This window comes from Ictidomys tridecemlineatus, chromosome X, assembly GCF_052094955.1.
Source record: "Ictidomys tridecemlineatus isolate mIctTri1 chromosome X, mIctTri1.hap1, whole genome shotgun sequence".
In the NCBI taxonomy this organism is placed as follows: Eukaryota; Metazoa; Chordata; class Mammalia; order Rodentia; family Sciuridae; genus Ictidomys; species Ictidomys tridecemlineatus.
The window spans coordinates 72,050,947-72,195,125 of NC_135493.1; the positions used below are offsets into that span (position 1 = coordinate 72,050,947).

Genomic DNA, 144,179 nt, shown 5'->3' on the forward strand with positions numbered 1-144,179 from the left:
CCAAACTACAATAGTTAGGATGCTTTCAACTGCAAGTAAGTGGATATCCATCTAAAAATCTCATGAACAATAATTGACTTATCATCTCACATGAGAAGAAGTTTGAAGGAAGGTGGGTTTCCAGGCAGGTGCAGTGACTCAAGGATGTCATCAAGGACCTGGAGTTCCCAGTGACATCTCTCTTCTTGATTGCAAGGTAGTTATTGTGTCATATGAAGGGAAAACACCCATGCTAAGAGGACCACTTCATAATGAGTGTCCTTATATTAGGCAGGAAAGCTTGCCTTGAAGCATCCATCAGATATCCCTTTGAGTCCCTTGTCCATGCTCTAAATGCAGGGGAGGATGGGAAGGTGAGTATATGAGCTTTTTAGCCTTTATGGTGAGAGGCTTTACCACAAAGAAGGGATGACAGGAGAAGTCTGAAGAAGTTAGTTCCTAAAGGTTACCTTATGCTTGGCTAAGAAACTTGTATTTTCTCCTCCAGGCTAGAAAGAAATTAGAGAACACAATGGATTGAATTTCCAAATCTGCATTTTGGAATGTTCACAATGTTATATATATATATATATATATATATATATATATATATATATATATATATATATATATATATATACATACATACATACACATATACATATGTATGAATATTATATATAGACAAGGTCTGGGATGATAGATGTCAGCTGTTCCTAATGATTGTCTCTAAGGAGGGGAGTGGGATTGGCAGAGCTCAAGGAGGACATACACTTTTTACTCTTTAGCAGCAATTTTCAACAGAGGAAGGTTTTGCCTCCTGGAGGATATTTGCCAGAATTTCCAGATGTTTTTTTAGTTGTCACAACTGGGTGAGTGCTACTGGAATCTTGTGGGTGGAAGACAGGGAGGTTGCTAAAAACCCTACAAGATTCAAGATGGCCCTCACAACAAAAAATTATCCAGTCCAAACTGTCAATAGTGCTGAGGCCAAAAGGCCCTGGTCTATAGACTTATTACTTATTTGGATTATTTACTACAAACATCTAAGTCATGTAGTATTTAATTTTATAATGTTACATAACCCAAAACTCATAAGGTGTGTTGGAAAGCAGATTGGAGGGTTAGGGCCTGGAAGCAGGAAGAAATGTTAGGAGACTGCTGCAATACTTAATGCAGTTGTGTTCATTTTTTTTCTTTTTCATTTCCTTCCTTTTTTGCTTTCTTCCTTCCTTCTCTCTTTCCCTTGCTCTGCCTCCCAATCTCTCTGTTTCTCTCTGTTTCTCTCCTCTCTCCCCCACTCCCCCTCCCTCTTTCTCTTGTCAATATAAACTATTTTTTTCCAAATAATCAAATTTTAAATTGATCTTAGCATATAAATCAATTCATCAATTAATCAGTTCTGCTCTGTTTGAAGCAGGAGTTGTGACTACAGCCCTCATTTTTTATACTCTCCCTCTCCCCTTGTGATGCTTGATGGACTCCAGAGCACTAAGGCTCTTCAGTACAGTTTGATGATCCCCAGGTAGAAACTGAGAGCTGACCTAGGGCAAACATGTTAGGGCTGTTAGGTGAGAGTACTGTGTTTTTTAGACCAGTCTGGATAGTAACTCGACTAATTACAAACTGTTTGTTATAATTCTGTGATAGTAGAAAAATCCAGAGTTGTCTTAAATTTCATTACAAGGGCAGGAGGATGGAGGGGCGAGGGATGGAAAAGGTTAATCAGTTAACAGCAATGGTCCAAAAACAACAAAGTCTGCTTCACATTCCTGAGCGGATGTTAAACCTTAACCCAAATCCCCTCACGACTTCCTAAGCACCACCACATCCTGCTTCTAACTCCAACCAATCCAAAGGCAACAAGTGCTTCACCTTATGGACTGTCCTCCTATCCCGAAGCCTTTCTAGTTTTGTATTATCCCACCCCTCTTATCTAGATCCAATGTAGGGTCCATGTAAACAACTTGTGCTTTCTCCTCTCAAATGTTCATAATAAAAATGTTCTAAGCTCTGAGTCCAGTGGCTATTTTTCCAACTGCTATCGTGCCCTACTTCTGGAAGTTGTGGGAACCTGTCCCAGGACCTGGTCCTTTTTGGGGCTGGCATCTGTAATGGCTTAATCAACCCTTATTTCAGAAATTCCTCAGTCTCAATAATTTTGGTTTAACATCTGGCAGGAAGAAGGGGCACTTTTTTTTGACCTTTTCTAATTTATGGCAGTTATCTTCCTTATTATTACAGTGAGTAAACTGATAAATCAACAAACCAAGAAAGAGGTATCCAGTAGGCAGAACTGATGGAACATGGTGATAGGATAGTGGAAAAAGAGGGGGGAAGCTGGAGGATTTCTAGGTTTCTTTTCTGGCTTAGGTTAGTGAGAGGGTGTGAGAGCTCCCCATTAAAGTGAGAATACAGGAAAGGGCTAAACAATGAGTTCAACGTTGGATGTGTTGCATTTGAGGAGCCTGGGAGACATTAAGGCAGAGATGTGAAGTAGGTAACTGGATACATGGGACTGGGCTCAGGGAGAGGTCTGGGCTCAAAATGAAGGTGGGGAATCATCAGCACTAAATGGTGGCTGAAGCCTTGAAAATAAATGAGATTATCCAGGGAGAGGAGAATGAGTCTAGGAAAAATCTTTTGAGAAAAGCAGTAAAGTACAGGCAAAGAAAGATGTCTCTGTGACAGAGATGGGGTAGTGATGAACCAGAGGCTGAAGAGAGGAGAATGAAAGTGAGAAGTCATTGAAGTCAGAGTTTTTCAAGGAAGAGAAAGTAATTAACAAAGTGAGTACAGATGTCAAATGAGAAAATAACTAAAAAGTGACCTGTACTGGTTTCTTTTCTGGGGCACTTTGACAGTGCTCTTTATAAAGGATTTTAGGGTGAAGGGTCAAGAATGGACAAAATGTCAAGACTCTTTTTTTTAGACATTGTGTTAGCTTTCTATCACTGTAGCAAAATACCTGAGACAATGAACTTTTAAAAAGAAAAGATTTATTTAGGATCTTAGTTTTGGAGATTATTTGACCCCGTTGACTCCATGATTATTTGACCTCATTGCTTTGGGCCTGTAGCAGATCATAGTGGGAGCACATGGTATAGCAAAAGCAATTACATCTGAGGTAGGGAGCAAAGAGAAAGAGACCAAAGTGTCACAATCCCCTTGAGGGTACACCTCCAAAGATCTAAGGACTTCCCCCAAGGCCTCATCTCTCAATGGTTCCACTACCTCTTAATAACTCCACCCTGGGGACCAAGCTTTTAACACATGGGCCTTTGGGGGGCATTCAACACCAAAACTAGCAGAAATTAACCAAACCAAACAGTACAAAACAAAAAAACTATCTTAAGCAAAAAAGGGGGGAGGGGTAATATAGGGTAGAACATGCAAACCTCAGGAGAAGCAGGAATATAACTGGGCCTTGGGAACAACCAGAAGCAAATGGCTTGTTTTTATTTATGCAGTCGGATCAAGTCCCTGTACTCCTGAGGGCCTTTCAACATGTGGGAAAGCAGCAAGTCCCTGTTCCTGCTAGCAGCCCAACATAATGCAGCTTGGCCTCCTCTGTGGACCTCAGGTGGAACCAAGGAACCATCCCAGCTCAACATTTTGGCACGATGTGCTTACCTTTGATGCCTACTGACTTCACTGTCTAGATAATTAGACTCTACAAGAGTACATAATAGGGGATTCTAGAAAGAAATGTAATGGGGTATACATTTGATACTAATAACACATTTTCATGGTGTTTTCAAATCCCTCCCCCAAAACTTTCATATGCATTAACTTATTTAATCCTCGTAATTGAGAGCAGATGAACACTGGCAAGAAAAGTACTGAAGTAGACCTAGGTGTCTGTATATTTAAAAATCATGTGTGAGTTTGCATTTGATTTAAATGTTTAACTTAGGAAAGGTTGATGTTCAGGCCAAACTGCTGTCCCATTTTTATGAAGAGTCCCATTTTTATGAAGAAGGTGTAAATGAGTTGAAAAGCACAACACTCTCCTTGGGTCAGTGAACATCCCCCACAGCCTGTTTAGTTCCTCAGATTGTTATAAACACCCACTTCCATTTGTGTGGCACTTTACAGAGCCACAGTAACTTTCACATACTTTCTATCATTTACTATTACAAATAACCCTAGGAGATGGGCAGGGCAGAGATTTTCATTCATATTTTTAGAAGGGGAAACTGAGGCAAGGATTGATGCAGAGGGTTTCCCTAGATCTCCAAGCTATACGGGGCTGAGTGGGGAACACAAGATACACCTCTTGTCTCTTAGTTCAGGGCCCTTTCTCTTCCTTTGAATATCTGTTTTAGCTCTGAGACTAGATTGTAAACTTTCTGAGGGCAGGACTATGTCTTATATCATCTTGGATAAATCCACAGTGGCTAGTGTTCAAAGAATTGCTGACTGTTTGACTTTCTGAATGGGGTTCAATTCACCCCCATCTGAAAGATGAAGAGCTCACTCCTAATGTTCCAGGAACTTCCAAGGAAATTAGTGTCTCCGCCCATTGCCTGGCCTTGCCACCAGGGGTCAGCACGAAGGTGGAATGCAGGGAGAGGAAGGGCAATGATGAACTGGAGTTCCCAATGGTTACTTAGTGAGGAGACTCCCATTGCCTATGATAAGAATTTCCTTACCACATACACTGTAACCCTGGCTTGGTAGAATATGCCAGAACTCAGGGTTTTGGGTGGGATTAGTAAAGTATGGGCTGAAGGGTTAGGAGATAGAGGAACCCTATGGAAGGAAGCCTGAGCTAGAATAGAGAAAGAGGCTCTAGTTCCTGCCCTGGTACTTGAACTACCTTGTGACATCAGATACACTTGTTACTCTCTGGTCTTCAGTTTCCTCATCTGTTACATAGGAGCAGTGATCAGAACCAGAAATGCTTATCAGCATGATCTGAAGAGTTTCTTTCAAAAGACAGAAGAATCTTCTGCAGGTGGGATCTGATATTGTGTCTTTGGAGACAACTCCCTGAGGGATTCTGTTGCTTGACTTTGCCTCAGGAACTCCTGGACCTGGGGTCCCTCCTGGTCATGTGCCCCATATCTCTTCACAGGCAGCACTAGGCAAGAAGATTCATAAACACTGCTGGCTGCCTCTAGGCACTACCCCTACCTTCCTCCCAGGACTTGCTTGGGCCGCCTAGGGACGGTTTTCTCCCCACAGTCCTTCCTGCTTACATCTTGGCTCTCTCACATTCCTGAGTGGAAGCTGCAGGGCTCTAGATGTGCTACCTCCCCTCCCTAGTGGCAGTATCCCCCTGGTCCCCAGCATCTACTCCTCCTTCCTCTTCAGGCAGTGTCCTTTTTATAAAGGAGAAATTCGGAGGCATTTAGGAAGGAATTATTACAGAACTGGGGGAGGGAAACATCAGGAGGCAATGGCTGGGAGGAAGGGGTTTCTGTGGAGATAAAAAGCAAAAGGCGAAGTGACAGATACTAAGGATGAAACTAGGAATCATTCTTCCCATCTGGACAGTTTTATGACTTTCACAGTCATTCACCACTTTATATTTCGGGCCTCAACAAGAGCCCTTTGAGGTGGGGCCATTATCCCCAGGCTTGAAGCCTCTACTTTCCTGACCACCCTCACTAAAATAGTCCCACCCTCGGCTCCATCGTTTGTCATCTCTCCCTGCCATACTTAGTATGACCATTTTCATTACCTGGCATATTATTTTACTTTATTGCATATTTTCTTTTTTGGTTGGTATTTTTATTCCCCACTAGAAAGAATTTAAACTTGAGGAGGGTAGGACATATGCCTCTCTCATTTACAGTGATTTGAAAAGTGCCTGACATATGATGATAAATATTTGTTTAATGCATAAGTATTTATTTAATGCATATGTGATGATAAATATTTGAAAAGCATATGTGGGAAAATCAAGATCAAGAGAAGTGCTTGTTCCCCATTCCCATGTCAAATCACTGCTTCACATAGGAGTGGATCGTGTGTCCCTCTCTCTCTCCTGGCTCAGAGGACAGTGCCCTCTCTGTTCCCCTGGAGATAGGGCTTAGCTCTAAAACCACTGTCTGTTGACTAGTGTACCAGAACACTATGAGAGGGCTCAGGGCCTGGTGCCAACAAACTGATGACAATTACTGCGGTCTTATGAAGCATTGATGCACCTTCTATAGAGGAAAGCTTTGGCCTTAGCCACAGCTGAACCCTTAGGCCTGGCCAGCAAAGGCCACTTGATGTTGTGAGGTCTGAGAGAAGTGTGGATAATGACCCACCCACTCACACTGTTGGAGATGCTCCCATTAACTGCTGATGGGCTAACGGGTGGTTGGGAACTTTTTAAAAATTAACATACGTTAATAGCATATATTAATGGGGTTCAGTGTGATATTGTTATACATGCACACAGCATGCACAGATCAAATTCAGCCTCCTTTTTTCTCCCTCTTTACCACTTCATAACCTATAGAAATCACTATTCTCCTTTCAAGTCAACTCGTTTTTACTTCTGTATATGAGGGAGAATATGTGGTGCTTGTCTTTTTTGTGCCTGGCTTATTTCACTTAACATAATCTCTTACATTCCCATTTATTTTGTTGCAAATGACAGGATTTCATTCTTTTTATGGCTGAATGGTATTCAGTTGTGTATATGTACCACATTTTCTTTATCTATTCATTGGCCAAGGGCCATTTAGGCTGGTTCTATATCTTGGCTATTGTGAATCATGCTGCAATGAATATGAAAGTACAGATATCTCTTCAACACACTGATTTCATTTCCTTAGGATATATACCCAGTAGTAGAATTGCTGAATCACATGATAGTTTATTTTTAGTTATTTTGAGGAACCTCCTCACTATTTTGTATAATGGTTGCATTTATTTACATTCCCACTAACAGTCTATAAGAGTTCCTTTTTCCTCTACATCCCAACCAGCATTGTTACTTTATTTTATTATTATTATTTTTGGGGCACCAAGAATCGAACCCAGAAGTGCTCAAACACTGAGCCACATCCCCAGCCCCTTTTTATTTTTCATTTTTATTTTGAGACAGGCTCTCATTAAGTTGCTTAGAACCTCACTACGTTGCTGGTTGCTGAGGCTGGCTTTTAACTTGGGATCCTCCTGCCTCCCAAACTTCTGGGATTACAGGTGTGCACCACTGCACCCAGCTTTTTATTTTCTTTTATAATAGCCTCTCTATATAGGGTAAGATCTGCCCAGTAAAAAGAAAAAATCAACAGAGTAAAGAGACAACCTATAGAATGGGAGAAAATGTTTTTCAACTATTCATCTGACAAGGCTTAATATCCAGAACCTATGAAAAACTCAAAATACTTACACACACACACACACACTCCAGTTTTGTAAATGAGCAACTGATCTGTGTAGGAACTTCTCAAAAAGAAGACATGTAAATGGAGTTTTGTTTTCTCCCCATGAGCATGAGGGCTACTTATGCAGGCTCAGGAGCCAGTTTGCCAAGATGAGAAGCCAATTTCCACTACTTACACACTATATGACCAAAACATCTCTGAACTTTCTTGGGGGTGTTCATCTCTACATTTCAAACATAGTTGCTGGTGAGGATTAAATGAGGTATTCCAGGAAAAAATTTAGAGTGGTGTCCGGCACATAATAAGTGTTCAATACATGTCAACCATGATTGTGACTATTTTGATAGAATTAATTATTCTACTTTCTTCTTGTTGTTCTATTATTATTAGTTTTATTTTTATCATTCTTACCATGGTTAGTATTCTCATTTGGGCATTTCATTTCCTCCAGCTATATGGATTGGCACATAGGGAAATGAAGAGACAGAAGCCCAGTATTGTTTTTTCCCGGGTTTCATGGTTTACTGAGTCATTGAGAAGGCCACATTTCACAGCTCAGGATTTGCTTTTGCTGAGCCTGAGAGCCTCTTGGAAGCTTTCTTGCTACTATGGCAGGGTCTGAATCAAGCTCTGTAAGCTGAGTTGTGTCGAGCAACCTCTGGGCTGGACTTGACCCTATAGAATGCCTACCATCTAACCTTGCATGGTACCCAGTCACTACTGGTCTCCTTCCCCTATAGTTGAGAACTTTTGATCTCATTTTCAGGACCAATTGTATCTCTGGCCCCATCCTGACATTTGGATTCCCCAGGCCCACCTGATGAACTTAACATCAATCCCTTGCTGTGAGGTGCCCCTGTCCCTGCACCCTGGTTCTAGTCACTGGACTCTGATAACAGTGACCAGGTCCCCACCTTGCTCACTCCAGTTCTGCTGTCTGAGTTTCATCTGTTTTTGCTGGTCCCTTCACAGACTTGAGCCTGGCCCCTTTCCCCGCACCAGGGTCCTGCTGCTTACACACATTCCCCCCGCCCCATTGCTACCTTCTTCTGTCACTGTAACAAAATATCTAAGATAATCAACTTAAAGGAACAGAGGTTTGTTTTGACTCATGGTTTCATAAGTTTCAGTTTCTGGTCACTTTGCCTCATTGCTTTGAGTCTGTGGCAGCACAGTACATCATGGCAGGGGTGTGTGATAGAAGAGGCTACTCACCTTATGATTGGTGGGAATGAAGGAGAACGAGAAGAAGCTGGGGTCCCAATATCCACTGCAAGGGCATGCCCCCAGTGACCTAACCTCCTTCCACAAGACCCCATCTCTTAAAAGATTCCTCCCAATAGCATCACAGATTGGGAACTAAGTCTTGAACACATGAGTTTTCTGAGGACACTCCAGATCCAAACCCTAGCAAGAGTTTACATGCCCCTACACATCTTGTCCATTACTGTGACCTTTCCTAAGACATTGTGTGGGCCTGAAGACCTCTGCTGCTCCCTTAGATACCACCACTTCTGGTTGTCACCTCAGCTCACCAGCAAGCTTATTCTACCTACCCAACTGTGAGTGTAGCAAGACCTGTTGCATAATGCCTGACATGTCTCAGGGCATCCAGATTTGCTTCAGCAAACTGTGGCTATAATCCTCTAAGACAAGGAATTTGACTATCCACTAAGCCTGGCAAATAAAATAGGCTCCCAGTATCAGCAGCCACTATCTCAGAGTCTTCCTGAGCTCTATACAAACTTAAGATATGCCTGTGGGCTATCAGGGAATTAGAAGTGGGCCCACAATCTCCACTGGGTCATTGGCCCAGACCTTGCTCCAAGCCAGTTTCTTTCCTTCTCCTTTCCTGTTCTTGCTCCCCTTCCCCCCTCTTTGTCTCCTTGTCCCTTTTCTCCTCCTCCTTCACTGGACAGCATTCCTGCCCTGCCCTTTTTGCCCTTCCAGCCTCTAGCTAGAGACAAGATGGATGCCTTGCTGCCAGAGTATTTGGAGCCCCCAGTGCATGCAGAAGATTGTTCAGGTGCTAGACTGATAATGACTGATGAGCCTGCTCATAATCAGGTGCTCATGAGCTTCAGCCCTCAGTTGCAATCCCTTTTTGTGAGCCCCAGCAGAACTCACCTGTTGGCAAGTGGACTCTAGTGAGGAGGCCACACCAACAAAGCTGTGACCATAAGAGGTGCATGCACTTAGGAATGGAGTTCAAGTCCCCCTGGAGAGATGGAATGGGTTGGTCCCAGGCAGGGGCTTCTGGGCCTGGCTAGGAAATACAGCAGATCCTGGTCGAGGATTCCTTACCCTGCCTCTAAATCTCAGCATACCAGGCTTGCTGAGGTAGGAGCTACGGGAGCGAGGAGGTTCTGAGCTGACCTACTTATGGGCAGTAGCCACTGTGGCAGTGGGCAGGAGCCATGCGTTCCTAAGCTAGGAAGTCTGTCTTTCAGATTCCAGGCCCTGATGAATGGAAGACCAGACTTTCCAACAGCAGGAATTTCACTTCTCCAAGGAGCAGCTCATCTCTCTTTTACAGAGTATGCCCAGTTCTTCCTCAGTCTCTGGCTGCTTGCTTTGATGGTCCTGCAACATACAGAACTTCAGTGTCTACCCCATTTCCCAGCCATCCTGAGCCCTTCTCTTGGGTAGGAAGAAATTCTGTCAAAACAAGGGACATTTTGCAGCAAGGACATGACCCATTGCCTTCTATTTGCCAAAATGCCCCATGTTGGGGGCATTTAACGTGGTGACCTTCTGTAAGCTGGGAGGGGAATGGAAGGAGAGTTCCAAGTCTTTTCTGGAAATGTTTGGGCCTTAATGATGAGGATACTCAGGGAACAGAAAGGAATTAAGAATTTAGTAGTATTAAGGCATAGTCTATCTCTCTGGTCTAACCAATACATGGATAAGTCACAATACACATTGGAAGTAGAAGAAGGCTTAGTTACCTGACCCACCATTTTCCAAACCCATTTATTCATCAGAATCACCAGGCTCTGTCCACTTAAGGTTCTGATTTAGTATGCCTATGGAGGGGCCTAGGAGTCTATATTTTTTATTAGTTATTGATGGACCTTTATTTATATGTGGTGCTGAGACTCGAACCCAGTGCCTCACACATGCTAGGCAAGCACTCTACCACTGAGCCACAACCCCAGCCCTGAGTCTATATTTTTGAAATACATGTGCACCAGGTTTAGGAATCACTGTTCTAGTCAGTGCTGTCACATTACATATAGGCAAACTGAGACTCAAAGAGGAATGTTTTCATGGTTGTTTAGCAACTCACTAGCTTCCCTTGAAGGCCTTCTATGATATGGATCTAATCTACCCTTTCTCATTCTAGAATCCCATTTACTTGCTCTTGGGGTTGCCATACAAATACAGGACATCAGCTAAATATGCATTTCAGATATACTAAAAAAATATTGATTGATTATCTGAAATTCAAATTTAACTGGGCATGCCATACATTGATTTGTTGATATGGCAATGCTATGTACCCTATAATACAGACCACTTTAATTAGCTTTGTCATGTACACTTCCTGAAGTCCTACTTCTAGACCTTTTCAAATGCTGTTCTCTCTGGAATACTTGTCCCATCTTTTCCTCAAACCTGAGACATCTTTCAATATGAATGCCACCTTTTTCCCTCAAGCCATCTTATCCCTTGACTCAACCTTTATCTAGCCTCCAATGCTTCTCCATTTCCACCTGCTCATACTCCATTTTGGATCAAAGCCCTTGGTCTGCTTGCTTAACTCTTCTGTGAGGCATGTGCCAACCCTGTGCCAGGGAGGTGATCATATCTGAGCAAAGGGTACAGTGTAAAAGCATGGGATTTGGCCTCAGATGGCTTTTGCTTGAATCCCAGCTCTGTCACTGATCAGCTATGTGATCTTGGGCACGATTTACCACCTCCATGGGACTCAGTTTTCTCATCTGTAAAATGGGATTTATAAGAGTAATTTCCACATAGAGTTGCTGTGAAACTAAATGAGATAAAGCTTGGAGAGTACTTAGAACAGTCAGGGTATCCATAAAGGGTCCAGGAAATGTTACGTGTTGTTATAAATTATCAGCATCATTGTCTGTGTAAACCAAGGCCAAGCATAGAGTAGTGATCAGCAAAGTCTACTGAATGAATAAACAAATAAATGCACGAGGAAAAGTAAAAGTCCTGGGTATGTGATCCTGTGACCTATTAGCAAAAGTGCTAGATGCCATTCTGAGTGACTTTGCACTGAAAATAAATGTGTGTGTTAGTTTGCTTTTTGCTGCTGTGACCAAAATAAGTGACCAGAATAACTTAAGAGAAGGAAAAGTTGATTCAGGCTTATGGTTTCAGATGTTCAATCCAGAGTTGGCTGACCAGATTGCTCTGAGCCTCAGGTGAGGCAGAACAGCATGGAAAAAAGGAATGGCAGAGGAGAGCTGCTCATCTCCTGACAGCCAGGAAGCAGAGAGTGGGGAGAGGGAGCGGGAGGGGGAGGGAGAGGCAAGAGACAAGATATATAATCCCCAAGGGAATGCCCCTTGTGACCTACTTCCTCCAACCACGCCCCACCAGCCATCAGTTACACGCAGTATAGTAGTCTTTTCAAATTATTAACCCATCAAATAGATTAATCCACTGATTAAATTATAGCTATCATAATCTAATCTTTTTGCCTCTGAACACTCATACATTTACACATGAGCTTTCCAGGGGACACTTCATATGTAAACCATAATAATGTGTATTGGAAAACAGTGTTCCCTCATGAGGAATTTTCTGCCCTCTAGGAGCTATATATAATGTCATATTCCTCTCTGGGAGAATAAATTGATGTTTAGAGATTAATGCACAAATGTTTGTCTCCTAGGAGAACTTCTATGCTTCAAATCTCTACAGTCATTGTTGGAAATGGAAATTCAGACTTGTACCTTTCACAAGTCCCTGTCTTCTTGTGGAATGCTAGGAAACTTTGTTTCCACTGAGCTTTGCTGTCTCCCTTCATTACACTGAAATGCATTAATTGAAACACTGGTAAAAACTCAGAGACCAAGAAAATAAGATGAAATGCAAGTGTAAGTTTGGTCCAGGTTTTCTTTCCTAATTCCTTATTATTATATGCAGTAGATGAGAAGGGTTCCTTGGGTACATAGCATTTACTAAAATGAGCATAAAAATAAATAGGATTGAAATAAAAGGAGGTGAGAAAGGTAGTTTACTAGTGCAACAAGAATGAATATCATTCTCATCTGAAATCATTTATATTGTTAGAACAAGATACCTGGCACCTTGCCTGGTATATTGTAGATATCAAATACATATTTGTTGAATGAATGAACATTGTTGAATGAAAGGTGGAGAATAAACAAATAGTTTTTTTTTCGTTTAATAAAGTAAATGTGATCCAAAAACGGTAGTGTACACCTGTATCCCAGTGGCTTAGGAGGCTTAGCCAAGAGGATCACAATATCAAGGCCAGCCTGGGCAACTTAGCAAGAGTCTTGCTAACTCAATGGTAGAGTGCTTGTCTCTCATGTGCAAGGCCCTGGAAAAGTGACCATTTTGGCTGTGCCATGGGAATACTGCTTGAACTGTGGTGCAAGTACCATTTATAGTCTCATCTCTTAATCTTTGAGGCTGATAGGAATCTGAGAAGTTAGCTGGATCAATCTTCTCTTTGTACATGTCTAGTGACAGGGAGCTTACTGCCTTTTGGGGCAATCTGTGTGATCTTTGGATGCTCTGAAAAGCTCTAATTGTTGCATCAGTGACAGACCAGGTACCAATACCCAAGCTTCTCTCATCCATAGTTACCAGAGCTCCCACTATAAAGCTGATTTTTTTTTGTACCAGGGGGCACTTAACTACTGAGCCACATCCCCAGCCCTTTTTAGTATTTTAGAGACAGAGAGACTCAATGAGTTACTTAGAGCCTTGCTAAATTGCTGAGGCTGGCTTGCATTGAACTGTCAATCCTGCCTCAGGCTCCTGAGCCACTGGGATTATAGGCATGTGCCACCATGCCCTGTGAAACCTGCATTTTATTCAAAACAATGGAAGAAGAACTTTCCTAGGAAGCAGGAGACTTCCATCTAAGTCTGAGTTCTACCATTGACTTGCTGTGTGAAATCAACCAATCCCTTTTCCTACTTGGGCCTCAGTTTCCCTTTTTGCACAATGAGAGATTTCAAACTGAGTGCTCTAAAAGACATCCAGCTCAGATGTTCCAGGATTCTCTAATGTGGTCTAATTAGGATCTTCTAATGTGGTGATTGTGGAAGTGTGGTTCAAGAATCCCTGAGGGTCCCTCAGAACATTTCTGAGGGTCAATGAGGTCTCTATTTTCAAACTCTATATTTGTAGGAGGCAGGATTTTCTTCATATACTCCAAGCCAAACTGCTTCTCACAACAGATTGAATGCAGAACAACTATGAGAAGCCAGCTGTCTTCTATTAAGCCAGACATTAAAGAGACCCAAAAAATGTAAAACAATGTCACTTTTCTCAGATTTATTTTTGTTTTGGAAATTATTGCTATTCTTAATAAAATAGATAAACATATGTTATCCAATATGTCATTCATGTTAACATTTAAAAATTTTAGGCCTGTTTTAAAAATCAGTCAAACAATATCCCTTAAATGTCTCAGTTTTAATTTCTAATATGGTAAGTACTGATAAGTCTAGCCACATATATAAAAATTCTCTGGGGTCCTTAACTTTTGTTTGTACTAGTGATTAAACCTAGGGGTGCTCAACCACTGAGCCACATCCCCAGCCCCCTTTATTTTCTATTTTAAGAAAGGGTCTCACTAAATTTCCGAGACTGACCTGTGATCCTCCTGCCTCAGCCTCCAGAGTCACTGGAATTACAGGCATGAGCCACCATGCCTGGCCCCTTAATGACTTTTAATTGTAAAAAGCATTCCTGTTCAAGTGTGTCTTTGACTTCCTGTCAGATTCTATAGGGAGCCTGCATCGTCAAGATGTGATCTGCTCAATATCTGGCACAGACATGGACATAATGACCTTGGGAGGAAGGCCATTCTTCCTTCCTTATGGGACTCAACCACACCAAGTCTTTCTTCTTCATCTGGGATCCTTGGTGTAGATAAGTGACTTAAGCCTTAGACAACACAACCCCTCATGCACAGTGCAAAGGTTGATATGACAGCCTCTCTGCTTGCCTGTGCACAGCTGCTGCCTAGTGCACCCAACCTGGTTCCACCTTCCCTAATTGCTACTTTCAACCCCAAAGAAAGTACGCTTCCTGCGTGCTATACTGATTGATCAGGGCAGACCTTGGGTGTAAGGCAAGACTCTGCCAGACTCAGAGCCCCTGTTGTATACAGGGGAAGGAAAGAGACAAGACAGAAGAAATGTCACATCTGGCCCTTCATATTTCTTCTTTCATAAATAGGAAACCTAGGAGATGAGTGGGGATCTTTATCCTCATGCTCTTGTTACAGCTAGAGAAGCTGAGGTCAAATGACTCTCCTAAGGAGGTTACACAGCCAAGAAGCAGTTAGACTTGGATTTGAACTCCTAAGTGAATGATGCCAATCAATGCTGCTTCTGCTTTTGCCGAAGGAGGGAGAGTCAGGAGCACCCAGAACAGGAAGAGGGAGGTCGGGGATAACCTTTTCTGAATACTTACTTATTATGAACCAAGCTAGGGAGTGCATGTGAATGTTATCTTGTTAACTCATAACAGCAGTCCCCTTATGTAAGCATGAATCCATGGTCCAGCTTGGAGAAAGAACATGGCTTTTATAAGGGCACCCTGCCAGGAGGTAACAGAACCAGAATTTAAATCTAAGTCTTTCTGGCTCAAAAGCCTCTGTTTTTCAATAATACAAATAGCATTTATTGAGAACTAACATCATGCCAGGCAGTGTAGTAAATGCTTTAACTCTTTCAGTTTAAACCTTCCCACAAGGTAAGATTTCTTATTATCTCCCATCTTACAGAGGGGAAATAATATAGTGACAGGGCTAAGGTCACTCAGAGAGTAACAGTACTGGGATTTGAATCCAGGCAGTCTACTTCCAGATGGGCTTAACCATCTCAGGCTAACTTGGAATGAAAGGTCCAGAACAGAAACTGAAGTCTCTTGCTTTCTCAGGTCAGTGTGGTGTGCTATGCACTATCACCTCCCAAACGAATGCCCAAAGCCACAGAGAATGCACTTCCTCCCAGAGTCCTGAATCTAAAGGAGGTGAACTGCAGGGAGGAAGAGAACATGTAGCAATCTTAGGCCTCCATGTGTCCTCTCCTACAACAGTTGATCCATGGCTCTTCATCCTCAGGGCTCTGGCTGCAGGGGACGTGGGCATATGCTCAAAGGAGAAAACAATCTCTGTCCTGGGTCTTCATTTTACACTTTCCTCCACACCCTGTAGGGAGCTTCCCCTTATAAGCCTAGGCCACATCTGAGATATTCCTGAGGTCAGAGTGAGAAGGTGACAGATCAGTTATTACAACCTCAGGGCATTACTAGCAAAACTGAGGGCCACAGAGTAAATCCTAGGCAGATCAGGAGGGACTCTTGTATACTCTCTGAACAGACCTCAGGACAAAACCACAGATAAGCAAAGTCCTTGAAGGCAGGCAGAGGCTTGCTCAAAGCAGGCTTGGGACCCTCCAGAGTCCCAGAAACTGGCCCTTTGCCTGACCAACTTGGTCTCTGAAAGAGAAATGAGAGAGTAAGTTATTCTGGGGCTCTTGATGACATGCGTCCCCAGAGACCCAAGCCTGGCCCTTTGCCATGGGGTCCCTGGAAGCTTCTAACCACTATCCATGGCACCCTGCCTTTTGAGGTCTGGGGAAAGGGTGTGTGGGGGTGGAAGGATCACTGTTTCTTAATGGCTTCCTGCCCAGAAAGTCTCTACAACTGCAGAGTGCTAACTCTATTTCTGCTGAAAGAACTGACTTCAGGGCGTCCAGAGGGTTCAGGTTTAGATTTCAGACTGGAAGCTTTCTGAGCATGGGAGTGGATAAAGGAAGGAAGGTATCATCTCGACAGGAGATGTTCAGAAAGGGATGTACACCCGTTCTGTGTGAGCTAGGAGATGGATGAAATGGCCTTTGAAGACTCAGAATCTTTGGGGGGAGTTACCTGACTTCCTGTGCACTCCTAGAGGGCAGCTGGGGCATTCTGAGAGGACATAAATTTGATTTCTGGAATCGGGTTTCTTCCAGACTTGCCCGGTTTCTAACTCTAAATAGGAGTCGTAAAAACAAACTTGAGACATAGAGACCTCTATACATTGACTTTGAAGGAAGGGAGGGAGGGAAGGAAAGAGGCTGTCTAAGGCGGAGGGACCAGGAGGCAGATCACTCCCTGATTCAAGCTCAGCAAGGTTAACTAGTTTGCCCAGCTGGCAAAACTGAGACCCAGATGGAGGGGGCATCCCAGAAGTGCCCGTGGGTCAGGATGCCTGACTTTAGAGTGGGGCTGAGAAGGATCCCCTGACACAGAGCTCAGAGCCACCTGTTTGAGGTGTTTCCAAGGCTATCAGCTTTTTCCCTTCCACTGATGGCCTTCACACCTTCCTGCTAAGGGCCAAGGGACTCCTTCCTTGCTCCTTCTCCTTGGCACTCTCTCCATAGCTCCTGCCTGGTCTGGGTTGTACCTGAAGGCCCTAGGGAGAGCTGATGTATTAATGGGCCAGGAGGCAACCTGCCAGACCTACTGACACACAGGTGATGGGACTGCTGCCGGAGCCAGCACACGGACTAGACACCCAGGCTGGGAAACTGTAACGTCCCGGGAATTTCAACTGACATTGCTGTCCAGTCTCAGCCAACTGGTTAACGGTGCCGAGTTTGAATCAGTGAGTGACCCGCCTCCCGGTCCCTCCTCCTTAGCCAGCCTCTCTCCTTCCCTCCCTCCCTCCCTTTTTCCCTCCCTCAGCCCTCCGGGAGGGGCCGGCAGTCGAGGCAGCTGATCTCAGGCCAGCCGCTGCTCTCCGCCTCCCTCGCAGTGCTTGCTGGCTGATGGAGCCCAGGGCCAGGACTGGCTGTCCCTGAGCCCCGGGTCCCTTCTAGCCTCGTCCACAGAGAGGCAGAGGCTCATGCCCAGTAAAGCTTCGCTGGCCCTATCAGCTCCCCGCGCAGCACCATGCCTCTGCTGGACGTTTTCTGGTCTTGCTTCAGGAAAGTGAAGGTAAGTGGCCGGCCAGACCAGCCCATCCCATGGCTCTTGGGGGAAGGAAGCAGCTGGGACCATTACTGGCTGAGAAAGACAGATCAGACCAGCTCCTGAGATTTCCTGAGGCCCTTGGAGCTAAAAAGGCTTGGGTTCAAGTCTCACCCTTGTCTCTTAATCAGCTCTGTGACCTTCTACTGCTTTCCTAAGGAAATAAATAAGCCACCTGGCTTTTTTTTTTTTTTTCCAGTTCAGGGGATAGAACCTAGGGCTTTGCACATACTAGACTCTCCTACCGAGCTATACCTTAGTCCTTTCTATCTTATTTTGACACAGAGTTTTTCACTAAGTTGCCCAGGTTGGTATCAGACTTGTGATCTTCCTGCCTCAACCTCCTGAGTAGCTGGGATCACAGGTTTGTGCCACCATGCATGGCTGCTAGCTGGCTCTTTTTCCTAAAACCCACCTCTGTTGCTTCCTAAGGTTTCACATGAAGATAAGACAATCTCTCTGAGCTTCAGTTTTTTAGTTTTAAAATGAGGACAATAGTTATACTAGCCTTATGGGGTAAAGAGGTTGCTGTTAGTGTTTTTATTTCTTATACGTAAAATGTAATAATGTGTGTTAAGTTCCTAGCATGATGCCCAGCATGCGGCATCCACACAAGTAATTGTATCTGTTTTCATTATTATTACTACTAATCTCCATCAACATATATCAATCACCTATTGTGTGCTACACACCGTAGGGGCGACAGAAAGATGAAAAAGGACATAGTTTTTGTCCTTGTAAAAGAGATAAGAAAAGTGCCAGATATTCACTAAGCACCTACTATATACCAGCCCTGGGATAGGTAGTAAGTCAGTAAATATTTGAGTGCCTACTATGTCCTGGCCACAGGAAGTACATGATGAGCACAGCAGAATCAACAGGGATTTGTAAAGCATGATTTCTGCTTTCAAGTATTAAGGAACTCATATATATTTAGCATCTGTTATGTATCAGACAGACCTGGCACTTTGAATTCATTCATTGTGGTAGTGAATTTTACTAAAATATGTAGTTTTCCTGCTTTGATAATTGGGAAAGGATCCTATGAACTGTTAAGGAATATCCACAAGGCCACTCAAATATGACTGGAAGAGTTGTGGTTGGAACACCTAAGCCCATGCCCTTCTTGACACTATGTGGCTCCCCACAGTCCGACCTGACAGGAAAATGTTCAAACAATTAACCTGATTCTAAGATAGGATGAAAGGGCTGCTGGGACCCTCGGGAAGGAAAGATCCATTCCATGGGGAGGGACTTGGAAAGGTTTCACAGGAGGTCACATTTGGGCTGAGCCTGAGGGTTGAAGGAAGAGAAGAGTTTGTCAGTCCAAAAAGGGGGGAGGGGCATTCCAGGCATGCCTGGCAGAGGGAACTGCATGGGCAAGAGCTTGCAGGCAGCACGGTGGCTGTGCCTGGGGGGAGGGTTCATTCTGGTGATGTGGCTCAAGCAAGGGGTTCGAGGACAGAGGCACTAAAGAGAAGGAAGCATAGGCTACCCCGCCCCAAGGGTTTGAAATTAACCCATGGGCTCAAGGCTCTCACCCAGTGGGGGTCCCATCTGCAATGGAATGGGAGAAGACAAGGACTAATGTAGTGTGGTTTCTCAGACGCTGAATTAATTCAATTCAAACTATTTTTATGTGGATATTATTGAGTCCTTACTCAGACGCTGAATTAATTCAATTCAAACTATTTTTATGTGGATATTATTGAGTCCTTACTATAGTATGGCGTGAAAAAAAAATTCTAAATGTCTGTCCTCGGCAAAATAAATTTAAAAAATAGTTTGATTTATTTTAAAATATTTTAATATTTAAAATCATAAACAAAAATGTGTCTATTTAAAATTAAATTCTTGGGCTGGGGATGTGGCTCAAGCGGTAGTGCACTCGCCTGGCATGCGCAGGGTGCTGGGTTCAATCCTCAGCACTACATAAAAATGAAATAAAGATGTTGTGTCACCAAAAACTGAAACTAAATATTAAAAAATTCTCTCTCTCTCTCTCTCTCTCTCTCTCTCTCTCAAAAAAAAAAAAAGAATAAAAAAAATTCTCGAAATCTTATAAAAAATTTTTAAAAAATTAAATTCTTTATCCATGAAATCCCAAAGTCTGGGGATTCCTGTTTTAGGGGATAGAGAGCCCATTTCAGTAAAATAGGGATATAATTGAATGGGTGCTTTTAGGAGACACACGCTAGCAGCAGCAGGCGGGGGTGGAATAGAAGGGTCTAAGTGGAGATGCAGAGCCAGGGTATGTGGCGAGGAGATGATGAGAAGCTAGATGCAATGATAAAGGCAACAGAAGGGGGAATTGAAATTGCCTCTGAGGTCCCAGGTTTAAGAAGCACTCCTGACTACTACCCTAATTAATCATTCTGGGTGCTTGGCATGAATTTAAATTGCTTTGCACTCATTACCCCAATTTCTCTGATGCTGGCAAGTACCCCCATGCACAAGCACACAGGGACACACGGAAGCACACAGATCCAAGCATGTACGCAAAACTATATAGATATGCAGAAGTATTCACAGAGCACAGAGGCACATGTGCATGCACGTGCGTGTGTACATGCACGTGCACAAGCATACACACACACAGACAGGGATGTGGTTGTGTGTGATCTTGGTAGACATGAATCAATACATGGCTAGATCTCAGGACCCCAGACCAATGCACACGTTTGGGCCTCATGCTCCCCTTTCCAATGCTGCTGGTTTAAGGCCCCAGTCAGAAAGGCAGGCTCTCTGGGCCTGTCAACCCAGTCAGTTGCTCTGAGCCACCCTTTCTCTCTGAGCCTTGCCTCTCTGTGAGCAGTCATGTGGCTGTGGGAAAGCTGACCGAGGGGAGGGGTGAGGCTGTGGCAGAGCCCGCCATGGCTGAAAAGGGCTTTATCAGATGATCAAATTCAACCTTATAGTGATTATGATGGGGGAAAATGAGCTCCCTACCACTCCATACCACATGGGGCTGTCCTTGAGCTAAAGAGATATAAGAGAAGGGAAGCAGATAAATGTGTTTAAATTGGACACACTCCCACATGCACACATATTAACCCTGTGCCTTTGAGCCTCAGTTTCCTTGCCTGAAAAAGGACACTAATCAGTACCTGCCTCACAGGGATGCCATGCATATTCCGTGGGTTCATGAATTTCACATGTTTGTCATAGAATAGGTGGTCAATACACTAGATTTCTAAACTGTGTACTGGGGGACACCAAAGCAAGGATAAAATTACTCTATATTTGCATACTGCAGGGTTATGGTCTCAGGTCTTATCCACTTCTTTGCTACAACCCCCCCACCCCTCAGGCCTCTACTTCGACCCTGCTGGGTCTTGGAACAGAAGTAAACCTTGCTCAAGGGTAACACGTCAGAAGCCAAGGATACTGGGAAGGTGGCAAGAGGCCAGGCCAGGGCTCGGGATAGCTTTGAGGCTCTCTGAGGTAGGGGCAGCCAAGGGACAAGACGTTTGGGTGTGAGATGAACCCAGTATAAATAGTTCCATACGTGTCTGATGTTCCCGCCCTGGGGGCCAGCAGGGGCCAGGAAAGTATCTATGGCCTCTCACCACAACCAAGCATGCATCTGACTCTCTCTCTCTCTCTCTCTCTCTCTCTCTCTCTCTCTCTCTCTCTCTGTGTCATACACACACACACACACACACACACACACACACACACACACACACATTAAGAGGGTCAAATCTTTTGGGGCTAGGGTTGTGGCTTAGTGGTTGAGCGCTATCCTAGTGCATGTGAGGCCCTGGGTTTGATCCTCAGCACCATATGAAAATAAATAAATAAAATAAAGATGATATTGTGTCTGACTACAACTAAAAAATAAACATTAAAAAGAAAGAGGGTCAAATCTCCCTACTGTCCCCAGTCCCCTCCTCTTATAACATAGGTAGATAATCACACAATATCAGAATTGAAAAAAATCTTTGGAGATCATCTATTCCCCCTTGTCTGTTTCCCCTTCCAAACTCCTAATGAGGAAACTGAGATTCAGCAAAGAAAGACATGTGCCCAAGGTCATAGACTGAATCAAGACAGTCTGATTGAAATGTGGTCTGTATGATAATCTCTCTACTCGTTTTGTGGCAAAATTCAAACAACCATCTCTGGTAAAATCTAACAGCAATACTATGTGGGACTTCTGTTCATGTGCCACATACACGCACACATACACCTACGTGGTAACAGCGCTATCATATCTACCCCGAAAGCTTCTAGTGAAATCAAAGCCAAACATGACAGAAAAGTCCCTTGTAAACTTGGAAAGCTCATAGAAATTAGCCACACAGTTGTGGTCCAACATGAGCCACCATACCTGTCCTCGGTCACTGTATTCATACTTAGGTCATACATAGGAGTCTGTATGTGCATAAAGGCTCTCCTCAATTCCCCCAGCTACATATTCCCAAGCACTCTGTCCTGTGAATGCTCTCCCCAGGGGTACACATGGGAATTCCATGTCACTGATTTTATACCAGGTTGCTGGGGCTCCTGTTCATGTGGGTTTAAGCTTTCACAGACACATCCCTCAAGCAAGCTCACACTCCTGTACACATGCACTGGCCTATGAGGTAACCTACATCCTCCTGATGTGAATTTATGCTCCAGGCCCACTCTGTTCCCAGCCAACTTGCAGTTTTCTGGTCTGCAGGGGATCTGCCTGGCGAGATATGGGGTATAGGTGGAGCTCACCACTTCCTCAGATACTCTGTTTCATCTCGGGACATTGCCACAGGTCCTTCAACCAGTCTAGGGTGATGTTGTGTGTGTGTGTCTGGGTATGGAAGTAGTAGGGTATATGTATACCTCTGAGATATGTATGCTCAGCCACTTCCTAATTTCTGGATCTAAAGAAATAAATTATAACATAGATTCTCATGTTTTGGAAAAACTGCTTAACAAAGGCAGGGCAAGGCCCGATGCCCCATAGAAGGAGGCTTCACCCCCAGGGCTCTCTCTGCAGAGTACCATGGCCCAGTCAAATATTGTGTTGGCTGAGTGGTAGGTCCTGGATCCCAACATTTGTGGAAAATTCATACTATCCATGAGTTGCCCCTGAAAATCTAACTGTAAGTCACCTAGATTCTGTTATACTATGTGTCTGTGATGCTCCAGGCCCATGGATGGAGGCAAGAAAATAGGTTGTGGTGAGGTTTTTGGTACATATGGAGTTAAAGAGATCTGGGAGTTGATTTCTGGAGAGACTGATATGGAGAGTGTGTCTACCTGGGCCACATCTGGGCTGAGTGGTCTAAGGCTGGTCAGCTGTCCTCAGTGGATAAGACTCAATGGAATTGTCAATGAAATGGTTTAAGGAGGAGCCTGGCCCAGGAATCAGAATCTGAAGGAATCATCTATGGAGTAAAGAGCCGGGAGAGTCTTCAAGAACAGTAAGGAGACAGGAGAAGGCACAGATCCAAGGGACTTGCCCTGGATATTGGGGTTGGGTGACAATGGTGGAGGGGGTGGTGGTGAGAAACTTTAAAATTTCTATTTGTGGAGCTGGTGATTGAACCCAGGGCCTCACACATGTTAAGCAAGCGTTCTATACTGAGCTACATCCGTAGCCAGAGACATTGAAATTTGGGTATGAGAGCTCAACCTTGGTGCTCTTGATGCAGTGAAAATACCAAGATATCTAGAGTAAAATTTGGAATCAATCCCTTCACCTGTTAGGGCCAAAACTTACTAGCTCTGTGACCTTCAGAAAATTACTTAACCTCTCTGAGCCTTCGTTTCTTGTGCCATAAAATGTAGCTAAAAATATAAACCATCTTATAAAGTTGTTCTAGGGCTTAAATGAGTAAATACTTATTACATCTCTTCAAAAAGCAGCACACAGGGCTGGGGTTGTGGCTCAGTGGTACAGCACCTGTCTGGGACAGGTGAGGCCCTGTGTTAGATCCTCAGCACCACATAAAAACAAACGACAACAAACTAATAAAGGTTAAATTATTTTAAAAAAGCACCTAGTAAGCAGTAGCCATTTTTATTCTTTGTATATTGGGCACAATTATAATTTCTACCTTACAAGGCTATGGTGGGGTTCAAAGGAAATAATGATGGTAAAGCATGTTGAGATGCTTATTGCTGTTATCTGAAATGAAATGGAGATTTTCCTTAGGCTGGGAATACCCTTAAGAGTTCATTCCTTCACTCATTCACCCAATGATATTTATTCAGGACCTACTCTGGGTAAGGCCCTGAGGAATTAGATAACAGTGAACAACATAGTTATAGGTCCCTATGCTCATGGAGCTTACTGTCTAGTACATATAAAATGATGTTTTCATACTCACAATCCCTAATTGCCCTGTTGATGGGTACGATTGGTACAGTCGAGAAAATTTCAGGGTTTGAAACTATACAATTAATTACCAATCTAAGTTTATCCAGTACTTGTTCTTGGTGACCCTGCTTAGTCCACAAGGCGGAGAAATGACCACACTGGAGTCTGGGTAATTCCTGTAAGAGCAAAGCCTGGAACCATCTTGGGTCCGTCCTGGGAGTGGAGAAGGGACTCCTATCCCCTGAATTTGCCAGGCCTGAACTCTGTCCCTCTCCCCCAGTGGTTCCATCTCAGCACAAATGGTGCTATTTGCTTAAGAGTCATCTGAGATTAAACTGTATTTGTTCTGGAAGGTGGGAGACGGTGGGATGGCCATAGGCAGGTGAGATGGGGAACAGAAGGTGAGGTTTCAACTCTGACTTATGTCTCCTCAGATATGAATTCTTCCTTTGTCTTCAGCTTCTTTGGTGCCCAAAACTGTACAAGTGGGGCTGCTGGGGGTGGAAGGTATGCCTGACACTATGACTGGTAGGGGGAAGTAAGTGGAGAAAGCTAGAGATTGGCAATGCCAGGTTTGATTATTTTTTCTCACAAACACTAAAGAAAGTTGGAACTAACATGAATCACTATTGCTAGATCACATACTCTGTAGCACATATCATTTCAACCTTTCACATGTGTTAGCTCATTTCTCCATCAGCCCTACAAAGCAAGCACAGTTATTATCATCTTCATTTTACTGAAACACAGAAAAGTTTAGAAATGTATCCAAAATCACACAGCTGTTACCTTGGAATTTTTTTTAACCCATGTAATCTAGTTCCAGAGTCCATTACAGCTATATAAACCGGGACTCAGTTTTCTCCACCCATAAAATGGGGATGTTGGATTGATTATCTCTGAGAGCCATTCTAGCTCTGATACTCTCATTATATTTGCATATATTTCTCCAAACTTCCAGGCCAAATTGGAAAAAAAAAACAAACAAACAACAAAGACTGCTCCCAAAATGTCAGTGATTTCCACTCCAGGTCTCTGGGGAGGAAAGAGACAGGCCCAGGGCAAAAAAAAAAAAAAAAAAAAAGCCTGCAATGAATAATAGGCCTCCCAGAACCCCCTAGGGCCTGAGAGCAGCTGGAGGCCTGGGAAGCTCTGGGAGCCAAGGCCTGGCCTGCATTTCCAAGTCACTGGTAACAATAACAAGGAACAGTGGCTCAGACCGCCTGTGCTGGGATTTGGGGTCAGAGACTTCACAGTAGGGTGGGGCCACCCTTCTGGCCAACCCTGGAGCTGCTGCTGCCACTGCTGCCAGGGACCTTAGAGTCCAGGTCACTTGGCAGTTCCAAGGCTGGGACTGCCAAGGGGCAGAGGAAAGGAAGTCTTGCACTTGGTGAATGGGAGCTGAGGCTCTGGAAATGAGCATGGGCTGAACTTCCCTAACCTGGGTTGGGTCACCCTCTGGGAGCTGGAGAAAAGAATGTGGTATGATGACATAAAGATAGTAGCTGGAAACTAGGCAACCTTCTACTACCCCACGTTCTGCCTCTTCATGTTTTCTCCGAGCCTCAGTTTCCTTATTTACAACACGGGCAGCATACTTCCCATTTCATAACTGATCGCAATGACATCTGTGAAAAACCTTGCCACAGTAGGGAGTCAGTAAATAGGAGTTCAATGTGAAGATGATGAATTAATTACTGTACGTGACCCTATGTCCATTGCTAGGGCCCTCAGATTACTATTTTATTTTATTTTGGTACTGGGGATTGAACTCAGGGGCACTCCAACACTGAGCCACATTCCCAGTCCTTTTTTGTATTTTATTTAGAGACAGGGTCTCCCTGAGTTGTTTAGGGCCTTGCTTTTGCTGAGGCTGGCTTTGAACCCTTGATCCTCCTGCCTCAGCCTCCAGAAGCACTGGGATTACAGATGTGCATCACCACACCTTGCAAAGTATTCATTTATAAAATGAGGAAAACTTAGATCTGCCAATTCCCTCACCACCCTGGCTGAGGAGAGCCTAGAATTGAGAGCATCCATGGAAATGAAAGGACAGTAGAAAACACTGATGTTACTACCCTGAGTTTTAGGAAGTGAGTTTTTTAGGCAATTCCCCTATTCCTCCTCCTCCTCCCACCTCTGCTCCCACCACTGGTCAGACTAGATTAGAGTGTAGAAAAGAGGCTCCATCCCACACTGGAACTGCTGGGTCTGTCTCCTCCAGCCCCTTCCTACATATACTCAGTGCTCTAAGGCCCCTCCTCCGGAAAGACTCCCAAGCTCTGGGCAGGAAAGAGGGTCCCTGTTGGCTGGTGGGAAAGTCAAGTCTTTAGGATATGACATTCCTGAGATTATCCAGAGAACCCCTGGGGGTTGCAGCTGCTCATTCACTCTCTTCCTTGGCCCAGCTCTCAGCCTGCTGTGGAAACAGCCAAGATAGTAGGGTGTGAGGCTGGAGGAGAGTAGAGAGAAAGGGGACTGAAGTAAGGAGCCAGGCCTGAAGCAGCCCCGTGGGCCAGGTGAGGGGTCAGGATGGGGAAGACAGATCGGAAGCCATATCAGGACTGGCAGGAAGGAATAGAGGAGAAAAGAATTCGAGACATTAGGAATTTCTGTGTGTATCAGTGACTTATAAAATGGTCAGGGGTCCGGGGATGTGTCTCAGTGGTAGAGTAGTTGTCTAGCATGCATGAAGCCCTGGATTTGTTCCCCAGCACCACAAAAATAAACAAACAAACAAACAAACAAACAAACAAATAAATAAATAAAATGGTTAGAGTTCCTGTGGCTCCAGGTAGGATGCCTTTTTTAGGCAAGAAATCTGAGGCCCAGCAAAGAAATGATCAAAGGCATAGGGTCAAAGGCCCAGAATGCCCATGTCAGTCAGTCCTTCTGAAGACCAGGTCTTCTCTCCCCTTTTCAGAGAAGAGATTGGCATCCTCCAATGGAAGAATACCCCACCACCAGTAGAAGTTACACCCTGAACATGAGCACATGTTCCCTGGTTTAAAAAGTGGCATGGTGACATTCCAATTTAAGACCTGTGGCAGGTTCCACCCAGCCCAGGCTCACATGCCATCCCCCGTGTACCCAGCTATCTCCACACTCGACTATAAACTCCTCTAGGAACCCAGACTGTGGCCCTACCATCCTTGTGTCCAGTGACAGTCTGGCCCAACCCAGTCCCTATTCCAGGCCTAACCCAGAGGAAAGTTAATGAGTGCATAAAATACACATATATACTCATGCAGGTACAAAGGGTCAAACCCCTTGGACCCACCTCCCAGCTGAGAGACCCCAAGAGACAGAGGAGTCAGCTCCAGAGGGGTCAGGGGAACCTGCCTTCTCATAGTGGCCATAGTCTGTGTTGGCAAAACATGGGCTGCGCCTGGGGGTGGTGAGGCCCACTCTGAAGGGAGGAAGGGAGGGCCAGGCTGTGAATAGGGCTCTGTGTAGCCCAGCTCAGAGGACTGGGGGAGGCTGGAATGTGAAGAACGTGCTCTCATGACTGTGGCCCTAGGCCTGGGTCTATGGCACATGGTTGACCAGGGGCAGTGGAGTGGGGGTGGGTGGTGAAGGTGGAGAGGAAAGCAGAGAAATCAGGCAAGGAAAGGACAAACCATTTCTTCAGGCCTTCCCTCAGACAGCAGGGCAAGGACAGGTTGGAGAGCCTGCAGACTGAGCAGAAAAGATGCTAAGAGAGTGAGCTTGGTGCCAGTCAGCCACTATGGCTGAGGACTCCCAGGGCTGGGCCAAGTCGTTTAATAACCTTGCAACTTGTATGTGAACTACTCCTCTCAGACCTCCTGACTTCTCACACAGTAACCTTCCTTTTGCTTTTATCCCTTCCTTGACTCTGACTTTCCCTTTTTGACTCCTTCATCCTGTTTTTCTTTTTCTCTCAAAACTGTTTCATCTTTTTTTGTTTTTTTCTGATCACTCTATCTCCCACCAGACTGCAAGCTCTTCTGGGGCAATGACCATGTCTGCCTTTATGCATCTTAGCATCTGTAGGTCTACCACAATGTCTATTGGATAGCTCTGAGCAGATGTTCCACAGACCCTTCAGTCCACCATATCCAAGGCAAGATTCATTAGAACAGGAAGACTTCGCTCCCATATCCGTGAGCCACTTTTCCCCTGTTCCCGACTGCAGTTAATAGCCCCTCATTCACTCAGTTGACAGGCCAGAAACGTTGGAGTCATCTTGGACTCCTTTCTTATCCTCCCACATCCTATTATTTAACTTTGGTTCTTTTCCCATGGAAATAGTCCACATATTGGTCTCAAACTTCCTATCCCAAAGGTCACTGTCCAACCCATAATCTTACCAGTGCACTGTTCTCTATGTAACCTCCTCATTCCCAATCCATGTTTCATTCCACAGCTAGAGCATTCTTTTTTTTGGGGGGGGGTACTGGAGGTTGAACCCAGGGGCGCTCAACCATTGAGTATTTAGAGACAGGGTCTCACTGAGTTGCTTAGCACCTCACTGAGTTGCTTAGGGCTTCGCTAAGTTGCTGAGGCTGCAATCCTCCTGCCTCAGCCTCCCAAGCCACTGGGATTACAGGGGTGTGCAACTGATCCTGGCTAGAACAACATTCTTAAAAACAAATCTATATATGTTACTTTCTTGTTTAGGCCCCTTCATTGGCCCCCCATTGGATTCTGGATAAAGCTTCTTAGGATGCCCTACAAGGTCCTTCATGGTGTGGCCTCTACCTGCTGCTCTAGTATCTGTCTGGCGCTCTGTTCTCCACCCAGACTATATATACTTCCTCAAAGCACATGCTTTGACATCTCCTTGCACTTTTCTATGCCCTTCCTTCTGCCCATCATGTTTGTTATGTGCATTTATCTACTTGATGAAAACTAACTACTCATCTTCCAGACTGACTTCAAATTGATACTTCCTTCATGTAGATGGTACTGCAACTCAACATCCAGCATTGAATTACTCCTTCTGCTCAGTTCCTTAAGTGCTACTTTCCAGTTGTATTTACATGGAATTTTAATGATTTGTACTGTCAATGACTTCCCCATTTCACTGTGAATTCCACAAAGTTAGGACATTTGTCTGCTTTCTCTCTATCCCTTGGTACCTAGCACAGAGCTGGACCCCAAGGAGGCATCTAGTGAATGGGTGAAGAAATGCATAAATACAATGTGAATGAATGGCTCACAGAATGGGAAGATTGTCATTGTCTTTGTAGCTGCTGAACTTCTAGTTCTTGGGTTCAGAATCCCCCAAATCTGAGAGGGCTATGTTCTACACCAGGAAACAAAAAGAGCCTCTACTCTGGCAGAATTCTTGGATACAAAAATTCATGCCCCCTCTTCCCCTGTAAAGTTTTAGGTACCAAAAGAGCATAAAAATCAAGGCCAAAATCAGAGTGGGACTCAATGGTCCTGGCCAACCCAATTATCCTGGACCCCAGAGGAAATAATGGGATGCAGTAAAATTGGGGACACCGTAGACCTCAAGAATAATTTTGACTCTGACATTTACTGGCTGTTTGACTTTGGCTAAATCAGTCATTTATCTGGGCCTGGCTTTCCTCATGTGCCACAAGGGGACAATAAAACCTACCATGTAGGATGATTGTGACAGTCAAAGGAAGTCATTTATTTGTAACCCATAAAGCCCTGTGTTAATTTAAGACCTAATTATCTTCTGAACTATCCCTAACTATGACATTCCCAATGGTGGGTAGGGCTGGTAGGATGGGTGAGGAGTAGATTTGGTATGATTGCAGCAGGACTTCAGGATAGCAGTCTGTCCCAATCATCAGTTCATATCCTAATTTCTCAGAACTGTCCAATTTAGGAACTCACAGGGGAGAAAGCTTTCTCTTTCTCTTTCATCAGCTTACTCTTTCTCTTTTTTTTCCTCCACCTTGATCTACCACTAAGGATTATATTGACTTGATGTATCTTAGTTCCAACTTGTAACTTTGTTTGAGACTTTCATATCTGTCTCTTTTGGTTCATACCTAGCTCATTCTAGAACTTTCTTTCTCCCTCACACTAACATCTCTCAAAGGCCTTTCCAGGGAACACTGCGAGGGGCCCATCTCTGATCCCTTCTCTTTCCTATGAACAAGTGTGGTTTTCAAGGGTGGACCTGACCTTTAGTCATTTTAGGGTGATCTAAAGCCAAGACAAATCTTAGGATGAGGAAACATTGTGGTTAAGTGTCTATACCTGGTGTGGCAGTCCTTATTCCAAAGGTAAGAGATAGTAAACATACTCTGATAACTACTTTGTTGATCCTTTAGGTTGATAAAGAGGCTGTCTGTGTAAAGACAAGAGAATAGGCCTAGAAAATTCTTCTATCTCTAAGAAGTGCCCTTCTTTCCTTCCTTTTATAAAATTCCTGCTTAACCATTAACTTAACATCTTTATCACTGCCATTTTAGCCCAAGTCTCCAACATTGTTTACCTGCACTATGGCAGAAGACACCTGGGCTAGGGTTGCAGAGTAGTTGCTTACTTACATATGCCAATCCATGGGTTTCATCCCCAGCACTATAAAAAAATAAAATATTTAAATCTCCTGTCAGGTCTCCCTGCTTCTGCTCTAGCTGTATAATCCAAACCACATGTTGCAGCCAGAGTAATCTTTTTAAGGTAGAAATAAAATCTTACCATTCTCCTGACCTATACCCACCAATGGCTCCATACTATGTTTGAATCAAAGCCAAAATCCACATCCTGGCCTTCAAAGCTCTGCAGAATTTGACTCTTGCCTCTTTCTCTTCAACTACTGCCTAGAACAGTCTGCATCCAGATTTTCACATAACCAACTCCTCCTTGTCATTCAGATCTCAGTTCAAAGTTCAATTCCTCAGAGAAACCCCCTGTGGCCACCTTCCTATTCTCCTTATCCAATAACTCTCTATCTCATCCTGTTTTTTAAAGTTTCTCCTTGTTGGTTCTCAGTGGTGCCTGAAATTCCTTTATGTCTTTGTTTGCTTATTGATTGTTTGTTCCTTCCCAATAAGGTTTTGGCTCCATGAGGTCCTTATCTGTCTAGATTGCTATATGTACTTAGCATTAGGCATAATGCTAGGGTGCCCTATAAATATCTTTTGATGCCCTATACGTATTTGTTGAATGAAGTTAAAAAGTGATTTATCATTTTTAAAAGTGTTTTCATATACATTAATTTCTCTCAAAACCTGTGAGGTTAGGGTTATTACTCTACTAATCTTATATTTTAAAAAAATCTGAGGCTCAAGAGGTTATGGGCACCAGACACACACCTGTAATCCCAGAGACTCTAGAGGCTGAGGCATGGTGATGGCAAGTTTAACGCCAACCTGGGTAATTTAGTGAGACCCTGTCTCAAAATAAAAAATAAAAGGGCTGGAAATGTAGCTCAGTAGTAGAGCAACCCTGGGTTCAATCCCCAGTTCTGAAAAAATAAATGAGAAAATAAAGGTTATGGATTATGTCCAGTGTCATATAATCATTAAATAGGGGAAGGTGACCTTGAACTATTTCCAAGTTTAAATACTGCCATTTCCATCAGCACACCTTGCTTCTAGCATGGTCAATGCTATACCAAGGATAGTATATGCCAAGCAGATGTGGACTGATTCTTGAATTATCTTTACTGTCAGGATTTAGAATGGTATTGTGAATTTTGCAGACTCTATCTAGTCCCCTAACTTGGCAGGATCACTCTCCATTCCATGAGAAGGAAATAAACCATAGGAATCAGCCATTAGGATAGGAGGAAGTAGTAAGGAGTAGGCAGTCAGGAATCTGGGATTCTAGAATTCACATTGCTCCTTACTTTGTTTTCCTTTTTCGGTGTTCCTCAATCTATCCTTCCATAAAATGGGTTGATTGAACGTGCTGATTTTAAAGCTCCCTTCAGTTTTGACATTACATCTCCAATGCCGTGACTTCTTTTCTGTTTCCTTTGCAGTGCTTCCCGTTGATGCAAGCGAGGAAGAATGCTGGTAAGTGCGTGAGGCGGGGTTCACAAGCAGCATACAATGAGACTAAGCTTCTCAGTGGTTCTTAGAGACCAGCTGATCAGGTCCCCTAGGGACAGGAGCCAGAGCCTAAGATGCTAAGCTCAAGACATCCTCTCTGTCTCCCTCCACTGGGCATTTCTTGGTCTCTTTTGGGGCCCTGCCTTTTGGTTCCAGGCAGAACTTCCATTTCTCAGATGGAGGTTTTGCTTTTGTCTGGGAGCCAGGAGAGGATTTCCCTCTAGAGCTATCAGCAAGTGACAGGCACCCACGTGCTTCCCTTGCTCTCAAATGCCTTCTTTCCACTGGGAAGTGTATTACTGGTGGGAGATATATTGGGAAAGAGAAGCAGGTAAGTGAAAGAGGAAGGGAAGAGTCTCTGATATTCCCAAAACTTGCTTTATCTGGAAGGTTTTCGAGAGATTAGTTAGGCTAAGAGAATAAATGTAGCCTTCAGGTCAAAAATTTCCTCCTTCCTGCTAGGTGTGGTGGTGTATACCTGTAATCCCATCAGCTGGGAAGGCTGAGGCAGGAGGATCATAAGTTCAAAGCCAGCCTCAGCTACTTAGTGAGGCCCTAAGCAACTCAATGAGACCCTGTGTCTAAATAAAACACAAAAAAGGGCTGGGGATGGGGCTCAGTGGTTGAGTGACCCTGAGTTCAATCCCCCATATCAAAAAAAAAAGAAAGAAAGAAAGAAAAAGGGGGATGCCATGAAAGTAGAAGGGAAGCCATTGGAGTCAAGGAGGAGAATAAGTGGGAGGGAAGAGAGGAGAGTAAAGGGAAGTAGGGGGGAGTTGGTGAAGCTGATCAAATTATACTCCAGGCATTTATGAATATGCCATAATGAAATTCACCATTGTATACAATTAATGTGCACTGATAAAAAAAGTTGTAATACCATGTTTTTCTCAGCTTACTGAGACACAAAACAAAACAAAACAAACAAGCAAACAAAAAACCTCTTTTTCCTCTTTAACAAGTTTCTATGGGCCTGACTGCCTATCTGCCTTCTGCCCTCTGATGTCCTACTCGGATGTGGGCAAGTAAACACTCCCTGAGCCACTTCCTTCTTTCAAGGAGGACACAGTTGTCTAGAGAAGGGTGACAGGTTGGGGAAGTAAAAGAAGGATCCTGACCAGGGAAGCATTTGCTGCCATGGCTGGACTCGTGGCACGGGCCATGTTTCACTGAGGTCATGGGGTCAACCTCCTGTCTCTCTCCTGACCTAGCCACTCACTGGCTCCAATTTTTCATGAAGACGAAGTCACTACTTGTGTGATCATAGCTTCCAGGTGGCAGTTAGGGTAAGGGGCACTGAAACATAGAGGCACCAATGTCCTGCCAAGGGTATCTTGGGAAGGTACTGGAAAAGGTCCTTATTCCTGAGGACCATGCAAAGTAGTTGGAGCTGTTTTGGGCACAGTCCTTCCAGGAGGTAGACCAGGGATCTGGTAAATTCCCAAGGACTTTTCTACCTTAGGACCTTGAATTTATTGGGTGGTGGCTTCTAAAACAGAACTGACAAATCAGTGCAGTGGTGCATGCTTGTTAATGAGAGCTACTCAGGAGGCAGAGTCAGGAGGATCACAAATTCAAGGCCAACCTCAGCAGCTTATGGAGGCCTTAAGCAACTTAACCAGACCCTGTCTCAAAATAAAAAAATAAAAAAGTACTGGAGAATAAAACTAGTAATACAACTCTGGCTTCAATCCCTGGAAACAAAACAAACAAAGCTAGGCATGGTGGCACACACCTGTAAATTCAGCTACTGTGAGGTGACTGCAAGAAGATCACAAGTTCAAGGCCAACCTGGGTGATTTTAGTGCGACACTGTCTCAAAATAAAAATTAAAAAATAAAAAAGGGCCAAAGGTGTAGTTCAGTGATAGGATAGTATTAGTGAGGCCCTGGGTCAAACCTCAATAGTAAAGAAAAAAAAAGAAATGAAAGAGAAAGAAAGAAAAGAAGAACTCGGGGGTGAGGTGTTTATTTGCATTGCCATGACAGTAGAAGGAACCTATTTTGAAGCAGAACACTGCTTTGATCAGCATAGAGCATACATCTGCTCCTTCAGTACCCCCACCCCACCCATCACCATTCCAGGGCTTCTTGCTGAGCACAGTTCCTGCTTTGCATCAGAGACCTCTGGGGGTACAAGATGTATGTGCCGCCCATACTGGGGGAAGGACAAACTTCTCCATTTCAGAGACACCAGCTGCAAAGGCTAAAAAGAAACCCCTCAGGCCCTGAAATAGTGACCCCCCCCCAGACGAATGCATTTGCAGCTGCCAAGCTACCTCATTAGAATGTCTGTGCCAGGCTGAGGCGCCAGTGTAGAACCCCAGGAGGGTGGTCACCCAATGGCTGAGGGGTCTGTGGCTCCTAGAGCAGAGAGGAGTGTCTTTTAGGGGGTGGAACCAGGCAGAAGAGGTTGCCACCTACAAAGCTGCGATGAGACTGGTCTTCCTACTCCTTCTTTAGGTTCAAGTTTGAAAATGTCTATTTAAGGGCATATGAACACATTATCTCAGGCCTATTCGAGGACAGTCTGCAAGAAGTGATGATTTTATGTGGATGTGGCAATCACAGCAGCAAGGCATTGAGAAACACGGCACCTGGATTTTGGCCCAAATATCATTACAAATTCACTGTGTGAGTCCAGGAGAGTTGCTTCCTCTCTCTGGACCAGTGTCCACATCTATAAAATGGGATGTCCACATCTTATTGCATGGGACTCTTATGAGTCATAAGACACAGTGCCTTAAAAACATCAAAAGGCTGAACAAATGTGATTGACTTTGAGATTTCATAGAGGGAATGAGCAGAGCTCTTGATTTGTTTTATTATTGATTGATTGAGTGGTGATGCCTTCATACACTTTAAAATTAAAGAGATACAAAAATAAAAATGTTTTCCCATCCCTGATCCTCAACTATCTAGCAATCCTCTTAGAGGTGACCAATTAGTAGCTTCTTGGGCCCTCAGTGAGTTCAGAGGTTTGGAAGAAAGTGTGCTGTGCTGGATGGGACTGCAGAGGGATCTGTGATTGCCTGAGTCTAGTGAGAGTTAGGTGAGGACAGCCTGCACAAAGGGGAGCAGAGCAGGGATTGCGGGGGCAGGAAAGTGGGGCAGTAGAATCAGCATTTGTTGGGGACCCTGTGTTGACAGTGCCACACATGGTGCCATGATCCTAAGAGACTTCCTCTTCTCTGAACCTACATACTGACATCTGAACCCTGAATCTGTTGTGTTCTTACATGCCATGCTTCCAAGAGCCACTATAGCAGAACACAAGTGGCAGAGAAGAGAACCAGCTAGGGTCTTTTTAGAGACCAAGAAAGTGGAGACACTGACTCCAGTTGACAATTGCATATAATTTGCATATATCATTTTTCCTATCAGGATGAGTCAATGGAAGATTTCTCTGATATGGTATGACTTTTGTCCTAGTGGTCCCATGGACCGAGGAAACCTTGGCAGGGTGGTCTCATGGGACCTCTTGGCATTGTCTTATAGGACAGCATGATGAGTGTCCAAATGGACTCAATATATGGGGTGCTGCCCAGGCCCAGAGGATGACCTGGATGACCTTTGAGAGCTCTGCTGTTGTGGTCTATCTAAAAATTCACAGCGTTCAGCCCTGGAGGCTAAGGCAGGAGGATTGTGAGTTCAAAACCTCAACAACTTAGCAAGGCCCTAAGCAACTAGACCCTGTCTCTAAATAAAATATAAAAAAGGCTGGGGATCTGGCTCAGTGGTTTAGCACCCCTGTGTTCAAGGCCCGGTACCAAAAAAAAAAAGAAAAGAAAAGAAAAAAAAAATCCAATGTTTCCCAAACTTCACTTATTTGTAAACCAAGTTCAGAATTTTTTTTTCTTTTTTGGTGGTTCTGGGGATGAAACCCAGGACCTTCTGCATACTAGGTTTAGGCAGTAATAGCTGTGTAATTAGGTTTTGAGGTACTGGTTAGTTTTTTTTAAAATTCATAGTAAATTAAATAGATATTCATCACAATTCAAAATGTTAATGTACCATCCCAATCATCCCACACTAATATCTACCAAACGCTGGAAAATATAGAGCTAGAGGTAATAGGAACCAGCAGGTCAGGAGGAGGATCAGGCCTCAGGGGCACATTCCCCACTCAGGCATCTGGGCTTTCTGCATTTCCTCATGCTTCTTTCAAGTCCTCCTACCCCGAAGTGCCTCTAACATGGAGATTTCTGAAGCCTAAGGAAACCCCCTTCCTTTAAACAAAACCCACAATTCAAAACTGCCTCTTAGGTACTGAAGCAAGAACATGTGACCAGGAGCTGTATGTTCCAGTTTTGGCTCTGCCTTTTGCCACCTGTGTGACCTTGAACCTGTCCCTTGCCCTCCTTGGGCCTGAATGTCCCCAACTATGAAATGAGTACTTTGCTCTAAAGGATCTCTAAGATATCTTGCTGCTCTGAAATTCGTGACTCCTTGGCTTGCACACCAGTTCTGCTGAACACTTCAGCTCCCCTTCCCAGCCGCCTGGAGAGGTGAGGGGGCTGCTGACCTTCCTTCCCACCACACTGGGGCCAGATCCTCCCTGAGGCCCTTGCTCCTAGAGCACAAAGATCCTTTTGTTGGCCAAAGTCATTCAAGGCTTCTCTCCAGACTCCTGCTGAAGTGACTGAGGTGACCTGAGGGGGTAATACTTTGCTTGTAATAAGAGCCCCTGCTCCCAAACCCAACTGGCTCCTGTCTGGCTGCAGGCTTAGCCTCTGCACCAGATTTGTCCAGACCCCTCCCCCGAGCTCCAAGGCCTTGGAAGACCTATTTAAAAGGTAGAAAATAGCAACAAATTTATTTATTTAAATGCATTCATTTAAGATGCTATTGGGTGTCACTTCGAAGGCTCAAGAGGGCGGTAGGCTAAAGTACTAAACACATGAAAATCATCAAAATTAAGAATAATTTGATCTGCTTCCTGTCTTCTGAAAAAGACCAAATCATTCTTATAACTAACTCTTAACACATCTGGCTATTTAACATTGGTTTATCAAACATTTGACAGATGTTTTACCCAACAATTTGGAATAGTATAAAAATTTACTTAATTAGGATGTATCTGGAATTGATTATTATTTGAGACAGGAAATCTTTCAACCATGACCTACGGTGAATTCAGCCAAGGCAAAACCATTTTGAGTTGAGAGACCTAAGATGTAGACCCATGCCTTCCATTAAACTCATTCTGAGACCTTGAGTTAGTTGCCTTCCCTCCCTGGGCCTTTGGTTTTATTGTCTGAAAAATGAGAAGGTTGAACTAGAAGGTTCTCAGGTCCTCTGCACTTTGACTCCATATTATCCCCTATGTCTTTGCCAAAAGTCAGGCTGAACAGAGGGGGTTAGGGTCAGTGGAAAGGGCAATTTCAAGATGTTATTTGAGGTGGGGAAAGGGTTCCCAAAACTGTGGAGGCATATAGTGAATGGTTTCCTTTGGGGCCAAAGGGACTGAGAAATCCAGGTGGCCAGTTCCTGTTTTCAGGAATGCAAACCAGACTCAAGCCTCAGCTTACAGATGCAGGACAGACAAATGTACTGAGGCACAGTCTAGCTGGCCATTTTTGTAAGCTGAGACTATCCAGAAGATCAGGAGATGAAGAAGTAATTGGAATTCGAGGTCAAATGCCAGGTCTGTAAAGGACCTGGGAGGCGCTACTGGACACTTGCACCAGAAGGGCCTGTGGATCCTTCAAACTCAACACTAAAGATTGCAACTCTTCATCATTCTTTTGGAAGCTTTCTTTCTTCAGATTCCCTTTCTTGGTTAATGTGCCACCATCCACCCTAGACGCATGGGAGTCACTTGGACTCTGCCATCTTTCTCTTTTGCTACCATTCAGCCACCAAATCACGTGCATGAGACTTTGTTTATCTATTTGGTACCAGGGATTGAACTCAGGGGCTCTTAACTACTGAGTCACATCCCTAACCCTTTTTAATATTTTATTTAGAGACAAGTCCTCCCTAAATTGCTGAAGCTGGCCTCAAACTTGTGATCCTCCTGTCTCAGCCTCCTGAGCCACAGAGATTATAGGCATGCACCACCATGCCTGGTGAGAGCTCTTTTTAATGCTTCCTAAATGTGTCCCTCTGTTTTATCTGCTCCATCATTCATCCACATTGTCATGCACACTTCTATCTAGGCCCAAGCAGCTGTTGCAGGGATGGTCTCTATTACTTCCTAACTAGTTTTCTCACCATTATGGTTTCTCTACCACTTCACCTTTCATATTGCTACCAGAGTTCTCTCTTTTAAAGAAGATTTTAGGGCCATGTGTAGCTCACTGGTAGCATACTTGCTTAGCATGCACAAGGCCCTGGATTCAACCCCCAGTACTGCAAAACAACAACAACAAAAACTCAACAACTCTGTTTTATACCTTTGACCAAAGTTCAACTTCTTTGCTTTGGTATTCAAGGTCATCACACATCACATCACCACATTTCCGAACCCCAGGGGACAACACACTAGTTCTTGGACAAACATGGAACACTCATATTGGACTCTCTTGGTAGTCCCTCTTCATCTTGGCTTTTCAAGCCACCCTCGGACTCCGTTCCCTTCCCATCATGTCCATATCTCCGTTACAACATATCACACTGTTCTGTGTTGGCTTCTTTCCTTTATTGTCTCTCCTATAGACCATGAGCTCTTATTGTACAATGGCTACATCTGACTAATCCCTGTATTCCCAGAAATAAGCACAGGGCCTCACATAAACAATCAATCTGCCAAGGACTATCTTTTATTTTTGATGGCATAGCAAAAGAACTTCTGGTAATCAGACTGGTGAATTCTTCTCAGAAGATTTTCTTCCCTATGATTTCAGCTCTGAACTAGTTATTATAGATCAACACAGAGCTCCACTGGCTCCAGAGGATATAATGTCTTAAGACAGGGCCTTGAGGGCCCAATAGTGCTAACCAGTGGTGCAGATCCGTGTAAAGCACATTTTCAACCCAACATTTAAAACTTTGAGGTTGCCCTCCATCTCTATGCTGGAAGGGCAATTAAGTACCATATTAATCAATGCTTTTCAAACTAAATACTAAGGACCCCTTGAGTCCCCAGAAATTCTGGGGAATCAGAGTTCAAAGTTGAGGGATATCTCATGTCTACTTCATTCAACCAAATCCATTTTACCTTTTGGAGGTCCCATGGAGATTTCATGTGGAGACTGGAGCCTACCACATGGAAGTGAAGGTTGGTGGAGATCATAGCTTGAGTTTAGTGTTCAATTGCTAACTGGCTTTGTTTTTTTATTTATTTATGTACTAGGAATTGAAGCCACAGGAAATTTACCAGTGAGCTATACCCCAACCCTTTTTAGTTCTTATTTTGAAACAGGGCTTCACTAAAGTTGCTGAAGCTGGCCTCGAACTTGTAATCCTCCTGCTGGCCTTGAATTTGTAATCCTCAGAACTTAGTCTCCTGAGTTAGTAGGATTACAGGTTTGTGCAACTCATGCCCAGCTCCTGGTTGACTTTTATACCATTCCCGCTCTGTGCCCACTCAGGTTCTGACCAAACTTTCTAGGTAGAGTGAAGCCTTTTCTGTTCTACACTCAGTTGAAAGTTCTACTTTATGTTGAGAGACCTCACCTTACAACAAATTCTACCCAGTGATCCTGTTTTTAACTCATTAGAGTCTTAGGAGAGGAGTGTGCTCCTTCTTCCTTATGACAGCTGGCATTTAGAATTCCCCAATTCCTGGGGTTGAAGGGACCTTAGAGATTATATGGACCAATGCTTTCATTGCAGCTGGGGGGAAACCCAAAGAAAGTAAATGATGTGCACCACAGCATATAGCTAGAGGATAACAAAATGGAGACTGGAACTTAGGTTCCACTCATTTTCAATTTCCTGCCCAGAATCTGTCCCTCCTCGAAACGAAAACTGTAGCTCTTAAAAATAATTTCTCACAGTCCTAGCTGGGTATGGTGGCACACACCATACCCAGCTAGGAGGCTGGGGCAGGGGGATCATAAGTTCAAAGCCAGCCTCAGCAACTTAGCGAGGCCCTAAGCAACTTAGCAAGACCCTGTCTCTAAATACAAAATAAAAAGGGCTGGGGATGTGGCTCAGTGGTTAAGTGACCCTTGGAGATATATATATGAATGACAGTCCTGATGACTTCCTTAACCTTATTCCCAATGAACAGGAACCAATGGCTGAAGACTAGTCACTGAGCTCTGAAGGCTCCATGGTGCCCAGGGATTGGTCTTCCTGGGGATAGGGCCAAAGCAGAGGAGAACAAACTGGTATCATAAGCCTGGCTGATCCCTCACCATAACCTGAGTGTCATTCCTTGTCCTCCTTTGCTTTCCATAGGACAGAATTTCACTCAAACAGCCCTCCCCCATGGCAGGGCAGCCAAGGGGTAGTTTTCAGTGGCCCCTTCTGCCCTGTTTGCTAGAGGGTTCCTGCTGTGTGACCTTCCACATCCCAAACCCAGAAACAGGAAGAGTTGGTTTGGTTTGCGTTTTGAGAAGAAAAATGAAAACATAGGAAGTAGAGCTCCTGAGAACAGAGGCTTCCAATCCTGTGTCCATTTGTCCCTGGAGCAGGATATTTCAGGGAATACATTCCACAGGGGAAGGGAACAGCCTCCTTTATTAAAAACAAAACACAAAGCCCTTCAAGGTTTGGAAAGAGAAAAAGGCCAAAAGGAGATTCTTAAGGAGGGGAGGGTCAGTCATTTCAGAATCTCCAGCCCTTCCCCCACCCTATCCGCCACTTGAAACTGTCATACTTTGATCTCACTGCTGTTATCACCATATCTGGCTCCCCAGAGATGTCCTGCTTCTTTAACCTATGGCCCAAGAGAGAATCCAAGCCCCCTTTCTTGTTTCTCTGAGAATCACCAAAGCAGACTGGTACTCAGAGCCCTCCTTTAAAACAAAAAATAAAAATAGACATAATTAGAGAATGTGCAAACAGGAGAACAACATTTGGGCTTTATAAAGTGTTGGCTCCTTCTTTTCAGAACCCCAACAAAAGCAGGGAAGTGCTTTGTCAGTGCCCAGGTATCTCCCAGGAGAACTACTTCATCACCCCTAATAATACTGCTGTGCGTTTGCCTGGCTTTCTGCCCTCTCATCTCTATCACTGGGAAATGGGTGCCATCTTTTTTCCCTACCCTGTTGCTAGAAGGACCAATGAAAAAAAGTGTTTTGGAAGGAAGCTTCCCAGGATCTCTGGAATCCTTTTCGGTTCTGGTTTCTGGTTGAGGAACATGCCTAGTTCACAGCTAGTTGCCAGGTTAGAAGTGTGACTTGTCCTTGGGTGCCAGAGAAACACATGTACCTGTAAAGAAATCAACTCTTTCCATCTCTGGATATCCTATACACACACATGTACATATGTCACATGTGTGGCATTTCTGAACACATAGCCTTATTTACCCAAATCTTAGTTTCACAGAATAATAAGAAGTTCACCACACAAAACCATACCACTGTCTCCCCTGGGGCCAGAGATAAGTAGAACCTCTTCCTGTATGTTGCTTCCAAGAGCATCTGCTTACCACAGCTTATTTTAGTTAGAAGATCTGGGGACAAACTAACATTTTATACTAAAAGAAGTATAGACCTATTGTGGAATAGCATGTTAAGTTTCCAAGAACCTGTAAGACGAAAGTCTCCTACTTGTTTCTGGCTTCAGGGGATTCTCCTCCAGCTTCTAGGAGCTGAGCGGAGATGGAATTCATTGTGTTCAGTCATTTGGGTATGCTTTGGTGCAAGAAGCACTGATTGAAATGGTGGCCTTCTTGAGGGTAGCAACTTGTTTCCTTTCTCTCTGTAACCTCTAATATAGAGCCAGCCACAGAGAGCACTTGGGAATTCTTTCTTCCATCCATCCCTCTGTCCATCCATCCATCTATTCATCATTGCCAAGAAACAAGCAAAAAGGCAAATCTTAGTGCACAGGAAATAACTCAGTGTTTGGAGAATCCACGCTTCTCTTGGTCTGAATTCTTTTTAAAAAAATATTTATTTCTTTTAATTATACACAATACCTTTGTTTATTTATTTATTTATTTTTATGTGGTGCTGAGAATTAAACCCAGGGCCTCGCACGCTCTAGGTGAATGAATGCTCTACCACTGAGCCACATCCCCAGCCCTCTGGGTCTGAATTCTAACTCCGTCACTTATTAACCATGTGATCATCTCTTTAAACCTCAGTTCTCTCAATTTTAAAGGGGGGTCCAGCTGAGTATGGTGGCACACAACTGTAATACCAGTGACTCAGGAGGCTGAGGCAGGAGGTTCACAAGTTCAAGGCCAGCCTCAGCAACTTAGCAAGGCCCTGAGTAACTTAGTGAAACCCTGTCTCAAAAAAAAAAAAAGAAAAAGAAAAAGAAAAAAAGAAAAGAAAAGAAAGGGAGTGGGATGTGAATCAGTGATAAAGTACCCCTGGGTTGAATCCCCAGTACCAAAAATAAATAAATAAAATAAAATGGAGTCCACATACTGAACTCCTGGGTTTGGGACCTAACTTCGATGAAGGGGATGGGAATGCTCTATAATCTCACAGACTACCCCAAAACTATAGTTATTAAATGATGATAAAATTAACATGACAAGTAGCCCAGGAAGTAGGATTGGGGAAGGAGGAGGCATTTTCTCCAGTCCAGAAGTCTGATTTAAGATTAAAAAACAGGAGCTGAGGCCTCAGGAATGAGCCCCAGGCCTCTAGGATGGGGAGGGCAGATGTTGAATGCTGACTCCAGAGCCTCACCCCACTCCAGGAGGCAGCATGCAGGCCAGAGGGGAACTTTAGTGGGGAGTGATAGAAAGATCAAATGTGCCTCATACACCTCAGGTCTCCAAAGACCAGATGTGCTGTCTTTCTTATGTCTGCCAATGAGCACCTCTTAAAAGGCCCAGTTCACAGCAAGGGTCATTCATCACTGGGACTTAAGTATAGCCAGGCAGGATGTGTTGACGTGGCTGCTAATAGGTTCTGTGACCTTGGGTAAATCCCTCTGTCTTGGCCCCAATTTCCCCACCATTAAAAGGAAGGGACTGAACTGGGTAACCTTTAAGGTCCTTCAAGCTCCTACATTCTGTGTTTCTACTAGCGTTAATTGGAAAGGGGTTTGGCCTTGATTTTCCAAAAACTGTGAAAAATGTAATTTTCCAAAAATGTCATCAATCTGATAGTTTGACACCCAATCTTGACCTCTGGTGAAAAGCAGTTTGGGGAGAGGGTGCTAGGCTGGGGACTCTTTCTGTTTGGATGTCTGCTGCTCCCTATGGTTCCTTCTGCCTACGCCTGGCTGAACTGGCTCAGCCGGACATGTCCTAGGCAAACCAAGATCACAGTCCAGGTGAGAGCCATGTGGATGAAAGCAGGTGTTTCCCAAGTTCTGGACTCTGGCCCAGGTATCTCACAATGTAAAATGAGGAAAGGAAGGAAAACAGGAAATCTTACCCACTATGTGTACCTGATTGTTCAGGAAGAATTCCTTCTAGGCAGGCCAGTTGTCCCAGAAGTCAACCACAGCTGCCAAGTGGAAATGGCTGACTTATGCAGTCTCTGGAATTCTCGAATTCCCCACACCCCATCTCAATCTGTTTAGACTTTGGCCATTTTTTGAAGCCCAGCTCAAATATTGTCCCCTCCCTCTTTTGAATCCTCAGAATACTGAGTGTCTGTCTTATAGCAGACATGTTATAAGATCATGTTCTGCCTTGTGTTCAGGCTATTTCCTTTCACATATGAAATAAAAATAAAAATACACACTCGGAGTAAAAATCTCAATGTATCTGCATATAAAATGAAGATCTAAAGTCCCATAACCCCTGACTCTTCCTTTCCAGAGTTACCACTGTTAAGAGGGTTTTTGGTTTGGTTTGCTTTTGTAGCTTTCCAAAAATCTTGTATTGTCAAAGCTCCTGAAAATGCAGATATGTTTTGCACAGGGAACTGGCCCTGGGGTCTAAACACTTGGGGTTGAGCCTCTGAGAGATCAGATCAGCTGGAGTGAATTCTGTGTCCTCTTTGATCTGTAAATGGGATAACAGTTCCTCTCTCACTATCTCACAGGCTGTTGCAAAAGAAAAATGAGATGAAAGCATCTAGGAGCCTGCAAGGGGGCCTATTTATCTCCATACTTGTCTCTGCAACTTGAGACTAAGCACCTTTGAAACAGAAACCTTGGCGCATCAGGGGCTCTGTCCCCATTGCTCTTAGTTTCCCTGACTTGTCCAGAATGGACAGGTGATGATGCTGGGGGGCAATGGAACTTGTGCTCTGCCCCTGCAGGGTTCATGCCACACAGCTCCTTGGCCTTTGTATGAAGCCAAACCTGGCTGAGAGGACCATTTTTCTGAAGTTACTTAGCTTGCAGAATTCTGTTCCTCCACCAAGTGGTCACTGGCCAAGCCTCCTTGTCCCCATGAACTTTTGTTATTTTGAAAATTCTGCAAATCTTGTTTCCACTCTGTGCCTCACTAGACAACCAGTTCCTCAGATTCTGGCCTCAATTAATGTTTTTGAAGTTCCTTACCCCAAAAGAACGTGTGTGTGTGTGTGTAAAGATAATAGAAAGATGTGGCCAAGAAGATTCAATTTTCTAAATGGACCAGTTAGAAAACTATTGGAAGTTAGATATGGAAAGCTTCTCAGATGTCATTTAGTCCAACCTCCTTCAGATGGGGAAACTGAGACCCAGATAAGTGAAGACACTTGCCCAGGGAGATAGTGACCCTGATAACCAAGTAAAGGGGGGAAAGGATAAGCCTCTGCAATTTACCTGTGGGCTGAGGGGGTTAAAGTTGAGGAAACTAGCCTAAGGAAGGTGGGTGGGGCCAGGGAAGAGATGGGCGTGGCCAGAGAAAAGGGGGGGGAGGGGTGCTCAATCAAGAGAAACAGTGGAGACCAGCTGCAAAATTCCCCTGGAAAGTGGAAATAGAAGAAATGGGAGGGTTGTGGTTTAGCAAGTTATTATGAGTCTTGCTGAGCAAGGAGAGGGAGGAGAGAGGAAGAGAAGGATTGAGGGGGCCAGAAAAGGAGTCCAAAGGGAAGAAGAAGGCTGAGCCAGGAATATGGAGGCGATTTAGAGTGATAGGGTCAGTAAGACCTGAAACGGAACAAATCAGCAGAGTCCTATACCATGTGTGGCATCCCACCACCTTCTAAAGTTCCCACCAGATCTCCTGCCTGATTTTTTCTAGGCTTTAAGCACATGAGCCAGTCCTTATTTTTATAGCAAACTCAGCACTTTTCCACTGCTCAGTCTTTGGAGAAGTGGTCCTAAACTGTAGGCAGATATGGCACACCAACATGAGGGGACTGGACAGCCTGGTTTGGCTGCCAGAATAGGTCCTAAGTTGCCCACTCTACAGCCACAATCTAAGTCAAAGTCACATTGCAAGATGAGGTTGACCCGTTTTAAAGACGGTGGGAAACAATTTGCCAAAGAGAACAACAACCAGAAAAATAACCAAATATATATGGAGAAGCAACACATGTTAAGAATGAGGGTCCTGGAGCCAAACTGCCTTTATTCAAATTCCAGTAGTACCCTTCATTTGCTGTGTGATCTTGGACAAGTTGCCAAACTTCTCTGTTCAGTCTCTTTATTTGAAAAATGAAAATGACAATAGTGACTTCTGAGAAGATTTGGAAGAATCAATTAAGTTGATCCCCATGTAGCCTTTGAACAGTGCCTAACGCATAGTTAGTGCTCAAAAATGGTCACTATTATTATTATTATTACCATTGTTAATATGGCAACCAGCTCTAGGCATTTCACTTGTGTTATACCCTGTAAGATAACTGAGGCCCAGGTGCAAGAACACATCTAGTCTATTGACTTACAACTTTCTTAGATGCAGACTCTCCCTGCCCCCACAAAGTGAATCCTATGTGAAACCCCACTATATCAAATACACCAACAGCATGGCTAATTGAAGCAAGGTGGGGGCCTGGAGTCTCCTGACTCAGTTTGCCCTGTTCTTCCTGCAACAGCCCACAGCAGAAGTTGAGGCTCTTCCTGCACTACTGATCTAGTCCATCTAAACTTGTATATGTTTAGATGATGCTGTCACAACTCCAAGAGGGCAAGTAATATGCTCAAAGTCGCACAGCAAGACAAAGACAGCATAAGCACCGCCAGGAACATTGGTCAAAGAGAACAGCTTCTTGGTTAAACTAGAACACGGAACAGACATCCCTGACTTGGGTCAGACAAATGCTAGGAAAAGAGGGTAAGCAGGAGTGAAGGGAGGTGTCTGGACATGTTACCAGGTGGCACTGATTCTGGCCTGGGGAAGAGGCTAGGCTACACTGCCCGCCCCTCTGATTTCCCGCCACTTAGAGGCAAACTGATAGGAAAATAGGTTTTCTTCAAAGCTATATTTGAAAGAACATAAAAGAAACACATTGTTTCAAAAATTCCATCTTTGCAATCTCTGAGGGTAAACAAAGCTTTTAAAGAAGTAAAAGCATCAAACTGAGACAAAAGGCAGAGAAAAAATATATATGCAGATTTAATTACCCTGTTGGACAGGCCTGGGGAGGGGGTAATCTCAGCTTGCTTGGCATCTTCCAGGCCAGCAGAGAGGGGGCAGCCCCTCAGGCTTTATGTGCAGTACAAAGAAGTTTCTCTCAATTTTACAGGCCTTTAATTTCAGTCTATTTCAGAGACTCATATCCTGCTTGGCCCACCTCAGATATCAAGACAATTCTCTACCCATTTGGGGTATCTCACTGCACAGGGGTTGGGGTTCCCATTAGCTCTCCAGTCTGTGAGATGCAGCTGACCCACAGCTAAATTCCACCATCCAGGCCTTCCGATCGGGCTCTTGGCCTGAGTTGGCATTTTTGCAGGTTCCCTCTTCTCTGGTTCCGGACTGCAGCCTGACTTCCAACTCATTGTTGGAGGGGAAGTCTGTGGGGAGGACCTGGCACTCTGCCCTATTCACAGCTAAAGTGTGTGTGCACCCCTATCTGTGGAGAGTGGGCCATTGCCAACACTGATTGGCTAAGAACCAATGAGTTGCCAACTTTTTTTTCCAGGACCTCAACATAGGTTGCCTGGGGACACCACACTGAGGAGAAGTTATGGGAGAAATGCCCCCAGAGAACTTTGGGGCTTCTTGGTCATCTCTTCTTCTGACCGAAACTCTTGAGCTACTCAGGTCTTGTGACAGTCCTGGAAGACTGGATCTGCAGGGCAAAGCCTGGGCCAGAGCCTGGAGCTGCTTTTCCTTCCAGACAGAACTTAGGAGCTCTAGCTGTATGATGAGGGATGGACCAGAGGTTTAACGAGGGCCCACCATTTCCAGCCTGGCCTTATGTGGACCCAGCACCCTCTCATGTGTTGGCCTGAAAGTCCAGGGGGACATACTAAGGGATGGATGCAAACAAGGCCTTCCTAGTTTGTCACAAGAAGAGGGGGATGCAGGAGGAAGAGGTGTTTTTTTGTTGTTGTTGTTTTTTGGTTTTTTTTTTTTTTGGTACCTCGGATTGAACTCAGGGGCTCTCAATCTCAACCACTGAGCCACATCCCCAGCCATTTATTTTTTTTTTGTATTTCATTTAAAGACAATGTCTCAATGAGTTGCTCAGTGCCTCACTTTTGCTGATTCTGGTTTTGAACTCGTGATCTTTCTGCCTCAGTCCCCTTGAGTCACTGGGATTACAGTCGTGCACCACTGCACCTAGCAGGAAGCAGAGTTCTGATCCCCAAGATGCAAACTGCTCCAGGGACACAAAAGCAGCCTTTGATCATGACCATGCTGGTTGCTTAAGTGGATAGAGCCTGAAACCCTGAACTAGACCACAGGGTATATGTTGCTACAGGGTATGTTGGTGCTACACCCTGCCAGGCAATGCGAAGAGGAGGAGGAACTTCTGCAAGTTCTGACATAGGTGAAGGTTTGTGTCCTAAGGCCAAGGAATGGGGATAGGGGACAGGTGTATGTGGGCACTGTAACTATTTCCCAGATAAAGGCAGAAAAACAAGTGGTCATTAGAACTGAGCAGCCTGCACAGGGGCAGGAAGAAACAATGAGGTGAGGTGAAGACTTAAAGGATGAGTTTGCAATTGACAAACACATCTTATTGAACAACTTAGGCTCAATAACTTGTCCCCATTTTTTCTCATCCAGGGCCTCTCACAGGCTAAGCACTCTACCACTGAACTACACCCACAGCCCTCTTTAAAATTCTGTTTTAAGACCAGGTTTTGCTAAGTTGCTGAAGCTGGCCTCCAACTTCCATCTTCCTGCCTCAGCCTCCTGAGGAACTGGGATTACAGGTGTGTGCCACCAGGCCTGGCAAAACTTTCTATTTCTTTTTAGGTGAATAAATTGAGGCTCAGTAACTTGCCAAACGTTACATAACTACTGAATGGCAGAGCCAGGGTTTGAAACCAGAATTATGCCCAAATTCCCCTTTCCTTTCCCACAAAGTTCATTTGGCCAGCAAGGGAAGGACAGAGAAAACTCACTGAAGTATAATGTTTGAGACCAAAAGCAACAAACCTCAATTCTCTGGAGTGACATCTAAGTCCTTCCATCTTTTCCATATGAACTCTGTCTGAATGTAGAAGCAGTCATGGGGCCTTTGATGGGGAAACAGAGAAGCCAGCAGGCTCAGTTTTCCAGAGCAGCCTGCAGAGCTATTGCCTTTCAGGGCTCACTAGATGCCTCACTGGCCAGAATGGCTTTCTTTTAGGGTGCCAGGTTTGGTCCAGCCACATGAATGGCTGGATGGGAGGGGGTGTTGCCTCACCTGCAATCGTATCTCATGTTTGGTCATCAATTCATTTTTATGTACCTCCACCGCAATGATATGGGGGAAAGAAACCCCCCAATCTCTCAGCCATTATTTGGTTTGGTCAAGTCTGCTTCAGGGCTTCTCCCTCCCTCCCTCCCTTACTCACTCACTCATTCACCATTTATTCAAACCTTTTATCAATATTCTCTAAGGACAGACTCTGTGTCATACCCCTTCCTGAGCAATGAATAGACCATAAATAATAAAATATGGTCCCTGTTTGTTCTCAGAGATTTCAAATTCTTATTGAGCAGGAAGATATATAAATAACTAAGCTCAATATAGAATGACTGCTGGTGTAGCTGAGCTGTGGACACATCCAGAAAGGGAATGACTTTTGCTATTCATAGGAACTACTCAAAGGATATATAAGACTCTTCCAGGTACAGGAGCTAGGGAAAATACTTCAACATTTTTGTGCCTCAGTTTTCTCAACTATGAAATGGGATAATAATAGTTTGTACAGATTTTCTAAAAGAAATTTGTGAGTTGAAATGTGCAAAGAGCTTAGAGTGGTGGTCAGGCACATTGAAAGCACCATATGATTGTGATGTAAGTAAAGGAAATAAGGATGTGAATTTCTGGGAAAGAGAAGAGCACATGTAACACATTTGGAGGGTTAATGAAGCTTGGTGTATCTTTGGAATGCCAGCTGAGTTGCTGGGTGAGCTTGGGCAGTCATTTGAATGCCACTGTAGAAGTATGGACTTGTGCTGGTTACGTAGTGCAATGGTAGAGCACTTGCCTAGCATGCCTAAAGCCCTTGGTTTGATCCTCAGTACTGAAAAAAAAAGCATGACCTTGTCCCTTCAGTTGTGAGAAGACACCTTTGAAGCTGGACTTTTGCAATAGGGGTAGGTGTTGGGGGGTGTGGTGGCAGAGAACTCCTGTGTGAAATGCTATATCCATCAGCAAACAGATACTAGGACCAAGAGACTGTCACCAGCCAGGATATAGTCACCAAACATGAATGGAGGAATAGCCCTGTGTATTGCCCAGCTCTGGGCTCAGATCCAAGGATTGATGAGGTGTGGGAAGAGGCACTAATGTCTGCCCTCAGGAGCTGACAACCTAATTGGAATAAGGCTCAGTGCTGCCAATAAACAAATCAATAGATCTAGTGGGAAGGGGGGGTGAAGGCAGGAAGGTAAGAGGAGCTCCCACGTGGCCTCAGAGGCGGTATATATGAAGGTTACTAGCCCAAGCTGACAGTCCAAACTGTGTGACTTTGAGAAAATCACACCCAAACTTGTCACAAACATTAAATCATATGTAGAAATTAGAGGAAGGAAAACACCAATTTGTATAAGAAATATATATATATATTTGTGTGTGTATGTGTGTGTGTATAATACAAACTGGAAAATGCAAGTAGATATTTAAGATAAGAGCAGGAACTTCAAAGACATTCCCTGTGTGGAGCTAAAGCTTCAGGTTACATCTTCAGCCCCCACCCCCAAAGGCTTCACAATCTTCTCCCTCAGTCCCTGAGGGTATTTGAATACAAAAATGACACCAATGCAAAAAGTTTGAGCTCAGGAACCCTCATGACCTACCAATCATTCTTTAGAGTAAAGAAGATCCTTACCATTGTGCGGGAGATAATGGACATTCAGGTTTTAACTTCTGTCCTTGCTGCTTACTAGCTGAATGAACTTAGCAAGTTACATTACTTTTTGTCATCCCTCAATTTGTCCTTCTGTAAAAGGAGGGTGATGAAGACAATGATGGTTATGATGATGATAATAATAATAAAAATACAACTACTTAGAGGGTTGTGGTTGACATTAAATAATTCTCAAAAAAAAAAAACCACTTAGAGCAATGGCAGGCACATAGTTAGTGCTCAATATATTTTAGCTGTTATTAAATCCATTCTTGCCTCTCCCCAACCCCCCACAGTAACTTTGTCAGTTAGGTTTCATCCTGACCATTTTATGGAGAAGGAAGTTGAAGCTGTGTGAGGTTAGGTAAGATGCCCCCCTCTGCCAACAGTGGCCATTCCTGCAGTGGGGAGGCTGTGGGAGTGAATGACCTCTACAGTCCTTTCCAGCTCGGAGGTTCTGTGATTCAAGTTAATTTTTGGAGCCCTCTTGTATCATTTTTAAGGGTAGGGCTGAAGCATTAGAACTCAGGAAATAGGGGAGGGATTGGTCAGAGACAGAGATGCCTTAGCAGGGTAGCAAATGGCTACTGCCGCCCTTCCTTCTAGGCTGCTGTGTCCCCACGCTCACGGCCAACCAGAGAGCAGAAGGGAAACTCCTATGCTGGGAGGAAGCTGGCTGGGGCCTCCTTTTCCTCAGGCTGGAACTTGCCCCTGTGGCAACAACAGTGAAGAGACTTCTGGAAACTCAGAAATCAAAGGCTTAGTGGTGCCAAACTGGGCTCAGAGGGTGCATCCTGGTGGTCATTTGCTCTGGCTGACCTAGTCCAGTATGTTGATTGCTGAGAGGCCAGTAGGTGCTGGGAGAGAAGAATGAGTTTCCCACATTCCTGATTTCACTGATTTTTGATGAAAACAAAAAATAATTCCATGAAATAGAGTGGCCTAATGAAAGGAAGAGCAGTCGGAATTCTGCCTTGATTCTGAAATGAACTCAGTGTGTGCCTCTGGGATGTCCTGGCCCCCACAAGAACAGTACATTCATTCCTTTGATAACTATTTTGTCAATGCCTATTGATTGCCAGCACTAACCTGGGGGAATGGGGGAATGGCATGAAGAATGACATGGTAACTTCTAATTCTCTTCCACTTTGGATACTAAATCTATGAAAAGTGGGTTCAAATTGCATGCCAATAAGCACACATCAACTGAACACTCTCCTTTTTCCTAGACTACTGCTCAAACATAAGGCTGCTTCCCTCAGAATAAAGGCACCCAGTGTGGAAAGGATAGAGGGGAAGGGCTGTGACCCATGACACAATGGCAATGTTGAACATGCTTTGTAAATGATAAGGGGTACAAACAAGAAATACAAACAAAGCTCAGAGAAGAGTCATGGCCCATGTTATGCCACAGTTCTTGCAGAGCCAGTATGAAAATCTTGGGCCCCATACTGGCCTTGGAGAGAAATGAAATGGAAATGACTGGATCTACAAGCTGGTGACTTTCAGCTTTGTAAATGAAATCAGTCAGGCTCTCCCACCACCTCCAAATCAGGTGATACAAGTTTGCTTGCTATGGGTGGGGGGTTATGTACCTTAGAGTCCAAGTTCCAGGTGTGTGTGCTTATGTATCAGTGGGGATAGGTCCCCACTACTGAGCTCTTCAAGAGTAAAAGTTAATTGTTATTTATGGTGCCTGTATTCTGTGCCAGGCACCCTGTGAACTCAGCCCTTCAAATCCTCACAACAGTCCTGCCACATAGAGATAACTGTCCCTGTATAGATGCTGGCCAAGCCATTTGTATTTTTGAGCCTGAGGTTTCCCATTTGTAATATAACAGAGTCTATAAAAGACAGCGTCCACTCCTGAACAGTCTTGGTACTTGCAGGATTTTAAGGTGCTCTTGTTGGAACATAGCTAGTTGCACTGCTCTTGCCAGCCAGCGGGAAAATGGGGCATTTGGGCATGTGCGTGTGTGTATGAGAGAGAGAGAGAGAGAGAGAGAGAGAGAGAGAGAGAGAGAGAGAGAGAGAGAGAGAGAGAGAGAGAGAGAGAGAATATGAGAGAGAGAGAGAGAGAGAATATGAGAGAGAGATGGTGTGAGAGGCTGAGGAGTGTCAGTCTGGCAAGATGTTGGGAATCATCATTCCTCTCTCCAATCTGGTGCAAAGTCTTCTTCCATGTCACCTGGTTGGTGACATTTGGGGCATATTGGAGGTAGAGGAGCTAAGGACATCCCCCACTCTCTCACACAGGGGTATGAGAGCAGGAAGGTGGGGAATCAGTGGTGAGACACCTTTTAAATAGGAGGTCAGGGTGGAAAAGGCTAGAAAGTGACTTCAACCCACGAGGGGACTCCTGCCTAATGGCACTGGGGAGAGAGAGTGGCAGAGTAGATGACTTGAGACTAGCGTAGCTAGACTAGAGTTCCGCACACGGTGGGGGCGTGGAACTTTCTAGTCATTACTGAGGGGGCGGGGAGACTACAGCCCTCATTCCCTCAGCTCCTCCCTTGCTCCCTCCCTGCTTCCCTGGCCAGAGGCTCAGTCCGGGTGCAACCACCCTAGGCGCCAGTGCTGGACTAGCACACTTGCTGGATCTCAGGCTCCAGAGCCTCTTGGCGCAGCGCAGCGCTGCGCGGCACCCACGGACACATGGCCGGAGCACGGGGCTGGGGGCCGGCCTTGTGGCTCCCGAAACCCCGGACGTGGACGCTGCGGGGTGTGAAGGGCACCCGATGCGACCTGCCGCGCTGGAATCCAGGTGAACAGAGCCCTGCAGACCCAGGCGGGGAGGTCCGGTCAGGGCTGGGCTGCTCTTCGCCCAGAGCCTCCCGCAGCTGCCGGTCCTCACTGGCTCCCTGGCTTCCGACCCGTCCCGTTTTCTTCTATTAGCCCTATGCCCATTTGCCAAACTCCACCTCTGGCTGACAATCCCCTCTTTTCAGGCCTTCCACCCCGCGCTCCTGCTTTCTTAATTGTGGACAGCTCTTGCTCTATTCCAGAGGTGTCCCATCTTCTTATCCTGGCTGTCCATCTGGCTTTGTCCCTTCGTCTTTACCACTGCCTACAGTCTTTGGCTATTAACCCATAGTAGGTGTTTAGAAAACTGTACGTCCTTTACTGCTGATTCTGCTAAGACTTTCTTAACCTCTGTGTCTGGCGTTTGCTTGTTCATGCTTCTGCCTGTCTTCCTGTCCTGCTACGTGTCTGACCCTCGGCCTCGATTTTCCCCTGGTCATTCTGTTGTCTATCTGCCCCTCTATCCAATCCGCCAGTTTTGTTTGATTGCTTTAAAACTCTATATCCTTGCTTCTTAACATCTAGACTGTAGCTCCCTACTTCCTATCCCCCTGTCAATGACCCCTTTGTACATCATTCTGTACCTCATGTGCGGATACCACTACCAGCCCAGTTATCCTTGCAGCACCTTTTTGGTCAACTCCCATTGCCTAAAAGCTTCATCTTAAGGCCTCTTTGAACCCAGAGGGATCTCTCAAAGTGTCTGGAACTTTGCTTTTCTAAAAGTTGGCAGCTTCCTATATCTTTGGGCACTACCTGCTACTTTACCTGGTACACTCTATTGATCCTATCCAAATGATAGGGAGAAAATAGTAAACTTGGTTGGGTTTCTCACCATAGATTTGTAACGGATCCTGAACTACTGAAAGGGCACTCAAGAGATCCTAGATCAGACTCTGATTATACACCACACACACACACACACACACACACACACACACACACTGAGGTCCAGAGAAGGCAAGATTCTCTGCCAGATCACCAAGCATCTCTGTGATAGAAGCAGCAGGTTAGAAACCAGACTTAGAGATCCTAGCCCCTGACCCAGGAGTCTCAATCCTGGGGGTCTGTTAATCCAGAGACATCAGATCCTGCCCACCCATTTGGGATAGGCATTCTCTGTTAGGATAGGCTACACTTGCCTCTCCCCACTGGAGTGGGAGTTCCAAAAAGGCAGAGACCCAGGCTGCTGTGACTTGGTACTCCATTCCACATCCCCATCTTTGCAAGTACCTGATCCAGACAGAGTCTGGGCACCACATTATCTGAACCATGTGTTTGGGCATGGGGAACCCCAGCTGATGCTAATCAGATCCCAAGCGTTATTTAGTGAGAGGGTGTGTATTTGGAGGGGTATGGTGGTGGTGTGTGTGTGGGGGGGGGAGGTATACTTGGAGAAGAGCCCTCTGAGAGGGGACAGGGACTTTGAAGCCAAGCAGAGCCTAATCCCTTGGCTAAGTGACCCTTGAACCTCACCACACATCCCAACCCCTCTCTGATGGCCTCCTGGGGCTTCTGAGGGCTGCATTCAGGGACAGCAGGGGGTGGTTGTCTGGAGGTGGGCTTAGTGGCCTGAACACACATAGTTAAGCCCTCAAGACCTATTGTCACAGGGTTGGGCTGGGCCAGTTCTGGGCAGTACTGTGAGAGCCTTGCCCCTCCCCAAGCAGCCCTCCAACGTGTTGGGCTCGGGGTCTGGTGGCAGCAGCAGGGCAGGCCCTGTGGGCTGATGGGGGAGCATGGGGTAGAGAGGAAGAGCTCCCTTTCTTTGCCCTCCATCTCTTCCTCACCCTCCCAGGTTTTGTTGTGGAAGCCACAGCCCCAGAAGGGCACGTGCAAGGCTCCCAGGCAAGGGGACAGGATCCTGAGGTCTGCTCAGGTGCTCTGGGTGCCCATGGGTCCAGGGTGCGCTGAAGGTGATTCTGTGGCAGAGACTGGTCCCAGCCTCTGAGCCCACTTGGCCTCACCCCTCCCTTCCACAGCTTTCCTCTCACCCTTCCTTTCTCTCCCTTCCTCTGTTTTTTCTGGCCTTTCTCTTCGCTCCCTCCTTCCTCAGAGCTCCTCACTGCACTCCTAGCCTCTTGCTCTGCAGAAGCTCCACATGCTCAGGAACACACAGAGAATCTCACAGAGCAGAGAATGTTCTGGAAAGAAAGGCCTTGGGAACTAGGGTCCTGCCTTTGCTTGTCTAGGTGAGGAAATAAGACCTATCCAGGGCAGAGACTGGATCAGGCCAAGGGAAGAGTTGGGGTCTAGAGAAAGTGACCGAGTGGCCGCAGCTGCTTGTGTGTGTGTGTTCCTGTTGAGGGGCGCGGGGCCAGATGAGGGGGCAGTGTTAAGGGTGGGCTTGCCTTGGCTCATGGCCTCAGCACATTGTGACCTTCCACTTCAGGGCAGCCATGGGGTGGCTGGGGTGGACATCCTACTCTGGGAGTCCATGCCTCCGTCACCAGTTGCCCTGTCCATGGTGACCTACCTCTTGGATTGGGCCTGGGGTGGGCAGACCCCCTTGAGGGAATGGGGGTTCATGTGTGCTCCATCTGCCCATAGCAGCAAACCTCGGGCCCCCTTGAACCCACCAGCCAGTGCAGGCTCTGGCTGGGGTCTGCTGCATGGCTTTGGGGTCCAGCCTTCCACGGGGCTGACACCTTGCCTGGTGTTTGGTAGGGACAATGACAGCTCTTGGCATATCTGGGCGAGAGTGGGGCCTGGGTTGTCTGCCTGCGTGCCCAATCCCAGTGCCTGGAGTCGCCTGTGGGCTGCTGAGGCTGCCGGGCACAGGGATGGAGCACCTCTGTGTCCCAGCTGAGGGGGGGGAGAGCGCAGAGAGGCAGGGTGACCCTGAAGTCCCCTGGCCTGGGTGGGGCTTGGCCAGCTCTCAGCTTCCCTCAGTGCCAGCGCAGAGCTCCTCCTTCCAGGCTGCTTGGAGGTGGCAGGGGGGTGCGGCCATGGTTGTGCCCTGGGCTGAGGGCTGAGAGGGGTCTTTGTGCTCCTCCCAGGATCCAGTTTTCTGTCCCCCATCCCCACTTGGCAAGGTCCAAACAGTGAGGAGCCTGTGTGCCCGGCCCCTTTCCACCCCTGCCACTGCAGCCTCCGCCTCCTGAGATGTACCCCTGCTCACACTGCCCCCTCCTTAGTGCAGGTCCCCCTGCTGTGGCCACAGCACCTCAGGAATTTTCTTAATAAACCACGACCACTCCATGTTGTTCACATCTGATCAATGGCCCTCTTTCACGAGGTTGGGTGGGGACCCCAAGCCACCAGGAGCAGGTTTTGCTCGTGGACTTCCATGAGGCCTTCAGGAATGCGTGCACAAGTGTGGAAGCCCGTGAGAGAAGGCATCTTTTGTCATGTGCTGGAAGGAGAGGTCACAGTGTAATTCATTTCCCCCTCAAGGCTCCACTTTCCCCGTTTACACTCCTCAGCTGAGTTCCCACCAGTGATTTACCGTTGCTCCCTTACCTTCCATGGAAAAAGTAGTGGTAGGGTCTGTTTGTTGCTGTCCTGACATTCGCTCCAGCCTTTGAGGAATGAGGCTGTGGGCTTGTCTGCAACAGAGTGATAAAATCCTATTCCCAGGCAGAGAGGGATGTAGGGATTGTTGTGAGTCCTCAGAGAGGCCCATGTTGGACCCAAAGGTCTCAGAGAGAGGTTCTGGCTGGTAGTAGGTGAAGTTGCTGTCTGCTACATTCTAGAAGAAAGAGACTGATTGGCCCTTTAAAAACATTAGTTCTATAGCTCCTTCACTCTGACCCCTGCCACTGGCCTTTACAGAACACTCTCACATCCATTGTGTCCACTTTGTGCACTTGTCATTAAACTCTCCCATTTTACAGGTGAAAAAATTGATGCTTGTAGTGATACAATGACTTGTCCTGGGACCTGGTCAGAAAGCAGAACTAGGACTAATATCCAGCTCTTCTTTCTAATCCAATGCTCTTTCCACCATTTCTCAGGCCTCTGTCTCCATATCTGGCACTTATGAGAACCTGCTATGTGGCAGCCATCATTTTAAGTGATTTTTAGCCCCGTAGCTCTGTTCCACAGCCATGTAAGATCAGTACTGTGATTATCATCTATAGTGTACAGATGAGGATATGAAACCACAGAACCGCAGAGCTAGAGGTGGGGTTTGTACCACGGTGTCTGGCTCTGGAGTCCGTTACACTCTCCTATACAGCTGGGCTCTGGTAGTGATAAGAATGAAGGAAGTTCCATACCACAAGCATAGAAACACATACACAACCACTTTTTTTTTTTGCCAGCCTTTAGCCTGCTTCATACACTACATTTCCCTGAGCTGTCATCCAGTGTAGCAGGGGTGGACTATAAAACACAAGCAAGAGCTGGGGCTGTAGCCCAGTGGCAGAACGCTTGCCTAACACATGTGAGGCACTGGCTTTGATCCTCAGCATTACATAAAAATAAAAACTAATTAAGGCATGCTGTCCATCAACAACTACAAAAAATAAAAATTAAAAAACACAAGCAAGAGTGAGGACTTGTGGGAAAAGGGAAGCCAAGAACCTAAAGCTCCAGTTATCTGCAGAGCTGCTCAGTCTGCATCCCAGAAGGCACCATTTCTTCATCCATTCCAAGCACTATTACTGATTATCCATTCCATTCAGGACAGAGTCAGGCTCAAGTGGCGAGCCAGGGCTGGCAGTATTGAAGGGGCTCAGCTGTCTTTGCCCTTCTGAAGAGGCTGAGCTCTCCTTGCCTTTTTGAAGCTGAAAGATGAGGGAGATTTAAGATTAAAAAAAAGAACCAAGGAAATAGCCCTGATATTGCTTGGACTATTTCAAAATGTCATATTGTACATGGAAAATATTAGGATTGTAGCTTTCCTTGACTATTGTTTTCATTCAGTCATTCAAAGAAATATTTTTATTGAGTGCTTACTCTATGCCAGATACTGTGAAGTTCTTGTTCTATTTATTTATAGCAGTTTCTGGGTTTTTTTTGTAGTGTTCCTTTTGTAGTTTTGTACCTCCTGTCCCATTTTACCACTAAGCTATATCCCCAACCTTTTTTTTTTTTTGAATTTTGAGACATGGTCTCACTAAGTTGTCCAGGCTGGCCTTGAACTATTGATTCTCCTGCCTCAGGCTCCTGTGTAGCTGGGATTATGGATGTGAGCCACCATGCCCACCAATTTTTGTAATTTTTGGTATATTTTATACTTTTGTAGTTTTCTAGTTTGAGTGCCTTTTAAAAAAATAACTGATGGCTTAGAATTCATCCTGATCCAGTTATATGTAACTACTGAAAGATAAGTTGGGTTTGCTTATTTTTCATAGGATTTTAATTTCTTCATATCTTTCAATATTTATTCAACCACTAGCAAACATTACTGACAAACCACTGTAGGCAATGGGGTAAATGAAATCAGCTCTGACATGGTTTCTTCCCCTTGGTGAGGAGATAAGATCATGGTGGGGATCCCTACTTTTACGTCCTTTCTAGCATTTGTGCATAAGCAAGATATGTTTGGCTTGAAGTCAGGACCTTAGGGATGCTTACAATTATTACAGTCCAGCCTCAGGAAGGAGGTCATATCCCTTCCCAACTATCATAAGGATTCCTGACTCTGGGTAGGATTTTGTTTCCAGAAGTGAGTTCTTGTATTCAGGCCTCATCCACCTTCAAGATGGTTCACCTTGAACAAATTGCCAGAGGATACCAACTACAGCCCTGCCTTTGAGAGTAACAAAGGGGTAGGCGCAGGCAGTAGCCTCTCTTCATTGTTGCACCTCTGAATCTCATAAGGGCAGGAGAACTTCAATTTGACTTAGTAGACTTAGTAGACTGAAGGCCAGGAAGGAGGGAGAATCTAGAACTAAGCTAGGTTCTGTCATTGTCATGGGTGAATTTGAGAAAGTTGCCATCTGGAAAATCATGTTTGCTCTCATCTGTGTTGGATAATCTAGCAAGCAAATTTGATGGATGCTGCAGTTCCTGCATTCTAAGAACCTCAGCTTCATTTCTCCCGACAGTTAGGTGTGGGTAAAATAACCAATAGCATGGATTTGCTGAGTTGCTTAGAGCGAGTCACTTCTCCTCAATTTTTGTAATAGTAAATGTGGGGGAATAGTGGATAGACTTCAGGAGGTTTTAAATACTCCTAACCCTGACTAACAGGAGTCCTCAATTCAACAGTGAAATTGAAGCTGTGAACTTGCGTTGGAGTCTTGGGAGGAAAGCAACAGAGAAATCAAATCCTAACATGGTTTCTTACTGAATTTGGGTTTTCCGGTGGTACTTGCTGTCAGAACTGGAAGCCCACTCCTGCCATGATTAATGCCGGTTTCCTCCAAATTTCCATGCATTTCTGAATGAAGATAACTTAAGTGGGGGGCGACAGAGGGGTAGTGTTATCAGGGAAGTTGCAGAATGCTGGGACCTGAGCAAGGTAGGGATGGCAACTTCCTGCTCAAATATTGAATTATTTAGTTCTCCTTTGATTGCCCCCCACTAATTTGAAGATTTCACTGAAGGCGTCCTCTGGGCTCCCCATAAATTATCCTGAGCAAATCACTGAACCCTCTTGTGTACGTGGTATAAGTATTTGAAGCCCTCACGCGGTGCAGCACACATTTAGAACTCAATAAATATTAATCTGTGCGTCTGACCAACTCGCTCCTTCACCCTGGGTCTTTGGCTTTGGGCTGGTGCTTCCTCCCTCCCGCGGTGTGACCTGAGGGAAAGGCAGTGGCGTGGGGATTGGAGCAGCCGCCAAGCAGAGCCCCGCCCACCCCAATTTGGGCGGTTTTCTGGGGAGGCTACTGGGCCAGATTGCGCGTTCATTGGTTGAGGGTCCTGTAAGTGGGCGGGGCGGCGCTACTGCCGGACTAGCAGCCGCTCCCTCCCCACCTGTGAGGAGAGTGGACTCGGGTTGACAACGGCTAAGCAGCAGCGCCAGCTGCTCCTCTGGCTGGCACCGTTACCCCCGCCTGACTCCAGACTTCTCGCGTGCCCCAGAGGGAGCAGTGCCGCCTGTGCTCGCCTGTCGTTTTGTCGGGCAGAAGCCAAAGAGGTGGACTCGGTTTCCAGGTAAGAGTTGGGGCGACGGTAGAGGAAGGGGGTGCCTTGGTTCCCTCCTCCCGCCTAATCTCTGTGGCGCGCTCCAGCCGGGCCCCTCTCCTAGCGGTTCCACGGGGGCGACGTACATGGGAAACTAGGAGAAAACAGGCCGAACCCGGTTACCTCCAAGATTTGGGTTCAGAGTTAACGAAATCGGGGAGGGGGGGCGCTCCAGAGAGCACTGGCCACACTGTCGGCCAGAGAAGCCCAGCGAGCGGGGCTGTGGAAAGTGACCGCCTGCCACCCCTGGGCCTGGGTGGAGCAGGGAGCCGTCGCTCGGAGGCTTCAGAGGGGTGTGCGGCTGGGCCGGGGTGGCGGGGCTTTGGGCTCCGAGGCCAAGTCACGCCGTGTCTCCTACCCGCTTCTCCTTCATCTGCTTTCGAGGGCATTTCCAGGAAGCCATACTCGGCCGATGGACTTTCCCGTCTGCCACTGTCTCACTGCCTTCGTTTCTGAGAAATGCCTAGGAGTTTCTTCATGTCAACGTGGTGTTAGGGACCAAGGGAAAACTTCTGGATAGGTCGCGTCTTTCTAGGGCTCAGCTCCCGCATGAAGACTAAAGTGCGTGTAGATGAGAGGACTTCTGAAGAAAGGCCTCTCCGTGGAAGTTTTGGAAAGTTCCAAATTAGATAGTCAGGGGTTGTCTCTTCTCCCAACACTTGTTGAAGTTGAGCAATGAATTATCACTCGGGAAACTGGGGTTTAGCCAGTTTATGTGACCTTAGGCGAGTCCTACTACTTCTGTGAACTTAAGTGTATTGGACTGCACCTCAGATGGCAGCTGGATTTCAATATTTAAAAGGGGCAGTCTCTTCTGCTGACACTTGGTTACCCTGGGGCCCCGTCTTCTAACTGGCAGGTAAAGGGTTGTCTCTGGGACGCCTGGGGTGACAGGAGCTATGCAGTTTGAGTTTTGCGTTGATTATGCAGCTAAGCCAGCTGGAAAACTAGTGCGTATGGGGGTGGTGTGCAAGACAGTGGCCATACTGAAGGTGGGGAGAGGTGGGTGTTTCCTTCTAAAGCCCTGGGTCCTTGAGGTTGGGGACCCCAGAGAGTAAGCTCTGGAGGTTTCTCCTCCCCAGTGCTGCTGGGGAGGAAAGGGCAATAAATCACACCCAGGGCTATTTTCAAACGCTAAATCCTCCTGAGCCACCAGTTCCCACCCCCAGTCTAAGGGTACAGTCTCCCCTCACCATCTGTATCCTTGCTATCTGAGACCACCCCCACTTTAATCCTCCTGGAATGAAGGAGGGACAAAACTTGTCTGGGAATGGAAGGGAAGGCATCCCCCAAACAGAAGGCTGAAAGTAGTTTCTGGGTAGCTGGTGGAGTGCAAGACCATGATGGGGAGGGATGTGTTTGGGAGTGGGTGGGTGAAACTTTTTTGCCCTAAAACTGTAACTGCCATTTAGCTGGACACACTAAACTGGTCTTCATTTCAGAGATTTGGCCTTACATCCAGGTTCTGGATTTGGAATTTGGAATTTCTGCTCCCTGAACATCTATGGTTAGGGCTAGGAAATGCCACACTGGAGTCTTGTCTCCCTGGTTCTAATGCCTTTTTTCCATACCTTAAGCAACTCTTGGAGAAATATTTGGAACCTCACTGTGCATCTTACAACTCCCCTGTGCCTTTGGGAGCAGCTTCTAGGAGATGATATTGGGGGGTGTTAAAAACAATCAGAGGAGACAAAGGTGCACAAAGGGGCTGTGCTGTGGTTGGGCAGTGAGTCTTGCAAGAGAATTGTAGGGCCTTGCTTGTGAAACCTTAACACCTCCTGAGTTCAAGAAGAGGAACAAAAGAAAGTGGCACTAAGAGACCTAGACTTTGACCCTCTATATGTCTTCTTAAATTTTTAAAAATCCATTGCTGGGATTACAAATTGGAGGGGAGCAGAAGACTCTTGGGGCCAGGTTTAGGGATAGTAGTAGGGACACAAAAGCAAGAAGATCAACAAAAGGAGGAAGGGATGGTATCTAGTTGGGATGCTATTGTAGCTGCCAATGCAATGGAACAAGTTCTGGAACTCCTTGTTCTAGCCATGGAAAATTTGGGTTTAGTGGATGGCAGATTTAACAAAAGCAGGCTATGCACTCATTCATCTTCTTGGGGAAGGTGAGGCAAGGGGTCTGGCTGGAATAAGGAGTTGATTTGGGCTTGAGTAAGAGAGAGAAAACTTTTTCTTGGGCTTCCAGTTTGGATAGAATTAAGCATCATGGCCTTGGGCCTTGGGGAGGCTGCTCAGCAGACAAAATGGGGACAGGAATGGAAAAGAGGCCAGGATTTGGGAGTCGAAAGTATGAACTCCTCAAGGTCTCAGTGAGTTTTATATTCTCCCCGACCCCATGACCCCGTGGAGGATAGTTGGGCACACAGTTGTTGAGGTAAAGTATATATTAAAGTTCTGTTCATCTGTGACTTGGGTTCTTGGTGTGTGTGTTTGTGTGTATGTGTGTGTGTGTGTGTGTGTGTGTGTGTGTGTGTGGTGTGTGTGTGAGCATGCATGCATTTCAAGGGAAGGTCTTAGTTGATACAAATCAGTGGACTGGAGGCCACAGTCTGGGCCCTTGTCAAAAGTTCAGATTGTCATATTTTTGTGTTGAGTTTCTTTTTGTGCAGCCCTCCATGTTGGGAACTTCCATTCCCAATAGTTGCTGTTCCTGCTTACCTCAATCACATAAAGAATTTGAGAACTGAATATTAAGTTCCTTCAGAGTCCCAAGGTGGCATAGAGCAGAGGGTGGGAATTGGCAATATGGAGGTTTAGATCTAGTCTCTGCCACTCTCCTCATCCTCAGACTCAGTTTCTCTCCACTTTTTCCCCTTCAGTGAGTTAAACCAGTGGATACACAGCTATGAACTTTGTAAACTACCAAGTACTTTTACAAATTATTAATCATTAAGTTTAGGTATGGTGCCAGGTCTTGTGGTGATCACAGAATTATAACCCCCTTCAGTGAATCTTTCATCTAGTTTGAGGGTTAGTGGTCTGAGTAATACATGGCCCACTAAAATTCTTTACCTTAGTGAAGGCTTTTAAAGAAATTATGAAGAGGGTAGGAGGTTGTGGCTTATTGGTAGAGTGCTTGCCTAGTGTATATGAGGCACTGGGTTCAATCCTCAGACCACATAAAAAATTAATTTATTAATTAATGGTGTTTATCTATAACTAAAAAAATTAAAAATAAAAGAAATTATAAAGAACCATTAATATATATCAAAAGAGAGACAATTAGTGTAATAAGGCCTCAGGTATCCCCACCTACTTCACCCCCTTTCTTTTTATTTTGAAACAAATCCCAGATACCTTATCAATTCATCTAAAAATATTACAATATATATCTTTAAAAAATATATCATCAAAAAAAATAACCACACTATCATTATCACACCAAGAACAGTCCCTTAATATTATCAAATGTCTGATCAGTGTTCATATTTCCAGTTGTTGAGGAGATTTTTGCCCTGGGAGTTCAGTCCAGGGAGCGATTGCTTTTGACTGAGGGGAAGGTGACTGACAGAGGCAGTGACATTTGAGCTGAACCTTGGAAGCAAAGCCCATTAAAAGTCCAAGCTAGAGGGGATTATGGAGCCCTAGTCCCTCATTTTACAGATGCCACACTGCTAGTGTGGCGGCAGCTTGGTGGCAGATGTTAACTGCCTCTGGGACTCCCCATCTCCAGGCTGACCTGTGGAAACTTCTCCCAGAAACTCAACACCTCTGTTTCTCTGGTGGTAAATGAGAGTTCTGACTCCTACTTGCCTCCCCAGTTCCAGGGCCACCCAGGAGCTTAAGGTCAGCAGGCCTGGGAGAATTCCTGGGAGGCTGCTCTCCACCCAGGCCCCTCCCCGGCCCCTGGCCCCTGAGGCCAGTTCAGAGCAAAACAGGATGCATTCAGGATGAGCGTCTTTTCCAGCTTGTCATCTAATCACCAAGGCCCAGCTTGGAGCTTCCTCTCTCATTCATGATAAAAACCCTCACTGTCTCTCTTTTCCCGCCCGCCCCAGTAAGGGTGTGCTGACTTCCTCCATTTCCGGGCCAGCCCTCCTCCACCCCAATGTGGGGTGAGGGAGAGCTTCCCTGAATACTGGCTTCTGCCCCTTACACTCCACCGCAGCCTGTCAGAAAGGGACAGAAAGACCCCAGAAATTTTCTCCCTGGCTGCAGCCTCCTGCTCTTGGGCTGTCCTTGGGAAAGGAGTGGCCCCTTTCCAGCAAGCTTGGGGTCCTGCCACTGCTTAGTTAATGATTGAGCCACATAATAACCACCTTGGAAAGTCACCTCTAGGGGATAGACATTAACTAACTCCCTGTCCACCCCAGGCCTTAAAGGGACCCCATCCTAAACACCAACCTTCCCCTTGAGGGGACATTGACAAACATTCAGTCACAGGAACTTCTTGGGCCAATTAAAATTCTACCCCTTTGTCCTTTACTTAGGCAAATAGAAATAGTTATTCACATGGATTAAAGGACACATGGTCAGGTTGGATGGTCCTGAGAAAGGCAGGGTAGTTGAATCAGTAGGGATTTGTATGGGCACCAGTGGGGTGAGGAGTTAAGCATCAGTGTCAGAAGCATATTAGAGGGGTGTTTCCAGAAGCAACAGATCCTCTGATCCCAATTTGAAAGTCTGAAAGAACAAGAAATGCCCACTCAAAGGGTGTGCTGTTGCTAGGTGAGTTTGTGTGAGCGTGTATGAGTGTTTTGAGCACAGCTGTGAGTCCCTCCATACTGGACTGAGAAGTTGAGGGCCTCTGTAGTGGAGGATGATTTCCTCAGAGAGCCTGTATCCAGAGAAGCAGTAGGAGTTGGGAAGGGATGGGCGAGAACCCAGACCCAATTTAGAAAGCTCCAGACCACAAGCAGCTTTCTACAGTTTCAGTGGGAAGAGAAGGAACCAACATTTAATGAACCCTGGTTGGACCAACTACAACATCAGAAAACTCCGCTTGTGGTTCTGCCACTCTGTGAATGACTTTAGGGAAGATGGTTGCTTTCTCTGGGCCTATATTTCCATGTCAATAAAGCAGGCAGTGCAGGTGGCATGGTCTCAGGATCTCCCAGGCTCCCTTACATCTGTGCAGTTATGCATTCCCACTCAAGACCTTACTACTTTTTTTTTTTTTGGTAAGATTGAATTGAGGAGCACTCAACCACTGAACCACATCCCCAGACATATTTTGTATTTTATTTAGAGACAGGGTCTCACTAAGTTGCTTAGTGCCTCGCTAAATTGCTGAGGCTGGCTTTGAACTCGCAATCCTCCTGCATCTGCCTCCCTAGCTGCTGGAATTACAAGCATGTACCACTGTGCCCTACAAAGACCTTATTTCTTATCCACAGGGTTAAGGAAGACTGGCTTCAAGTTCATCCAGGCCTAGTCACTAAATATTCTAACAGCTTGGATCGGTTTGGGTTCTCCTCTGGCATGGGCTTTTGTGCTGTTTGTTCTCTAGTCCCTCCCCATGCTTGCATCTGCCCCAGGTGGCTACCCTCTGACCCATTCAGCCACAAGTTAATGAGTGACCTGCTCCCCCTGCTCCACTGGCCCAAGGTGCTCCTGGGATCCCAGGTCTCTGTGAAAAGCAAGGAGGGCATGGCCAGCTCCAGTCACTTTTCTGTTTTTTTTCCCCACCATCCCCCTAGAGGTAGGCATGCAGACTGAATCCAGGAGAGAAGGGCCTTTAAAGGACACTGAATCCAAGTCACCTTCTGAAGTTCATGTCTTCCCACCATGTACTTTTGTAGTTCTTGCTCGCCTGTCTTCAGTAACTGGGAGTGCTGCATTTTAAGCAATAGCTTTCATCTGAGGGATATCTGAAAGTTTTATCTCATGCCAAACATAACTATGTCTCCCTGAAGTTTCTAATCCTGGGTCCAGTTCTGCCCCTTTGGACTACCTAGAATGTCTGAGAACAGAACTCAAGTCCCCATGTGTCTTCTCCAGGGCGAACAACCTCAGCTCCTCCAACTATTCCTCTCAGCCTCCTTCCCTGCCTCTTCATGCTACTATTTTGTGGCTCCCTTAATGTATGTAGGCAGGAAATGGGGTGCTGAAAGCTCTTCACTCACTGTTTACTTCTTGTCTGAACTTTACAGTATCATATCTCCTTAATTCTTTTCTGGTGACCCCAATAGGTAGACACTAAAAGCTAGAATCTTGGGTCCAAACACCTTATACAGATCTCTTCCTGATTTGTTCATCCAGCCAGCTCCCATGACTGGGGAGTCCTTTTTCTTATCAGTGCCCCTTGGGTGGGGGACAAGCCTGGTGAGAGCAGGTGCCCAAGTTGATGAGCTGAATACAGGGTAATATGGGGGGCTTCCAGTATACCCTGATTTTCTGACACTTGCCTTCATGTTTGAAGCTGGAGTGGGTGGAGGAACGGGGATATTTTAGGGAATACTGAAGCCGGAAATGAGTATGAGCCATGCCCACAGTGGGGCCTAAAAGAGTGAATCAGACAGGGAGAAACACCAACTCAGTCATTCCTTCTCCCAGCAGTTGATGACAGTGACAACAACGAGTCCTCCCATTTCTTCCATGATCCTACTCCATTCTCAAAGCAACTCAATAAAGTAGAGGTCCCTCCCTCAGTGTGACCATTGGTGATCAGATGAGGACAAGGAAAGGGAAATGAACAGTTTTCACTGAGTACTGAGGGAGGATTTGGAACCTAGGTCTACTGAAGCTCAGCTCTCCCTGGTTTCCCCACAAACTATACCCAGCAGGAGAGGCAGCTTCCCCACTATAGAGGAACCTCTGCCTGGGCTGCAGCCCTATTCCCCTGGTAGAGGGAGCAACCTCCAGGGGAGGTAGCCTAGGATTTCCTGCCTTTTATCTGCACTGGCCAAAGGCTGGCCTGTCTGAAGTGTGAGATAGGTACCTGCAGCCCGCCATTCTGTTCCAGGCTGAGGTCAAATCAGGCTCAGGCAGGGCCAGGGAGCTTGTAGGAAGAGCTTGGCCCTAAACATCTGGTGTGAGCAACCCCTACCCCAGCAGGACCTTTTCAGTGGGAAAAAAACAGAGGGGAATGTAGGAAAAGGGCCAGAGTGGAGCAGAAGTAAAACACATCTAGAGGTGTACATGATGTGCAGGGGACAGAAGGGTGTCCTGGCAAAGAGCATGAACTCTGGTATATGCAGCCCTGGGTGACTTCAAATAAATTATGTCACCTTTATGAGCCTTGATGTAGTCAAATATGAAATGGAAATATGTACCTACCTCTTGGGAATGTTAAATAGTCAGTCCAACAATATATATAAAACTCTAGCTGTTGTTGTTGCTTAGTAGTACTTTCTTGTCACCTTGCTGTTTTTCAGGGACTTGGGGATGTGTAGGGCTGAAACCTGCCACCTCTGGGCATTAGGTTTGGCTTTTTCTATCATTTCCAATTTCACCTCATTTGTAAAAGCTCTCCATAGCTGGACCCACCTAAAGGGCTCCTTCTTCTGGCCTTCTTTAGAGACATTTATGACACTGCAACAGGTTGTGGTAATGGCAACACCAATAATAATAGTGAACACTTCTAAATCCCTGATACACTTTAACATGCTTAATTTTTTGGAGGGGAGTACCAGGGATTGAACTCAGGAGTGCCACATCCCCAGCTCTATTTTGTATTTTATTTAGAGAGAGAGTCTCACTGAGTTCCTTAATGCCTTACTGGATTGCTAAGGCTGGCTCTGAATTTGCGATCCTCCTGCCTCTGAGCCACTGGGATTACGTGTGTGCACCATCATACCTGGCTAACATGCTTAACTTGGATGATGATTCTGTAAGGCAGTTACTGCTATCATGTTCCCAATTACACATAAATAAATTGAATCAGGAGAGGTTAAAGGAAGAACATGCTCAGACCCATGCAGCTAAGGAATAATGGTAGACTGATTGGGACCCAGGGAGTCTGACTCCATGTCCTCTATCCTTAATGGCTGGACCTTTCCTTTCTCTATCCTGATGCATGGCCAAGAGGCAAGGGAGTATGGGTCTCCCTCCTCCTTCTAAGTGCTCATCACACCCAGGAGCCATCAGTCACTTCTGTGCAGTCAGGTCCTTGCCTGCCCTCTCTGTCCCCTACCACCTCTAAGGTGGACAGATGGAAAGAGGGAAAACACAAAGGAGTGGGTATTATGTTCTAAAGTGGAGTCCTGTTAAGGTAGGGGAAGGGCATAAAGGACAGATGGGGGTGGGCAGGTTCTGGCATCAGAACAAAGCCTGCCTGCTTAGCACCTTTCAGCACTGAGGGTCAGAAACAGGGTGCTCGGTGGCATCAGGGGAAGAGACATTTTCATGTGTTGTCTTGACAACCAGGTTGCATTATTTAGAAGGCGTGGGTGGGCAGGGGCAGGCAGGAGACTGGTTAGATTAACACTTGTGATCCCTCCAGCTCATATGGCCCATGCTTGAATTGGGAGTGTGTGGGTGGGGAGTTGTCCAGATCCAGCCCTCCCTTCAATGTTCCCATCTCAAGCTCCTTGGGGGCTGCAAACTTCCTTCCTCAGGTTGTACCAGCTGCCATCCCCTTTGCTTTGGAGTTCATTCCCTATTATTTTATTTCCAAAACAAGCCCCAGGGTATCCTTTGAAGGGACAGTCCATCTTAGCCTCTGCCTCCCTGAGAAGGATAAGCCTGGCAATATTTCTGGCCAAGTATTCCAGGAGATATCAGCTTTTCTTGTGCTTTCAGATGTTACTGTCCACCATATGGCCTGGCGCTCAGTGGGTACTCAGGTACTATTAGGTGAATATGTGCACAACTGATGGGGAGTGACTTCAGAGGGGAAATCAAGAAGGAGGCTAAAATGGAAACTAGCAGGAGGGGATCAGAAATTTAAGCAGACTCCTGGCCTCATCTGTATTCCAGTAGAAGCCACTTGACCATTTATAGCCTCAGTTTCCCCATTTGTGCAGTAAGCATTGCCTGCTTTGGACAAGGTTGTTGTAGGGATCAAATGAGATGTAAGATGATCTGGTGCTTTCCCCACTTATGGGAAGTTACTTCAGCCTAAGGGTTCACACTGCACAAACCCCTGATAGGTGGTTTGTTTGTTTGTTTTGTGTGTGTGTGTGTGTGTGTGTGTGTGTGTGTGTGTGTGTGTGTACACTATGTGCCAGGCCCCAGCCTAGCCAATTTATCCTTATTTAAAGAGGATGATTCTAATTTGGTACTTTGTACTTTGGAGCCAGATTGCCTAGATTTACATCTTGGCCCATCACTACTTAGCTGCTAATATTGGACAAGTTATCCCTATCTGTTCCTCAGTTTACTCATCTGTAAAACATATTATTGGAGCACTTACCTCACAGAGTTACTGTGAACATTCAGTGGTATAATCCATTTTAAAAATGCCTGAAGAAATGCTTGAGACTTAATAATGGCTCAGTATGCTTGAGCTATTATATCATCTCATTTTATCCTCACAAAAACCCTATGTTGTTGAGGCTGGAACTGTGGCTCAGTGATAGAGTGCTCGCCTAGCATGTGCAAGGCTCTGGGTTCAATCCTCAGCACCACATAAAAATAAATAAATAAAATATTGTGTCCAACTACAACTAAAAATTTTTTAACAAAACTCATGTCTTTCTAGTATGATTATATCACTACTTTGCAGGTGAAGACAATGAAGCAAATGAAAGGTAATTAACTTGACCAGTATAATCTGTGTAAAGCTTTTTTTTGGTGGAGATTGAACCCCTCAGGGCCACTTAACCTCTGAGCCACATCCCATCCCTTTTTATTTTTTATTTTGAGACAGGATCTTGCTAAATTGCTTAGGGCCTTGCAAAGTTGCTGAAGCTGGCTTTGAACTTGTAATCCCCCTGCATGAGCCTCCTAAATTGCTGGGATTACAGGTGTGTGCCAACATTCCTGGGCAATCTGTGTAAAGTTCTTGACCCATGGCCTGACACATAGTGACCACTCAGTAATTAGTAGTGTGTATTGATAATTACCATTAATAATTTAGTATCATAAACATTGTTGTTGTTAATGAGTATAGTCACATGTAAGAAGGAACAGAGGCACGACTAAAAGCCACATCTCTAGGTTGCTAACATATCACTCATCCCACCATACCTCACAACCTCTATGACTTTAGGCCTTACCCAGCTGATAGGTCGCCATGTTGGGTTCTCCTTCTCTTGGCCCTCCTTCTCTTTACCCCTGCCTCCTACCATGTGCAGCATCACAGCCCTCCATCTGGCTGGCTACAGGGCTCAGGGGAGGGGTTGTGTCTTCTGGCTTCATGAGGACTCCACTTCTTTGCAGCCCATTTCCTTTCTGTCAGAGACAATTTTCTCTGGATCTCAGGGTGGGGCCAGGCTCCTTCAAGGCATTTCCTGCCCGGGAGTTTATATTTGGACTCAGCAAAAGGAAAGGGAAGTAAGCAAGGGGGTGGGACACAGAGGTGGTAGCACAGGGTCAAAACAATTGAGTGCCAAGACTTTGCAGCCTAAGAAAGAGAAGTAGGCAGTAGTGCATGGCCCTTCTCTCAGGTGAACTTCAGATGCCCTTACTTGATCTTGGGTGGCACAGCTGAGTGTTTCTTGAGGTTCAAATGCCTCCATCCTCAGACATAGCTCATTTTCTGTTCTCAGTCTCCTGACCTGTGATTCCTGGCCCTGAGTTTTCTGCCTTGAGCAAGGTTTACTGCCAGTCAATGCAGTGGCTTTGAGTTGAAGGTGTGTGCTATTGGGGTACCAGAGGAGGAGCTAGAGCCAGAGGCTTGTCCACCATTTGGATGGGAATCAATGCTTCTTGTCTGTGTGTTTCCAGTACATTCAGTAGCCCTTACCACACTGCAGTGGGGACACTGAGACCAATAGGACACAATGGAGTGGAGCTTCCAGTCAAATGGCAGAAATAGACTCACATGCTGCTGAGGAGGTAATTAAATGTTGAGGCCACATAATTGATCCAAGTGGGTGGTAAGGGGTTAGTAGGATGGCAGGGTAGAATCACAGGTTGGGATGTTTGGCCTGTCTTGTTGAATCAGTAGGAGTTTGCAGCTTTACATCAGACTGGGTCTAGAATGTGCTGAGCCATGGGTGTCAGGTAGAAAGCAGACTGATAACAGTTCCAGGCTGAGGGCAATGGTGAGCCTATTAGGTTGCAGAGTAGGAGAGTGACCAGGTTACAGCTGGGATGTTGGGAGAAGAAGCTGGCTTGTAAGCCCATTGAAAGGAAAAACTGGAGGCTAGGAATGTGGTGGGCAGAGATAACCCAGGCATGGAAACCTAGAGCACAGATGGGCTTGGGAAACCTTGATCAAGGTGTTAGAAATTGGTCACAAAATACATATGGGGAGAGAGGATAAGAATGACTTGAGGCCTAGGTGTTTGATGTTCTGTAGGCAAGAACATAGGAGAGTTGGTTTATGGTGGAAGATGGGTTTGATCTTGGCCCTTTTTGAGGATGCTTACTTGGGTCCCCCACTAGAGAATGTGAAGGAGGAAGACAGCTTTCTGTACTGAACCAGCCACTGCCAATCACACATTCCTTTGCTCTGGCTGTGAATTTGGGGGAATGGCCATTAGAAGACAGGAAACTGGGGCTGGGGATGTGGCTCAAGCGGTAGCGCGCTCGCCTGGCATGTGTACGGCCCGGGTTCGATTCTCAGCACCACATACAAACAAAGATGTTGTGTCCGCCAATAACTAAAAAATAAATATTAAAATTCTCTCTTTCTCTCTCTCATTCTCTCTTTAAAAATAAAAAATAAAATTGACACTCTTTTTTTTTTAAAAAAAGAAGACAGGAAACTAAGGCTGAGCAGAGGTAGTTATACATAAGTAGCAAGTAGAACTAAGGCCAGAAAGTAGTTCGCCTGACCTTCAGTCCAATACTTCGCACTCATACCCCAGTGAAAAGCAGTTATTGCTGGTTTAACATCTGCCCCAGACTGGTTTGGCTGGCATCTCTTGCCTACAGGTTGGAGACTGGAGGTGGTAAAGTAGTACATGGCTTATTGGAACACCTGTCTTTCCTTGTCACCATGACCTTGACAGAGCACCTGGGAATGGATTGGAGGCAGGAGCCCCTGGGGACAAGAAAGCTAATGGAGCAACTGCAGCAGAGCAGGTGGCAGCTTTGACCTTCACTGTCACAGGGAAGCCCTGGGCCGGACAGGAATGTCAGCTGTCTGTTTGGCCCTGCTGTGTCATTTGCTAGCATAGGAGACCATAGGCCTGGCTACCTCTGGATCCAGATTCTCAAGCAGCTCCAGGGGACCAGAGGTCTTTTTTAACCTCAGGGTCCTCATCACTCTCACCCATTTGCAGCTGCCTGTAGGACTCAGGCTACAACTTCATGGGTGGGGGTGGGGAACCACAGTTTGGGGGTTTCTTGTGCAATTTCCATATATATAAAAACTCTAAACCAGAATTCCCACCTCTACGTGGCTGACGCTGTGAGGTGTCCACAAAAGCAAGGGACCTCCATTGACTGTTGCATCCATTCTTCACCTCCCACTGAGGACCTTGCCAAGGTGGGATATGGCTGCTTGAGGCCCAGGTAAGGCAGAGGCTGAACTTCATGGTTTTACACTTTATACCCCCTGCTCCAGTTGGAATGATCAAACATTGCCAAATGTTTCCTCCAGGAGAAATTGTCTCTGGATGGGAATCTCTGTGGTAGTGATTTGAAGTTTTGCCTTATAACTATGGCATGGTCACAAAGTGTTAAGAAGAGAGATACATCAGAGGGTAGAACTCCACAAGTGAACCTGCCCCCAGCAACAGGAAGATTCAGTAGCTTGATTTTGCGATCACTCAGTCCCAGAGGACCCTCCTGCTTTGGTGGTGCCTCATTAGTGTTGTTCACATGAGCCCAGAAGCTTGGCATCCAGCTGTAGTTCCGGCTGAGACTGAGGCTGGCATCTGAACAGGTGCAGCAGGGCCCCGAGTTTTGCCCCATGACCTACAAGCCGGAGGCCAGCCAGTGTCTTGTACTGCCAAGCTAGGCGGGCTGAAATACGGTGGCCCTTGCTGTGGTGCCCTGCCAGCAAGGTTTGGAATGTGGGATGGGAGCTATTTTGGTCTTGTCTCCCTTCCTCCTCATGCTTCCCTCCCTTGTGAGCATTGAGTGAGACTGGAGATTCCAGCTAAGAGCAGAAGGAGCAGAAGGAAGTAGCAAGCGTGCTAGACCTCCCAGTGGATAGGATATTGCAGGCCCCCCTGATTGGCCACTCTACCATAAGGAAGGGAAGTCTTAGTGGCCCTGGAATCCCTGATGGCTGTCAATAAAGGCCCTTCTCTCTGTGTTTCTCAGGGAGGTGGTGAAGCTAGTCAATTACCTGTTAGCAGCATCTCTGCCAGGACTACTGTAAACTCTAAGGGCACCTTTATGCAAATTAGAATGAAGTGCTGCCTCAGGGATGTAGCCCTGTACCAGGGCTCCAGGCAGTGTAGACAGGCTTCCTTTGCCTAACTCCTTAGTGTGTCCTTATGTGATGGTGAAAGGAACGGTCAGAAGCAGTGGGGGCCCAGTTCCAAGGATGGTAACTTCTGAGATAGCATTTTTGGTATCTTTTCTCCCCAAAGATCAGCGTCTCCTCCTTGATGGTAGGGTCCCTCTCTAGGGGTGGGTGGGGAGTAGGCAAAGGAAACAGGCCTTGATTAATTAAGAGATCAAGAGAAATTATCTGAGAAGTTTTTAGTCAGGGCCTAGAATTTCCTAGCTGCATTGACAGGCCTGTGGTGGTTGATGGTTCCTCTGCCTGCTTCCCAGCCCTACTTCGTGGTACCAGTTTGATCACACGGAGCCTACCCTGGGAACTTGGGTTGCCACAGAGACAGTGGTATCCAAAGTCTTTCTCTACCCCTCAGGATACTGGCATTTCCTTCTGTGCTTACTGATGGTGAGAGAGACCAATGCTGATATCAGACCCGATTTGGGACTACCTGTTCTATGGTGAGGGCCATGGAGGAAATACCTTTCCAAACAGGATGCTAAGTAAGGAAAAGGAGATGACTCATCTGTTGAAAGTTGCCCCGTGGAGCAGGTCAGCTAATGGTTTGAATAAATTTACCTTCAGAAACACCCACAGACCTGCCTTCTCTTACCCCTATCATATGCTTTCATATTCATGCTTGTTATCCCCTGCCCCTTAGGCCAGTGATTAGAACAGGCCTGAGTCTGGCCTCTAGTTAGACTTTTCCAGAATTCTCTACCTGTGGCTATTTAGCTGACCATGTCCATTTAGGGCAGTGGTTCTCTTATCTTGGCTACGCTCTAGAATCACCTGGAGAACTCTCAGAAACAAAGAAACAAATGGGAAACTAATCCTTTCCTTAGCTATTCCAAATTTTTAAATCATAAGTGGGGTCAGGGCACTGACATTTTTCATAGCTCCCCAGGAGCAAATATACAGCCAGAGTTGAGAGCGAAAGAGAAGAAAGATAACACAGCCATGAGTAGAAACTAACAGGGGACATTTACATTGGGATCCCTGTGACCTCCATCCATTGCTTGCCTTGTGTTCTATGACTTATGGGGCATTAAGGTCTGAGCTGGATTGAGCTAGAAGGAGCAGGTTGAAGCTGGGGCCTAGGAAGCTCTCTCAAAACCTGCTGAGTAGCCAGAGGCACAAGGACTCAAGTTGCCTAATAGCAGTGTGAAGAGGGGGCCCCCATTCTGGGAGGGGGCTGGTGAATTTGGCTGGGTGAGACCTTACCTCCTGCAGTCTGGTAGCCTACTGCCTTTTTTCTTCTTCTCAGTTCTTTTCTCAATTCTGAATAACTAGCACAAGATCCAAATGCACCTTAAAAAGATTACTTTGTGATTACAAAGTTCAACTAGTCTTAACCAAACTAGCCATCTCTTTTTTCTTCTTCTTCTTCTTTGGATACCAGGGATTGAACTCAGGGGCACTCGACCACTGAGTCACATCCCAGCCCTTTTTTTGTATTTTATTTACAGACAGGATCTCATTGAGTTCCTTAGCACCTTATTGTTGCTGAGGTTGGCTTTGAACTTGCGATCTTCTTGCCTCAGCCTCTCAAGCTCCTGGGATTACAAGTGTGTGCCTCCATGCCTGGTCAAACTAGCCATCTCTAATGATAAATTTCATATACCACTTTGAAACCCAGCAAAGGCCTGATCAATCCACACAGTAGGCAGGAGAGTTGTCAATCCCCCCTGTATTAGATGTGGAAACAACAGCTTAGAGGATGAAGCAAGTTGCCTAAGATGACTGAGGCAGCAAGGAGGGAAACTGGCTTGATTGGAGAAAGTGTCCCACAACCCTTTTACACTGTTGGCAGGATTGTAAATTACTGTGACCACTATGGAAATCAGTATAGAGGTTGCTCAAAAGAATAGGAATGGAAGCACCTTATGACCCAACTATACCATTCCTCAGTATTTATCCTAAAGAATTAAAGTCAGAATAATATAGCAATACCTGCATACCCATAGTTATAGCAGCAGTTCACAATAGCCAAACTATGGATCTATTCTAGGTGTCTTGTCAATGGATGAATGGATAACAAAATGTGGTATATATACACAATGGAATTTTATTCAGCTATACAGAAGAATGAAATTATGCTATTTGCTAGTAAATGGATGAACCTAGAGTAAATAGATGAACCTATGCTAAGTGAAATAAGCCAGACTCGGAAAGTCAAGAGTCATATGTTTTCTCTCATATGTGAAAGCTAGTGAGAAAAAAGGAAAAAAGGCAGGGAGGAAGCTCATAAAAAAAATAGAAGTAAGACTGAGAGAGAAGAGGAAGGGGACTGAGGGAGGGAGGAGGGAAGGGAAAGGGGGGTACTAGGAAATGAGATTGATCAAATTATGTTATATGCATGTACAAATACATAATAATGAATCCCACTACTATTTATTATGGTATAGTAAGCATTAAATTAATAGAACACTTATGGTTGTTATTTTCACCTTTTCATCCTTCTCCCAGACTTTCTAAACATAATCAACTAATCTAATTTGGAAAACAAAAGAGAAAAAGCTTCCCTACCCCCTACAATTTAGTTATCATATTGGGGCATTATTACATTTCCTCTGAGGGAAAGGTTGCTGCCTTTTTTGTGGGTCCGTAAACTGTACCATCATTCATAAAGCATTTTTCAAGAATAAACCCTGTATTTTCATTCCATCCTTCACTGCATAAAAAAGTGCTTTGTGTTAAGAGATCTTTGGTATGTGACCTGTATAAGTGTACGTGCAGATATTGCCATTGATCTCTGAAACCATGTGCTGCTACTTAGCCATTCCTTCTTTGACATTCCCTCCAGGAGACATGTGGGTATGACTCAGACCTGATTTGACTCTAGAGCTTTCTAATATGTCCTTTCTCCTAACTTGTGGCTCAGATCAGCTGTCCCCCTCTACAAGGAGAGAGTCAAGTCTTATATCTTAATGGAATTCAGTTTGTGCCAGCTCAGCACTGCTACTGACCTGTCCTGGCACATGGTCCTAACTTGGCCAGAGCACAACCTGCAGAATTTAGCAGTTCAAACTGCTGGTAGCCGTGCCTTGGAATCTGCACATCTGGACATAGAGGTTAGGGCCAGGGGCCACAGACATTCCTACCTCACTCGCCTCAGCCTGCCCGGTGTCACTCTTCCCGCTGGGTGCATAAGCCAATCCTCAATCTGGACTGCCTGGGCTCCAGCCTCAGGTGACTTGATTCCACTAAAGGTGGGGGTGGGGTCACTCCTGGCCTAGCCTGAGCAGGCCAGGACGGGTTAGAGGGACAAAGGTAAAGTATCTTAGTTCAGCCCTTAATCACCAAGACATATGTCCCTGACTGCTCCATCTGGGAGGGAGCCTCAGGGCCTCTGGGGCTTCATGAGATGGTGTATTGTCAGGAGCCAGTGTCCCTGACATCCTGTTCGGTAATAACCCATTACATTCTCTAGATTCCTGCTAGGGAGGACTGCTGGGGAATTCGGTCTGTAGCCCTGCTTTGTCTTTTGGAGCAATTTAAGCCTCTTTGAAACTTCTCCTTCCTAACCTCACTTTCCTAAGCCATTTGGCTCCAATTCTGTAAGAGGTGTGAGTGCAGCCATTGCCCAGATCCAGAAAGGAATAAAGGAATGCTAGCTAGGCCTCTTTCTCCATTTCTCTCTCTCTCTCTCTCTCTCTCTCTCTCTCTCTCTCTCTCTCTCTCTCTCTCTCTCTCTCTCTCATTATTATTTTTTGTACCAGTGAATAAACTGCTGAGCCAAATCCCCAGCCCCTTTTGTATTTTAGAGACAGGGTCTCACTGAGTTGCTTAGGGCCTTACTAAATTTCTGAGGCTGGCTTTGAACTCGTGATCCTCCTGCCTCAGTTTCCCAAGCTACTGGGATTAGAGGCGTGTGCCACCACACCTGGCCCAGTTTTCTCTTTCTTTGGGACCTTTTGGAATCAGAGTTGGGAGGGAATACAGATGTCAAGTGCTTGGTACTATGATCCTAGGGCATTTATTTTCTCCAGTATTTCATTCAATGCTCTCTGGAGCTGTAAGAATTGGATGCTATGACCTAGGCTTTATAGTGGAAGAAACAGAAGCAGAGAGAGGAACTTGACTCAAAGAGATAGTGACTGACAATATCAGGATTTGAAGTCAAGCTCATAGCTCCACTAGACCAGAAGAGCAGAAGAAAAATTGAGGGCTTAGAGATGGTTCCTTTGAGCCCCTTGCCTGTTTGGCATCTAAAGGCAGATGGCATAATGCACTGGAAAAGAGCACTGAATGAGGAATTAAAAGATCAGGGTTGTGGTGTCAGCTAGGACACTTAACACTGAGTGACCTTGGGAAAGTCCCCTGGGCCACAGAATACTTCATACTGTAGCTTAAAAACAAACAAACAAACAAACAAACTTATACTGGGTGCAGTGGTGCACGCCTATAATCTCAGTGGCTCTGGAGGCTGAGGAAGGAGGACCACAAATTCAAAGCTAGGCTCAGCAAAAGTGAAGTGCTAGAGTTCGTCTATTCCTCCTATGCTCCCTCTCCCTATCCCACTATGAATCAGCCTCCTTATATCAAAGAAAACATTCAGCATTTGGTTTTTGGAGATTGGTTTGGTTGGAAGGGAAGGGAGGGGGCATGGGGTGATTAATGATGGTGGAATGTGATGATCATTATTATCCAAACTACAGATATGAAGACACAAATTGGTGTGAATATACTATGTATACAAACAGAGATATGAAAAATTGTGCTCTATATATGTAATAAGAATTGTAATGCATTCTGCTGTCATATACAAATAAAAAAAACAGGGACTTTTAAGGACATTTTAATTGGAATTTCTCAAGTATTTCCTGTGATCTTAAATTATTCCCTAAAGAACAATTTAATAAATGTCACATTTAGGTGACATTTAAGCATATTTCTTAAATATGCTTAAAAAAAGTGAAGTGCTAAGCAATTCAGTGAGACCCTGTCTCTAACTAAAATACAAAAAAGGGCTGGGGATGTGTCTCAGTGGCCAAGTGCCCCTGAGTTCAATCCCCAGTACCCAACCTCCAAAAAATACTTCTGTGGAGAGTCCCACCACAGACCAATTAAGTTAGCCTTCTGGAAAGGGGGTCCCGGGCACTGGTATTTTTAAAATACTTCCTGGCTGATTCTAATGTGCATCCAGGGGTGAGAATTGCTCAGCCATGTGATTTAGACCAGCACTTCTCAAACTTTAATGTATATGCAAATTGCCGGCAGATCTCATTAAGTGTAAATTGGGATTCAGTAGGTCTGGGTGGGAAGGATCGGGGATTCTGCATTTATAACAAGCATCCATGTGATATTGATGCTGCTAGTCTAGGATCGTACTTTGAGGGGCAGAGTGCTAGAGGGCTCCAGGTAGGAATGCAGAAACTTTTGAGTGAGCCTGTCCCCTCCCTGCCAACCCCAGCAAGGACTACTACTTAGTGTTATTGGAACAGGCAAGGCAGCCTGTCACTCATGGGCTATATGACTTGGGCAGATGCAGATGCATAAACTTTTGGATTCCATTATTGTACTGTCCTACCTTTTTCAGGCTGAGGAAGAGAGTAGTAGGGGAAGGAAGTGCCTGTCTACTTCTTTTCTGTTCAGTCTCTAGTCTTGAGTGACTGTGGGCTGCAGTGGGATTTCAAGAGTTTGTTCCTGGCATGCCAAAGAATGACTTCCCTGCTTGGAATGGCCATACCAGACTTGTGACTCTTTAAGGATCACTGCCTCCTCCTGTGCCCACCTCTATGGAAACTCTGACTTGGTCCATCCTTTGGCACCTCCCTTTTGTTCTAATGACAGGAAAGCAAAGCTGGCTGCCAGGAGAGGCACTTAGTTCAGGGAACTGTCTTCTGCTGGGGGTGTGGTAGGAACAGGGGACAGGGAAGTGGTTATGGCAGCCAGCTCAGCTGTCCCAGCAGCAAAACCATGTGCTTTAAATCCTCACTGGCTGATTTCACCACCTTGCCCAGATCACTGCTGGTCTGGAGACCTGAATCCTTTCTCAGGCCTGCATTGCCCCCTGCCAGATGCACTGAGGTACTGCTAGCAGAGCTCTGTCAGATACTTTCCAGGGCTCTCCAAGGTTCTGTTCCTAGATCTCTGTCATACATTAGGAAGTTTCAGTAAGATAGAATGCATGTGCATGTGCATGTGCATGTAGGTACACACACACACACACACACACAGATGTGGGTACATGCACAAACTGGGGAACCTGCAGGCATATACAGATGAACAATTCTGCACTGATCCTCCTAAATCATGGATAGGAGCAAACTTGGCTACAACAGACACTGGGATGGCCACTGAGTTGCTGCATGCTCTCATGGAAATGTACAGATGTTTAGTCCTACCCCAATCCCATTTGCCTCCAAAGCCTTTGTGGGCTCCAGGGGTTACAGAGCTTTCTCTTCTCACTCTCATTCCGCATCCGTGTGCTACCTATGAGGTACCTGTTATTGTTTCTATCTTCCACCCTTTCCTACTTTTCCCTCCCTTGTCTACTTCCCCAGCATCTCTGAAATTTGAAGAGTTCTTTGTCTTATCAGTCTCAGGATCTCTTCTGGATTTCCTTGTGGGCGAGCACTGGGAAGAGGGAGCACTTCCTGTCTTGGAAAAATCCCACCAGTCTCCTTAGAGTTTTCTGGTCAGCAAGGTCAGACTAGATTCTGGCTATAGGCAGTAAGGAAATGAAGGAAGTGTTGAGGGTAGGACTCCATGTCCAGAGTAGCTTGGCTGAAGCCAGCAGCCTTTCCCTGTCAACCCTACAATGCCAAGGTTCCATGACCCCAGCCCCCCTAGTCCTTTGCATCACATGGCTTGGGAGCAAATAGCCACCTTGGCAATTCCAGAGCTTCACTACTGGTATCTGGCCTACTCTGATGGCTGAGAGGGTCTTTTGACTGGCTTTAGTCCAGCTGCATCTTTTCACTGAGGCTGGCACTAGTGCCCAGCTCTGTGCCAGGCACTCTCAGAGCAGAGGTGGGACGCTGACCCAGCCATGTCCCTCTAAGACTCCCAAGGCCAGTGCTATGTCAGCATAACATTTACACTGAGTTGGGCCACAAATAGCCTGAGATGTTGAGGAGAGCTGGGGCAGACCAAGCGAGGCACCCTTGGGAGGGGGAGCTAGAACTTGGTGAGAGGTTGGGGAAGAAGACCACTGGGAAGCTACTGTCAGAAAGGCAGGAAACCCAGGGCTGGGGATGTGGCTCAAGCAGTAGTGTGCTTACCTGGCATGCACAAGGAACTGGGTTCGATCCTCAGCACCACATAAAAATAAAATAAAGATATTGTGTCCACCTAAAAAAATAAAAAAAGAAAGAAAGGCAGGAAGCCCAAACTAGAGTGGAATACCATCCCAGTATTTCTGAGAGACTATAGAGGAGTCCCTTCCTTTCTGATCTTATTTGTACATCTGGACATAGAAAAATGTTTGCAGGTATCTGTGGATGTTCAAAGAGATTTGGTTATGGAAGGAGAATGCTGGAGGTTATGCTGGAGGACATTGGCTGTGATGATGAGAAAGGAAATAATAAGTATCATTGAACATTCCACATCTCCTAGCTGGGCTAAGATGTTCTACCCAGGGCTTTGGAAGTGGGTGGCTCCCTAAGGAAGGCTGGGGGTGGGCACAGCTGTGGTTTCTTATCTCAGCAGTATTTCTTGATCCCAGGTGATCCCGGGAGTTGCTGCTGGCATTGGGTTCCCTTCCTGGGCAGGGGCTGGGAGAGTGGGAGGGGTTTTGGACAGGCAAGGAATGAGGCTCAAGAAAGCTGTGGCCAGGACAGGAACCAAGGGTGCCCTCCCTGGTTATGACCTGGAGCCAATGGGCCAACCCCTCCTGAACTTCCCCTGCCATTTCTGGATCGCCAGAACTAGACACGCCTACGCGCTAGAGGTAAGGCAGCACACATCCAGATGGCTGGATGCTAACCCCATTTCTCTGCTTCTTTCTTTCTCCCTGTTGTTGCAGAAACTGAGGCCAAACAAGCATGTGAATGGCTCCGAGCAACAGGATTCCCTCAATATGCTCAGCTTTTTGAAGGTAAGGCCACTCAATTGTTCCCCTCCCCCCATACCTAAACATTCATTATCCTAAGCTTTTCATCTATGAAATGGGCAAATCAGACTCTCTCTCCAACAACACAAGAAGCTGTGTATCCTGGGCCTGCTCAAATTTGTTCAGGGAATTGACCCCTGAAGGTAGAGCTCTGCTCTCCTGCATCATCGTCTGTTAGATCACTCTCATCAGCCTCCACAAGCTCTGGTGTTGACCACACTTGAAGGGATATTTTTATTGGTTGCTCAAGACAATAGAAGGGACTTGTTTTGCCAGGGACACTGTTCTGTACCACTCCTGAGGATGCCATTCACATAGATATAATGGAGTCTGCAACCTAATGGCTCATCCTGGACCTTACTTTGTCCACAGTGATGGCCTCACTTCTGTTTTGTTTCATCATTCTCCTTTTCTTAGAGTTCTTCATATTCAATGTTCCCTTTTCCCTCTTCTTTCCATACCCCCACGGCACCCTGGCTTCACCCCCACCTCACTTTGTCAAACTCACTACTGACCTTCATGGGGTCAAATTTAGTGGTCATATCCCAGTCCTCTTATTCCAGCTCTCAACAGCATTCAGTGCAGGTGGCCACTCTTTCCTTTGACTTGCAGAATGACCTCCTCTCCTGACTGGCTCTCTGGCTGCTGCTCTCAGTCTCCTTAGCTGATTCTGCTTCCTCTGACTTCTAAATGTTAAGGTGCCTAGGGCTCAGCCTGAACCCTCTACACTCTCACCATTTCTTTTCCATGAGGTCCTTGTCCAAGTGTATCTGTAGTCCCAATGTCTCTGTCTAGACCTCATTCCTAAGTTCCAGATTTATCTATTTAGCTACCAAATCAATATCTCTATTCAGATGTCTAATAGGTATCTAGGAGATTTAAAAGGTCTAAAACCAAATTTCTGATGGCTATAACTCAAACTTGTTTTTAGTACTGGGGATTGAACTCAGGGGCACTCAACCATGGAGCCCCATCCCCAGCCCATTTTTCTATTTTATTTAGAGACAGGGTCTTGTTGAGTTGCATAGGCCCTTGCTAAGTTGCAGAGGCTGGCTTTGAACTTGTGATCCTCCTGCCTCAGCCACCTGAGCTGCTGGGTATAGCTCACTTATTTTGCCTGAAACTCTTTCTAGTTTCTTTGCACAGCCTGCTTCTTCTCATTCTTCAGGGCTCAGTGCAGAAGTCAGTGCCTCAGAAAGGCCTTTGCTGACCACCTCTCTCCAAGTAGCCCCCACCAGCCTCTCTCTACCCCATCATCCTGGTTAATGTCTTTTGTGGCATTTGTAACTCTCTTCTCTTGGTTTTGTATATAGTTTATTGTCTGTTTCTCATGAGAGTACTACTTCCTGGAGGCAGGGACCATTTCTGTCCTGTTCACTATTGTGTGCCCAATACCTTGCATAATGCCTGGCATGAAGCCATTTTAGTATTACTCGAATGAGTAAATGGATGAATGAATAGTAAATAAATAGGCTTATTTTACCAGTAAAGTAGAGGACTGTGGGACTTCTCAGATTCTCTTTCCCTTTCTCCTAACTTAATCCTCGTTCCTCTCCCTTTCATAAGTCCCAGTGAGTGGGTTCCCAATGTTCTGACACTAAGGGGGCATGAGGTATTGCTTGAGTACATACTGGCCCTTTTGTCCTTACTCCCTCTCTACCCCCCCACTCCAGTTCACCTTGGGCCAGGGAAGAGGTTCCCTGTCTGAGCAGTCCAGGATTCAAACGAGACTAGAAGAATTCAAGATGGCTCTTGGCAGCTACCCAGGTTCTTAGGCCTGTGGTGCCCTATGAACCTGCCTGACTGACTGATGGGGTCCTTCAATTTAGCTCAATCCTCCTGGCTTTTCTCCCAACTGTCATAACTGTCAACTCAGAGTTCCATGTGTCCCCCTTCTTTACTCCTGACTCTTTTCCTTCTGCTTTGACTTCTCTTCCAGCTTCCTCTGTTCCCTCCCCTCCCCCTGTACACTTCCAGCTCAAGGGCTGCAGAGGCTGGGTTTCTGATTTATCACTTGACTTATCTTTGCTTCTCTCTGCCATACAGAAGGCTCGTTTCCCCTGGATATTGGCTCTGTGAAGAAGGACCACGGTTTTCTGGACGAGGACTCTCTGGGGGCCCTGTGCAGGTAGGGGGACTAAGGGTCAGGGATAGGAAACCAAGGGCCCAGCTTGGGGTTTCCACATGGAAAAATAAATCCCTTGTGCTATCTAACAGAGGAGCCCAGGTTATTAACAAGGTTCAACTTCTGCTGTCACATTGCTCTTCTGATTTCTGTGTCTGGGACACTCTCACATACTCGGTCACTCTAGCTAGAAAACTCAGATCTCTCCTTCCTCAGATTCAGTCTCTCTACTTATAGCAGCCCAGCCCTTCTCTGAAGCCAAACCATGATTTCTCCTTGAATGTCTGAAAGTAACCTTCTACTGGTCTCTGTATTCTACTCCCACCCTCTCTGTGTCCAGCCTCTCAACAGCCACCAAAATCACCTTTTGAAATCTCCAAGTGGGTGCTCCTCTGTTTAAAATTTGTTATTACATACATACAAAATTTCAAAGCTTTTTTTTTTCAGCCATGACACTTGAGGTCCTTTGCCATCTGGCTTTTGACCTGTCTTCACAGCCTTGATCTTAGCTTTTCCTACATATCTCCTACTGGAATGCACCCTCTGTATCTTGTCATAGACTCCTGGGAAGAGCCTGGGATAGGAGTTTCTGTTTTCCTCACCTTTAAAATCTCATTTCTATTCTCCAGGTAGCCTTTTCTGACTGCACCCCCCACACTTCATGGGAGTTCCTTGTCCCACCCTCTGTCTGCTGTGCCTTCTGTCTCCTCTGTTCTTGAACCTGTCCCATTTGTGTAGTGGTTTATTTAGTTATCTATAAGCTCTTGGAGGACAAAGGCCATACTCATCTGAGCATTGTGCCAGATGCTAAGGCCTTTATGGACACTGGGGCCTGAGGGAGAAGTCTTGATGGCTTGACCATGTGAAGTGGTAGACAATAACTTGACAGTGTCTTGGTAGGCCATGCCAGGCTTTGGGGATTGGGACCTTGGGTAAACATTTTCATTTCATTGCAGGAGGCTGATGACCTTGAATAATTGTGCCTCGATGAAACTGGAGGTTCATTTTCAATGCAAGCAGGTGAATCCTGGCAAGGGGTGGGACCTGTGGTCTTGTGGCACCTTGGAGGGAACCATGACATATATAAACTACTTGTGAAACTAGCTTCAGGATCACAAAAGTCTGGGGTGTCTAGAGCAGTGCCTTGCCCCAATTCAGGGTAGGAATGGAGGAAGCCCCCTGTGTAGCAGACCCTATGAGGCCACTGGATTTTGATGAGCCTCATCTACAGGTGAGAGGATGTGAGCAAGTATCCTGGCCCATGGCCTTTTACTGCCCCAGCTCAGTCTGTGTCTCCCTTATGGGTTTGTCAGTATCTTGACCCAGTGATGGCCCCTCCTCAAGGAAATCCACCTGCCTTCACTGCTTGGTTTGTGATGGCTAAAATTCACTGGACGGTCTCACCTGCTATCTGAAGCCTCATTTTCAATCAATTGAGGGGCTGGATTAGTAGCCTTCCAAGGTCTTTCCATCACTGCTGTTGTGATATTGCAGAAACTAAGAAGAATTTGTTCTATACACTGGATTGGACATAGCTCTGGAATGTGGGCCTTGTAACCCAGTCATTTTCTGGGGAACAACTTAGTTGGTTTCTTCCAGAACTTTCCCCCAAAAGACCTGCAGCAAGATGGGGCAACTGAGTTGCTAGATCCCTACCTATGAAGCAGGAGGCCCAAGGAGCCTAGTTGCAGCTCTGCCACTGACTTTCGAGTGACCTTGGCCAAGCCTCTTCCTCAGCCTGGGCCTCAGTTTCCTCTCCTTGCCAAGGACAAAATGAATTAGAAAATCTAAACTTCCTCCCTGGTTCCAGCCTCTTATGATTCTCATATAAGACTACAGCCTGAACACTTAGGAGGTTGTCACTGACTTATTTATTGCATGTCAATGTATGACCTTGGTCATGTGACTTCTCATTTGGAGGTGTCACTTTCCCTGTCTGTATAATGCAGAGGATAGGTGAACTCAATGGCTGTTATAATACATCTGTGCTCCTTATTTGACCCTGGCTTCCTCCAGCACTCCCAGATCCAGCTGCCCACTCCTAGGCCATGTCCTCAACCATAAAGCAAGGCCTTTCACCTCACAGCCCCCTGAAACTTTGGAGACAGAGAGCAGAGCACAGACTGGGGCTCGTGGGCTGGCTAGACCTTGCTGACCCCTCCCTGTGGTACCCTCCCCAGAATGAAGACTCAGAAGAGGAAGAGCAGTGCACCATCAGCACTCACTGGGCCTTTCAGCCAGAAAGCAAGCGGTGGTCACGCGTGGGTTCCTCTGACCTACTGGCTCCACCGAGCCCTAGCCTTCCAGTGACCTCAAGCTGTGAGAGTGTCCTCACTGAACTTAGCGCCACCTCCCTGCCAGCCATCACTGTGAGCCTGCCACCCGAGCCAGTGCACCTGCCTTTGGTAGACCATGTCCCTAGCACTAATGACCTGACCCTCCTCAGCCCCACCCAGGGCCAGAAGGTTACCCAGGAGAAAAGTAAGAAACAACGTTCCCGAAGCTTTCTCAAGCACCTTGAGTCTCTGAGGCGGAAGGAAAAGGGTGACAGCCGGCAAACAGGGCCTGAGCGTAGCCCCGCCACTTCAGAGAGGGCCCCCAAAGCCTCATCTTTCCGCAGTTGCCGTGGCTTCCTCTCAGCTGGATTTTATAGGGCTAAGAACTGGGCATCCACCTCAGCTAGTGGCAGTAATGGTGGGACTCGAGAGGTTTGGCCTGTGGCCACTTACCGGCATCCTCAGCAGGTACACCGGGGTAACTACCTGGTGCATGTGCCTAGGGACCATAAACCAGGCACATTCCCTCGCTCTCTGTCCATTGAGAGCCTGTGTCCAGAGGATGGACACCGCCTGGCAGACTGGCAGCCAGCTAGGCGCTGGGGCTATGAAGGCCGCCGGGGTTCCTGTGGCTCAACAGGCAGCCATGCCAGCACCTATGACAACATGCCTGAGCTGTACCCAGCTGAGCCTATACTGGCTAGGGCTGAGCCTGAAGATGAGGAGGAAGGTGGGGGCAGCTATGCCCACCTGGATGACATCCTCCAGCATGTGTGGGGGCTGCAGCAACGGGTTGAGCTCTGGTCCCAGGCCATGTACCCAGAACTGGAGCCTGGAGATAAGGAAGAGGAAGAGGAAGAAGAGGAGGAGGCTACTTCATCAGTAGAAATAGCCACAGCTGAAGTCAAAGGACAGGCTGAGACTATGGCCGAGGCAGAAACTCCAGCCCTTGGAGAGTCCCTCTCCTGGATCCAGGCCAAAGTCCAGCCAGTAAGCCCAGCTCAGGCCCCAGATGAGGTTAAATCATTGGCACAGGTAGAAGCTGAGGCCCCAGCCTGGGCCCAGGACAATGAGCAAGAGGTGAACTCAGGTGGGGAACCCACCTCTGCTTCCAGTCTGTCTGTAGAAGGACACTCCATTTCTGACACTGGGACCTCTTCCAGTGAACTTGACAGTAGTGGGAACTCCACGAATGAGACGGAGGCTGCAGGGTCTCTGGTGGGACTCCAGGCACCAGTGCCCCGTGAACGGCGTGATTCAGGCGTTGGGGCCTCACTTACCAGACCCTGCAGGTAGGAATTTGGGGTGGGGTTGTGGGTGGGGATCCCTGACTCTTCTCTCTCTCTCTCTCCCTCTACCCAGTCTCTAATTTCTTAGTCATGAGACCCAGGAGCAAGTTCTTGCAGGTTGGGAGATCACCTCTAGAGAGCTAGTCCTGGAAAATAGAAAAATAGAAAGAGTACAAGACTTAGGAGTTCAGACTGTTAGATTCAAGGTCTGCCCCTGTTGTGACCTTGAGGAAATAAATGGTAGCTTCTCTTTGGGTATCGGTTTCTTTATCTGTGCAGTGAGGGTGTTAGAGGAGATGTTCTGTTATCCTCAGCTCTGCTACTGAGGGTTTCTTGGAGAAGCTCCTTGAGAGGAGTGCAATGGGTAGAGGCTGGCACTGCTTTTTGGCACTGCATGGGCCTGAGCATAGTTCTACCTTCCCTGAGAGCTCCTTGGCCCCTGGGCAGACCTGGGAGCCAAAGTGAGCTTTATTCACCCTGGGGTCCAGCAATAGTGCTGAATATGATCTCATCTTTGTCTTCTCTTTTCTCTGTGGAGAAAAAAAAAGGACCAGAAGAACACAACCTTTTCTAAGGATTAGCCAACTGCTTCTCCAACCTTCTCTGCCCCTTTTACCCCCACCAGGAAGCTCCGTTGGCACAGCTTCCAGAATTCCCACCGGCCCAGCCTCAACTCGGAGTCACTGGAGATCAATAGGCAGTTTGCCGGCCAGATCAACCTCCTGCACAAGGGCTCACTGTTGCGGCTTACCGCCTTCATGGAGAAGTACACTGTGCCCCACAAACAAGGCTGGGTCTGGTGAGTGGCTCCCAAGCCATGGGGAGGGGAGCTGCTGGCTCATGTCTAGCCCCCTGGGGAGGCAACCCAGAGGTGGGTACAGGCAGGCAAAACCCACAGGCCTGGGGAGTGGTGTGCTGTGCTAGGAGGCTGGAGGGGCCATGTGAAGATGGATGTGGGATGGGGGACCCTGGATTCTACAGCTGTCCTTTCTCCATTCCAATTTCTCCATTCCTATTTGGTTGTCATGTTCTGGAGAATTAAACACTCCCTGTGGCTCTGTGTTGTCCAATTCCTTTCCATGATGATCCTTCCATGTTCTGGTCCTGCCCCATGTGTTTGGCTCGGTACCCTGCCAGTGTCGAGGAATGTCATTGTAAAGGCCAATGGGACTAGTTGCCCTTCTCTCTCTCTCTCTCTCTCTCTCTCTCTCTCTCTCTCTCTCTCTCTCTCTCTCTCTCTCTCTTTCTCTCTCTCGGCACCAGGGATGGAACCCAAGGGTGGTTAACCACTGAACCACATCCCCAGCCCTTTTTTTCTATTTTATTAACAGGTCTCGCTAACTTGTTTACGGTCTTGTTAAGTTGCTGAGGCTGGCTTTGAACTTGCAAGCCTCCTGCGTCAACCTCCTGAGTTTTGGGGATTAAAGGCATGCACCACCACAACCCAATTAATTGTCCTTCTCTAAATGTGCAGTGCACCCCCCACCCAACCTTTGCTTTTGTTGATGCTGTTCTCTCCACCTGGAATATCTTTTCATCATTTCTCTGGGACAATGCCTCTCTGTCCTTCCAGAGCCTGCTGTATTACCAAAATACCTGCTAGGTACAGTTTCCCTCCCTTGTGAGTCTTTCCCTAAGTTCTTGCCCTACTACTTGGCCTACTACTGGACACATGAATTGTCACTGCCTATTCACACAGTTATCACCTTCACTGGACTGAGAGCCCCCAGTATCCCTGTGTGATTCCCTAAGGCTGGGCCCAAAACAGGTGCTCAGTGAGCATTGCCCCTGGAGATATGGTATACTTCTTACCTTCCTCAGGCACCACTGAAGCTTCTGAGACTGGACAGTCTCTAAACTGTGCTCCTCCTCCATGATCACTTGTCACTCCTCTAAACAGGTCAATGCCCAAGTTCATGAAAAGGAATAAGACGCCAGACTATAAGGGACAGCATGTCTTTGGGGTACCACCCCTTATCCACGTGCAGCGCACAGGCCAGCCCCTGCCACAAAGTATTCAGCAAGCTATGCGCTACTTGCGCAGCCAGTGCCTGGACCAGGTGAGCCATCTGGGGAACCTGCAGAGAGTTGGTAGTGGGAGTGGAGCTCCCAAGGCCTTGGTAGAGGCTCCCAAGGCTCAGGAGACGGGGAGAGAACTGCTCTGACCTTCCCCCTGGGCTGGACTGGCCTACCAGAGACCTGTCCTCTCTTCAGCAAGAATGGAGCCAAAGCTCCCATCCCCTCCTTAGTTTGAAGCCCTCTGCCCAGCTCTGTGGCAGCCTCTTTCTGCCCTAGGTTCACTAGTCCCCATTTGCTAGGAACTGCCTTAGCCTGAGGTTCCTTTTCCCTACTCTTTTCCCTGAAGCCCATCTTTCTATTCAGTCCCCAGGCTGTAAAAAGCCTTCTCTCTGGTCTTGCCATTTATCTCCTCCCCTGCCCAGATGGAAGCCTCCTAGGCTTCAAATTCTCTAGGGTAATCTGTGTTCCTGACACCCAGACCAAGACTGGCTCAGAGTTTCCCTCCTTCCCTATATATTGCCCTCCTTCCCTCCTTCTTCTGCATGGGCCAGGTGGGCATCTTCCGCAAGTCTGGGGTCAAGTCCAGGATCCAGAACCTGCGCCAAATGAACGAGAGCTCCCCTGACAATGTCTGCTATGAGGGCCAGTCTGCTTATGATGTAGCTGACCTCCTGAAGCAATATTTCCGGGACCTACCTGAGCCCATCTTCACCAGCAAGCTCACCACCACTTTCCTGCAGATCTATCAGCGTGAGTCACTTCTACCTCAACCCAAATAATTGCCCCATTCTAACTGTTCCTGACTTGAGGCAGAGAAATCTGGTGGCCAGATCCAGGAGCTTATTTACTCTCTGGAGTTGGAAAAGCACTTGGAGAGACATCACATTCTGTTCCCCCAAACCCATTATATGAAAGGGTAGACTGAGGCCACGAAGACAGGAACAGACTTACCTAAGGTCACACTGCACATTGGGAGCAGAACTAGATATAGCCCCCAGAGACATCCTAAAGCCTGACTTTCCTTCCATCTCAGTGGCTCCCCTGGGAACTTTTTATGTATTCCTAGAAGCAGAAGGCTTGCTGCAAGTGCCTCTGGGGAGGTAAGGAAGGCCCTTCTGTTCTTCCTTCCTTACAGTCCTCCCCAAGGATCAGTGGTTGGCAGCAGCACAAGCTGCCACCTTGCTGCTCCCCGATGAGAACCGAGAAGTGCTACAGACACTGCTTTACTTCCTAAGTGACATTGCCTCAGCCGAGGAAAATCAGATGACAGCTGGCAATCTGGCAGTGTGCCTGGCACCCTCCATCTTCCATCTCAACGTCTCCAAAAAGGATAGCCCCTCACCCAGGTGAAACAGGGCAAGGGCATGGCAGTGCCAGGCTGGGAGGGTTTGGTCCCACTGGACTCTTGGCCTTTGACAGCTCACATTGCTGTTTTCTGGCCTTACCACAAGGGGACAGTGTGACTTCTTCTCAGGGCCCAGGACTGGTTAGCCACTGTGGAACAGGTCCTTTCCAAAAAAACATGGCCTTTCCTGGGAGCTGGAAGCCAGCTTGTCAGCCATCTTGTCTTGTTCCTTGGTGCCATCCTCTCCTCTCTCCCCCTCCCTCCAGGATCAAGAGCAAACGCAGCCTGGTTGGTCGTCCAGGTCCTAGGGACCTGAGTGAAAATATGGCTGCCACCCAGGGCCTATCACACATGATCAGTGACTGCAAGAAACTTTTCCAAGTGAGTAAGCGCAGGTCATGGTGTCTGCTTACCAGACTTTTGAGAACCAGTCAGGCCTGACCTTTGCACCCCAAGTCAGGGATAGTACACAACCTGTCACAGATGTTTCCAGTAGCTCCCCCACAAGGATTCTCCTCAACCTCACTGCCTCATCACTGCCCTGAACACAAACCTGACAGACCTCATGGGGTCTCCTGCTCCCCATGGCCCCATCCCTGTGTGTTTGTGCCCTCTCAGGTGCCCCAGGACATGGTGGTGCAACTGTGTGGCTCCTACAGTGCAGCTGAGCTCAGCCCTCCTGGCCCAGCCCTGGCTGAGCTCCGGCGAGCTCAGGCCGCAGGAGTGAGCCTGAGCCTCTACATGGAGGAGAGTGTGCAGGAGCTGCTACGGGATGCTGCTGAGCGCTTCAAGGGCTGGGTGAGCGTGCCAGGACCCCAGCGCACAGAACTGGCTTGCAGGAAGGTAGGCACCATGCTCCCCATAGTTGCCATGGAGCTGTAAGCTGGCATTGTGTAGGCAAGAGGGCTGAGGAACCTAAAGGAAGGAATTATGGGGAGCTGCTATGCCAGCCTCACTGGGCTTGGTCCTGATACTTAGAGGATATCAGCCAGCCAAGCAAGTACCTTAAGGAATCAAAAACCAAGTAAAACCCAGGGGTCTCTCTCAGGGACCACTTTCCAGAATTCTTTACCAGAAGCCCCATTCCAGGCACAAATACTCCCTGTCCACAACCAAGCTGAACTTGCACTTCCACCTTTGTGTGTCTGCTTAGGGCAGCTTTCTGACTTGACTAGCCTGCTCCCAAGCATGCCATTGCTAGTGCTATCTAAGTGACATTCTTAGGGGGTTGTCCACTTGTCTCCCAGTCCCTGGATCTTGAACAACCTGTGCTGGGACATGTGACATTCTCTAAGTCTCCTCCTTCATCCAGAGCCTTCTGTCATGCCCCAGAGTGGAGCTAATTTTTCTCCATGCCCCTCCCAGCATTGGGCTGCACTGTTTCTTGGCTGCTGTTTCTGTGTAAGATGGCAAGCTTGAAGTTTCCCATATATAAAATCGACATGATGAAGCCTTCCTTATGGAATTGAGGATGGAGGGACCTTGCACAGTTCCTGGTACATACAAAAGGCTGTGTTAATGACTGCTTTTGCCATCGTGCACATATTTTACTTCCCATGCCAGATGAAGAGTCCCTTGAGGATGATCACTACCTTCTCTTCTTGCTCACTTTTAGAAATTCCAAGCACTATTCCCAGTCATAGTAAGGCCCAATAAACCTCTGGGAATGTTGACATATCATCTCTTTGTGTTCTTGAGAAGGCTGAGAAGTAGGAATCCAGAAAAGACAGGGAAGACAGAGCATGGGCCAGCCTGCCTGGGCCCAGCTAGGGTTAGCCGGGGTGAACTGCAGTCTTCCTTTGTCAGGGGCTGGAGCAAGGGAAACCCTGGGCCTTGCGGCTGGAGGCCTGGCTAGCAGGATGGAGAAGGAGTTCTCTGTCTCTGTCAGCTGGTCCTATCCCTGTCACCATGGTTTGCAGGCACCAGACGGGCACCCGTTGCGTATGTGGAAGGCGTCCACAGAGGTGGCAGCCCCTCCAGCCGTGGTGCTACATCGTGTCCTACGGGAGCGGGCCCTTTGGGATGAGGACCTGCTTCGAGCCCAGGTGCTGGAAGCCCTGATGCCAGGGGTGGAGCTGTACCACTACGTCACCGACAGCATGGCACCCCATCCTTGCCGTGACTTCGTGGTGCTCCGGTAAGGGGCTCTAGCTGCCACCCTGCTGTGCTTGGGGGACCCAAGAGGTGGGGTGGGAGCCAGCACCAGGAATCTGAATGGGCGTTCTGTCCCCACAGAATGTGGCGCTCTGACCTGCCTCGCGGAGGCTGCCTGCTTGTCTCCCAGTCCCTGGATCCTGAACAACCTGTGCCAGAGTCAGGGGTGCGGGCTCTCATGCTCACCTCCCAGTATCTCATGGAACCTTGTGGCCTGGGACGCTCGCGCCTCACTCACATCTGCCGTGCTGACCTCAGGTACCAGGCCTGGGATGGCCTGCCTCAGCCCTGTGGCCCTGACCTCCTCTCTTGCCTCTGAGCTTACTTTATGTCTCATGCCATTGATTCCAGGATGGACATCAGGTCCCCAGGTGGGGATGATCTGGGTGGGGGTCAGGTCCTTTATTCCGTCCCCTTGGTGAAAGCTTATGCCTGGTTTCTTCTGCCTTTCTAGGGGCCGTTCTCCTGACTGGTACAACAAAGTCTTTGGGCACCTCTGTGCTATGGAAGTGGCAAAGATCCGGGATTCCTTCCCCACGCTGCAGGCAGCTGGCCCTGAGACAAAGTTGTGAGGCTTGGGCCGGCAAGGCACAGGCCCCCTGTCACCAAGGAAGTGAAAGGGAATAAGAACAGATGCCCCCCCCCCCGAGGCTGCAGCCAGCAGCAGAGTTAGGCCCAGGTGGCTGTGCTGCCTTACTTCCTAAAGTGCCTTTGCATGCACAGGCCAGGGTGGGGTGGGGAGGGTTTAGGTGTCCCCCTCCATTCTATCTTCATGCCCAGCACTGCATTCTGCTCTCCCAAGAAAAGACAATCATATTAGTAGCAGGAAAACTGCTGCTGTCCATCACCTGCCCAGGAAGCCACAACAGTCCCCCACCTGAAGGGAGAAAGAGGTCAAGAGCACTTATGGTCCCAGCTCTCTGCCAGACTGAGAGACCAAGCCATCCTGTTTGGTGCTAGGATCCTTTTGAGGTTGGACAGGAGGTTCTGGTCCTGCCTTTGGGGTCAACATTGGCCCTAAACTGGCCATTCCAGAAATGGAACTAGAACACATAGGCAGAGGGGAAGAGCATGGGACAGCCCCAACCACCATAAGTTGTTTGGTTTATGTAAATACGATGCCAATTTTTATGAGGCTGATTTAGAGTGGGTACTGACAGGCCCCTAGTAGGTGACATGACGATTTGGGATAGCTTGAGACATGAAGGTGGACAACCTTCCTTTCTCAAGTCTCAAGAGACCAATGAACCAATCTCCCTTGGCTTGGGCTCCATATTTTATCTGCCACTTCCTGGGGTCCCGGGTACCCTTTGACCGTGCACTGCCATGTCTGCAGAGTAAACAAGTTCACTCCCACCACACAGGCCAAGTCAAAGTACTTAGTGGCAGAAAGACAAGTATCTATGTCCCCATCCCTTTTGCTTATGATAGTGGGCTAACGTAATAGCCCTTTCTTGGGCCAGTGAGATGAAAAGGCCCATTTTTTAACCAGCTGGGGCTTTATCCAAACCTGATCAGTCCTACTCACTGGCCAGCTTTGCTGACATGGAGATCCAATTGCCATTCAAAGACCCACTGGTGCTTTATTTTTCTTTCTGCTAAGTAAACTGGAGTGGGATGGATCCCAGCCACCATTGTAATTTTTGAGTTTATTTTATTTGTACCTATAAATACTGTACAGTCAGAATATATATGTGTATTTGTATGTGTACATATAGATACATATATACATATATATACACACACATATATACATGCATATATATAGTTTCTCCTAAATGGGTTATAATCTCTAAGTGGGAGCAAGGGTCTGGAAGGTCTCAGGGCAGGACAGTTCCTATGGGAGGGGAGAGGTGGAGAGCAGGGTAAAGAAGAATCCCTTGGCAGAACAATAAAGCATTACTAGAGATGCACTCTGGCTCTGTGATGTCTTTGCTGAGACAATTGGTTAGGAACTGGGCATGGGTTGCACTCAAGTTCACAGGTCAGGAGTGAGCATTTACCTCACCTTCTCGCAAGCCCCAGCTCATTGATTTTAGGACTTGGGTGAAGCTGTGGGAGCAAGGAGGAGGGCCTCAGTTCTTGTATTGAGGAGGTAATGGGGGAACAGAACTTGAAAAAGCCAAAGCATGGGCAGACACTGCACACCCCATCTTGTGACCTGGCTGGCATTCCCAGATGCCATGTGGGTAGCACCCTTGTCAGGGAAAGCTGCTGTCAACAGGCAAACATTCTGGGGACAGCAATTGTTTAACACCAGTGCTGGGTATCCTTAACAGTAGCCCTAGGAAGAGATCAGCCTGGGTAAACTCCTTCCTTCCTCCCTCTCCTACACACCACCCATACAAAGGTTGAAGTGGAAACGGCCACAAGAGGCTTGGGGTCCCTGTTCTAGCCATAAGCCATGCATATCACTTAGCCATTAGGTTACATTCTGAGAAATGTATTGTTAGGTGATTTTGTTGTACAAATGTCATAGAGTGCACTTACACCAACTAAGAGAGCTATGACATCACTAGGGGCTATCTTATGGGACCACCTTCCTATATCCAGTCCATCGATGACTGAAGCATTATACAGTACATGGTTGTATAGGCTTCCTGGAGTCGAACTTGGCACCACTTCTTACTATCTCTGAGACATTATGTTATCATCTCAGGTAGTTACATAGCTAGTTACCCAGGTGGCCAGGCTAGCTACACAGTCTGCTAAGGTGTGTGTCCATAACTCCTCCAGTGGGTCTCAAACTTTCATGAACATCAACATCACCCCGAGAGCCTATTACAACATGGATTGCTGGGTTCCACATCCAAGATTTCTGATTTCATGAGCCTGGCATGGAGCCTGAGAATTTGCATTTCTGACAGGTTCATAGGTGATGCTAATGCCATTGGTTCTGACATCAGCTTTGTGTTGCTGTGACAAGATTACCTGAGAAAAACAACTTAAAGGAGAAAATATTTATTTTGGCTAATGGTTTCAGTTCATGGTTTATTTTGCTCCATAGCTACATGCCTAAAGCAAGACAGAACATCATGTAGGATGAGTGCTTACTTCCTGAGAAGAAGAGGGAGAAAGAGATAGGGTGGTGAGAAAGGACTGGGGATGAGACATATCCTTCAAAGATATGTTCCTAATGATGCACTTCCTTTAACTGGGCCTACCCCCAAGAGCTCATTTAGCTAGGAACACATCAGTTCCACCAATGTGGTCAAAGTCTTCATGATCCAATCCTTTCCTAAAATCCCCACCTCTGGACATTGCTGCATTGAGGACCAATCCTCTGGTTCTCAATGAACCCTTGGGGGACATGGACCCTTGGGGGACACTTTATATCTAAACTATCCAGGTACTATACTTCAAAATCCACTGATCTTGAGAATTTTGATGATAATTATGCAAACTCCACTCAACTGAATTCAAATTATTGTTTGAAATTGCCCTCAGTCCCACACACAGTACCTGCAGGCCAGGGGCTCGAAGGCTCAAAGTCATTACCCCTTTCTAGCCATGTGTCTTACTTACCCTCACTGAACTTCAATTTCCTCATCTTTAAAATGGAGATAGTACCACCTTATGAGGAGGTTATGAGTATTCAACTACTTACCAAGTCCTCATGAAGTGGTAGGTCACCTTGATGCCATTGTCTTATTAATAATTCTACACATCTTCCTTTGTTACATAGAACAGAGCCCACTGCTAGGTGTGGGCAGAAGTGAGCTCAGGAAGGAAGTTCTTCAGGAGAAAAGGTCAGAAAGGGTACTTCCTGTATCACTCCTTAGTCTTTCCAGAGAATCTCCTTCCAAGATCCTCCTCTATTTCATTGATGACTGTTTAATTTTAATAAAGCATCCTAGCTGGGTGCAATGGCACACACCTGTAATCCCAGAGGCTCAGGAAGCTGAGGCAGGAGAATCAAGAGTTCAAACCAGCCTCAGCAAAAGCCAGGCACTAAGCAACTCATTGAGATTCTGTCTCTAAATAAAATACAAAATAGAGCTGGGGATGTGGCTCAGTGGTCAAGTGCCCTGAGTTCAATCCCCAGTACCCCCAAAAAACCAAATAAATAAGGCTTCCCATTCCTTTCCTGGAAAACTATAAGAGTTTCAAATTGTAATTCATATGTAGCCAGGCAGTTAGTTCAGATAAGCAAAGCATGCTGGGTAAAGGCCATAGAAATTACAGAGTGCATGTCCCATATAAATTGGGTAGAAGGTATTCCCTTCCCATCCATTATAGACAAATAGGAATATAGACCTAGATCCAGATAACCACTTCTGCTTTTTCCAGGGGATCTGGAAGTCCAAACATTTGTATAAAATCTGCACATTTTAATTTTAAATGATTCATTACAAAATAATTTAAGCTAGAATATAACAGGCCTAACACACAAGCATGAATAGCCCCTGATTTGCACCTAATACTCCTATTCTAGAACCACATTTGCAAAATGATGTAATCCTCCCCCAGAGTCATGGTCAGACATGCCATCCATCTTGGACCCAGGTCCTGTGCAGAGTAAGGGGCTGCCCAGTACTTCCCCACACTCACAGCACAGAAACCTAATGGCTAAGGCATGTAGGCTCAAAGCAAGAGTGTGGAATATTTGCCCACATAGGTGATACAGGCAATAATCCAGACATGGATGTGAGGAAGCAGGTTCTAGAAGGTTGTTGTATGTGTGGGGCTTTCAGTTGTGCACAGTGGTGGAAGCACTAAAGTAACTATTTGGGCTAAAGAAAGATTAAAAGCTGGGACTATGGGCAAAGGGAAAGTGGCAGTGCTAAGAGCCAAGCTTTAGTAGAGTCCACACGGGGGCGCTGCTGCTCTGTGTGGGAATGTGGCCACAGGCAACAGGAAGCTGCTTGGATTCAACCCCAACCTCTACCCCTGCCTCCAACTCTTCTCAGTGTGCCCTAGTGTCTATTCCTTTTTACTTCACATGGTCCCCCAGATCCTGTCCTTTCTCTTGTCCCCTTAGCTCTCAAGCTCTTGCCCCCTCCATCACAGAACCCTTGAACTTCTATCCCCTTCCCTCATCCAGCTCATTCCTAGGGATGGGAGAAGTTCTTTCCAGGTAGAGATTTACTGTCTAGTTCATCTCCCAATTGCACAAGTGAATATATGTCAGAACAGGCAAGGGAAGATAGTAGCTCAAGGTCATGAGGCAGCAAGAAGCAGTGCTGTGATGGAACCTATGTATGTTGAGATCCAAGTGTGCCCTTTCCCATGTGACAATTATGGATTCAATAATGTGTGTGTGTGTGTGTGTGTGTGTGTGTTTGAAGTTAATAAACATGTAGGGGAAATAAAGCAGGAAAGGAGGATAAGGAGTGTTGGTGGGCAGTAATGGTTGTTCTTTTAATAGGGCAATTATAGGATAGGGTGACATTTGCTAAAGGTGAAGAACAAGAAGACAGGAACCATATGAAGACACAACATGGCAGGCCTTGGAGGGTCAGATGTGAACAGGACTATCATATATGTGGATGCTAATACACAAAAAGGGGGAAGGAAGAACAGAAGTTCATTGGATTAAATAAAGGGGAAGGAAGAGAAGGGAGGGAGGATAGGAATAGGAAAGACAGTGGAATGAATCTGACATAACTCTCCTATATTCATATATGAAAACATGACCAGTGTAACTCCATATCATGTACAGCTAAAAGAATGGGAAGTTATACTCCATGTATGTGTGATATGTCAAAATACACTCTACTGCCATGTAGAACTAAAAAGAACAAATTTTAAAAAAGAAGACTATCATAGTGATAGTACCTGGGGTGGGGTGATGGCTCAAGTCTGTCTGGAACAGTTCACACAGGCCCACAACATGGAGAAAAGCTCCATGCCTTTCCAACATACTCATTGTGAGGCATGAGAACACAGATGCAAGTGAATTGGCTTCTCTGAATCTAAAACTTGCTAATCCAGTCCCTGGCCTTCTGGATCCAGCTTCCAGGAAATGTGATCAGGTCCCATGTTTTGGGGAAAAGGAGGGAAGGCAGGTTTGGGGGCAGAAGAGTGGGTGTCAGAATGAAAGCAGGACTTGGGGGTGTGACACCCCTCCTTGGGTGGGTGCATATGTATATTATTTCTGCTTAGTGTCCGTTATGGTTTAAATGTGTCCCCCCAAAGTTCTTGTGTAGAACTAACCCCCAAATTCATATATTAATGGTATTTGAAGGTGGGCCTTTGGGAGCTAGTTGGGATTTGATGAGGTTGAGAAGGTGGGACTCCCTTGATAGAATTAGGGGCTTTATAAGATGAACCTGGGTGCAGGGGCACACACCTGTAATCTCCGTGGCTCTGAAGGCTGAGACAGGAATATTACAAGTTCAAGGCCAGCCTCAGCAACTTAGCAAGGCTCTAAGCATCTTAGTGAGACCCTGTCTCTAAATAAAAAATAAAAAGAACTGAGGATGTGGCTCAATGATTAAAAAAAATAAGAAGAGGGGGCTGAGGATATAGCTCAGCTGGTAGAGTGCTTGCCTCACATGCACAAGACCCTGGGTTCAATCCCCAGCACCACAAAATTAAAAAAAAAAAGAGGAAATGAGACTGGAAGTAGCAAGCTTGATCTATATCACCATGAAATGCCCTCTGCCATGTTATAATGTAGGAAACAGGCCCTCACCAGATGTAGAGCAGACACTGGCTATGTTAGCTTTCTGTTGCTATGGCAAAATACCTGAGAAAATAAAAATAAAGACATCTTTTGGCTCACATATCAATCCATGGTCAATTGGCCCTGTCACTTTGGGCCTAAGGTGACACAGCACATGATGGTGGGTACATGTGATGGAGGTCTGTTCATCTCGTGACCTCTAAGAAGCAAAAAGAGAGGGGGGAGGGGCCAGGATTCCAAAATCTCCTTCAAGAACACACTCCCAGTGACCTACTTCCTTCCAATAGGCTCCATCTCCTAAATGTTCCACTTCCTCCCAATAACATCACAGGCTGGCAACCAAGCCTTTAGTACATGGGCCTTTGGAGAGCATTCCAGATCGAAACTATAGTACTGGTGGTGCCAAACTCTTAGAGTTCCCAGCCTCCAGAACCATAAGCCAGATAAACCTCAATTCTTTATACATTACCCAGTTTCTAGTATTTTGTTATAGCAACTGAAACAAACTAAGACAACATCCAAGACCCTCCCTACCCTCTTGGCTCCCAGATCCCCCAGAGCCTCAGACTCCACCATTCTGGAGATACCTCCCTCCTCACTCCCCTTGAAATATCGCAGGGCCCTCTTTGGTCTCTAGCTACTGATTGATTTTCACTCCACTTCCTCCTTGATAAGTTGGCTCCATGGCCATATCTTCTTTTTTGAGCCACTCCTTCCTCCTTACTCAGAGATCTCTTTCCAATTCTTTGACCACAGCTACTTGGATTGCTTTCCTGCCCCTTCCTCCACCTCTCTTCTCCTTCTGTCCTGTCTCAATGACAGGTATTCCTCAATATCCTTCCTTCTGCTTCTCCTTCCTGCCTCACTTTGCTCATTAGGAAGCTTGCTGGCATCCATCATTTCAGTTCGTGCCTCTGTGCAGATGTACCCCACATCATCACTGAGTCCCAACCTGTTCCTTAGCTCAAGATGGTCTTTCCCATTGCATGAATGGATGGTTCCACTGGAGGCCCCACCTGCAGATCCAACTCAACAGGCTTCAGCCAAGTGCATCATCTTCCCCACACTTTCTGCTCTCCCGCAGCCTGCTCTGTCTCTGTTGGTGACACTGGTCATTTTCTTGGCTGCCCAGCACTGATCCCCAAATATACCACAATCCTTTCCTCCCACGTACCCTTCCCAATTAATGCATGATGGAACCAAATTCCTACCTTCCTTTTGCACACATGCTAGTACCTGAGGGATTAGCAGGAGGTAGATAATAAACACATACCCAAGCTAACTTCAGCTGTGCTGAGTGCTAGGAGGGCATGGTGAGGTAGTAATGAATAGATTGTCACTTCAATAGGGTGGCCAAGGAGAAACTCTCTAAAGAGGTCTAGAAGGCCTGAATGAGGAGAAGAAATTACCTAGACAAATATCTAGGAAGAAATTTTCAGAGTGGAGGAAATAATGAGCAAGTGCAATGGCCCTGGGGAGTGAGATTGATGCTTTCAAGGTCAAGAAGTCAGTAGGGCTGCAATGGAGGGATCAAGGGCAGAGAGGGAGCAGAGAAGGCCAGTGTGGAGGGCCCCTCCCCACAAAGCTAGGTAGGCCCTAATGCAGAACTTGCTTTGTCCTGTCTACTCACCATGCACAGCATGTCCTGTACCAGCCTCTGTTCCCAATGTCAGAAGGATTCCTCTTATGTGTTATTCATTTCAATCTCAATTTCAGAGAAAGTCCCTGATATGATTCAGATGTGAGGTGTCCCCCAAAAGCTCACCTATGAGACAATGCAAGAAGGTTCAGAGGAGAAGTGATTGGGTAGTGAGAGTCTTAACCCAATCAATGAATTAAGCCCCTGATAGCGATTAACTGAGTGCTAATTGAAGTGGTAAGGTGTGTGGCTGGAGGAGGTGGGAATTGGGGTATGGCTTTGGGTATATACTTGTATCTGGCAAATGGAAACCTCTCTCTCTCTGCTTTCTGATCATCATGTGAGCTGCTTCCCTCTGCCACACTCTTCCAGCATGATTTGATGCTGCCTCACCTCAAGTCCTGAGGAATGGAGCCTGCTGTGTATGGATTGAGACTTCTGATACCATGAGCCCTTAAATAAACTTTTTCTCCTCTATGATTGTTCTGGTCAGATCTTTTAGTCACAGCAGCAAAAAAGATTACTAAAACAATCCCTTACCTCTTTTTCCTCTTTTCCTGCCTATTTCCACCTATGTTGGCCAGGGGAATTTTTTCTATAATCCAGTATCATTGCATAGCTTTCTGGGTTAAAACCCATCATTTCTTTTACCTCTCTGCAACTGACTTTCAAACAGGGGCATTCATGACCTCACCATGTGGCCTTGACTTGCTCACCAAGTTTATCCTCCCCTTTAGATCCCTTCTCCAGCCATGTCCCAGGCAGACTCTTTGAGTTCTCTCTGTCAGGAGTGGAGGTAGGACTGCTCTTGGACTCGGAAGACCCAGGTTTTATGCCAGCTGTTAGATCTTAGCTGTGGGGCTGTAGGCAAATTATTTAACCTTTCAGGGCCTCAGTTTCCCTGTATTTAAAAGAAAGCCCTGAGGGCTGGGTGCCATGGCACTCACCTGTAATCACACCTATTTAGGATGCTGAAGCAGGAGGATTCAAGTTTAAGGCCAGCCTTGGTAACATAGGGATATCCTCTCTCTCTCTCTCTCTCTCTCTCTCTCTCTCTCTCTCTCTCTCTCTATATATATATATATATATATATATATATATATATATATATATATATATATATATATATCAATGAAGAGTGTTTAACTGTGATATGCTAGGCTCAATCCCAGCACTGCAAAAAAAAAAGAATTCTTTTTTGTAAAGGCTCAGAGAGATGCATGTATTACTTAGCAATGAAGGTTGTCTATCATAAAATTTTATTACCATACCCAGAGGTTATTATATTTTAATGCCTCCTTAAACCCCACCAATCTGGTAATGCTCAACTCAAATACCTCTCCACCAGGAAATCATCTCTGAAGCTTCTTGCAAGAACTGATCTCTCCCTTCTCTGAGTTGCCACTGTCATTTGCATCTCTTTCAAGGGCTCCATCTAGTTTATGCCTCCCCTGAGAGTCCTTGAGTACTAATCACAGGGCCAGTCTTCTCCTTAGCCTGGTAGTACACAGGGTCAGGGACGTTACAGACTTCATACCTGATTCTTTCATAGTGCCCAGCTCAGGGAGGTAGGGGTTTCCAGAAGAAAGCATCTGTAGCCACACAGAGGCAAGTTCAAATTGTGGCTCTGCCACTTATTATCACTTTGTTTTCAGAACTTCAGTTTTCTCATCTGTAAAATGGGTACAGGACGGCCTACCTTGCTAGACAAGATCCTATAAAAGTTGTGTGATGCACCTAGCACAGAGCCCAGCACAGTCATAGCCAGAAAGTGAGTACTGTTAATTGCTCTGGCTCATTCATTCCAGAACTTCCTCTACAGGGTCTTCCCCACACTTGGCACATTCTCCTTACCCTTTCTAAGGTTCACAATGTTCAAGCCTCAGCTAGCCTTTCTGAAGCAACCAACCCCTGAGCTCTTGAAACACTTTCTGAGGGGGCATTTGTCACATAAATGTATTCTCCAATGTACAAGTCAGTCTCCTGGCATAGGCGGTGTACATCAAGAACAGGGACAGGTAAGAGTCATCTCTTTGGCCCCAGTGGCCAGCACAGAGTCTGATCTAGAAGAACCTATATCCATGTAGCTCAGGGAGGGTGTGCTACATGCAATAGATATGTGTGTAGGAGCAGAGACATGAGAGGACACAAGGTGAGGACTGTGGAGATGGAACAGTACACTATTGCTGCAAGGAGCCTAGGGAAGGGTAGGCAAGGATGGCAGCCAGTCTCCTTCCACTGCCCAGGAGAGGATACATGGAGACAGACTGCCTGCTGTGTGCCAGGCACCATGCCATAGACCTGCTTGCAAAGGATGTCCTGTCGACCTCAAAAGTCCCCTGTGAGGTATTAGCATCCCTTTTTTCCAGATGGAGATCTGAGTGTCCTAGAGGCAGGCAACTTGGACTTCAGCCCAAGCTCTCAAACCTGTCTTCTCTACACTGGAGGAGACTCTGCCTTCCTGCCAGGAATTTCAGGAGTGGGTACAAATGGAGGAGGGACCCAGGAGTGATAGCTGATAGCAACTGAGCAGAGGAGGAACTGTGTTGAAATGTAGGTGTTGGGGGAAAGCTGACTGAAGAGAAGCGAGGCCATGGTGCTCCGTGGAGGCTGCTGTAGTCCTCCCCAGGGCACCACCACAGTGCCAGTTCTGGATTCTGGCAATGGTCAAGAAGGGCCCTGGGTTGCCAGGATACCTCTAAAATGCAGGTGATGATGGGCCTGAGATGGAGCAGAGTCCAGGGCCACATAGGAGTTTCCACTTTTTTTAGAGACAGGGTCTCACCATATTGCCCAGGCTGACCTTGAACTCCAAGGTTGGAATAATCCTCCTTCAGTTTCACAAGTAGCTTGGATGGAGACACATGCCACTGCACCTGGCTGGTATATGAACTTTCATTGACCCTAGGTACTTTTGCTCATGTAGGCCCCTTCCTCCATAAAGAATATTCAAATTGTATTTTATAATTGTATTGATATAAAGACAACTATTATTTAGTCTGTGTTCATATTATATAGTGGTTATTTTTAAAAACAATTTTGGTAGTTGTAGATGGACATATACCTTTATTATATTTATTTATCTGTGGTGCTGAGGATGGAACCCAGTGCCTCACACATGGTAGGCAAGGGCTCTGCCACTGAGCCACAACTCCAGCCTCTGTTCTACCCACTTTAACACAAATGTCTGTCATGGTTACCCTAAGCCTGTTTTACTTTTGCATGTTAGAAGTATTGCGAAAAGATAACTTGTCTCTTTAGTTTCACAATTCCACAGATGGAGAGGAATTATGCTGTGGCAGTTGTACTTAAAACATTATACTCAGGAGCCTTGTTTGTACCCGATTTAATTGATTTTGATGATGAGAGTTTGGATGTGAGATAGCACTGTATTTTTAACTTTTTTTAGTTGTAGATGGACACAATACCTTTATTTCATCTATTCATTTTTTTATGTGGTGCTGAGAATCGAGTCCATTGCCTCCCACGTGCTGGGCAAGTGCTCTACCACTGAGCCACAACCCCAGCCTTCTATCAATGATTATAATATATAAATGCTTCTTCCTAGTGTTAAAATAAATTAAAATGAAAACTTTTTGTGGGTCCTAGGTAGTGGGCCTACTGTGCCTAATGATAACTTGGCCCTGACAGAGGCCAGCACAGAGATTTCAAGAGGGACAATGGACGAGGGAAGTGTTGAGGCTTGGGGAAGCTAGAAGCCTGTCTCTACACTTGGGTGAAGTCCGTTAGCAGCCTGACTGCAACAGCAGCCCCTGCCTCCCTTGACGGACTGTAGACACTTCTCATTTCTCAAGTCCACTGCAACCTTGTTTCCTAGTCCAGAGTTCTTGCAAGCAAATTCCTCTCAGGGCTTCCAATTGGCTCCTATGACCTTGGGCAAACTCCTTACTATTGAATGAGAGCAGTTCATGGCACAGGGAAAGGATAGAGAAAGGCCTGAGGAAGCTCTAGGGTAGGTCCCAGGAGTCTCAGCTTCTCTCTTCTGAGGGGAGAAAAAGAGCTAGCACCAGACTGAGGCTGGCCTCCTGCCAGCCAGCACCCCACAGGGATAGGGGACAGCTGAATCAGTGGCTCCAGCTTGTCCATGCAGTGGTACACATTGTCCAGGTCATAGAAAAACACCATCATAAACAAGCACAGGAAATGGCCATGTCCTGACTGTGACAACTTTATGGCAAGGGGAAGCAGAAGAGATGGTGAGGGGAATGAGATACGGATTAAGAGGGTGGGGTGCTAAGAAGGAGACGGGCTTCCTGGGGACCCAGGGAAAGGAGGAGACACCACGGAAATTAAAAACAACCTCAGTATGTTTGACACAGTTCACCCATCTGTTTAGATACTCGCAGAACTTTGTTTTTTTAATCCTCATTTTAGAATCAGGCTCAGAAAGATGAAGGAAAGAACTTGCCCAACTTATATTCAGCTAGTTAGTGGTGAAGCTAGATTTGAACAAATCTTGTCTGTGTGATTTGAAAGTGTTGGGTGGGTGGGAGATCAGTCCTTAAGGTGGCGGCAGGAAGGTTGGTGGTAACTGAAAGAGAAGTGCCTTTTCTCTTGGTTTTTCACCCATTTTGAGAGCCATGGTCAGTCTCTGCACTGCCTCCCAGTTTTTTATTTATTTCCAATAGGTGGATATCAGCAGACTAACATTTATTTAGTGCTTACAGTATGCTAAGCATTCATACATTTTAACATACTTTCCTTCTCTCACACTTATTGGGCACTTATTATGCCAAGCACTCTTATGTGTGAATATTCAAATTGTATTTTATAATTGTATTGATATAAAGACAACTATTATTTAGTCTGTGTTCATATTATATAGTGGTTATTTTTAAAAACAAAAATAGTTGTAGATGGACATATACTTTTATTATATTTAGCTCATTTACTTTTCATCACAATTCTCTTATTCATTAACTGAATTCTATGTTTAAGAATGAAATTACTCAAATTTTATGGACAAAAAAAAAAAGAAACCAAGAGGTAAAGTATCTCAACAGGTCACAGAGCTAGCAAATGAGGGAGTCCAGATTTGAAGCCTGTTCTGGCAGATTCCAAAGACCAAAGAAAGAGTGGGATTGGGCAGGGTGATGGGCATTAGAACCAGTAAAATGAACTCATGGGAAAATGAATCATAGTCCTAAAAGGATCAACAAATGACTGAGCCTAGTTTTCACCTGGAGGGTGGTAAGAAGTTTTTCTTATGGCTATGGAGAAAAGAGAGGAAGTATGCTTAGGGCTCAGATGGAAAAATTGAGGTTGACATTAGAAAGAAGTCCCTCATTGTGTGGATCATGAAAACATCCCTTTATCTGATGTACTTCACTTGGGAGTCATGGGGCTTATGCAAAAAAAATGACTTCCTTGAGGCTTGGAGGAAGAGTGAGAATTTGGAGAGGAACACAAGGAATCAGCCTAATTGCTTGGCAAAAGATGTTCTGAGGTCTTCCTGTAGAGATCAGCCCAAGGATACAGGTGAAGAGGAGAAGAAACAGATTTGTGCTCCACAAATCTTTCCTACTAACTGCCCCCCCCCACCAGGCCTAGTCTGGCCCTATTTCTGTATTTGATGTTTACAAAGCATTGGCAAATTTACCTCTTTTTGTGTGTGTGTGTGTGTGAGTGTGTATATGTGTGTTGCTGAAAATTGAACCCAGGGACAGATTTACTACTTAATATGTCTGAGACTTAGAGGCTGAGATCCTAGGAAGGCTTTGTACTTCCTAGTCCCCTCACAAGATAGAAAGTTAGAGAATAGTGACACAGTGCTACAGCGCCATAGAGTGAAGCACCTCACAAGATGAGAACTTGGTCTCCTGGGAATGGTAAGATGAGGAAGGGCAACAGGAGACTACTACAACTTCATGTTACATAAACTTCTTCAATCTAAGCCTTATAGCAACCTCAGGTGCTTAAGCTTTATAGATCAGTGATACTGAGACCCAATGAGGGCTAAAATATGAAAAGAAACATGAGAGATGTGCCAGAGTGGCAGAGAAGATTAGAGGAGGACAAGATTTCATCCTAATATGTTGGTGCAGAGGTATTGCATCAAAGTAGCATTTAGAAGACTAGAATAGTGCCATCACCACAAAAGACAGGAACAGGATTGGGGGGATAGAGAGATGCCATGGAAAAAGTATGAGCTATGAGCTATAGTAGGCTTGAAAGGGTAAAGTTTCTAAGCTGCAAAGCCTGAGTTAAACAGTAAAGGACTGTGTATTGTAAAGTTTCTGAACTGCACACAGAACCTGAAATTCCTGAGGCAGTTAAGACAATGCCCGGTACTGACCATTTAGTTGTTGAATAACCTGGACCCTGTGCAGTTTGGCACGTAGGCATTCAGGGCCCAAACCAATCAGTTTGAATGTATCCCCTCTTTAGGAATGACCAATCACCCCCGCCTGATCTGTTCCCACCAATGAATGTGCTAATCATGTATGAGAGTTGTTGTTCAATTTTCTCGCGCCTCATGCTGATTTGTTCTGATGTATGCAAAGCCCCCGCCCTCTCCAAAAAGTATACTTAAGCACTGCTTAGCCTCTGCTCTGGGCTCTGGGCTGCTCTCCCTTCTTGAGTGAGCACGGAGCCCCAGCATGCTGGATTGGATCTTCAATAAATCCCCTTTTGCTGATTGCATGAGCCAGTTTCTTGGTGGTCTCTTCCTCCGATGTTCGCGGGACCCTTACAGGCTGTTTTAGTCATCTTTTTTGCTGCTATGATTAAAAGATCTGACCAGAACAATCATAGAGGAGGAAAAGTTTATTTGAGGGCTCATGTTTTCAGAGGTCTCAATCCATACACAGCAGGCTCCATTCCTCAGGACTTGAGGTGAGGCAGAACATCATGGCAGAAGAGTGTGGCAGAGGGAAGCAGATCACATGATAATCAGGAGGCAAAGAGAGAGACTCCACTCACCAGATACAAAATATATACCCCAGAGGCCTGCCCCCAGTGTCCACCTCCTCCAGCCACACCCTACCTGCCTTCAGTTACTATCCGTGTTAATCCTGTCAGGGGATTAATTCACTGATTGGGTTAAGACTCCCACAACCCAATCATTTCTCCTCTGAACCTTCTTGCATTGTCTCACACATGAGCTTTTGGGGGACACCTCACATCCAAACCGTAACATTAGAAGGTGGGAGAGCACAGGTTCTACCTGTGATCTTAAAGAACTGTGCTGGAAGGAAAACACAGTGGGAACAGAGATAGGGTGAATTGGTCTGGGGCAGAGAGCCCTACACAATCAGAGGGAGACTGAATTTAATTATCTAGTGCCTAGGTTATGGGGAGACTTTGAAGGCTTTTGAGGAGGAGAGAGGTAAGGCATAATATTATCCTACCTAAAAAACAAAATAAATCTCTAGTAACTGTCCCTAAACAAATGAAGCTTTATGTCTTGGGATGTAGCTCAGTGGGTGATCTTTTATTTAGCATGTGTAAGGCCCAGGGTTCTATCCCCAACACTGGAAGAGAGAGAGAGAGAGAGAGAGAGAGAGAGAGAGAGAGAGAGAGAGAGAGAGAGAAAGGAGGAGGAGGAGGAGGAGGAGGAGGAGGAGGAGGAGGAGGAGAGGAAAGAAGACAAGAGAAGTGGACCAATGTACACATCAAGGAAGTCTGAGAAAGAGAAAGGGGCAGAAAGCTTATGTAAAGCAATAATGATTAAAAAACAACTTCCCAATTGGGGAGGAAATAGACATCCAGTTCATAAAGTACAAATGATCCCAAATAGAATGAACCCAAAGAAGTCTATAGTGAGGTACATTATAATCAATTGTCAAAGTTCAAATACAAAGAGAATTTTGAAAGCACTAAGAGAAAAGGGATTCATAATGTACAGAGTGTCTCATTAAGACTGTGAATACATTTATTGCAGGAAAACTTGCAGAAGAGAAAGGAATAGTAAAGTATAAAAACAAAAAATTATTTGCCAACTCAAAATACTATAACCAACAAAATCAGCCTTTGAAAATGAGGAAGTTTAGTTGAATTTTTCTCTGATAGACAAAAGGGAGATTGTATCCACTAGACAAGAAGTGCTAAAGTGAGTTCTTAAAGCTAAAACAAAATGGCACTACTCACCAACATGAAAGCATATAAAATATAAAACTTATTACATGAAGGGGATTATAGAGATAAGTATAGAAGATTGTAATTCTGCAATGGTATAGAATTAAAGCTAAAAAACAAAAATCTATTAATGGATATCCAATATACCCAATATAAAAATATGTGAATTCTGATGTAAATAGCATAAAGTATGTGCATGCATGCATGAAAAATAAAAGCATACTTGAGATTGAAGTTGTTACCAGTTTGACATAGACTGTTATATGTGTAAGAGGCTAATATATGCTTATGGTAAGTATGCATGCATACACACACACACACACACACACACACACACTAATTAAAAACACACATAAAAAAGAGGATTCAAATACTACTAGAAAATGATGAACAGAAATACAAAGGAAGACAGTTGGAGAGGAAAAGACAAAAAAATACTACAACTCAGAACATAATTAACAAGAAGACAATATCAAGTCTTTTGCTATCAATAATTCTGTTAAATGTAAACAGATTAAAGTTTCCAATCAAAAGACAAAGAGTGGTTTAGTGGATAAAATATTAAGACCTAACTATATGATGTCCACAGGAGTCTTGTCTAGAATTAATGATACACACAAGCTGAAAGAAAACAATGGAAAAAGTTATTATATGTAAATGGCAAACAGGATAGCAGGGGTAAATATATTTACATAGGACAAAAAATATTAAAAAATTTAAGTAAAAATTTTAGGTAAAAATGGTCACAAGAGACAAAGAAGGACATTATACAATGACAAAAGAGTCAATTTCCCAGGAAGATATAATAATTATATATGCAACCAACAATAAAGCACCCAAATATATGAAGCAAACATTGTCAAAACTAAAGAGAGATAATAGACAGCAACATACGATATCAGATTTCAATAACATACTTTCAATAATAGATAGAACATACACACAAAAATTTTTAAAAAAACATGGAACCTGAACAACATCATAGAATAAATGGACATTATAGACATATTTGGAACATCTCGCTCAACAGCAGCAAAATACACATTCTTCTCCAGTACACATGAAACATTCATCAGGATAGATTACATGTTAGTTAACAAAACAAGTCTTAACAAATTTAAGAAGACTGAAGTCATACACATATTTTTCCTGACCACAATGGAATGAAACTAGAAACTAAAAGCATAAAGAAAACTAGAAAATTCACAATCTATGGATCAAATTTAAAAATCAAATAATGAGAAATTAGAAGAAATCTTGAAACAAATGAAAATACAACATGCCAAACTTATGGGACACAGAAAATGCAGTCAAAACCAACATATGGTGGCACACAAATGTAAACCAAGCTACTCAGGAGGCTGAGGCAGGAAGATTGCAAGTTTGAGACCAATCTGGGTAACTTGAGAAGACTGTCTCAAAATATAATAAAAAGCCCTGGGAATATATCTCAGAGGTGGAGTGCTGACCTAACCTGCTATCACGTGTAAGGTACTGAGTTCAATCTCCAGTATCATCTAAAAAACATGCTTTGTTTCTATACATTAACAGTGAAGACAATAATTCCACTTACAATAGCATAAAAAAGAATAAAATATTTGGAAATAAGTGAGGAGGCAAAAGACTTTTCTCCTGACAATGATACTAATCTGCATGCCTTTATTGTGTTTTCTAAATTTTTTATGCAGTGCTAAGGATTGAACCCAGCATCTCATATGAGCTAGGCAAGTGCTCTGGTCACTGAGCTACAGCTACAGCCACAACTATACTAATCTGAAGAAAAAAAAATCAAGAAGACACAAATAATTGGAAAGATCACCCATGATTAGGGATTCACAGACTTAATATTGTTAAAGTATTCATACAATTAAAAGCAATCTACAGATTTGGTGCTGTCCCCATATCAATGGTGAGAGTGGACATATTGACTTTTTCCTGATTTAAGAGGAAATGTTGTCAGTTTTCCTCCACTCAGAATGATGTTGGGTTTGGGTTTGTCATATAAAGGTTTGGGTTTGTCATATAAAGCCTTAATTGCACAAGTTTCTTCTATCTTTAGTTTCTTTTGTTTTCTCAAAATGGTGTTGAGTTTTATCAATGACTCTGCACCTAATAAGATGATCATTGATTTTTGTCCTTGGTTCTATTTATATGGTATATTTTCAGATTTGTGTATGTTGAACCATTCATGCATAGCTGGAATTAAACCATCTTGATCATGGTGTGTGATCTTTTTGATGTATTGTTGAATTTGATTTACAAATATTTTATTAAGGATTTTGCATGAATGTTGATCAAGGATACAGGTCTGTGATATTTTTCCTTCATGTATCTCTACCTGGTTTTGATATCAGGGTGATACTGACTTTGTATTTCATGGAATAATCTGAGGAACACTACTGTTAATCTTTCCTTAAAAATCAGCTGTACAAGCCAGGTGTGGTGGTACATACTATAATCCCAGTGGCTCAGGAGGCTTAGGTGGGAGGATCTCGAGTTCAAAGCCAGCCTCAGCCATTTAGCAAAGTCCTAAGCAACTCAGTGAGACCTTCCCCCTAAACAAAATACAAAAAAGGGACTGGGAGTGTTCCTCAGTGGTTAAGCACCCCTGCGTTCAATTCCTGGTAAAAAAAAAAAAATCAGCTGTGTATCTATCTCAGCTACTCTTTGTTGGGATCATTTTTATCCCTCTTTCTCAATCTCATTGCTTGTTGCTGATCTGTTTAGGCTTTTTATTTCTTCTTGGTTCACTTTTGGTGGGTTGTATGCATCTAAAAATTTATACATTTCTTCCAGATTTTCCAATTTATTGGAATGTAAAATTTGAAAATAGTCTTCCTTTGAGTTTCAGTGGTATATGTTGTGATATCCTCCATTTTTGCCTCTAATGTTACTAACTTTGGTCTTTTCTCTCTTTCTTTTGGTTATGTCAGCTAAAGTTTTATCATTATCCTTTATCTTTACAAAGAACCCTTTGATTAATTGATCCTGTGTATTTTTTAAATTATTTATTTCATTTATTTCAGCTGTGTTCTTTATTATTTCTTTCCTTCTGTTAGTTTGGGGTTTGGTCTGTTCTTGAACTGCATCATTGGGGTATGTATTTAAGATCTTCCTGATTATTTTTTTTATAATCACTCATAGCTATAAACTTCCCTCTGAGTGCTGTGTACACTGTATCCCACACAGATTTTGGAATGTTGTATTTTCATGCCAACAATTATATGAAAAAAAATATTCAACATCTTTAGCTATCAGGGGAATGCAAATCAAAACTACACTGAGATTCCATCTCACCCCAATCAGAACAGAAATCATCAAGAACACAAATAACACTAAATGCTGGCAAGGTTGCAGAGAAAAGGGAACTGCACACTGCTGGTGGGAATGCAAATTAGTAGAGTCACTATGGAAATCAGTATGGAGGTTCCTCAAAAAGCTTAAAACAGCACTACCATATGATCCAGTTATACCACTCTTTGGTATTTACCCAAAAGAATTAAAGTCAGCATATTTTACATGCATTCCCATGTTTATCACAGCACAATTCACAAGAGCCAAGTTATGGAATCAGTCTAGGTTTCAATCAGCAGATGAATGGATAAATAAAATATGGCAAATACCACCCAATGTTTATTAAGCCATGATGAAAAATAAAATGATGTCATTTTCAGGAAAAAAATGGATGAACCTGAAGAACAACACGTTAAGCCAAATAAGCTAGACTCAGAAAGACAAATATTGCATGTTTTCTCTCATATGTGGAAGCTACAAGAGAGAAGATAAGAGGAACATTGTAAATTTAAAGAGACTATTGTATAGAGGAATGGGATCCATGAGGGGAGGGAGGGAAGGGCAAGGGGAGATAATGTGGAATGAATTTGATCAAACTGTCTTATCAGCATGTATGAATATCCCACAATGAAACCCATCATTCTGTATAATTACTATGCACCAATTAAAATCCCAATGGAACTTTTTACACATATAGAAAAAACAATCCTAAAATTCATATGGATCCAAACTGACCAAAATAGTCAAAGTGATCTTTAGAAAGAGCAAAGCTGGAGTCATCACAATCCTGATTTTAATATACTACAAAGCTATTGTAATTGAAGCAGTATGGTACTGGCATTAAGGAAGACAGACCAATGGGACAGAATAGAGAACCTGGAAATGAGCTCATGTATACATGATCTGATCTTTGACAAGAGTACCAAGAATATACAACAGGGTAAAGACAGTCTTTTCAATAAATGCTGTTAGAACAACTGGATATCTATATGCAAAAGAATGAAATTGGCCCCCATCTTACACCAAACACAAAAATCAAATAAAAAATGGATTAAAGACTACACATAAGACCCAAAAAGTGTAAAACCAGGAAAAATCTGGGGCAGAGCTTCTTGACATTGGTCTTGGTGATAATTTCTTGGATCTGACAAGAAAAGCAAAAATAGATGAGTGGGGTTATATTAGACCAAAAGGGCTCTGCATAGTAAAAGAAACCATCAAATCAGTGAGAATGAAATGGAGAGAAAATATCTGCAAGCCATTTTTCTGATAATAAGTTACTATGCAAAACACAAAACATACAAGAAACTCCTATAACTCAATAGCAAAAAAAATCTGATTTTAAAAAATGGACAAAGGACTTGAATAGGTATTTCTCAAAAAAGTGATAGAAATGACTTCTACATGTATGAAGGAATAGTCACCATTACTAATCATCAGTGTTGTGTAAAAGTCATAATGAGATATTATCTCACATGTGCTAGGATGGCTATAAAAAGTTATCGAATGTTAGTGAGGATGTTGAGTAATTAGAAATCTTTCACTACATTACTGAGGTATAAAATGCTGCAGTCACTGTGGAAAATAGTGTGAATATTTTTTAAAAACTAAAAATACAATGGCCACATGATCCAGCAATCCCATGTCTAGGTATATATTCAAAATAATTGAAATCAGAATCTCATAGAGATATCTGCATCCCTCATCCATTGTTGCATTCATCACCATAGCCAAGATATGGAATCAACCCAAATGTCCATCATCAGATGAATGAATAAAGAAAAAGTGATATAAGAAAGAAAAAAGTGGTATATGCTAATACTATGATATCATTCAGCTTTAAAGAAGGAGGAAATTCTACCACTTTTGGACAACATAAATAAATATACCTGGAGGTCATTATGCTAAATGACATAAATCAGTCTCAGAAAGATGAGATTCCATTTATATGTGTTGTCTGCAATATTCAAAGCCACAGAAGCACAGGATAGAATGGTGGTTGCCAGGGGCTACAGGGGGAGAGAGGAATGGGAAATTGCTGTTCAACTGCTATAAATTTTCAAGTTATGCAATGTAAATTCTACAGATCTGCTGTACAACATAGTCCCTATAATTAGCAATACAGTATGGCTCACTTAAAGTTTTTTAAGAGGGCAGATCTCATATTAAGTATTCTTACCATGATAAAAGGCAAAGGGAGCAACAGGAACTTTTGAAGGTGATGGATATGTTAAGTACTTTGATTACAGTGATGGTATCCCAGGTGTATTCATATGTATCAACTCATCAAATTATATATATTAAATATGTTTGGTGTTTAAATAATAGTTGTACTTCAATAAAACTTTTTAAAGAATCCAAACAAAGAAAGTCTTGGCTACTCCTGCCATGTGGGCCATAGGAAAGAGGAGGTGAGTATGTCTGGGTGTGCGGAAGCAGGTGCTGCTTGGGGTCTGAAATTCAGAAGGCTGAGAACACGCTTGAGGGCCATTGATATGCATGCTTAAGCAGAACAAAGGGGCACATATCAGGCTAGGATTAGGAAAAGCTTGTCCTCTCCAAAGGGACAAGCCCAGTCCAGGTTGTGAGGGCTCTATCTTCCAGTAAGAATATGTTCCAGGCCAGAGACTCACTCTTATGTGACTGGGATTGTACTCATAAGACTGCCTTTCCCAACATTTGTGGTATGAATTGAATGATGGTGCCCCCTCCAAAATCCATGTTAAAATTGAATCTCCGGTGCCACAAGTCCTTGGGAGGTGATCAAGTCATAATGGGCTTGAGTTTGAAGGGAGTGCTCTTTTACCTTCCATCCTTTCCACCATTTTAGAATAGAGGATGAAGCAGCAAGGCACTATCTTGGAAGCAGACATCACCCCTCAGAAGATCCTGCTGGCATCTTGATCTTGAACTTCCCAACCTCGAGAACTATGAGAAATCAATTCACATTATTTATAAATTCCTTAGCCTGTGGTACTTTATTACAGCAGCACAAATAAACTAAGATTCTGTTCCTGTCTAGTGCTTGGTTCATTATCTCCATTCAGCAAAGAATTGAAGAACAGGACACAGAAATAGCAAGCAAGAAGTAGGTTTATTGCAAAGGCGACAGAGATACAGATATAGACTTCACCAAAGAGAAGGGGCCTCAGAGCTGGGAATCTGGTGGGGAGTTTTGGCCTGTTCTTTTTATGGTTTCTGGAATATTCTTCTTTCATTATCTCCTCCCTTGTCCACTTGCTCCTCACTATTATTGCTTGGTGAGCCCTCTGTCCATGCATCTGTTTTAATTTGTCTATTGGATCCCCACATCTGTTTTAGTTTGTCTATTGTATCCCCATCTTAGGAGCATCAGTATAGTATCTGTCTGACTGGGTCCCCCACTTGTGTACATGAGCACTTTCATAAAGCAGGAAATTGACCTCATCAGAAGACCCTGTCCCTGCTCCTTTGTTCTGGCTGTGCCCCCACCTTCCTCATTCACATCTTGCCCTGACTGCCTAAGCCCTTCAACATCTCCCTCAATACTGACTTCCTTTATTAACTTGGCTTCATCTGTACTACATTTGCAGAAGGAAGGAAATCACTCATAGCCATCCTATACAGGAAAGGCCCTGAAAGAGCTATGGGGCCAATGAGCAGATATAGTTATGGAAGTGGTGGAGATCTAAAAGGGTAGAGCAGACTCAGAAGCATGGGCAGGACTGGGCCTGAGGCTCATGTGGGCCATGGTAGTTCTAGAGGGCCTAGGAGGGCTGGTTTGAATGGAAAGGCAACTTCCAAAGAGTGAATTTGACTTAAGAGAGAAGCACATGGTAAATTCCCAATTAGCCAAGAAAGGCACTGAAGAATTGTTTCTTCAGGAATTCCTCATATGGAATGTGAGTTTTCCTGAAGGCTGCATTTGTCCCGAAGTGTCCTATTGCCTGCTTATAAGAACAACTCCTCAAAAGGGGTCAGATAGTTCACCAGTGTCCAGGGTTGCTGGGGTGGCAGGTGAGAGTAGGCATAGTTCTGTGCAGCACATTCACTTGCTACAGAGACAACTCACATTCTTGGTCCTTAGACCAAGAGTGGGGACTACAACCTTGCTCATCTTTGTTAAGGAAGGACTTGGTAAAATTTGGGAACCTTGAATGTAAAAATACAGGGCCCATGGTAGGCTCAAAGACCCATTCTTTTGCAGTAAGTAGGGCTTCAGGAATTCCTTGAATCATATTCCAGACCTCAAGTTCATGCTCTATTACCCAAGTTCATATATTCAACAGATATTCTTTAAGCATTTATTATATCAGATTCTGTGCTGAGTTCCAGAGTTCTTCCCTTAAGGAAACCCTTCCAAACCCTAATCTTGGCCTTCTTTCTAGGCACTATAGTTTCCTAATTCCTAACTCTGAGTTCCAGAGGGAAGGAGAAGAGAATACATCCAAATAGATGAGAAGTGCATCATCCAGATGGAGGTAGACCAGGAGCCACAACATCCCAGTGTCTCCTGCGGAGGTAGGTGAGCCCTTAGGTCTTTACCTCTCAGTCTAGTCCCAAGGAGGCAGTGGTAGCAGTTCATGGACAGGGCTCAGAGTACAACCTGACACTCAATATGTTGCCTGAGGGCAGAATGGGAGCCACTTGGTCTGGGGGTTGGCTCACCTGAGTTTTTAGTAAGTTGGGTGCCCCAACTTACTTATTAGTAAGTTGGTCGCTTGCTATTGTGAGTGGGTTACAGCCTCACTGAATTCCAGTAATTGAAGATTTAATAGCTATTCCTACTGAAACTGAATAGAATATCTTCTATAATATACATTATTTAATTTCAAATTCATTAGCTTGACACCTGGAACCTGGGGCAACCTGAGGGATTCCCGACAGAAGCCTCCATATATTTGCTTTTCTCTCTTTCCCTCTCTCTATCCCTCTCTTTCTTAAGTTGTCTTTCTCCTTTCTTTTCCACTTTCTTTGCCATCTGTCCATCTAGCACTGACTGAGAACCAGCAGGCCCTGTGCTGGGCTCTGGGCCCAGAGTTGAATAAGAGCCAGGTCTTGTCTACAAGGTGCTCAGAATCCCATGAAGGAGATAAATATGGAAATTGTTTCAATACACAGTGTTAATTGACAAATTGGAGAGAGCCTGGAGAGTGAGGGGTGGGCAGTAGGAGGTTTCTTGAAGGAAGTAAGTAGTAATTAGCCAGGTAATGGGGAGGAGCAAGGAAGGCATTCCGATTCTAGGGGGTGGGGGCAGGCAACATGAATGGAGATGAGGAGCTGGAAGAACCTGGGATGCCAGGTCCCAGACATGCAGGCCAAGCCAGTGTTTCCTAAACTGAGTTCAGCTTAACACTATGTTCTATAAGGAGGCTGGGGTGCAAGAGAGTCTGATGTCAGAGAAGTGGGGCAACAAGCTTCTTTTAGACCCCTCTTCTTGGTGAGCCCCAGTACACATTAGCCAAGTCAACATTCAATAATGAGATTTGTTTTTGCTGGGCACAGTGGCACACGCCTGTAATCCTAGCAGCTCAGGAAGCTGAGGCAGGAGGATTGTGAGTTCAAAGCCAACCTCAGCAACTTAGCAAGTCCCTAAGCACCTCAGCAAGACCGTATCACTAAGGAAAAAAATAGAAAAAAGGGTTGGGGATGTGGCTCAGTCGTTAAGCATCTCTGGGTTCAATCCTGGGTACCAAAATAAATAAATAAGTTTGTTTTACTTTGCTAGGCCCAGCATTTTCCTAATGTATTTGCCCCTGGAACTCATTTTCGTACCTGATCCTGTGAATAATCCCAGGCCACATTTGGGCAATGTTACCATCGACACGAGGGACCTAGCAAAGGGTTTTAGTTAGAGAAGGGTGAGGCTGGACTTAGGTTTCAGAAGACTCCCTCTGGACACTGTGTGGGCCTGAGGCTGAGAGAATAGAACAGGGAGATCAGAAGAGAGATTACAGTCACTGTCCAAGCAAGAGAAATGAGAATCCTGCCCACAGCAAGGGGGTAGCAGAAATAGCCTTTCTTATGTTTGAACTAGGCCTCATCAATGCACTAGATGCCCACCCACAGCCCAGAACTGAGCCCCCTTGTTGTACTGAGTCCCACCCTCGATTTGGTCTCTGCAACTGTCCCAAGCCCAGCCTTGTTCCAGCCTCCCCACCCCAAATTCTCCAGACTGCCCAGGGCACCAGTGTGCTGGCACTAGAAAAAGCTAGATTCCTGGCCTGTCTCCACCCTGAAGCCTTGAAAGGCTGTGGTCCCATGAAGCCCATTGTCCTCCATTCATTTCTCCCTAATGGGACTTACAACTGGGGTTGGTCTGGCCCCAGGCTCCTTTCTCATGAAACATTTTATGACTTCCCATTAGAGGGACTTTGTTGCAAAGTCTGGCCAGACTGATGGCAGCGATGAAATAATGCAGTCGGGTGGGAAGAGGTCTGGGCTAGGAGATGCAAATAGTGGATCTTTTCCCCTTGAATCAGCCTCATTTCCCCTCTCCAGTAAAGTGTAAGGTCAAAGTCACAGGCAGACATGCTCCATGCCAGGCCATTCCTGTGGGCAATGCTGATGGGCACCTCTCTCCACATCAGCATACTCAGTGTAGACTGAATAAAGCTCCCAGGCCTATAGAGACCTGAGCTGGTCCAAATGCTCATAAAACGGAGTGCAGGGCCAGCGACCTTCAGATACTCACAGGCGCAGGAGCACGCGCATGAGCAGACACATGCACGCACACATGAGCCTGACATTTTGACCTATCTGCTTTGATGCATCCATTTGGACACCAAGAACATTGTGTTCTGACTGCTTTAATTGGATGGCTTTGACACAAAGGGATTTTTATAAGGCCTAAAATTAAACCATTAAACTTTCAGCTTAAAAAATGAGCATTATTATCTAGTATTATTTGCAAAGGACATCTTCACCTCACCACTTAACCTCATTCTCTTGGTGACCCTAGCTCTGATGGGGATTGGTGCAGGAGTTCAGGAATGAGGGCCCATTCAGGACTGTTGGAGGAGCCAATCCGTTGATAATGAAAACGTGGTGATTTCATACTGGAACACAGCCATCTGGGCATAGTGTATGTGCTGTCGCCAGTGAAACAGTCCTCAAGATGTCATAGATGTTAGGGTGTGCTGTAGTATGGTCATGCAAGGACATACAGGGCACATAATTATGCATCCTTACAATGCACAGAAAACAACCCCAGGTGCAAAGACACGCAGGGGCCCCCACACAGACACACAGGGGCCTGCCTAGACACCAGGTAGTCTCCAGCACAGCCCTCCTCATCTCATTGGTTGTATAGACATGGCTCGTGGGGTATCCTGGTGACCCAGCTTCTGCTGGGATCTGTCGGTGGGCACACTAGTCATGAGGCAAGGGCCAAGGCCTATAGGCACTTATAGCCCTTATAAACATGGAAACAGGATGAACTGTTTGTTTGGGGGCTGGTGGGGCTGATTGTGCTGAAGTTTCCCAGACATGGGCAGGAAGCACTATTGGAGCCCTGGTTCTAGGCCTCAGCCACTGGTTACCCCATGGCCCTCACCCAGGGCTGAGTCACACATTTGGTCAGCCTTGCAAACAGGGAAAGAATGGCATATTTGAGGTTAGGCTGTAGGCTGGCATAGTGCTATTGTACTTGCTCCTTGTGGGGGCCTGGGAAGGTCTCAGCCCTTTGCCCCTACAAAGGAAGAATGCAGCCTGTAGGGGAGAGCATAGGGAGGGAGGCTGGCACGCATGCTCAGCTCTGTAGGGCACTCTCTGCTGGGGGATGGAGAAGAAGGAGACCAGCGAGCAATGGTCTCCAGATTGCAATGAGGTGTTGGTCCAGACAGGCCTTCTAAATAGACCATCTTGGCACAGGACAGGACTAGGGACATGCTTTCTCTCCTCATTCAGGCCAAGTCAGCCAGATTATGTGGGGAGAAGAACTTTTCTTGCTAGAACGCAAAAGTCTTCACACAAGATCCTCCCACAGCCCCTCTCCTTCTTCATGGGTAACGGGCACCCACAGACCAAGCTGGTTCTGCAGCTGGAGATGATTGGCCAGGTATAGGTAACAATCTCTCCCCTCCAGCCCCACATCCCCTACCAGACACACACACACGCATCATATCTGTCTAACCAGAACCTTCTCTTGTTCTCAGGGGAGTGTCTCTCTGGCCCTGTTCTTCTGTGCTTGTAGGAAGTCTATTCAGGTGTAGCTGATCACTGGTCTGCTCCATCTTATTTCCCCAGAGATTTTGGCGGCCCCTTCCATCCAGCCATCCACCATTGCCCAGGGGCTCCTAGAGGGTCTCGGTACTCACAGATCTGTCACAGTGTCTGAGACCAGAGGGACTGATCTGAGACTCTAGATAGAGCAGTCAAGGGTATTTCCCTAATGCTGCAGCCAGGGTGGGAGAGACACCATCCTGAGAGGTTGCAGGAGAGCACAGGCACAGAGGTCAGAGAGGAAAGGCTCTTGGTTTTGTCCCCTGCCCCCAGTGCCAGTAATAAGTGGACCACTTTTGAGGGCCATTTGTTTTATTCTCTGATTATTAATCTCAGGGAAAAAAACAACAACACTCAAACCTCCCTCTGTCTCTAGGCAGATGGGCTCTCTCCATTTTACAACTTAGAATTTTACAATTTTCTTTTACAATTCTCACTGTCAGGAAGTTCATCCTGATGTCTAACTCAAATTATTCATGTGATCAATTTCACATTTGTGAAGTATTGCTCAGCACATCCGGTACTTCAGTGCAGTTTAAGTCTAGCTCTTCTTGGGAGAACCTGAAGGAAGTTGCTACTTCTGGTTGTTAGTTAACACAGAATAGGAAATGGGATCTCTATACAGGTCTCTAGATGTGATCCAGAGTGGCTATAAAGTAAGAGCTGCAGTGTCTGGTGTGACATACTAAGATGTGGCAAGGGAGAAAAATACTTATGAATATAATGATGATACCAAGTCATATGGTGTATGGGATATGGGCACAAGGATGATAGAAGCTAACTCCTTGAGTGTGAATCCTTAGTACATGATTTTAGGCAAAAGATTTAACTTCTCTGTGCTTCAATTTTCTCATTTGCAAAGTGAGGATGACAATATTACTATTTATATCATAGGATTGCTGTAAGGATTAAATGAGTTAATACTTAGTGCCCAGCACATAGTGAGAGCTTTGTAGGCTTAATTTAAAAAAAATAGCTACTCCATATCAAGTACTTCCCAGGTACCTGGTGCTTTTTTATACTATTTCATTGAATCTTCAGAATGCTCTCTGAGGTTGATACTTATCTGTAATGCATCATTGAAGAACTTGAAATCTATAGAGGTTCAGGAACTGGCCCAAGGTCACTCTTATATTAAATGGCAACGGGTTTCCTGTGCAGGAGGTCTGACTGCAGAGACCCAGTGTTTAATCTCTTGGGACCAAAGTCAAGGTTGCCCCTTCAATGGCTCCCTCAGGCTCTCTGGATAAAAATCTCACGTTCCTGGTATGACATGATAGGCTCTCCATACTTGTCCCTGCCCACATGTCTCATCGTCCATTCCTCCATTTGCTTATAGTCCTTGCTCTGCCCATTTCCCTTCTTATAGTTCCTAAAACATATCATGCCTTCATTTTCTTCCTAGACTCTGAACATGCAGGGTCTCTTTGCCTCAGATGCCCTGACTATCCTTTTATCTTTTTTCCAATAGAAGTTCTTTTTAAAATTTTTTAAATTGGTGTATTATAACTATACATAATAGTGGGATTCGTTGTTACATATTCATACATGCACCCAATGTAACAATATAGTTTTGGTCAATTTCATGCCCCAGTACCCCTGTCTCTCCTTATTTATTTATTACAGTACTAGGGATTGAGGGGGCTCTCTACCTCTGAACTACATCTCCAGCACTTTTTTATACCTTTATTTTGTTTATTTATTTTTAAGTGGTGCTGAGGACTGAACCCAGTGCCTCACATGTGCTAGGTGAGTGCTCTACCACTGAGCCACAACGCCAGCATTCCAGCACTTTTTAAAATTTGTTCTAATTACTTATACATGACAGTAGAATGCACTTTGACACCTCATACATAAATGGAGCATAACTTCTCATTCTTCTGGTTGTACATAATATTCTTTATTTTGAGACAATGTTTGGCTAAGTTGCTGAGGCTGACCTCCTACCTGCAATCCTCCTGCCTCAGCCTCCTGGAGTTGCTGGAATTACAGGGGTGCACTACTGTGCCAGGTATACCTCTCCTTTTTGCCTGCTTAGCTCTTACTCCTGTTTCAGATCTCAAGTTGAACTTCACTTTCTCCTGGAAACCCTTCTTAATCTTCCTCCTCAATGACAATCTGAGGTCAGTTGTTGACTTGAGCCTTTCTTACATTGTACATGCACTGATGCCTCTACTTGATTATCACCTCTTTTTGTGCTTATGTTCTCAACTACTATGGAACATTGGAAGGCAAGAGCTGTGACTATTTTCATCTAGAACTCCTGGTACCTAATGAGGGGCTGGCCCAAGTGAGCTCAGCCTATGCTTGTTGAATGAATATTTGGGAACATCAGCCAAGCAGGGCAGAAATGTGACCCTAGAGGAAGAGATGTGAGCAATCATCCCACCTGGGCCATGTACTCGGGGCAGGAGAAGACATTAGGGAAGACTTTGCCAACCTGGCACTGGGAAGGAGGCCATTAGAAGGTAGAACCAGAAAAGACTCTGCTTGCAGATGAAAGAGAGAAGGAGAACATAGGGGGGACAGAGATGGCAATGAGGCAAGGGACAAGGGAAAGGAAGAAAAAGATATTAAGGACATCTCTGTGCTACTGAATGCACATTCTGTAAGTATGAATGGAGGGGTGGCTGGGTTGCATTCATGTTAGACGTGGGTATTCTTGCCTGGGAAAGAGGCAGGTTCTCACACAGAAACCCAAACTGTAAGAGGGAGAGGCGGTCCTTTGGCAGGAAATGACCTCCTCAGTTTTTTCAGTGCCCTGGGCTCTTGGGGTCTGGACTTGGCAAGGACAGTTACACAGACATGGTTTTCTGGGTGGCACCTTTATTGGGGAGGCAGGGTGGGGTTGGACTGGCATAGGCCTGAGGGATGGCTCCTTTTGGAAATCAGACAATGAAGCTCCATGTTAGTCTGTGTTTATTTCCCTGTTTTTGTCCATGTGCCTGTAGGAAAGTCTTGGGGTTAGTATATTCTAGGGCAGGAAATTAAGGGAAAAGTATTAATTTCCCACTACCATCACATACACAGGCCAAAGCATTAGATGGATAACACACTGTGTGTATGGAGCCCATGTAGAGTGGAGGCCTCAGAAATTATGACAAGTGTCCATTGGAAATATGTGTCTCAGCAAATAAACTGTGGCCACCTCTGGTCGTGTGAGGAGTCTCCACTACTAACCCAGGAACAAGCACGCTTTCTTTTTTAACGATATCAATGTTTGTTTTTTTTTTTAACAAGGGAGCAAAGAGAGAACCCAGGCAAAAGGGGAAAGGGAGGGAGTGATGAGAAGAATGTAGTTAAAAACACCTACAAGATCCTTGAGACCCAAGATCTTGCTGGGCGTTAAATGATCTCTTTAATAAGAAAAAACCAGAAAAGAAAACTGGGCAATTACAAGCTAATGGTAATCTTGCAGAAAGGGCTGTTAGCAAATAGGGTGCCTGAAAATATTCTCCATGCACAGCCTTGTCAATCAAGCGGCTAGACCTGGTTCATTCGGAGCTACACAGCAAATCTGCTCTCTGAAGGCAAAGAGGAGGGATGTGGGTAAGGAGGGAGGGAGAGACTGAGTACATTTGGCAAATGAGGTCAGAGCTGCCTGACTGCCAAACCCAAAGCTGAAGCATTTCCTGGTAGCTGGAGCTTGGAAAGATCTGGGCCCAAGTCCCTGGGAGATGTATCCAAGGAAGCGTATCTCCAAAGATGCTGTGGGAATGGCTCTGCTCTTTCTGTGAATCAGTGTCTCTTAGATTGCTAAAATTCCCCAGTTCTACTTGGCAATTTATAACCATGGGACAACTGAGATCCTCATACTGAAATGGCCCAGCCCAGTTCCACCCAGTGAGATAGTAACAGACGAGGAGCCAGCTGCCAGCATCCCACAATCACTTCAGCCAGAAAAGAAAAAAAAAAAGGAAGATTTCTTTTCTTGATGAAAAGGTGGGAGTGGAGAGGTAGGAATTCTCATGGATTATAGGTCCACAGTTGCTATATGGCTGGAAGCTCTGTTTTAAAGCAAGGAAACCTTTTCCAGAAGCACCCTAGCAGGCTTCCCCAAGTATCTCATTAGCCCAAACTGTGTCACATGGCCATGCCTGAGACAATCATAGGCCAGGAGGGATTGACACCTCTACAATATGTTTAATGCAATCATAGCCCACCTCTGGATGCACATGATCATGCAGAGGATGATGGACCTGACCTAAATCAGGGTTCCAGAAAGAAGGGGAAAGGCATGGAATGGGGAAGCCATAGTTTACACACTACGAATTGTTACGGGACACTATTTGCCTTTTGTAGCTGCTACTGGTCACCAATGTGTTGCTCAAGCTGCAGAAGATACCAGATCCAAGGAGCCTCCTGCTTATGTGGCATGTTTGCAGATGGCAGCTGTGATTTCTCAGGATTCTTTTTATTTAAAAAAAATTTAGTTGTAAATGAACACAATATCTTTACTTTTTTATTTTTATATGGTGCTGAGGATTTAACCCAGTGCCTCACACATGCTAGGCAACTGCTCTACCACTGAGCCACAACCCCAGCCCTTGCATTTAATCATTTTAAATTATATGAATAAGTGGTGTTTTCTGCACTCACAACTTGTGCAAGTACTAGTTTCAAACTTTTTAAAAAAATTTTTGGTACTGGGAGTTGAACCAAGGGGTGCTTACCCACTGAACCACATCCTGAACCCTTTTTAAAAATATTTTTTAGTTGTTGATAGACCTTTATTTAATTTATTTACATGTGGTATGTGGTGCTGAGAATCAAACCCAATGTCTCACATATGCTAGGCAAGTGCTCTACCACTGAGCCACAACCCCAGCCCCTCCCCATCCCTTTTTAATTTTTTAAAAAAATTATTTATTTTTTAAATACACAACAATGGAATGCATTAAAATCCTTATTACACATAGAGAGCAAAATTTTTCATAATTCTGTATATAAAGTATGTTCATGCCAATTTATGCCATTATACATGTACTCTCTTTCTTGCATTATAATTTTTAATACACATGTATACTACAATTTTTCATATCTCTGTTTGTATATAAGATATGTTGACACCAAATTCATGTCTTCATATATGTATTTTGTATAATGATGACCATCACATCTTACCATCCTTGCTAACCCCCTTCCCCCTCCCTTTCCCTCCCACCCCTCTTCCCTATTTAGAATTAATCTAATCCTCCCATGCTCTTCCTCCCTACCCCACTATGTGTCATCCCCCTTATATCAGAGAAAACATTCGGCTTTGTTTTTATTTTGGGGATTGGCTAACTTCACTTAGCATTATCTTTTCCAACACCATTCATTTACCTGCAAGTGCCATGATTTTGTTCTTTTTCAGTGCTGAGTAATATTCCATTGTGTATATGTGCCACATTTTCTTTATCCATTCATCCACTGAAGGGCATCTAGGTTTGTTCCACAGTTTAGTTATTGTGAATTGTGCTGCTATAAACATTGATGTGGCTGTGTCCCTGTAGTATGCTGTTTTTAACTTCTTTGGGCATAGTCCGAAGAGAGGAATTGCTGGGTTAAATGGTGATTCCATTCATAGATTTCTATAATAAATCTCCATACTGCTTTCCAAATTGGCTGCACCAATTTTCAGTCCAACCAGCAATCTATGAGGGTACATTTTCCCTCACATCCTCACCAACACTTGTTGAACAGTTTTTAAAAATATATATTTTTTTAGTTGTAGATGGACACAATTATTTTTGTTTATTTACTTATTTTATGTGGTGCTGAGGATTAAACCCAGTGCCTCACATGTGCTAGGTGAGTCCTCTACAACTGAGCCACAACCTCAGCCCACTTTTTTATATCTTATTTAGAAACAGGGCCTCACTAAGTTGCTGACGCTGGCTTTGAACTTCCGATCCTCCTACCTCAGCCTCCTGAGACAACTGGGATTACAAGCATGCACCACTATGCCCAGCTAGTTTCAAAACTTTTGAACATTCCAAAAGACCACCCTATATCCATTAGGCAATCACTCCCCATTCCTCTTTCCCTGACAACCTCTCATCTGTTTTTTTTTTTTTTTTGTGTGTGTGTGTGTGTCTAGGATTTGTCTTTTCTGAATATTTCATACAAAAAAAATCATACCCCAACTACTATGTGCAACTATAAAGCTATAATTTAAGAAAGAATTATACAATATGTGATTTTTTGCATTTGGCTTCCTTCACTTAATGTTTTTGTGGTCCATTCAGGCTTCAGTATGTATCATTACCCACCCCCCTTGACTAGTCTGGTTTTATGTGTTGCTTACATTTTAGCTGTGTGACCTCAGAGAGAGCCCTTCACCTCTCTGAGTCTCAGTTGCCTGAACTGCAAAATGGAGATGATCACAGTATATCTCTCAGGGTTGTTTTGAGGATTCTGTGAGGCTAGCTAGATGCCCAAAGGTTCTCTTCTTTATTTTCTGTTAGCTAAAAGCAGTATCCTCCATTAGCTTATGCAAAGCCCCAAAACAAATTTAGGGGAGCATCATCATGATTGTTACTCCTGTATCCTTTTAATGCTTCACTCCCTTCTGGAGTTAGGGGAGCAAATTAAATACATTAATCTGAATGTCTACCTGCTGTCTCCCTCTCCAATGTTAGGGGAAATATTGTCAATGGAGATAAATTCTTACATCCTGATGAAGCCCTTAAGGTTAATCTAGTATTTTTCATAGAGTTTCATGATCTATTTTGCCTAAACTTACTTTATGTGGTTCTTAGAAAAAACTCTGGAGCTTTACAGTGTAAAAGATGGCTAGATATCAGTTTCCCTCTCCCCATCCTACACATCATCTGACTGTTCAAGATTCTATGGTTCTGACTGTAATCCCAGTGGCTCTGGAGGCTGAGGCAGGAGGATCCCAAGTTCAAAGCCAGCCTCAGCAACTTAGCACGGCCCTGAGCAACTCAGTGAGACCCTGTCTCTAAATAAAATATAATAAAGGGCTGGGGATGTGGCTCAGTGGTTAAGCACCTCTGTGTTCAATCCCTGTTGCCAAAATAATAATAATAATTATATGGTCCTGGCAAAGGAAAGTGATGTAGCCAAGCTCACAGTGCTAGGAAGTGAGGGATACGATAGAGGACCTCTTGACTTTGAGCCTAGGAACCTCTGCACCTTCTTTGACAGGCTGGCTCCTATCACCTCCCAGTATCTTCTCCTGCTCAGCTCTGTCCCAGAGCTTTGGGCTGAAAGGTTCACAGAGCGTTTAGGGTAGTGATTCTCAGCCATGCTGTACATTGGAATCATGTTGAAAAATATCAATGCCTGGGTCCCACTCCCAGAGACTCTGAGGTCATTGGTCTGGGGTGGGCTTGGGCACCAGGAAATTCCAGTGCTCCCCAGGTGATTCTAATGTACAGACAGGGTCAAGGACCACTGCTTCTGCCTTTCACAGACAAGCCTGATAGGAATCACCTGGACTATTTGTTGAACATCCTTGTTTCTGGACTCTGCTTCAGAATCACCCACAGTGGCCTGAAAAGCTGTGTATTTGCCAAGTGCCCCAAGTGATGTTTGAGAATCAAAGGGCTTTCCTCATCTACATCTTCTGTCAACTTCACAACAACCCTGGGAGGAAACGGGTCACAGCTTAGCAGTTCTGCTTGACAACTGAGGCTCTGGAAGCTTAGCTTTTTGTCCCTGTGATTGGCAGAACCGGAGTCAGAGCCCAAAGCTCCTGACTCTGACATATCACAAGTGTTCGGAATCATTATGGATCTTCATCTGGGCCTGCTGAAGGACAAAGATGTCTTTGTGTGTGTGTGTGTGTGTGTGTGTGTGTGTGTGTGTGTGTGTGTATCTCTGCTCAACTCTTTAGTGCAGTCAAGTTCATCCCAAACAAATACTGGTCTTCAAGGAAAGCCTGGTTCTATGTTACTGCCTGAATCCCAGGCCCTCAAAATCCTCACCTTTTAGTACAGATGGCCTGGTGTCCAACACGCAGTGCAGTAAGCTCTTCCTTTTCTTTATTTTCCTCCCTCCTTCTTTCCTTTCCTTTTTTTCTCACCCCTCCTTCCTCATTTTTCTTCCTAACCCCCGGGCATCTAGGCAGACTTGAGATGGCAGAGTAGGAGTCTGGGGTAAGGGCGCCTGCTCTGGTGAAAAGAACCATCAGACAGCTTTGGGAAGCTCAAATTCTAGGCCTTGGATGGCCATGGCCCGAGATCCAGTTCTGCCACTGACTGGATGATCCAGGCAAGTCCTTTCTTCTGAGATGCAGTTTTTTTTTCCCCTCATTTGTAAAATGAAACTGTTGGGATGCACCTGTGGACCTGTGGTCTCCATGCTTTTGAAAAAATAAAATTCTTAAATCTAACTCAGAAAAAATATATGAAACATATAAAAGCAGATCAGCTCTGGTGAACAGGGTCGTACCTGTCAGCTCAGCCACCCTGCCCCCAATCGCTGCTCTTGAAACCTATACTTCAAGCCCTAGAATTCTGCATATTTGTTCATTGAACAATTTGTGTGTGTGTGTGTGTGTGTGTGTGTGTGTACACTGGGAATTGAATTCAGGGTTGCTATACCACTGAGCTATGTCGTCTGTATGTTATTATTATTATTATTATTTTGAAACAAGATCTTGCTAAGTTGCTTAGGATCTTGCTAAATAGAAGAGATTGGCCTCCAACATGGGATCCTCCTGCCTCAGCCTCCCAAGTAGCTTGAATTATAGGTATGTGCCACCATGCTCAGTAGTAGCAAAGTTTTGTTCTTACTGGGAATACAATGTATAACAAAAAGAAAGGAAAAAAATAACAATACTCAAGTTGCTTCCAAGCAGTGATATAAAAAGGAGACTGAAATAGGGCAGATATGAAGCAAAAGGTCATTCCCTGCACTGAGAAAGGTAAAGCAACATTTCACAGTGAAAAAGAGCCTTTGCCCATACACTACACCCACTGCTAAATGTCCTCTGAGGAAAGTCAGGGAGTATTATCTACCAGGAACGTGCTGATTCCACATGTGCCTGAGTTTAGCTTGGCCCTGATCAATTTTTAAACCAATATAATGTGTGTGTGTTTGTGTGTGTGTGTGTGTGTGTCGACTGAACCCAGAAGTGCTCTACCACTGAACCACATCCCCAATCCTTTATTTTTTTTTATTTTGAGACAGGGTCTGGCTGAGTTGCTAGCCTTGATGTTGATGTTCTATACTTGTCAGTGGCTTTTGATATGAAAGGAATGTATTACAGATTCATCCACTGGCATATCTGTTTCCAATTCTGTGTCTTCGATGCCCTCTATGGGCTGCACCCCAGTACCCAGCCAGCACCTTGAACCAGGCTCCCTTCTCATCCCTCTTCCTCCATCCCCATCTCTGATCTCTTGCTTATCTACTTACCCCTAACTCTTCCAAGGCAGGAAAAGAAAACCCTCTACCTTCTCATATATTTTCTCAGATTGCCCCGGGGATTGCAGCCGCTAAAAAAATGTGGTGGGGTGGTGTCTCCCAAAGCCAAGGGCTCAACCATGCATATGTTTGCTGGTGTTTTGAATACTTGTTTGTTGCCTAACAGACATACTAACATATAGCCCAAGACAAACTGGTCTGTGGGAGCCCCCCCGCCCAGGACCAACTTCTTCACTCACAGAGTGTGTACACAGCTTGCCTTGAGTGTCACCTCTGGGGGGTAAGAAGAGGAGGAGGAGGAAGAGAGAAGGAAGAGGGAGTTATCCAGATGTTTCTATCTGTGATCCTAGGTGCAGTAAGAAAGACACCTGTGGCTTGGTGATTCTGAGAAAGTCCAGAAGTGGGTATGTTTGACAAATATTCCAGGTAATTACTTTCATCACTGATGTCTGAAAATGCAGGAGAAGTGGTCCACAATGCTGGTTGCACATTGGAATTCAGACAGTGACCACCGTAGAGAAATGTACGTCTGAGCCTTGGCTCATGGCCTGATAACAGACCCCCCGGCTTGGTGTATGGCACCTACAACCAGTGCCAGCTTTGCATGGCTGAAGACAGGGTGCCCTCTATCCTCTAGAACTGTTGCAACAACTTATCATTAGCACAGGAAAAAAGGCTTGAGTTGAGTACACCTAGAGCCAATTAACATTGCCACCCCTGCAGGTGACCAATAAAATGATCTCCATTCTTTTCTTCAGATAGATAGCCACCATGATGTCTACTTGTTGGAAATGTGTCTCCCCTCCTAAATAGAAGCCTCAATAAAAGCCTTCCTTGCCTACATGTTTGCTTCCCTGGCTTGATTTCATTTCCATTCTAGTGTCTGGCATCAGAAGGAGGGAGAGCTTTGGAACCCTTAGGTGCCTACAGCCTATCCCAAGCCAATGCCCTCAGCCTCTGGTGATGGGACTCAAGCATTGGCACCTTTTATGGTGAATACTCCCGCTTACTTACATTTTGTATCATTCAATTTTAATTTGTAATATTTTGTATAATAATTCAGACATCAATAAGTGTATCATCAAACATAAAGTCATCAATTAAATGTATATTTTAATAATCTTGTTAATGTGAAGCTAGCATATATCAACAGCTACTGCAATGGTGACATGTAGCTAAAATTCTGAATTTAAAATCAAATTTTATTGGTGCATTATAATCATACATAATAGCGGGACTGATTATCTGTAAAGGTTTTCTGGATGATTCCAATACGTAGCACGGTTGACAATCATGACACCACATGCTCTGTGAACCCTTTCAGCCCTCAGCTCCCTGGCATAGAGACTGGCTGATGAGTGGGAGAAGACACTGAGGGGTGAGAAGAACTGGTCTGTCAGAGAAGGCAGTGTGTTCAAGTACAAAGGGCACTGAAGTGTCTAGCCACTGGTTGAGAGGATGGAGAGGAGGGCATTGGTGACATCAGCCTGTGTGTAGGCAGAGACCCAGTATCCAGCTGGAAAGCCCAAAGGCTGGAGTGGTCAGTGACCCAGATAAGGTTCTTAAGGGAACTAGGGGCTAGTGTGGGAGTGTCCTGGTCCTGACTGGGCTCCTTTCCCTGGAGCTGCCACTCTCTGGTGGGGACTGCAGTTTCTTAGTAATTCCCTTCCACTTATCAAGTCATTAGAGGGAAGGGCTCCTCTCCGTCTAACAGCTTCCTAAACACTGCATGCACTAAACATCTCCCACATGCACACAGGAGGGGAAAAAAAGCATCAAGGGCTTCCTTTCACCTTCAAGGCAAAACGCATACTCCTCAGGCTGATACTACAGGCCCTTCACCATCTGGTCTCCATGGCTTCACAGCCTCTTCTCCCACTTTCTCTCCCTCTCCACTAGAAGCAGAACTGTCACATCAGACCTACTGATTGCTTCCCAGTTCCAAGTGCTCCTGGCCAGCATCCCTTTCGTCACACTGTTCAAAGCCTGGCATGCAATCCTCTCCCACATTTTGTCTGGAAAGCTCTTATTCTTCCTTCCAGACAAGGACCTCTTATATATAGCACCTCTTCTGGGTAACCATCTCCCATCTCCCATGCCCACCTCTATTACTTCAAGGCCAGGTTCAGGGGCTGGTTGGATACTTCTTTCCTGCTCCTTCCCCCAACTTCAGCACTGTATGCATCATTGGCTGGGCCAAGCCATATTGGTCTCTGAGACAAAATGAAAAATTGGTAATATCTATCCAGCCTTTATGTACAATTTTCATATGTTATTATGGATTTTCTGCATCTGTTTTGACTTTTTAAAAATACTACATGAAAATATGGATTCTCTAAAAAATTACTGAGACTTTGGGTGTCTCCTTAATTTTTTGCCTAAAGTCAAGTCCCCCACCCTAGTCCAGGCCCTGGAATATTCTTTCCCCCTTAGCACCATGATTGGATCCTTTACTTATTTCTGTCGCATTTCAGCTCAAACATCACCTCAGCTCAGAAATAGAATTGCATGTACATGGTGACTGATCGAGTGCTGCAGTGGAGGAGGAGGCAAGCTTTGCAGTAAGTGGCAATGGGGCAATTGACTGTATGGGAAAAAATTACCCTTAAGCCCTACGTCTTGTCACATACAAAAATCCATCTAAATTGGATCTTACACTTAAATATGAAAAGGAAAACAGCTTCTAGGAAAACGAAACTATACAAACCAGGAGAATACATTCATGTCCTCAGGATGGGTAAAGATAACCTAAACAGGACTTGAAAAGGAATAATAATAATGGAAAAGATTGATGAATTGGACTGAACTCAGAACTTCTCTTTATGAAAAATGAACCAACAGAATAAAAAGGCAACCATAGTCAGGAAGAAGATATTACACACACACACACACACACACACACACACACACACACACACCTATAACTATTCTATCCATCTATCTGAACTCACATCTAGAATATGTAAAGAACTGCAAACCAATATTTAGAGCAGCATTATACATAATAGCTCCCAATGGTAACAACCCTCATGTGCATGAATTGAATAATAAATAGATGTGGAATATCCCTGGAGAAATGCACAGCAATAATAAAGAATGAACTGATACACACAAAACAACATGCTTGAGTCTCACTAACATCATGCTTAGTGAAAAGTCAGACAATGCAGGGCTGGGGCTATAGCTCATTGGTACAGCACCTGCCTCGCACTTGATTTGCTCCTCAGCACAACCCTGTCTCTAAATAAACACACACACACACACACACACACACACATAATTCACTGATTTTGACAGAAGTCAGAATAGTGGTGACATGGCAGGCATGGTGGCAGATGCCTGCAACCCAAGCAACTTGGGAAGCTGAGGCAGGAGGATCACAAGTTTAAAGCCAGCCTCAGCAAAAGCAAGGTGCTAAGCAACTTAGTGAGCCCCTGTCTCTAAATAAAAAAAAATAAAAATGGCTGGGGATGTGGCTCAGTGGTTAAGAACCCCTGGGTTCAATCCCAGGTACCAAAAAACAACAACAAAAATGTGGTGATGACCTCTGGTACAGACACTGGGAAATAATGAACTTCTGGGTGCGGGAAATGGTCTAACTCTTAATCTGGGGTGCTTATTTATAGTGTCTATAAAGGTAACATCAGTGAGCTGTAAGATTAATGTTCTTTGTGAATAGATTAAGAAAAATGTGGTATATATACATGGTTATAGTCCATGCTTGTATAATTCTATAAAAACGGATTCAACTGTCATGCATAACTAAAAAGAACCAATAAAATAAAAAGAAAATTAAATTATGGCGTTTTCTGGCAAATTGGTGGAACTGGAGAACATCATGCTAAGTGAAATAAATCAGGCTCCAAAAGTCAATGGTTGAACATTTTATCTCATATGCAGAAGCTAGAGAGAAAAAAAAGGAATGAGAAATGGATCTCACAAAAATAGAAAGGAGTCCAGTAGAGTTGAGGAAAGGGATTGAGGAGAAGGGGAAAGAGGCAGTACTAGGAAATGCAATTGAGCAAATTATGTTATGTGCATTTAAGAATATATCACAATGAATCCCACCTTTATATATAATTATAATGCACCAATTAAAAACTAAATAGGGGGCTGGGGTTGTGGCTCAGAGATAGAGCACTCGCCTACCATGTGTGAGACACATGGGTTGGATCCTTATTTTATAAAAATAAAATAAAGATATTATGTCCACCTATACCAAAAAAATACATATTTTAAAAATAAATAAATAAATAGACAGGAAACCAGTAGAATAGAGGAAGGGGATCTGAGGAGGGAGAAAGGGAAGGGATGGAAGGTACCAAGGACTGAAATGGAGTAAATTATGTTATGTGCATGTATGAATGTATCACATAGAACCACACTACTATGTATAATTATAATGCATGAATAAAACAATAATTTTTAAAAAGAAAATATTTACTGTTTATTATTGTATGCAAATTATACCTCAAGAAAAGCATACCTCTTTAGTGAGGAGCCTGTGGTCTGAGGCCTACCAGGTCCTGCCCATAGGTGCCCTGGAGGCTGAGGGCAGTTGCCAAGCGGTCACTGCACAGGGGACACCCTATGCTTTGGGTTGCATTAATTCATGGAGCAACATGAAATAACAATCCTAGCATGTACAAGACTCTGAGATCAATCCCCAGCACTACAAAAAAATGAATTTTGTGATCAAGGATAATATTATCGTCAGCCTTATATAATATTGTTAACTTGCCTTGATTGGAGTCCACATAGTTAATGATGATTGGAAATAACTGAGAATGGAAAACAGGTTTTTTTGTTTGTTTGTTTGTTTGGTTTTGGTTTTTTTGTGGTGCCAGGGACTAAACCCAGGACCTTGTGCATGTAAGGCAGGCACTCTACCAACTGAGCTACATCTCCAGCCCGAGAAAACAGTTTTTGTTATTTGTACAGTACTGGATCAAGAACAATAGTGTGGCTGGGTGCAGTGGCACACGCCTGTAATTTCAGTGGCTCAGGAGGCTGAGGCAGGAGGATCGTGAGTTCAAAGCCAGCCTCTGCAAAAGCAAGGTGCTAAGCAACTCAGTGAGACCCTGTTTCTAAATAAAATGGAAATAGGGCTGGGGATATGGCTCAGTGGTGGAGTGCCCCTAAGCAGGTTCAATCCCTGGTATCCACCCCCTAAAAAAAAAGAAAAATAGTATGTAATATGCATGAGGGCTTAGGTTCAACCCTCAGCACCACAGAAATAAATAAATAATAAGAAAAGTCATGCTATCTTAATTTTTCAATATACTTCATTTGATGCTTCTATTTTTATACCATGAAGCAACAGCTTTGTAGCAAAATAAGAAAAAAAATAATAGAATATTCAACTTCTTCATTTAAAATACCAGTTTTTTTTTAAAAGAGAGAGTGAGAGAGAATTTTAATATTTATTTTTTAGTTTTTGGTGGACACAACATCTTTGTATGTGGTGCTGAGGATTGAACCCGGGCCACACGCATGCCAAGCGAGCACGCTACCGCTTGAGCCACATCCCCAGCCCCCCAAAATGCCACTTTTTTATGAGGCTGTTCTGACCATCCTATTTAAAATATCAACCAAGGGCTGGGGATGTAGCTCAGTGGTAGAGCACTTGTGAGGCCCTGAGTTAAATCTCCCGGACCCCTGCCCTCCCCCGCAAAAAAAATCAATGCAATCAAAAAGCATGTTGTACACTAAAACCACAAATAACCCAATCAATAAATGGGCAAAGGAACTGAACAGACACTTCTCAAAAGAAGAAATATGAATGGTCAACAAATATATGAAAAAAATGGCAAACAACTCTAGCAATTAGAAAAACACAAATCAAAACTACTCTAAGATTTTGGGCTGGGGATATAGTTCAGTTGATAGAGTGCTTGCCTCGCATGAGCAAGGCCCTGGGTTCAATTCCCAGCACTCCCCCCAAAAAAAAAAGAACTAGTCAAAGATTTAATCTCACTCCAATCAGAATGACAATACAAGTAACAATAAATGTTGGTGAGAATGTGGGGAAAAGGGTACACTCATAGGTGGTTGGAGGGACTACAAATTAATGGAATCACTCTGGAAACCAGTATGGAGATTCTTCAGAAAACTTGGAATGAAACCACCATTTTAATTTTTTTTTAATTGTAGATGGACACAATACCTTTATTTTGTTTTAGTTTTATGTGGTGCCAGGGATCAAACCCAGTGCCTCACACATGCTAGGCAAGCACTTTACAACTGAGCCACAATCCCAGCCCCTGGAAATACCATTTGACCCAGCTATCCTACTCCTCGGTTTATACACAAAGGACTTAAAATCAGCATACTACAGGGACATAGCCACATCAGTGTTTATAGCAGCACAATTCAAAATAGTTAAGCTATGAAGCCAAACTAGGTGCCCTTCAACAAATGAATTAATAAAGAAATTGTGATACACACACACACACACACACACACACACACACACACACTACAATACTACTCAGTCATAAAAAAGAATGACTTTAAGACATTCACCAGTAAATGGATGGACCTAGAGACTACCATGCTAAATAATAAATTGATCCCTAAAACACAAAGGTTGAAAGTTTTATCTGACTTGTGGATGCTAACCCACAATAAGTGGGGAAGACAGAAGTTCAGTGGATTAGATAAAGGGGGAATAAAGGAAGAAAGATGAGAAGAGGAAAGCTAGTAAAATGAATCTGACATAACTTTCCTATGTACATATATGAATACACCACAGTGAATCCCACCTTTGTGTACATCCACAATACTGGGTACTAACTAGAATGAGATCTATTCCATGCTTGTATAACTATATCAAATAGATTCTACTCTCATGTATAACTAAAAAGAACAAATAAAAGTATAAATATATGCATCTAAAAATAAATACAGGAGCTGGGGTTGTGGGTCAGTGGTAGAGCACTTGCCTAGCATATGTGAGGCACTGGGTTCGATTCTCAGCACCGCATATAAATAAATAAATAAAATAAAGGTCTGTCAATAACTAAAAAATATTTTAAAATAAATACAATAAAGAGATTAAAGGCTATTCTTTGATTTTTTTTTTTTTTTTGCTAATACTGGTAACCTATGCAGACCTGTGATCATAGTTACTGTACACTGTGGATTCTAAATTTTACTTTAAAAGTTAACTTAATTAATATAAGGACACCCAAGTAACTATGATACTGATCATTATTACTACCCTCTTTGTATATTAGCTGTATTCATGTTCTCCAAACAAAAAAAGTCTTTTAAAACATAAAGCTTAACATTACCAAGTTGGTGTTTTCCAAACTAAAATTGCCTGTAGCAATAATCTCCTTCAGATGCATATAGAAATAATCAATTCAGTTGGCATTTATTTATATCATTTAATGTTTTGTAAATGGATAAAGGTAACCTGTTGTCCATAAGTAATATCTAAAATTTTGTGTTACTCATTACATACAATGGGATTGGAATTTAACTATATTTTTGGAAGTTAATAAGAAGAGCCTGATTTGTTCAAAGGTTGACATTGTAAAACATAGAAACATTTTGCCACTTTTCCCACAAAAACAAAGTTAGGAGCTCTCTTAGTTTCTGTTTGATTCACCTTTCAGATGTAATGCTGTATTGTGTTGTCAAGAGCCCCACTTTACTCAAGATGAGGCTCAGCCTCTCACCCTACTGCATGTTAGGATGGCTCCAAAGTAGGCTAGACTTAAGCTTCTTTAAATTTGTGCTTAAAAGGTGTATTTTTGTCGTGAAGATTACTGTGATAAGGAAAGGTCTAGGTAAATTATAAAAGATATATAAGATTGTAAGAGAGTTTTAAAAGAAAGTAAAATTTGTAAAGGGTCCCATATGTGATTAAGTTGATAAACTTCTTTGCCTCCACTTCTTTGTGGAGGCAAAGTAGATACCAAAGATATATTGATGTTATTATAGAAATAACGTTTCTTGGTTTGAGAAAACAAATACAATAACACCTTATCAGTCTCAGCACACTACCCTGCTCTGTTTTTCTTAAAAGTACTTCTGGTGACTTAGTATGATATAGATTTATTTATTGTTTTATTGTCTGTCTCCCTGAACTACACCCTAAGTCCAATAGGGAATTATTGTCTGTCTGGCACATGGGAGAAGCTTGCTCCTTCTTTGCTGAAGTGCCCTTACCATGCTAGATTGGATGCTAGGAGTGTGGTGCAGAAAGGTCTAGAATTGCATTGTCTGAGTTCCTATACTGGTTCCACTGCCTAGTAGCTAAACAGCATCAGGCAAGTTTCTTTACCTTTCTATGTCTCAGGCTCCCAATCTCTACAATGGGGATGATCTCTGTTCCTGTCCTGTGGCAGCTCAGAGCAAGGGAGTGAACAGTGGTGCCCCCCTCTCAGTTGGGGCCAGGGCTTATATTCTCTGAGATGCATGTTTGCATCTTAACTTGAAGGAGGCCACTCAAGCCCCTCAGCCCTTTGAAAGGAAGGGTGTTGTGCAGAGGGGTATTCCTGATGACTGCTTCTAATGTCCAGTGTACAACAATGGATTCACCCAACTGCAGATAAAAAGTATTCTGAAAAAAAAATTGCATCTCTATTTAACATGTGCAGCCTTCTTTTCTTTTCATTATTCGCTAAACAATGCACTGTAACAGCTCTTTACAGAGCATTTACATTGTCTTTGGTATGTTAAGTAATCTAGAACAGATTTTAAAAATGCAGAAAGATGTGCAAAGCCTTTATGCAAATGATACACCATTTTTGGTATGGTACTGGAGCATCTGAGGATCTTGGTATCCAAGGGAGGTCCTGGAACTGATTCTCTGTGGATACTGAGTGTCCTTCAACACTGACTGAGTTCTCTGTTTAAATGGAAGTTGGTTAAAACTTGTTTCCTTTAATGCTGCTTGCATTTTCTCCTTCTTCAAAACGCTCTCTTCCCAGTTAGAAAGGGACTTCCCAGATCCTTCAGAGGTGTCCCTAGCTTCTGATGATGGTGCTAGAAGAGGATGAGAACTTCTCCCAGGCCAGATGGGCAGTCTGGGGTTAGGAACAGGATTCCTGACTGTCTAGTGTGTCTTAGATTTTTTTTTTGTAGTACTGGGGTTGGAATCCAGGACCTTGCATATGCCAAACAAGCACTCTACCACTGAGCTCCATCCCCAGCACTTCTTATTTTTTTCTATGGATGAAGAATATTTTATTGTATTGATTTATTTTGAGACAGGGTCTTGCTAAGTTATTCAGGGCCTCATTACATTTCTGAGGCTGGTTTTGAACTTGTGATCCTCCTGCCTCAGCCTCCTGAGCTGCTGGGATGACAGGCATGTGCCATTGTGCCCAGCCTCAAACAGGGTTTTGCTAAGTTGCCCAGACTGGTCTCAGACTTGTGATCCTCCTACCTCAGTCTCTCAAGTAGCTGGGATGACAGGCCGTGCCACGATGCCTAGCTCCAACAGTCTTTTAGCATGTTAACCAATGCATTTTCACATTGAAAATCCCTGCTCCCAACCCAGGAAGGACCTCAGATCATGGAGAGTCATATATTGCCGACACAGGCTGAACGCCAAGCCAGAAGAAGAGCAGTAAAGGCAAGATGAAATTGGCTGTGAGGCCTGACTGGTGCTCTGCTTTTTCCAGCTAACCTGGGTTTTCAGTAGACTGAGAAGAAATCTGTATACCTGGGGCTGTCTTGAAGCAGGCTGCACATCTCTCCTCTGGACCCTTCTCTGCCTGGATACTGCAGATGTCACAAAGCCTTTCACCTAAGAATGCTGACAGGTGTAACAATTCCACACTCAAAAGTTCATGTGGTTTTCAAGGCCCTGTGCATAGGTACCATGGGAAATCCACCTCTAGAGGAAGACATTCAGTTACCCACTCCAAAGATCTGTTTTCTGCTCAGAGAGACTCAGGGTTCTCCTGTCAGTGTCATTGCTTGTATGCACCATACTTGAGAGTTATATCTATACTTTTGAAAATGTTTCTTCATCCATTTTTTAAAGAATGTTTTTTTAGTTGTAGATGGACACAATACCTTTATTTTGTTTCTTTATTTCTTTATGTGGTGCTGAGGATCGAACCCAGTGCTTCATGCGTGCTAGGCAAGCACTCCACCACTGAGCTACAGCCCCAGCCCCTTCATCCATTTTTATCCTTTTGTTTTTGTACTGTGGATTGAACCCAGGAGTGCTTAACCACTGAGCTATATCCCCTGCCTTTTTTTCTTTAATTTTGAGACAAGGTCTCATTGAGTTTCTTAGGGCCTTGCTAAGTTGCTGAGGTTGGTCTCCAAATTATGATCCTCCTGCCTCAGCCTCTTGAGTTGCTAGAGCACAGTGGGGCCACCTAGGGACAGATGGAGCTCAGAGAAGACACAGCTGCTGCCAGAGCCACCATCATAGGCAGAGTAAGAGTGGGAGGAGATGGGTGTTGTGGCACATGCCTGTAATCCCAACAATTTGGGAGGCTGAGACAGGAGGATTTCGAATTCAAGGCTGGCCTCAGAAATTTAACAAGACCCACAGCAACTTAGTGAGACCCTGTCTCAAGATAAAAGATAAAAATGACTGGGGATGGGGCTAAGTGGTTGAGTACCCCTGAGTTCAATCCCTGGTACAAAAAATAAATAGATAGATAGATAGATGATTGATAGATAGATAGATAGATAGATAGTAGGTAGATAGATAGATAGATAGATAGATAGATGATAGATAGATAGATCGACAGATAGATAGACCTGGAGAAAAAGCTGAATTATCACTTTGGTTTGCTCTCTAGTTCCCCCCAGTGCCAAATCCAACACAAAATAGAGTGGAAGAAGAACCAGTGACAAAATCTGAATGCAAACTGGCAAATTACAGGCACAAAGAGGCTGGAATAGCTATTCATATAAGGAAAGCAGGTGGCCTGATAGAGATGGGCTAGGTCAGTGTATGCAACTCCCTCCACCTAATCATCATGACATTTCCAGAAGCCATTCTGCTCTGGCTTGAATATGTCCCCTGAATTCATGTTGGAGGTTTGATCCCCAGTGTTGGGAGGCAGGCTCATGGGAGGAGACTGGGTCATGAAGGTGAAGCCTGAAAGAATTCCCCATGCAAAGACACTTCACCAGGAGAATTCCAATTTTATTGCAAAAAGCTGTGTGCTTATATAAAACTAAGGGGAGATGGTGGGGCAAGAGGTCCTTAGGCGCCATGTTGGGTTTTTTTCTCTGGGGTATGGCTGCCACTTATACTTTTCCCAACAAAGCCCTTGCATGGGGATTAAAATTATTATCTCAGGAGGGGGTTGATTACTGAGACAGTGAACCAGATAAACTTCTTTTCTTTATAAATTTCCCAGTCTGTGGCATTTTGTTATAGCAACAGAAAATGGACTAAGATTCCATCCCTTAGGGATAAGTGTCCCTGAGTGTCTGGTGGTCAGGAAGGGAGTAGTAGTGTTAAGGAACAGAGAACAGGCTGTCTCACTCCCATGACACTAAATTCTAGAGCAGAGGTTTGAGTACTCAGGCTACCACTGCTTTCTCCCCATCAAATCTACAAAATACTAAGGGTCCCTATCTGTTCTGGACATTAAGGAAATGTCAGAATCCTTGGAACACTCTAGAAGAGACTGTACTATGACTCTACTTATCTGATCTTTCTAGAACACAACAGTGGCTCATGATACCCTTCGGCTCACAAATCACCAATGGCTCCCCAATATCTTCAGGAGAAAGTCCACATTTAGCCTGTAGGCATCCATGACTGTCCCTGATCTGGCCCCATTCTACATCCTCAACTTGATCTTCTTCCCTTCTATTAAGTAGTACTAATTGTGTTTTATTGAGTGCCTACGATGAGCCCAATGCTGTTTCAATATTTGTTTGTTTATTTATTTATTTGTTTTGGTACCAGGGATTGAACTCAAAGGCACTGGATCCCTCAACAACATTCCCAACCCTATTTAGTATTTTATTTAGAGACAGGATCTTAGTAAGTTGCTTATGCCTTGCTTTTGATGAGGCTGGCTTTGAACTCCTAATCCTCCTGCCTCAACCTCTTGAGTCACTGGGATTTCAGGTGTGTGCCACCATGCCCAGCCTATTTTAATATTCATATGCATTTTTTCATCAAATGCACAGAACATCCCTATAAGAGAGATTCTATGTTATCCACATTTTGCAGATGGGGAAACTGTGGCCCAGACATGTAAGGCGAATTGACCATTGTTGTGTGACTAGAGCCATACATCTTTGGGCTATTTTTTGGCTTTTCTTATCGTTGGTTTACCTAGTTGAATTTCTAGTGATTACTCTTTGAAGAAGTCACTTCAGAGCCAATATCCTCCTGAAAGGCTTTTCTGATCACCCCCATTTGCATTTCTTTGAACAGAGCCATTCTGGAATTCTTTTATGTCTCTCATGTGGCATCATGAACCAAACCTGGCCTTCCAGACACAGATCTCTCTGCAAATATTGTCTCCATCACCCACTGGTTGTGTGATCTTGGGAAAATCATTCCACCTTGCTGAGCTGCCTCAGATTGCTCATCCATAGTATGGTATAGTATGATAGCATCTTCCTCCAAGACAACTGGAAAGATTCAGAGGCAATGGATTAAAAGGAAGCTCCCAGGCTCTGCTCAGTTGTGCATGCCTATAAGCCCAGGAATTTGGGAGGCTGAGGCAGGAGGATCTCAAGTTTGAGGCCAGTCTTGACAACTTCCAGAGATCTTGTCTCAAAATAAAAATTATAAAGGGCTGGGGATGTAGCTCATACATAAAGTACCCTTTTAGTCCCCCATACTGAAGGAAGAAAAGGAGGCCTCAAGCAGTGGAATTAGAATCCCTTGACTAAGAGCTGACTGGGAAATGCTGGGTAGCTCATCATGACAATTGATCTGTTCTCCTTGAGGCCAAAGGCCCTTGCATGGTTCTGTCCCTGAATTGGTCAAGGGAATTGGTCAAGTTCTGAGGCTCTCCTGTCTGTGCTCTGTACCCTAGAACTTCTTTTATTGACCTTGACAGCTACCCTGTAGATTAGTGTCATTATCCCCATGTTACACCTGAGAACCCCAAAGTCTCATAACAGGAAGTAAAGGTAGAAAACAGGGGCCACCCTGAGACTCAAGCCCCTTCCCTTGGGAAAGGCCTTAGTGCATTGCTGCTCTATTGCCATAGAGGGTCTCAGTTCCTCCTCCCTTCTAGAGTCTTGGTCTAGAAGAGGCACTCTCTCCTAGCCATAGGCAGCTGTGACCTTGTTCCTTATAGTCCTACCATTTATCAGGCACTCTCAAGAGAAGACCATCCATGGTATCATTGAAACTCCTCATGCAGACAGATATGCACACACTATAAAGATGTTTCAAGACAAAGTGTAACAGCATAGTACATCCTGCCCTAGAGAAATGGAGTTGGCCTTGAATATGGGAACCAGAGTGAAAGTGATCCAAGGCTGGTGGCACTTTCTTGGACTATGTATTCATCTCTCTGGCCCTACCCACGTACTACAACTATGATTTATATATAATTTTGAATTTCACATAGCAGATACTCCTAGAACTCCAGTCTGTTCCAGCCTGTGGCAGTCATGACCATGGGAAGCTGAGACTGAAAGTCAAGAAGAAATCAAGCAGAGAAAAGTTAATTTTCACTTACAACCTGAAGTTCTTTCAGATCCTGAATATGTGGGCTGGTACTTATTTGCATGTCTGGAATATTTTCTCACAACCACCTCTGCACACTAGCTTCTCTCCTAGAACAATGTATTCTATGGTGTACTTCTCTCTTATCCTCCAGAAAGCTCCATGCAGCCTAAGTGCTTAAAATATATACATACTGATAATCACCTAATTTCTCCAATGATAATAACCACCTACTCAGGAGGTTGAGACAGGATAGCAAGTCAAAGACCAACCTGGGACAGGGTGCTGTGGCACACAGCTGCAATCCCAGTGGCTCTGGAGGCTGAGACAGTTTGATCGTGAGTTCAAAGCCAGCGTCAGCAACAATGAGGTACTGAGCAACTTAGTGAGACCCTGTCTCTAAATAAAATACAAAATAGGACTGGGGATGTGGCTCAGTGGCCGAGTGCCCCTGAGTTCAATCCTTGA

General features: G+C 44.9%; 1 protein-coding gene across 3 annotated transcripts; it reads left to right on the plus strand.

The window, feature by feature from the left end:
• The first annotated feature begins 17,300 nt into the window (after positions 1-17,300).
• On the plus strand, positions 17,301-94,756 carry Stard8 (StAR related lipid transfer domain containing 8). Of its 3 annotated transcripts, XM_040282128.2 has the most exons (15): positions 17,301-17,474; positions 31,751-31,784; positions 81,549-81,620; positions 83,682-83,763; positions 84,717-84,780; positions 85,941-87,328; positions 87,951-88,124; positions 89,226-89,385; positions 89,896-90,094; positions 90,480-90,690; positions 90,956-91,070; positions 91,308-91,532; positions 92,609-92,826; positions 92,925-93,101; positions 93,298-94,756. In XM_040282128.2, the coding sequence occupies exons 1-15, from the start codon at positions 17,430-17,432 to the stop codon at positions 93,413-93,415; spliced, it is 3,282 nt and encodes a 1,093-aa protein (XP_040138062.2). In that variant the 5' UTR covers positions 17,301-17,429; the 3' UTR covers positions 93,416-94,756. The 3 variants fall into 3 exon arrangements, with proteins under 3 accessions (XP_040138062.2, XP_021575714.3, XP_013220581.2); XM_021720039.3 differs by lacking the exons at positions 17,301-17,474; positions 31,751-31,784 and adding an exon at positions 52,788-53,000; XM_013365127.4 differs by lacking the exons at positions 17,301-17,474; positions 31,751-31,784 and adding an exon at positions 59,939-60,091.
• Positions 94,757-144,179: the final 49,423 nt, after the last annotated feature.

What these genes read in the sequence shown, in the direction of transcription:
- Stard8 (XM_021720039.3), top strand. Translation starts at nt 52,892, where the DNA reads ATGGCCGGAGCACGGGGCTGGGGGCCGGCCTTGTGGCTCCCGAAACCC. An exon ending in AAGGATAGCCCCTCACCCAG is followed by an intron (nt 90,691 to 90,955) that starts GTGAAACAGGGC and finishes CCCTCCCTCCAG; the next exon opens with GATCAAGAGCAAACGCAGCC. An exon ending in ATCTGCCGTGCTGACCTCAG is followed by an intron (nt 93,102 to 93,297) that starts GTACCAGGCCTG and finishes CTGCCTTTCTAG; the next exon opens with GGGCCGTTCTCCTGACTGGT.